Source organism: Myotis myotis, unplaced genomic scaffold (genome assembly GCF_014108235.1).
Source record: "Myotis myotis isolate mMyoMyo1 unplaced genomic scaffold, mMyoMyo1.p scaffold_m19_p_2, whole genome shotgun sequence".
Lineage (NCBI taxonomy): Eukaryota > Metazoa > Chordata > Mammalia > Chiroptera > Vespertilionidae > Myotis > Myotis myotis.
In genome coordinates this window covers 177,371,611-177,515,789 of record NW_023416324.1, presented here as the reverse complement: position 1 = coordinate 177,515,789, position 144,179 = coordinate 177,371,611, and the positions used below count along the sequence as shown (strand labels likewise).

The window sequence follows — 144,179 nt, the reverse complement described above, 5'->3', positions numbered from 1 at the left end:
AATAACCATTTTGAGGTTGGAATGAGAGTATAAACTCACGGCTTTTTATAGAGAGACTAGAGGCCTGGTGCATGAAATTCGTGCATGGATAGGGTCCCTAGGCTTGGCCGGCGATTAGGGCCAATCTGGGCCTTCCGCTGCCTGCTGGGGTGTTCCTTTGTTCTGCACCGCCCCCTGGTGGTCAGCACACATCGTAGTGAGCAATCGAACTCCTGGTCAGTAGAACTCCCGAGGGGACAATTTGCATATTAGCCTTTTATTATATAGGATAGATACAGAAGTGTGTGTGTGTACATATAATTACTAGGTTTACCTGCTAAAAAGGTCCAGAGGCAATGGCATCCCAGCACCAATGGGCATTGTCAACAAGTAAGAAAGGACTCAAAAAATGATGGGAACCTGTCAAAAGAACAAAGGAGTCAACTTGAAGGAATTTCTTACAGCTAAATCTGTGAAAAATTGAGTAACAAAATAGTAACAATAATGGATTAGAAAACTCCCAAATAAAATAATTATCCATGAATCCATGCTAATGTAAGTAACTTAATTAATTAATTAATGGGGAGAAGTAAAATCTATTTCTTACAGTAACATTCCACTTAAATGCTAAAAGAAAATAGAAATAGAAAATTACCATTTGGCAAATACCACAGTAATAATTGTTTTAGGCAAGCGTCATTAATGGATGCTAAAATTCCTGGGCAAAATTAATATAAAAAATAGCTGATTTATGTCATTTCAAACTATCTCCCCACAACAGAGCTATTAATTACAAAGGGGAAATCTTACATTTCCAGCAGGAAAAGCCTGGCAGACATCACCTTGACCAAGATATCAGTGTTAGCAGTCCTAGCCTGTGAGACGAACTGATGTTGGCACCTACTGATATGATGCCGTAAAACGGACCAATGCCACTTTTGTGTTATTCTTGACAAAAATGTATAATCTGAATTTAATAGTAAGGAAATATCAGGCCAAACAAAATTGAAGAACTTTCTACAAAATAATTATTCTATTTTTTTTCCAGGTGTCTAGGACATAAAACACTAAGAATGGTAACTGTTCCAGATTAAAGGAGGTGAAGGACACTGGCAACTGAATGCAGGATGTCATCCTGTATCGGAGGGAGGACCTTAGTGGAACAACTGGTGAAACGTGGTAAGGTTTTGAGATAGTACTCTCAAATGTCTATTACAAAAGATCTAGATTCCCTATACTTAGGGTTCCTTTACTGTAATGCAATCCGGTAAAAATATCAACATTAATGTCCTGATTTTTAAAACTGTGCAGTGGTTATTATTGAGATATAATTCTCCAAGTCTTTTGAACAGAGGCTCTGACTGCCTTTGTTTTGAACTATTTTTCAGAAATCCTATATAATAAAAGCCTAATATGCTAAGTGTCTGGTCATCCGGTCAGCCGTTCAACCAATCAAAGTGTAATATGCTAATGATATGCAAAGGCCGCTCAACCACTCGCTATGACGTGCACTGACCACCAGGGGGGCAGACAGTCAACCAGTCAACCAGTTGCTATGATGTGCACTGACCACCAGGGGGCAGATGCTCTGACTGGTAGGTTAGCTTGCTGCTGGGGTCTGGCTGATCAGGACTGAGTGAGATGGGCCAGACATGCCCTGGAGTCCTCCCACAGTCCCTTCCTGGCCCCAATCGTGCACCAGTGGGGTCCCTCAGCCTGGCCTGTGCCCTCTCACAACCCGGACCCCTCGGGGGATGTCGTATAACCAGTTTTGGCCCAATCCTAGGGACCCCACTGTGCACGAATTCCTGCACCAGGCTCTAGTGTTATATAAAAAACAGTCTTGGAAGATAGAGGTAGTATCTTTCTTCAGAGCAAAGGGCAGGCATACTTGTTGTCTATTACAAAATATCTAGATTCCCATACTTAGGGTTCCTTTACTGTAATGAAATCCACTGTATATGAGAGCATTAATCTATCTAGCCCTCTTCACATGGTCCTATGGGAAGGAGAGTACAGGAAACCTATGTAACATGTTGACACTCTACCTCTTGCTATTACTGTGAGTAGTCATTTCTTAATTTCTGACTCAGGAGACTCATGTCTTTTACCACCACAAAACTATGGCAGACTCAAGGAACTTTTGGTAGTCTCAAGGAAGTGAGACAGTGCTGGCCTCATAACGAGCAAGAAAATGTTGATTTGCTTGCCCAGCGTGGCTCAGTGGTTGAACATCAACGTATGAACCAGGAGGTGATGGTTGGAATTCCAGTCAGGGCACATGCCAGGGTTGTAGGCTCGATCCCCAGTAGGGGGCATGCAGGAGGCAGCTGGTCAATGATTTTCATCATTGATGTTTCTGTCTCTCTCTCCCTCTCTCTTCCTCCCTGCAATCCATAAAAATATTTTTTAAAAGAAAATGGTGACTTCAAGCCATGTAGCCATAAGTAACCGAATTCTGTCAAAAAATTAGCCTGGAAGAGAACCCTGAATTTCAGAAAGGCACGCAGCCCAGCCAACACATTAATTGTAGCCCTAGAGGACTCAGAGCATAGGACCTAGCTAAGCCATGCTCAGACTTCTGAGCCACAGAAACTGAGATAATAAATCTGGCTTTATTATTTGTGGCCATTTGTTGTGCAGCAACAGAAAATGAATGCATGATACACCACAGAAATGAGTTCTACTCTGATATCAATATCCTTCAGAACCTAACAGTGCAGCACATTTTAGAAGAAGGAACACTTTCCTTCTGCACTTTGGCAGTTAAGGAGCCTCAGTTCTCTACAATGTGTTCAAGGCAAAATAAAGTCTTTGAAAATATTCTCTGAATAATGGGGTTATACGCTCTCCATAACAAGTAATTCTCAGTAATTTACACCTTCTCATCCACTACTCCACAGGAAAAGAACAATGGCTTTCTTCTTTTTGTTTATTGGTATCAGCATGTGTTACTTATTCAACATCCTTCTCGGTAGCTAGAATGAAAATTACATTAGAAAAAGAAATAAGGACCAACACTATTTGAGGTGCTGATTTGATAGCCCACTTCTGTCTAAATCAAGCCTCTGATGGCTCCCCCTTTTTATGGGGAGATGGCATTTTTCCTGAGAAGGAAGAAGCTTCTCTGAAAAATAAAGTGGGGAAAGAGAAGCAGCAGAATTAGGAGTTTCTTGGGGACAGAAAAGAAGAGGTACCTGGTGACTAGAAGCTGGGAGGAAATTTCCAGGAGAAGAGATCATTTATGGGGATTTTTCTGGACAAATTCTGAGTTTTTGTGTCTGAGACCTTTTTGCGTACCCACAAATGGTCAGTAAAAAAGCAAACATTTTGCTCAATTGAATTTCTTGTGAATACATCAAGGTTAGGCCCTGGCTTAGACAGTCTACCAGGGGTGGGCAAACTTTTTGACTCGAGGGCCACAGTGGGTTCTTAAACTGGACCGGAGGGCCGGAACAAAAGCATGGATGGAGTGTTTGTGTGAACTAATATAAATTCAAAGTAAACATCATTACATAAAAGGGTACGGTCTTTTTTTTCAATAGTTTTATTCATTTCAAACGGGCCGGATCTCCGGCCCGAGGGCCGTAGTTTGCCCACGGCTGGCTAGACGAACAGGATCCATCAACACCTGGCTTTTGTTTCAAGCAGCGGTTCTCAACCTGTGGGTCGCGACCCCTTTGGGGGTCTAACGACCCTTTCACAGGGTCGCCTAAGACCATCGGAAAACACATACATAATTAATTACATATTGTTTTGTGATTAATCACTATGCTTTAATTATGTTCAATTTGTAACAATGAAATTGGGGGTCACCACAACATGAGGAACTGTATTAAAGGGTCTCGGTATTAGGGAGATTGAGAACCACTGGGAAGGTTTCAGACTAAAAAGATGAGTGCAGCCCTAACTGGTTTGGCTCAGTGGATAGAGCAGCGTCGGCCTGCGGACTGAAAGGTCCCAGGGTCGATTCCGGTCAAGGGCATGTACCTTGGTTGCAGGCACATCCCCATGGGGGGTGTGGAGGAGGCAGCTGATCGATGTTTCTTTCTCATCGATGTTTCTAACTCTCTATCCCTCTCCCTTCCTCTCTGTAAAAAATCAATAAAAATATATTAAAAAAAAAAAAAGATGAGTGCACAGTGGCTGAAGTTACCTTGGGATTATTACCAAGCACAACTCTGAAGATGATGATAATTTTGAAAAACGATAGCCTTTTATCTTTTTTATATCAGCTTTATTTTATGAGAAAAATAATTGCCTTTTCTTAATCTAGGCAATGTGTATAGCTTTGTAATATCTATTTATGATGATTAAAAAATGAAGAATTAGAAGTAGGAGAAATTGGGAAGAGTGGCCCTACAGCAATTAAGACTGCGTTTACATTCAACAAATTTTATTTTAAATTTTAGTTGAGCTTATTTTTATTTTTCTTCCCCCATTCACTTCCTTTTTGGAAAACCAGTCCTTTCCGTATCTGTCTGACACGAAGTCCTGAACATATAATTACTTCCTTCTGTTTTATAGAAATAAGGGTAGTCTCTTTAATTTTCAAGTTTCTCCTTGCTTCACTTATAAAAATAAGTAAATAAGACAAATCCCTGTAATTTGTAACTTTAATTAGTAAACTTATAATTACTATTTAAACAAACTATACTTTTACTATTCTAAAAGAAAATGTTTTCCTATTAAATCTGATTTTGTACAAAACATCATTATGTTGCAAAGTCCACGTGTATTTTCTTTTGAAGTATGTGTGGCATAATTTCTATTCCATCTATCCCTTCCCCCTTTTCTTTTGGTAGAAAGCAACTCTTTTTTTTTCTGGCTGTTTCAATTTGTAAAAAAAAAAAATCCTATAGTGCCTTATATCACCATCCCTCTCAACCTCCCTCCACCCTACCCTTTTCTCTCCAAATACCCACCACTGCCTTCTTGAAGATGCCCAGAGGGTCAGGACATGGCACCAGGCTAATAGCTAAGGGAAAAAATGTGAAGCCTCAATCACGTGGCACCCTAGGAGTAATATAGGTATCACTGCTGCCTCTCCAAGTCCTCATTTCTCTTTTTTTCTTCTTTATTTAATTTTAATACATTTTTAATTGTTAATAGTATTATAGATATATCCCATTCCCCCCCTTTCATCCCCTCCTTCCAATCCCTACCCAACCACCCCCAGGTCTGCACTACCCTATTGCCCGTGTCCATGGGCTATGCATATAAGTATATAAGTTCTTTGGTTTATCTCTTCTTGTCCCCTCAGCCCCACATCAAGGTATGTCAGTCTGTTCCATGCCTCCATTCCTCATTTCTTTTTTAAATTAAGATTTCTATAACAGCTATAATCTATCATAACTGATTATATATAAAAAAGCCATCTGAATCTAAAATGTCATTTTAGATTTAAAAAGTGAGACCCTTTTTTAGGTGTAGGTATAAATATTTCAGTTTATGAGATCTTTGTTTAGATGTATTTGTAAATATTTCCTTTACAGATGAAAAAAAAATAAAAGATATAGAGTAACTGCCCTAGCTGGTTTGCTTCAGTGGATAGAGCATGGGCCTGCAGGCTGAAGGTACTGGGTTCAATTCTGGTCAAGGGCAGGGACTGTGATTGCAGGCTTGATCCCTGGCCCTGGTCAGGTGGGTGTGGGAGGCAACCAATGGATGTGTCTTTCTCACATAGATATTTCTCTGTCTCTCCCCCTCCCTTCCACTTTTTCTAAAAAAAAAAAAAAAAAAAAAAAAACAATGGAAAAATATCCTTGGGTGAGGATTAATAACAACAACAACAAAAATATAGAGTGACTAGTGAACTTTACCAGGATTTATGCTTATAGCTTTGCACTGTTGGTAAATTTTAGAGTTTTAATTTTTTATAAATATTTACTAGTGCCCTTTGGTGACAGCATGGATAAGAAGAGTGTGACACTGGCCTCTCTTAAAATGTTGCTTTTCTTTTGAAAATGGAAATTGAGACTATTTGGATAAGCATGAAACAGCTTTCACTTTTTCTGTCCTGGTCCCACTGATGAGTCAATGGGATTTTTCCCCCCCAATTCTTTCTCTGTCTCTTATTTCTGAATATTGAACAATCAAATCGGAAATGGACATCCCCCTCTACATCTTCTACCTTCAGCTTTTGTTTTCTTTGTTTTTGTTTTTATTCTTTCATCTCCCCATTTCATTCATGAGGAGATGAAAGGACAGAGGTCATGGATGCTGCTCATTTGTATCCCTGCTGCCTTTTACTCTGCAGAACACCCAACTGATCCCAGGCTGCCTTCATTTGAATCAATAGTGTCTCTTTGCAATGCGCCCCTGGTCATGCTCTACTGTCCAATCTAAGTTTTGTCTAAAAACAGCTAAAACAGCAGCTGTCAGAAAGAAAATGCCTCCAATTCACCACAGGAGCAGTGACAATCAATCTGGGGAACCATTATAAAGGATCTTCATCTATTTGTATTCCTCTAATAAGCATTTTTATTTTAAGACCTAAAGACTCCAGTAAATGATTAGAAAGCCAATGAGAGTAAAATAGACAAACAAAGCAAAAACACACTTGTGCCATTGTAATTCCATTGAAAAATAATAATTTTAGCCACTATTCCAAGGGGGGGGGGGGGGGAATCAGACAATAGCCTGGAATCTTGAGCAGAGGAGAAGTTGAAGAACTGTGATGGCCATGCATGAGATAAGCCTCTTCTGAAATGGAATTGGTATCCATGTGTTCTCTCTAGCAGCAACTAGAAGTACTCCACAAATCACGGGCCCATTGGTGCAAGTTACAGACCTCTGTGTGCTCAGTGGGCCTGCTGATCTGCTCCGTCTGATCCTGAACTTACCCCAGGGTTTGATCTTCCTTAGTGTGAGTTAAGATAGAAAGGGATGTGAGAAAATATTGAAAACATTAAAAAGTGCTTTTATTTTTTTCAAGTGTTTTAGTTTTATATTTGTTTAAAACCTGTGTAAATAGTTCTGGTGTTTTGCTCGTTTGCTTTTTTATTAAATTCAGGTTTGTATTTGTTTAAAACCTGCCATTGACTTTCTTATTTTCAGAGGATCAATGTGCAGTTTCTCATTAGGCTTTCATGAAACATTAGTCCCATGAAATGCTCCATAAAATAAAGATTCTGAAGCCATATAAACCTGGGAGACAGTGAAATTTTATTCACAATGAACAGCAGCAACTTCAAGGTTCAGCGTAGTCAAGTAGAAAAGAAAACAGTTTAATTTTGTTAACTAAGTATCACCCAAATTTATTTGACCACTGAACACTGTTTTTCCATATAACACTCTTTTTAGCAGGCTAATGTTCAAAGAGTATAATTTACAATATTGACATAGAGGCTCACAGGCCTGCAGGTTTTGTTTGCTATTTCAGTAAAATACGTTATTTCGCTTTAAATGTGTGTATGTGCTTATCTATATATATATAAAGAGCCAGGGGTTGTCACATTCGAAACAACTGAATGGATGACCGAACAGGCTGAGTGGGGCGACAAGGCTGGCAGGGGGAGGTTAATGAGGGATGACCAAATGACTGAGCAGCAGGTTGCATGGGGCAACCAGGCCAGTGGGGGGTGCAGTTTGGGGTGAACAGGCTGGCAGAGGAGGGCAGTGAAAGGTGACCAGGCTCGCAGGGGGGACAGTTGGGGGCGACCAGGCTGGCAGGAGGGCCGTTGGGGATGACTAGGCTGGCAGGGAGGCCAGTGAGGGGCGACCAGGCCAGCAGGGGGGCAGTTGGGGGCAACCAGGGTGACCATGCTGGTGGGGGGGCAGTTGGGTGTGACCAGGCCTGCAGGGGGGCAGTTAGGGGTGATCAGGTCAGCAGGCAGAGGCAGTTAGGGGTGATCAGGCTGCCAGGGGGGCCAGTTGAGGTGATCAGGCAGGCAGGCAGGTAAGCAGTTAGGAGCCAGTGGTCCTGGATTGTAAGAGGGATGTCTGACTGCCAGTTTAGGCCAGACATCCCCCTAGGAGTCCCGGATTGGAGAGGGTGCAGGCTGTGCTGAGGGGACTCCCCCCACTCCCATGCACAAATTTCATGAACCAGACCTCTAGTTCTATATAATAAAAGCTTAATATGCTAAGTGTCTGGTCATCCAGTCATCTGTTCAACCAATCAAAGTGTAATATGCTAATGATATGCTAAGGCCGCTCAATCGCTCACTATGACATGCACTGACCACCAGGGGACAGATGTTCTGACCGGTAGGTTAGCTTGCTGCTGGGGTCTGGCCAATTAGGACTGAGCAAGATGAGCCAAACATGCCCTGGAGCCCTCCCACGATCCCTCCCTGGCTGGCCAACCTCCTGTGTCTCTCCCCAGCCCTGATCATGCACTGGTGGGGTCTTTCAGCCTGGCCTGTGCCCTCTCGCAGTCTGGGACCCCTTGGAGGATGTTGGAGAGCTAGTTTTGGCCTGATCCCACAGGGGAAGCACGGCTCAGCCAGAAGCCAGGCTCATGGCTGATGAGCACAGTGGCGGTAGCGGGAACCTCTCCCGCCTCCATGGCAGTTGGACAACCCCCGAGGGCTCCTGGACTGCGAGAGGGGGCAGGCCAGGCTGAGGGATGCCCCCCACCGAGTGCATTAATTTTGTGCACCAGGCCTCTAGTAAATTCATAAAGATACATCTAGACCAGTGATGGTGAACCTATGACACGCGTGTCAGAAGTGACACGCGAACTCATTTTTTTGGTTGATTTTTCTTTGTTAAATGACATTTAAATATATAAAATAAATATATATCAAAAATATAAATCTTTATTTTACTATGGTTGCAAATATCAAAAAATTTCTATATGTGACACAGCACCAGAGTTAAGTTAGGGTTTTTCAAAATGCTGACACGCCGAGCTCAAAAGGTTCGCCATCACTGATCTAGACCATTAGTTCTAACTATAGGTGATTTGCCTCTCTGGGGACATTTGGCAATGTTTGACAATATTTTGGTTGCCACAACTTTGGGTTGCTATTAACATTCCTAGAAAAAGCAGGAATAATGCTAAGTATCTCACAATGGACAGGACAACAAAAAATTATCTGGCTCATGTGCCAATAGTGCCAAGATTGTGAAATTCCTATCTAGATTGTGGTTAACTCTGATGAGTGGGATTGGAGATGAGGGTGAGAAGAGAGAGTTCCTCTTTTGATTTTTTACAAGCATACTTCAATTACTTTTGTAATTAAAAAATAATTAAACAGAGTAATGTATATACATTATGGAAAAGTTAAAAAATACACCAAGTATAAACTGTAAATTACCCAGACATAAGCACTGTTAAAATGATAATTGGTGAGATTAGAAGTACTGTAGTATAAATGCCCATTCCATCCTCACATCTCACCCAAATTTCTAGAAATAGAAAAATAATATTAATAAATCCACAACAGCCCAGGATAACAATAGAGGATGGTTATGTTGGTCTAGAAACATGGGAAGCAGAGAAGGCTACTGAAGGAAAAATCACAGCCTAAAAAGAAGATGTGCAGAAGCAGCTTGAGAGGTACTTCAGGACAGAGGTAGCAGACATGACAAACTGGAGAAAGTCTAGAGAAAACTAGGGAATTCTTTGGGAATCCACAGATAAAGCAGCCAGCTAGGTCTAATACTTACTACCCTACCCCTATTTATCTACTGCAGAGCAACAGGCAAAAGCAGTGAGTGTGGAGCACTTAACTCAGAAAGCAGGTTAGGACCCAATGTGGAAGGCATGAAGAGCCCCTATACCCAGAATGCTCCACTGCACCAATTACCCATGCCATCTCTCCCCACAATCATCCAGTAAGGTGAGAGTTAGAAAAACCAATGCACAGGTGAAATGAGAGAAGTTAGGCCCCACAAAACAGAAGCAAAAGTAAATGTGCTCTGTAGAGATATAGCTTCATCCCAGGTAACTGATGGAATCTTCAACCTGATGAAATCAGTAGGTACCACTGACTAAGGCAGCCGCGGGCAAACTACGGCCCGCGGGCTGGATCCGGCCCATTTGAAATGAATAAAACTATTGAAAAAAAAGACTGTACCCTTTTATGTAATGATGTGTACTTTGAATTTATATTAGTTCACACAAACACTCCATCCATGCTTTTGTTCCAGCCCTCCGGTCCAGTTTAAGAACCCATTGTGGCCCTCGAGTCAAAAAGTTTGCCCACCCCTGGACTAAGGTATAGTTTTATACTGAACTAGAGGCTCGGTGCACAAAATTTGTGCACTTGGGGGAGTCCCTCAACCTGGCCTGCGCCCTCTGGCAGTCTGGGAGCCCCCAGATCGATGCCTGCAGAAGGAGGCCCTGCCCACCATGCCAGGGCTCTGTGATTGATGGTAGCCAGCATTGAGGGAGGCCCTACCCACCCTGCCCAGGCTCTGTGATCCATGCTACGCAGAGGAAGGCCCTGCCCACCCTGCTGGGGCTCTGCAATCAATCGCAGAGCAGAGGGAGGCCCTTGCCACCCAGTCTGGCTTCTGCCATTGATTCCCGATTACAAGGGGCCCTTCCCACCCTGCCGGGGCTCTGGGATCAATCACAGAGCAGACGGATTCCCTTCCCACCTGGCCTGGCCTCCACCATTGATTGCCGCCCACAGGGAGGCCCTGCCCACCCTGCGATGGGCCCTCCCAGCTGTGGCGGCTTGCCTCGGCCCTCCCAGCCTTGGCTTTGTCCAGAAAGACGTCTGGTCTATCTGGTCTAATTAGCATATTACCCTTTTATTAGTATAGATGTACTAGATTTATGATAGCTGCTGTGAAGACATTTTAGGAGTACCTTGACAATTTATCTTGCCTACATTTTTTCTATGTACAAGAATAATATATAATAAAATCTATGTTTAAATACACTAGAAAAGGTATTTCATTAAATACTTTTAAATATCTAAGTGAATAGTTTGTTTAATAATTTAATTGGGCAGCATTTTTGTTCTTTCATAGTATATATAAAATAATGGCATCTTAGATTCTATAGCATATGATAAATGTAAAATTCCTAAACTAAATATTAGCAAACTAAAATCTATCATATATTGAAAGGATAATTTATTATGTCTAAGTTAGGTTTATCCAAAAATGCAAGATTGTTTCAATTTAAGAAGCCAATTAATATGCTTCACTATATTAGCAGATTTAAAGAGAAATAGCATATGATCTTCTATCTCAACACAGAAAGACTTCCTATAAAAATTCACCTACAGAAGGCAACCAGTCCAGGTATTTCTCACATGGATGTTTTTCTCTGTTTCTCCCCCACCTTCCATTCTCTCTAAAAATGGAAAAAATATCCTCAGGTGAGGATTAACAAAACAAAAAGAATAGAAGAGATGAACAGTCTTAACTAATGAACAGTCTTTACAAACAAACAAACAAACAACTACTGTAAACATTATGCATAACAAAACCATTAAAAGCTTTCCCTCTGAGTTCAGGAACAAGGCAACTATGCTTTCTATCACCACTTCAATTCAAAATTGTATGGGGATTTATAATCAGAAAACATAAACAACTAAAAATCAGTAGAAAAAAATAGAACATAATTTTTTAATGGGAAAAAGTCTTGATCTTCACAAAATAGAAAATCCGAATGTATGACAAAATATGAAATTCTACATGCTGCTAAATGGGTATGTGACTTGTTTCTAAAACTTTGAAATGTATAGCCCTATGAGTATGAACTGAGATGCCACTTAAATATAGATTAAAATATAATTTTCTCAAAATTTTAAGAAAAATTATATGTGGATAGGCTTGAAGTAAGGAAGCCCTCTAAATTAAATAATACATAAATTGCAGAACCATAAAGGGAAGTATTGGTAAATGATGAAAATATGGTTGCATCAATATGAAAATCTTCTGGAAGACAAAAACAACCTAAAGTATATTAAAAGACAGGTCACAGATATCAACCAAAAAAGGATATGATACTGGAAAACTTAAGAAGTGTGCAAAAACTATATAAGGAAAACTTTAAAATATCATTGAGAAACATGACAGGAAGCACGAACAAATATATTGTCATACCATGTTCTTATTATACGGGAACTAAACTTCTAAAAGATAGTTAATGGTCCCCCAAATAATCTTTAAATAAATTACAATCCCAGTTAAAGACCAGCAGATTTTTTTTTTTTTTTTTTAAGTTAAATAAGCTACATCCAATTCATTGGGAAAATAAAAAAATAAATTTAAAAAAGCAAGAATTGGTGGGATTTTCTTTTTTTAAAGAAGAGCAAGAAGACTGCTCCAACAGGGTATCCTATATAATAAAGAGCTAACATGCTACTGGTCATGACGCCCTCATGACGGAACGACCATTCAGCAGGAGGCTGCGTGTGAGGTGGGCAGAGCCGCCACATTGCTCTGGAGACAGGCCGAAGCGGGGAGGCACCCAGAGGAGGTGGGACCATCCCGCGGTGGGGAGGGCAGGGGTGAGAGCCCATAGCACCCCCCTCACCAGTCTTTCCCGCCCATCGCTCGCATTCAGCACACCCGCCACCCACCTGCCAGGAGAAGGAGCGCAGCACCCATGCCCACAGCAGGCAGGAGGCTTCCATGCTCTCCTCTGGCACCATGATGGGGCAGAGCCACTGCGTTGCTCCGGATATGGGGCAGAAGTGGGGAGGCGCCCAGAGGAGGGGAGACCAGCCCGAGTGACTCCTGGGACTGAGGGCGGGGCTTAAAGCCACCAGAGAAGGCCAGAAGGGTCAGGGGTGGGGCCAGGCGCACTGGAGCTCTTGGTGGAGAGGTTAGGGCAGGGGTGGGCAAACTTTCTGACTCGAGGGCCACAAGGGTTCTTAAACTGGACCGGAGGGCCAGAACAAAAGCATGGATGGAGCGTATGTGTGAACTAATATAAATTCAAAGTAAACATCATTACATAAAAGGGTACGGTCTTTTTTTTCAATAGTTTTATTCATTTCAAACGGGCCGTAGTTTGCCCACGGCTGGGTTAGGGTGTGAAGGCAGGGCAGCAGGAGGGTGGGCTGGGCACGCATGATTTCGCATGGCAGGTCACTAGTTTACTATAAAAATAACACTATTGCTCTTGCTTATTAATAGACAAGCAACTCAACAGAACAGGAAAGGATATCCAGCAATAGACCCAAAAGCATAAATACATTATGTAATTAAAGTGCCATTTTATTATAAACTAGGGGCCCAGTGCATGAATTCATGCACCTTTAAAGGAAATATGGGCTGCGAGGCTGCGGTAGGCACAGGGGCGGGTCTCGGCCCATTCTCCATGCCCCCGCCTGGCCCCTCCCACCAGACCCCGGTCTTCTGTCTACCAGCAGCCCCCGCTCCTGCCACCACCACTCCCATGTGCTGACAGCGCCAGCCCCACTTGCATCCGCTAATGGCATGGAGTGATTGGGGCTGGTGCCAGCAGTGGGTGTGAGCAGGGCCAGTGCCATCAGTGGGTGCACACAGCGGCTGCTGCCCCAATCACCCCTCAGGAGCAGGGGGAGGTGGAGAAGCCCTCAGGGGCTATCGGGGCGGCAGCTACCGCTCGCACTGAGCAGTCAGACCGGTGCCAGGCGCTGGCAGTGGATGGGAGCGGCAGCTCTGGCGCCGGCAGCAGGTGCAAGTGCCAGGTGGGACAGCAGAGCATGGGACCAAAGAATTTTCAGTAACCACCAGAGGTTTCTCTCGATAACGACGACTGGAGCCCCACCTTGGTCTGGCGCCCTGCTCACCTGCTCCCCATTGTGGCTGATGCCCACCATGTTCTGCACGTGCCCCCTGGTAGTCAGCACACGTCATAGTGACTGGTTGTTCAGTTGTTCTGCCGTTTGGTCTATTTGCATGTTAGGGTTTTATATACATAGATGATTTAAAATGAGCTAGTGGATCATATGAGTATATATGGATGGGGGGGAAGGATGTGTAAAGGCAGTTGGGGAGGGAAGTAATATTTAATGTATTCCTTACATCTTACTCCAGAATAGTTTCCAGATGAATCAAAGTTGTAGATGTAAAAAATGAAGCCATAAGGAGCTATAAGAAACCATAGAAATATGTTGCCGTAATTGCAGAGTAAGGAAGGCCTTTTATATTTTACAAAACCTAGAAGTCATCAAAGAAAAGTTAATGAGTTCAGTTATATGAAAATGTAAAACTTTATTCATTGGGGAAAAAGAGCAAAAGTAAAGTTAAACATGAAATGAGAAACTGGAAAAAAATATTTGTAACTCATATCAATGCAAAGGGATAAATTCCAAAATACATATTTAGATTCTATAAACCAGTAGAAAGGGGAACAAAAACACAATAGAAAAATGAGCAAAAGATATCAACAGTTTACAGAAAAATAAGTAAAAATGGCTCTTAAATATATGAAAAGATGCTCATTCTCTCATAAGAGAAATGAAGATTAAAACTATGTTGAGATACAATATTGTACCTATTTGTGTGGCAATGGTTTTTTAAAATGTTTTTATTTATTTTATTTTATTTTATTTTATTTTATTTTATTCTATTTTTTAGAGAGAGAGGAAAGGAGAGGGATAGAGAGATAGGAACATTCATAAGAGAGAAAAACATGGATCCGGCTGCCTCCCGCAGGTCCTTTATTGGGGATCTAGCCAAAACCTGAGCATGTGCCCTGACTAGGAATTGAACCAGTGACCTCTCGGTTCATGGGTCAACACTCAACCACTGAACTACACCAGCTGGGCTGTGTGGCAATGATTTTAAAAATTAACACACTATTGAAGATTCTATGGGGAAAAGTCACTCTCAAACCTGTCTGTGGGAATACAGTCGCTATGGAGGGCAATTTCACATCACTGTCAACATTACTAATGAACATCTTTAATTCTACAAATATATACATACTAGAGGCCTGGTGCACGAAATTTATGCATGGAGGGGGGGTGTCCCTCAGCCTGGCCTGCACCCTCTCACAATCCGGGACCCCTCAGGGGATGTCCAACTGCCAGTTTAGGCCCAATCCCAGAGGGATTCCTGCAGAATCGGGTCTAAACCAGCATCAGACATCCTTCTCACAATACGGGACCGCTGGCTCCTAACTGCTCGCCTGCCTGCCTCCCTGATCACCCCTAATCACTCTGCTTGCCTGCCTGATCACCCCTTGCCACTTGCCTGCCTGCCTGATCGCCTCTAACCACTCACCTGCTTGCCTGATCACCCCTAACCACTTGTCTGCTAGCCTGATCACCCCTAACCACTCTGCCTGCCTGCCTGATTGCCCACAACTGCTCACCTGCCTGCCTGATCGCCCCTAACCGCCTCTGCCTCATGCCCACTGCCACAATTTCATCCGGAAGGACGTCCAGAATGATGTCTGGAGGTCGTTTGGCTATCTGGTCTAATTAGCATATTATGCTTTTATTATTATAGATTTCTAAATGTGTATAATGACATCTATACAAGGTTGTTTATTGCACCACTTTTGTAATAGCAAATTGTGTATGAAGGACAGCCCAAACATTTAGAAATCTGTAGAGAAGGACTGTCCACTGAGTAAAAAGGCAAACTAGGTGAGTGTGCTACAGCAGGAGACAAGAGAAAAAAATTTTCAAAAGGATCAGAGTGATCAACAGTTTCAAAGACTGATGAAAGGTCAAGTAAGATAGAATATAGCATAGACAATAGATGTTGGGAAGAAAATCTTTATTGATATAGGCTAAGAAGAGAATGGGAGATGAGGAAGTGGAGGCAATGATGTAAGTTGTAGCTGGAAAGTTTTGGCATTTAAAAAAATGGGTGGTGGTATCTAATCTAATAAAAGAGAAACATGCAAATTGACCATACTTTCGCTACATCCCAAGCTATGCCCACCAGCCAATCAGAGAGACTATATGCAAATTAACCCAGCCAAGATGGCAGCCACGGAGCTGGAGCAAGCAGGAGGCTTGGTTGCCCCGGTGATGGAGGAAGCCAAGCTTCCCTCCTGCACTGGCCAGCTGTGGCCTCCGCTAAAGGCAACAAAGTTTCAATTATAGAAGATAAATAAATCCCAGATACTTGCTTCCAGCCAGCTTCCACTGGGAGCTTGGGTGGCTGGGGGTCTTGGCCAGCCTGCAAACAGCCATTAGCCCCTCACCCAGGCTGGCCAGGCACCCCAGGTGGGGACCCCCACCCTGAAGGGGCTGTGGCCAGCCTGCAAACAGCCATGAGTCCTTCACCCAGGCTGGCCACACCCTCAAGGGGTGAAGGTCCCTGCTGGGGGGCTTGACCAGCCTTCAAACAGCCCTCAGCCCCTAGCCCAGGCTGGCCAGGCATCCCAGCAGAGACCCCCACTCTGAAGGGGCTGTGGCCAGCCTGCAAACAGCCATCAGCCACTCACCCAGACTGGCCAGGCACCCCAGCAGGACCCTTCTCCCTGAAGGGTGTGTGGCCAACCTGAAAAAGGCCCTCAGCCCCTCACCCAGACTGGCCAGGCACCCCAGAGGGACCCCCACCCTGATCCAGGACACCCTCAGGGCAAACCAGCCAGCTCCTACCCATGTACCAGGCATATAATAAAAGGGTAATATGAAAATTGACCCTAACAGCAGAACGACTGGGAATGACTGGTCACTGTGACACACACTGACCACCAGGGGGCAGACGCTCAATGCAGGAGCTGACCCCTGGTGGTCAGTGAGCTCCCACAGGGGGAGCTCTGCTCAGCCACAAGCCAGGCTGCCAGCTGCCAGCACAGCAGTGATGACGGGAGCCTCTCCCGCATCCTCAGCAGCTCTAAGGATGTCCAACTGCAGCTTAGGCCTGGTCCCCGCTGGCAAGTGGACATCCCCCGAGGGCTCATCGGCTGCCAGAGGGATGTCTGACTGCCAGCTTAGGCTCAATCCCCTGGGGAGCGGACCTAAGCCAGCAGGTAGACATCCCCCGAGGGGTCCCAGACTGCGAGAGGACACAGGCCAGGCTGAGGGACTCCCCTGAGTGCACAAATTTTTGTGCACCAGGCCTCTAGTAAGAATAGAATAATCCTGTAGAGAAATAATAATTTCATAGCTACTTGGAAAGAAAAAAGAAGGAAGGAAGGAAAGGAGGGAGGGAGGGAGAGAAAGGAGTTTGTGATGGTATCCCATTTAAATTATCATTATTAGCCCCTCAAAGAAAGCTGATTCATGTTAAGATCCTTTAACTACTATTGAACTTAGATCAGTTGGACTTTTTTGGTGGTCTCTTAAAATCAAAGATTATGTTAGTAGTGACTATTTTTAGAACTGTGTATATTTCTGATTAGTAAGCATAGAAATTCTTGCTACATAAACTACATTGTCATTTAGCTGATCTGTAGCCATTCTTCAGGTCTCTCATGGGATGCAACTCCTGTTCCTATGATTCCCAAGCCTGTCTCTATGCCAACATGCCTATCTGACTCTGTTATCAGCAGTAAATGTAAATGGTGCTTTTTTTTTAAGGTTTAAATTTGGCCTGACTTTGTAGGTTTCTTTTTTTCTTCATTATTGTTGTTGTTCTACTACTTGCCCCATTTAGAGTGATTATTCAGCTAATCATTTGTCATCTAACTAGTCATATATTAAACTACTCCATGCTGAGACTAAGGATATCACAACTTCAATGCTGGTGGCATGCCTGCACTTCAGAAATTTTGTATGGTTTGTTCAAGTGTGTCATCTAATGATAAGTATGGTTTAACTGATTTGATGACAGTAGCAGAAAATTCAAATCTTATAACTATGCAACAATTTGAACATTACTCTTTTCTGTAAACAGCTCTATTTGCCTGAATGTTAATGCCATTACAATTATATTCCACATTAATTTGTTTTGAGAACAGGAAGAAGCTCTTATAAATTTTAAAAGATAACATTATTTATTCATTCTTATGGACTTATCTATATATATAAAAAGCCAGCGACTGGAACACTGTAACGACCTGAACGACCGGTCACTATGATGCCCACTGCGGCCAGTGAACCGGCCTGATCATGGGTGGGGCCAGTAGCCAACCTCCTGCAGCCCCTCCCCCAGGCCAGCCCCACTCCAGATCGTCCCCCTTCCCCCAATAGGGGGCAGGACCGGCAGGCCAACCTCCTGCAACCGTTCCCCACACCCAGCCCCACCCCAGATTGGCCTGCCACCCCGATTAGGGGCAAGGCCAGCTGGCCAACGCCTGTGGCCTCTCCCTCTGGCTGGCCCCACCCACGATGGGCTCCCACCACCCTGATCGGCCCATGGCCCCTCCCCGCAGCCAGCTCTGCCCCCAATTGCCCCCCCCCCCACTCCAATCAGGGGCAGGGCCAGCTGGCTAACGGCCCGCAGCCCCTCCCCCTGGCTTGCCCCACCCCGATCACCCCCCCACACCAATTGGAGATAGGGCCAGATAGCCAACCACCCATGGCCCCTTCCCACAGCCAGCCCTGCCCCCAATCATCCCCCACCCTAATTGGGGATGGGGCCCTCTGGCCAATCACCCACAGCCCCTCCCTCCTGGCCAGCCCAGCCTTGATTGGGCCTCCATCAGGGTGGGCCGGCCAGCCAACCTCCCACCATCTCCTCCTCCCAACAGGCCCAGCTGGCTGGACCCCACCTGTGCACAAATTTGTGCACTGGGCCTCTAGTTTAGATTATAAAAATCAGTAAGAAAATTATTTATGAAATGTCTACTCAGCTTATACCAATTCCTGCCCTCAGAAGCTTTATAAGCTAATGGAGTTATAAGACAATGAAACAATTAGTATAAAGTGAGATAGACACTCTTTCAGGGAAGTTTTGGATGCAATAAAAACACAGCACACAGTCCTCAGAGGGGGCTTCTGCAGCAGGTCTCTTGTGTACTAATATTGCTGTCTCACATGATGTCATCACCAGTGGAGTTATGGGCAAAGTCTTTTTTTTTTAAACTTCATACTTGTTGACACTATTCCAGCTCTCCCGCCACGCGCCCCCCCCCCCCCCCATAGACAGTCTTCCTGGAAGCCAGGTGCTGAGGAGCTAAACTAGATAAGTTCTCCAGAGTTTATAATTTTATTGCCACTTGGATCTGAATGCATTCAACCTGAAATGTCCCTAAAAAGATGCATATCTAGTTTATTTATTCTTTACATCTAAGTGTAAATATGTTTATCAGATTCTATCCAAAAAATCACTTAGATAAAGAAGGAAAAGAAAGCATCTTCAGCCCCAGGAACCATGGGAGATAATTGCATGTAAGAGAAAATATAACAAAAAGGGGAACACAGAAGATACTTTAGACAAACACTAAACAGGCCCTGAAACAGATTATGGTTGTATTGCTAGATTCATAATACTTGTGCTCCTATGAGCTCTGAAAAAGTCCTTCACTATTCCCTGTTTCCAGCTGAGCCTGGTTTCTTCAATTTTTGGCTGAGATTGCATCCTTTGCTTCATTTTTACTCTAGATGGCAGCAGCAGAACAAAATAGAGGAGAAAAATCTATTTTCAATGAAATTTTGTCTTCTGAGTCTATTAGGTAAAAAAAGGTCTCAGAATGTTATTTGAAACAAAATATGCCCTTTAAAATGTTTCTTCTGGGATATAAATATATCAACAATGTTTCAATGATTAAAAGTCAAGGTACAGGTGTCTTCATAACTGTTCAATTTGTCAGGGTACTGATGATGTGATATCTATAGAGAATTTTCCTTATAAGACAAATACCTCTGTGAAGACTCATTGCTTATATTCACAAGTTTACATTCAGAAGCTGAGATGTCCAAATTGAATATCAAATATACTTTTAAAACTAATGGAATTTCATCCAATAAAGGGACAGATAATCAGATAGACAATAGAGAGAAATTCTCTAGCTGAATATATTAGGGAATTAAAACTTTACTATGTTTTTAATAAATTTATGTTGTTTTATTTTTTTATTTTCTTTATTGATTAAGGTATTACATATGTGTCCTTATCCTCCCATTGCCCCCCCACCCCCCTACCCCCGCTCATGCCCTCACCCCCCTGGTGTCTGTGTCCATTGGTTATGCAAACATACACACATGAAACTGGTTTATATATACGGGGGTGAGCAAAAATAGGTTTACAGTTGTAATATAAGAAAATAATACAAAGAATAAACTCTGTTTTGCTTATAATTGTAAACCTACTTTTGCCCACCTATGTATATTAAAATTAAAAATAGTTTGTAGATATTTAAAAATAAGTAACTTTATTATAAAATGAATTTTTCCACCATCACTCTATAAGCTCAGAAAATTTATGGTCCCAGAACATGGTTTGTAGGTAAGATTGCAAAAACACCGAAAATATCAGAAAATCAAAGAGACCTTAAGAGTAGCCAATAGATTAAAAGCAGGATGAAAGTTGTAATAATTTTCAAAAAAGGGTTTCCAGAAAATATGGTCTCTTTTGATTGACATTATATTCTCACAAAATTCTTGGTAGGATTGAACGGAAGATTCCCAAGAGGTTCGAAAATATAGTTGTCCAGGTTTTGTACCTCAGAGCTCTAAAGGATGCAACTCACATGTCTATATTCATAGGTTTATGTGTTGACTACATTAATTTTCCTGCAGAGGGCATTAAAATATCTTGGAGAAGGGTCGTCTTTTCCTAATCCACACAAAAGTGGCATTTGGACGAAGAGTGACCCAGCTGTCATGAATCAGAGGGTTTCATTAAATTAAAGCCTGAGCAAACCAACATTTTCTTTTTCTGTTAGAATTATTAGCTTGATAAATCAGAATGAATTAATCAGACTCTGTAGATTAGATTGTTCAATTGCTTTTTAACTACGTCAATGGAGAGGCCACATAAAATCACATCAAGAACCCAGGCTTTGGAGTGGAGGTTTTGTAGTTGGATTGGTAGCTCTGCCATTTACTCATAGGGCCTACTGGTGTTTGGGAAGATTGGAAAGTAGCCTGGAGCCATGTAATTAAAAACCTTATATATATATTTTTGAGCTAATCAAAAAAAATCTAACATGAGGGAAAAATTCAGGAAGGGCCAAAAGCTTTATGCACAAAGAAGTTCATAATTATGTGAATTATAATAGTGAACCAACTGGATATTATGTACAACAGAGGAATGGTTAAGTAAATTACAAGATATACTAAAATTCTGTAATCAAATAAATATTTACCAAGGGTTTACTAATATGGAACTTGATTTTCTTTATATATATATATATATATATATATATATATATATATATATATTTTTTTTTTTATTAATTGATTTCAGAGAGGAACGGAGAGGGAGAGAAAGATAGAAACATCAATGATGAAAATCATTGATCGGCTGCCTCCTGTATGCCCCTCACTGGGGATTCAGCCTGCAATCGGGGCATGTGCCCTGACAAAACTGTGATCTCCTGGCTCATAGGTCGACGCCCAACCACTGAGCCACGCTAGCTGGGCAAAACTTGACTTTCTTAGAGTAACAATTTAATGGCAAGTTTTTTAAAAAGCAAGAAGAAAACTCTTATAATACTATAATACTTTACAATAGAACTATACAATGCCTATTAGTCTATCCACTATATAGTATTATATATATGTATATATGGAGAAAAATATTGGAAGAAAATACATCACAATGATAATAATTATCTGCAAGTGATGGTAATACAATGATTATTCAATAATTTTCTGCATTTTCTACAATCAATATGTTATGTTAAGAAAATTTTAATTATGCAAAATGGCATTATACCAAAGTTGAGCTAAAATAAAAAGAGAATCATATATAATAATGTACTCAAAAGCCAGGATCACTTCATGGGGAGGAAAATCCCTAAGCATAAAAAGACAAATTACTTTGTCTATTTTCGTGTTTTGATTTCCATTGCAGTGTTTTTTACAAAGCCTGCTTCCTTCTCAGAGTGGCAGAGTTGTTCTTAGGCAGAAAAGAAATGCAGGCAACACATTCCACCCAGGTGACACAAGGGGGTGCACAGGCCCTGCTTCCAGAGGCTTCCCTTTGTCTTACAGGTGGGGGGGGGGGGGGGGAAACAAAACAAAACACACAAAAACCTGACACTTCATTGGATTTGGTAGCCAGTTAAAATGTTTTAATAGGCTTATATATACAGTCCTCAATGCATTTCTATCCCGAGAGATCTTTGAGGGCATGATTGTCTGTGCAAACCAACTCTACTTCCCCACAGTTATTTCACAAGAAAAAATATTGCTGATGAAAGAGAGACTTGTTAAAGCACAATTAATAGAACTGGAGACAGTCTAAATGACTTAGAAGAAGAGGTTGTTAAGCAAATTATGGTACATCATAAACAAATTAGAAAATAGCCATTAAAATGATATTGACATAAAAGGACATTAAAAAGCAATTTTAAAAGGCAATTTATACAATAATATGTATAATGTGGCCTAATTTTTAATTTAAATATATTGTATGCATAAATAGAAAAATCTTGAAAGATGGACACCAAAATATTAAGTCATCATCCTTAAGAGTCTAGTGACAGGAGATTTTTGGATTGCCTTTTGGCAACATACCTACATGTTATAATTTTTGTCTGCAACAAATAAATATTAATTTTTAAAACAACAAGAATAAATGATTACTTCCAAATAAAGATACATTCCAGTTCTTGCGAACTTTGTTAATTAAATATGGAGGTGAGTCACTACAAGTTACCCAGAGATTTCGTAACATTATTGCCGGATTTGCTAAAGACATTGCCATCTTATGACTCTTTTACTGGGATAATTATTAACAGCATCCCTTTCACTTTAAAAGTTTAAATAAGTCACCATACAGGTATGTTTATAAATGTTTCCCAGGAAGTTGGCGAGACTTGCAGCTTTTCCTCTTATGTCAGCAGAATGCTTCTCATCCAAAGAATCCTAATCCTTCTCTCTACCAATGTGCTAAGATGCTAGGCTGGCCCAGAAACTCTGAAATTCCTTAGGCTGCATTAGGGTCAGGGTAGCGTACATCTCATGACCCATCTGGTCAGTCAAGACAGAAAAATCTTCTTTGATCCAGCTTGATGCCTTGGTGGAAATGCTCTCAAGACTGATTTATGCATCGAGCACCAGGAACCCTCCATGAGACAGTGACATGACACGGTACCATCACAACACCTCTGACATGTCTTTTGGGACAGAACCCTGGCACTACTAGGATAGATAGTATTTTCAAAAGAAGTAACAAACACCATTCAACTAACAAGCAAACCAGAAAATGTCCTAAATTAATCTAAGGGTACTTCGGGTACTTAGAGCATAGAGCCCAGCCAAGCCACTCACAGGACCAGAGCCAAACCTGGAAAGTACAGTTTCTCTCTTTCTCTTTCCTCTTCTTTTTTCTTCTCACCTTCTTCCATTCTGTGGGATTGCAAGTCTCTGTTTCTTTGAGCACAGCGTGGCATTTTCCTCACTCTACAGAAGTGCTTATTTTGCTACCCCATTCACACCGAAGACGGCCACCTTCAATGCCCCTACATGTCCTTTCTGTCCTGGAAGCAATTAATTAGTGTTAGCACCTCTGGGTGCAAATTCCCAATTCCCAGGAGACAGATTCTGATTGATTTGTATAAATTAATAGAGTCAGGTGTCCACTGTGGCTCAATGACTTATGGGTCGTATAACCGTACTAAAATGGCCGGCCCATCTGGATTAGGGAAGAGGAATGTAGTGTGGGTAGACATCCCCAGGAGCATCTGCTAGTTTTCCCTCCGTCAGAGAATTTAGCAAGTTTCTCCTTTGCAGTAACATGCTCTGACTAAACAGGCAGAAAAGAAGGAGCTCTTAGTGACTCAAATCCACACACCACAGGCACTGTGATGGAACTTCCAGTGACACCACCAACCATGGTTTCCTCCCATAGCTGCTTCAAATTTTCTTAACTCTATTGCCAACTTCCCAGAGGAATAGGAACATAGTCCTTTCCCACTTTCTTGCAAACCTTAAATCCTATGATGAGCAGTCAGGAAGAAGTCATGGGTCACCCATTTGAAGAGCAAACTCTTTATTCTTTTGCTTTTTCATCCGTTCACTCATGTAACAAACATTTATTGCATTGCTGCCATATGTCAGGGCCTCTTCTCAGTACTGTGGGAAGAGATAAGACACAGTCCTTATTCACAGGCATTCACAATGTACTGAGAGAGTCAAACAGATAAAAGAATAATTATGTTACAATGTGATATGACCTACAACAGAAGTATATACAAACTGGGCTGAGTGCGGAGAGAAAGGGTTTAAATCACCATTGGGGAAATCAAAAAAGGAGTCAAGCCTGGTCCATATGGCTCAGTGGCTGAGCATTGACCTATGAACCAGGAGGTCACGGTTCCATTTCTGGTCAGGTCATATGCCCGGGTTGTGTGCTCCACCTCCATGTAGGGTATGCAAGAGGCAGCTGATCAATGATTCTCTCTCATATTTGATCTTTCTACCTCTCTTTCCCTTTCCCTTCCTCTCTGAAATCAATAAAAAAAGTTTTAAAAAAAACTCACTCCTAGGTATTTACCTTAAGGAAATAATTGAGAATTTAGGCAAAGTTAAAACTACAAGGATGTTCATCATCATATTGTTCATAGTAACAACCTATAATGTTCAACAATGTTGCTATAAAAATGATGATGTAGATGTATATTTACTGAAAGGAAAGATGTCCATGATAAGTTTTCAAAATCAATATAAAAGCAAAATATACAGAACAGTCTCAATTATTTTATGTATGTATATATACATATATAACATTTACATTAATATCTAAATAAAAATATACATATATTTTAAATGCATACAGGGTGGGGCAAAGTAGGTTTACAGTTGTGAGTATGCAAAACAGTTTTCTCTTGTATTATTATTCATTGTATTATTTTCCAAATTTTCCAAGAATAACTGTAAACCTACTTTTGCACCACACATTAAATCTATGGATGTGAATGTTTTATTTTATTTAGGTATATATTGTATTTTTGTATATATTTACATGAAACACTAGAAAGATATACACTAAAATTTACTAATGATTTCTCTAGCCAAGAATTTAAGGGTTGGATATTATTTCTTTTAGTTTAGCACTCTTTTTGAATTGTTCTATAATAAGCTCATATTATTTGTGTAAGCAAAATAAAAATGAGAGTTTAAAATGCCATTTGTTATGATAATTAATTATTTAAGCACTTGTTTAAATTAACAAACCAAGAACAAGATTTGAAGGTGTGACCTATATTCAACTTAAAATTACTTTGTCTTTATGTTAGCAGTAATATCTCTGAAAGTTGTAAATTTTTACATCTTTGGAGAATATTTTCATAGAGATTATTTACATATCCAAATTATCTCCTATTTCAATGAAGCTGAACAATCTAAAAAAGAGAAGTTCCGCCCTAGCTGGTTTGGCTCAGTGGATAGAGCATCCGCCTGCGGACTCAAGGGTCCCAGGTTCGATTCTGGCCAAGGGCATGTACCTTGGTTGAGGGCACATCCCCAGTGGGGACATGTGCAGGAGGCAGCTGATCGATCTTTCTTTCTCATCGATGTTTCTAACTCTCTATCCCTCTCCCTTCCTCTCTGTAAAAAATCAATAAAATATATTTTTTTTTAAAAAAAAAAGAGAAGTTCCAAGTCTGCCACTTACCAATAATTTGAGCTTTGCTAATTTAATTAACCTCTGAGCCTCAGATTGATTATAAAACAAAAAAATTATAACCTCTCTTACTATTTTAATAAGAACTGAATGAATGTACCTGTGCATACTTTATAAAACTTTATACTAATATTCAACAAATTTAACAAATATCAGACATTAGGTTCTTAAATTCTCCTTTTGGAGAATTTTTAGAACACCCAACATCTTTATAGACCACAAAGTTATATGCAGTATGCTCTTTATTATTCAATCATATGCAACCCATGAAGCATTGCCAACCCAGGAAAACCATGTTGTTCTCATTAATAGGTTTGGCCACTGCTCTTACAGCTTTGGAGACCTACCATAAAGGAGGAATTTACCTTGCTAGTTGAAAACTAAAACTGATACAAGCTTCTTAACATACTTAGTTGCCCCTACACAGCAATATGCTAAGCCTGACAAAATAGCCAATGATAATGCTCATGCTAATTTTTTAAAAGAAGAAAGCATCTTTATAAAAAAAAATATGTTTTTTATTGATTCCTGAGAGAGGAAGGGAGAGGAAGAGAAACATAGAAACATCAAAGATGAGATAAAATCATTGATTGACTGCCTCCTGCACGCCCCTCACTGAGCATCAAGCCTGCAAGCTGGGCATATGCCCTGACCAGAAATTGAACTGTGACCTCCTGGTTCATAGGTCAACGCTCAACCACTGAGCCACACCAGCCAGGCTCCCCTCACTTCTTGGAACATCATTACAATAGCTACTATAAACACTTTGATAATTCCAACATATAAGTCATCTTGGCATCTGTTGATTGCCTTCCCTTTACAAGTTGATATTTTCCTGGTTCTTTGTGTGCTGGGTAATTTTGTATTTTAACTGGAACATTTTGAATATTATATATGAGACTTTGGGTCTTCTTTCAATCCTAGGGAGAATGTTGATATTTTTGTTGCAGTAGGCAATCAACCTATTCGCATTGCAAGTTCCCATCTGCTTTCTATGAATTGTGGTTCCAATGTCAATTCCGTTTTCAAAGCCTTTGCAGGACTGTTCTAACATGTTCCACATGTGCACTACCCAGTGGCCAGTCTGGGACCTGGGTATGGCCTATTCCATAGTTCAGTTCTCAAAGCCTTTGATACTCTGTGTAAGGTCAGAGCAAATCATCATCGCCCATAGGTGAGCCCAGGAGTTCATACACCATTTTACAGTATTATTATTCTCTGGAGCTCACTTCTTTCCATAGAGCCGTGGCACTTTCCACCTCACTGAGGTCCTTCTTTCTTGTCGTCTGTCCATAAAGCTAGGCTTTCGTTTTCTCCATTTTTATGCAGTCCCCATGACTATCCCTGCATCTAGGACCAAGCAGCAGGAGGACAGAGAAGAAAAATATGTGATGGAGATTTACTGTCATGATCTTGGACCACATTTTCCCAAGGACTCCTCTCTTTCAGTGTTTCAGGCACCTGCCTCCCCAGCACTAGTCAATGGAAAAGTAAGTTGGTACTGAGCAAGGGCCTCTTTAAGAATGAATGTGTTTTAATAAAAAGAAATTTGTACCATATTTTCACTTGTATAATAGTCTTATTTATTTTTAGGATTTTTTGCAGTTAGTTTTGTTATGTATAACCAAAATATTCAAATAATTTTTCTATAATAATAATAATTACTTTTATAGTTACAAATAATAAATATTATTCTAAAATGAAATAGCTATTCAGATTGTTAGGCGTTTTCTCCTAAATCTGTGATGCTGGTTTAATGTGATGCTGAAGTCACAGGCACAGACCCCCACTGTTCCCACACAGACACCTGAGCTTCCTAAGCTTGGAGCAGCTCATGGCTGAGCTCCAGTCAAAGCAAGGCAGTCAAAGGAACCTTCTAACTTTGGGAAATTCCATGTTTTCTTTGTTCCTACGCTTCGTGGCTGTTCACAGTGAGAGGTAGAAGGTTAGGACTTTAGCTTTCAAAAAACCAACTTGGACAAATCAAGGTAAGTACAGTCCTGAACTCATCAGCATGACGGAATCCCTAGTCAATTCCTCCAGACAGAAGGTGTCCTTGAGAGGAGCCGGGTATGAGCACAAAAAATATTATCATGAAATTCATGTCTAACTGCTTCCTCTTTCCTATTTATTGTTGAAATTCAATGGGTCAGAGATATATAAACAGCTAACGGTTTCTGAAGGAAACTAAGTAATAATAAAAGTCCGCTTTTTGTTAGGGAGGAAAATAATATCAGAAAATTCTCCTCCCTTTAAGAAAGGAGGTTTCTAGAGGGTATGACGCTAAGTGAAATAAAATACCATATTCTACTTATACATGAAATCCAAAGAATAAAATAAACAAACAAGAATAGAAACAGGCTCATAGTTGTCAGAGGGGAGGGTGATAGGGGGACTGGGTGAAAAAGGTGGCGAGATTAAGAGGTATAAATTGGTAGTTAGAGGACAGTCACAGAAATGTAAATTTGTATGGAATACAGTCAATAATGTTGTGATAACTATGCATGGGGCATGTCGGCACTTGAAGCATCAGGGGAACCACTCTGTAAAGTACATGCTTTTGTAACCACTTTGCTGTACATCTGAAACTAATACAGAATAATATTGAATGCAAACTGTACTTGAAAAAATAAATAAATTTAAAATTTTTTAAAGAGCACCTGTAATCCAATCCCCACGTGGCCACCTCAAAAGTTTATCCTATCATCCAACCCTTGATTTCCTTTCTCCCATCTCCATGTAATCTTTCTCATGTTCCCTCCTTAATCTTAAATGCATAAAGGAAATTGCAAACTGTTATTTTGAGAAACATTTATCTCAGTTTGTTAAGATCTTCCTTCCTGTTGTACCCTGCATTTGGCTCAAATGAATTTTATAAAAATTCTCAACGAAAGGAGATTTAAATTAAAAGGAAACCATAGAACAAAGCACTTGACTTAATAGTAGCTATTTTTTCCTGACACTTTATTATAAGGCTCTGTGTTGATGAGTAACCTAAAAGGTACAGGATATTTATCCTCTAAGGCAATAAATAAAAATATTTAGTTAATGCTGTATCTGCCACAGGAGTAGTATTGTTATCTGAGGTTTTAGGTGATGTCAACTGAGATAATATACATATGTGAAAAGTGACTAAACTACAGGGATACTAAGCAATTTGGCATTCCCAGGGGCTGTGTGCTTGTATGGGGCACAGCAAAATTTTTGGAGTGATGAAACTGTCCTATAATTTAATTGTGGTGCACTTTTGTCAAAACTTGCATGAATATTACTGTACTTAAATTATTCCTTAGTAAACAATATTTTAAATGCCTGGCACAGTCAACAGGAGAAATATAAAAAATAGTTTTTGCTTTAGATAATGTATTATGTTCTAGAAAATGGAAGGAATGTGAGGGTCAGTGCATAAATTTCATACTCAGATCTTGAAAACCAACATGATCAATTTCACACACGTTTGGATGCCTATTTTTCCCCATTGATGAGATATAGGAATAGGGTCTTTAAGGGCAGGCCCTGCCAGGTCTGCTCCTGGTTGGAAGGTATAAAAAGGAATTTTTCAAATAAAATGACTCAGCAGAGCGTATTTAATGAGACTTTTTAAATTGAGGGCTGAGAGCCACAGAGTCATGAAAACACTCTGGCTCAATCACATTGGCCAGTGACACTTGGATAAATGAAGAATGAGATTTTTGCACAGTTCTCTGTACTGAGAAGGACGTGCTCCCACAGATATGTGACTATGGAGAGGGTAATCGAACATGAGGCATGTGGCAGCCAGTGAGGTGAACGGTAATGAAATGGGGCCAAACAATAGAGCATTTTGCAAGCTAAAGCTTTTTGAAATATTATAGGCTTATTCAATGCTAATAATAAAAAATTAACATGTCTTCAACTCTTACATATAATTTTGTGAACTTTGCTAAGCATTTTACATTTACTACTCAGAATAATCTATTACTATATTATGTAGGCTAAGAGGTTGAGTTACTTGCCCAAAGTCACAACATTAATGTGGCAGAACTGGGGTTTGAATCCAGTCTCTCATACTCTAAACTTTCTGCTTCTAATTACTCTCGTCCAATGAGTATTCGCTCAGTGGAAATTCCTTTGTTCAGGTCTTCTGATAGCAATATAATATTTATTGAAGAAAAACATTCCTTTCGTTTATAAATTGCATACTGTAGAAAGACCTTCTGAAGGAGGACAGATAGATGGAAAATTCAATGTATTTTAAATTTTTAAATAAGGGCCCAGGAGCTTATATCTTTAGTCGGAGCTTATATCTTTAAATATGGCTCTTTTTTTTTTTTCTAATAGAAAATAACAAAACGCTGTGGAGATTGGCTGCTTTCCCTTGAGGATCCTATTTCCAACATTAACACAGAGCACTCTGACCTTGCCCTGAAACTCAGGACAAGGCAGGAACCAAGGGTTGGAAAACTGAGCCTTGTAAAAATCTGTTGGAACAAGCAAGAGCCTTGAAGGATGGCCGAGCAAATACTGAGGTCAAAAACCCTATGGGGAGACCTATTCTAAGTTCATTTCAACATCTGGAAATCAGACTCTCTGCCCATTTCTTATGGCTAACGATGATCCTACACTTCTTGATGCCAGTGCATGAGGTAATAAGGTGCCATAAGCATCCAGGACACAGAGCTCAACCTTGATTAAAGTTCTGAAGAATCAGGCCTACTTTCCTTTGTTCAGGAAAAATTAGAGTTCATTTCTGTTCATTTCAGAGACTGTATTTTCTCTATTAAAGGAAACATGTTGAATTTGAACTTACCATGAATCATTCAATAAAATTGTTTTCACTTTCCTAAAAGGTAGTAGAACTAGAGTCTATAGTCATTTTATTCCCTTTCTGATAACACATAGAAATTATTTGTGCCACACACTTTAGCTCTGGAATATGCAGTTTAAATATCTCATTTATACTATTCTTTAATTTCCCATCTTTGTTAGTCTGGCTTTCTTACATCCTTTGTGGGAGGAAGAGTCAAATATTTATTCTGCAATGCAATATATCAATGCTAGAGGCCTGGCACGAAATTCATGTGCAGGTACAGTCCCTAGGCCTGGCCTGAGATCAGGGCCATCTTCCTCCCTGCTGGCAGCCAGCCCAGCCACCCACCCCCAGTTCCCTGTTCGCCATCAGGCAATTGGAGCCTGCTGGCCGGGGAGGGGGAGGGGGGGGGACTGAGAGGTTGGTTAGCAGGCCCCAATCAGGCAATTGGGGCCTGCGGGTTGGAGGCAGCTCCTGCATTGAGCTTCGGCCCCCTGGTGATCAGTATGCGTCATAGTGACCAGTCATTCCGCCGTTAGGTCAACTTGCATATTACCCTTTTATTATATGTACTAGAGGCCCAGTGCATGAAATTTGTGCATGGGGGGGGGGGGTCCCCCCAGCCCAGCCTGCACCCTCTCCAATCTGGGATTCCTAGGAGGATGTCCGACTGCCAGTTTAGGCCCGATCCTGGAGATTGAGCCTAAACCGGCAGTCGGACATCCCTCTCACAATCCTGGACTGCTGGCTCCTAATCGCTCACCTGCATGCCTGCTTGGTCGTCCATAACTGCCCCCCCTGCCTGCCTGGTTGCCCCTAATTGCCCCCCGCTGCAGGCCAGATCACCCCCAACTGCCCCCTCCCTGCCGGCCTGGTCACTCCTAACTGCCCCCGCCACCTGCCTGGTCACCCTTTACTGCCCCCCCTGCCAGCCTGGTCACCCCTAACTGCCCCCTGCCAGCCTGGTCACCCCCAACTGCCACCCCCACCAGCCTAGTTGCCCCTCACTGCCACCCTGCCAGCCTAATCACCCCAACTGCCCCCCTGCTGGCCTGGTTGCCCCCAACTGCACCCCCCTACCAGCCTGGTCACCCCTAACTGTCCCCACTAGCCTAGTCACCTCTTACTGCCCCCCCTGCTGGCCTAGTCACCCCTAACTGCCCCCCTGCCACCCTGGTTGCCCCTAACTTCCCTCCTGATGGCCTGGTCGCCCCCAACTGCCCCCCAATGGGCCTGGTCACCCCTCACAGCCCCCCTGCCAGCCTGGTCTCCCCACGCAGCCTCTGTTCAGTTGTTTGGTCATCCCTCACTAACCCCCCTGCCAGCCTGGTTGTAGGCAGCCATCTTGTGAGGGTGTGAGGGTTAATTTGCATATTACCTCTTTATTATATACGATAGCCCATGGGCATGGGCAATAGAGTAGTGAAGACCTGGGGGTGAGTAGGTAGGGGCTAGGGGAAGAGAAGTAAGAGGGGGAAATGGGAGATATCCGTAATACTATCAACCATAAAAATATATTTTAAAAAAAAGATACTCATCACATTTCTAATTACATGTTTAATGTCTGTTTCCTATTATTCAAGCTTCAAAAAGGTAGAAATGAAATCTTGTTTCTTTATGTGTTCCTAGCACCAAGGACAGTGCCTCACACATAAGAACTATTTGTTGAAAGAGAATGAATGAATAAGGACAACTTTCTTTTTCTGGGTAACTCTTATTCACCTCTCAAGGACCAAGGCCAGATGTTATATCCTCCAGATTGGGTTACAGTCAAATCTGATACATCTTTGGATCCCTAGGGCCTAGTGTGGAACTTGGTACATGATTCATATATCATAGATATTTTTCAAATAATAATAAACTCTTGGCCAGGAGTTGATAATTGTTGAAACTGAGTGATGGGTATATGGTAGGGTTCATTACACTGTTCTTTCTCCTTTCATCTATATTTTTAAATTTTCCATAATAAAAAATGAAAACATTTATGTTCACCTAAAGTCAAGCGAAAGTGTAGTCAAAAATGATCATCAGGTTCCTGGTTGGAGCAAACTAGTAGAAGGTGGTGCGGTTCACTGGGGTGGATGAAGTGGAGCTGCATCCAGACTTGAATGCACATGTGCATGGGCTAGCTTGTAGAGGGTTCTTTTCCACCCCAGTGAAAGTTCTTTGAAAGTCAATAATGGGGATGAAAGAATAAGTTTTTATTTCAACATCTTTAGTTTTAATTACTTGAGGGCATCTCCAGACAACTGTGCAATAGTTAGCAGCTACAATAAATTAAAATCTCTGCCTTAAACAATGAGCTATGAGGGGGTTTCTGGATGGTAACCTTCCTCCTCATGATCCTTGATGGCCTTTGGGGCACTGATCTGACTGACCACTGGGAACTTTCCCACTACCTAGGGAGTCTGCAGTGAATACTGTGCCCCACCAGTGCTTCCGTCACACTTCTCATCCACACTCTCTCCTCTTCTTTACTGCTGTTTTATTTTTACTGGGGAATGATTTATTGACATCGGTGAGGCCTGGGTGGGTGTCACAGCTTTATGTTCAGCAGCAGGTAGGATGTCAAGAAAATTCTGGTTCCCTTTTGACTTCACTACCTTCTGACTGGAAGTCGCTTGACCTTTCTGAATCTCAAATGCTGCCTCTGAAAAATAAGGATAACAATCATGGTGAATTCACAGGGCTGACACGAGGATGAACGCATGCAAAGGGTTCAACACAGAGGCTGGCACAGTGTGAGCAGTTGATAAACAGGAGCTATTATTATCGCCAGTGCCTAGTCCTCCTCAGTTCTCCACCTGGACGTGGTGGGGAGCTGCCGCAGGAGTGGAGCAGGCTGCCTTCTGCCACGGCCGCTGGCTCCCACCTGGTGGGTGCATGGTCCCCCGGGCATGCAGGAACAACTCCAGGCGAGGGTGTAGGGTGGCACTGGAGATGGCAGGGTTGTCAGAGGCGGGGCCACAGGTGGGTTCTCCCACCCGGCTTTGTCAGGAAGGATGTTGGGAAGGTTGTTCAGAGGGTCATCTGGAAGACGTCCGGTCTAATTACTATATTACCCTTTTATTAGTATAGACTAGAGGCCCGGTGCACAAAAATTTGTGCACTCGGGAGGGGGGGGAAGGGTCCCTCAGCCTGGCCTGCGCCCATTCACAGTCCAGGACCCCTTGGAGGATGTCCACCTGTCGACTTAGGCCCACTCCCTGGGGGATCAGGCCTAAGCTTGCAGTCAGACATCCTTCTGGCAGCCAGGGAGCCCTCGGGGGATGTCCAACTAAAGGCTTAGGCCCCCAAGGGATCAGGTCTAAACCGTTAGTTGGACATTCTTAGTGCTGCCACGGAGGTGGGAGAGGCTCCTGCCACCACCACTGCACTGGCCAGCCATGAGCCAGCTTCTGGCTGAGTGGCACTCCCCATATGGAAGTGCACTGACCACCAGGAGGCAGCTCCTGCATTGAGTGTCTGTCCCCTGGTGGCCAGTGCGCATCATAGCAACCGGTCATTCTGCTGTTCAGTCAATGTGCATATTTGCCTTTTATTATTATTATATAGGATGTCCCTATTTCCCCCCCCTTTGCCCCCTCTACCCAGCTTTTGCCCCCCACTTCTCTCTGGCCATCACCATACTGTTGTCTGTGTCCATGGGTTGTGCATATATGTTCTTTGGCTAATCCCTTCTTTAAATTCATTTCTTTAAATTTTTATTTTCAGATAAGTGCTTATAACTGCATTATTATGTATTTTCTATTATATCATTTAGAATTAAAATATTTTTTAATTGAACCCTTGTAAATTTTAACACAATTTAATAAATTATGCTAGAAGCAATTAGGAGATTTTTCATGTAATGCACACACATTTCAATTAATATTTTATTAATTTTTAATTTTTAATAGTTTAATTTGAAATAATCTCATACATGTAAAAAAAACTATAAAATACTACAGGATATTATATATACCCTTCACCCAATTTCTTAGTTGTTAATAATTTAAACATAACCATTATACAACTAACAAAATTTGGAATATATTTTTCTTATAATCTCTTTAATGTTACTTAATCCATTTACTTTGTTTTTGTTAATCTTCACCCAAGGATATTTTTCCATTGAATTTTAGAGAGAGTGAAGGGAAAGGGAGAGACACATTGATTGGTTGCCTCCTGCACATGCTCTGATAGGGACTGGGGATCAAGCCAGCAACTGAGGTACATGCCCTTGACTAGAATCGGACCTGGGACCCTTCAGTCCATGGGCTAATGCTCTATCCACTGAGCAAAACAGGCTGCAGCTTAATTCATTTACTTTTAATCTATATGTGTCTTTATATTTAAAGTGGGTTTTGTTTTTGATTCACCCTCATAATCTGTCTTTTAATTGGTGCATTTATGCCACTGACTTTTAGAGTGCTTACTGATAGAGTTACTACCATATCAGGTGGCTGCTGGGGCTTCTGGGGCCAGCCTGCCTTGCCGCCCTGGGACCCGCCCCGGGCAGCAGGGCAGGGCCAGCTCCTGGGGCTTCTGGGGCAGGGCTGCCTGGGCCTGCCCTGGATGGCAGCGCGCTGATGGCTCATACTCTCCCACCCTGCCTACAGTATGCAAATTAGCCATCAATGGGAGGCACAGCAAAGGTATGGTCAATTACCACGTTTGTCTATTATTGGATAGGATTTACATTATGTGAAATAGATTATAAGTAGTCAGTTTAAGTAAAATTTTACTACAAATTAGTTACCAAAAGAAAAAGCTTTTTTAAAAAAAATTCCTTTTGGATTTAGGAATTACAGATACCAGTTTATGGACCTGTAGTAATATAATACAAAGGAGTTTTATTTATTTACATTGAATAGTAGTTCTATTTTTAAATTAAATAAATTGCAGCCCTAGACTTAAAAATATACATATGCATATACACTTGTACAACTTGCAAACAGGTATTAAAATAATTTTTTTATCTAAAGCCTTAACAAGAGCATATATATACATTCACAACATTGAATCAGAGATTTGTTTTGAGAATAAATGTTGATACTGTTAGCAGGATAATAATCTATTATACCCATATGTTACTCTATATTTTGTCAAACACTATTCTATTTACTATCATGTCAATCTTCACACCAATTCTGTAAAGTAAAAAAGACAGGAATTATTGCTTTAAAAAAAATCACCTTGATTTTTATCTGGCTACCAAAGGGAGACATTCTTGCAAATAACAGAAGAAAGAAAAAGTTAGGTCTTTCCCCTCGTTTTACAGAAGAAACTTGAGAGTCAGAGAGGTTCAATGGCTGATTCTGGGTCTATCAGCTAGGAAGTGGTTGAGCTGGAATTGAAATCTAATCTGACTCTATGGGTTTTATTCTTTCAACAATATCTAGTGAGCGCCAGCTGATTCAGTCTCTCAAGTAACCATATTCACTACACCACAGTGCCTCTCTGCTAAGAAACAAGAGAAAAGACGCAAAATTTCACAGCTTAAAACCTGCAGGAATCTAGATCTAAAAAATTTAATAGGATCATAATGTTGGCAGAATTGTTTATTTTCATTTTAAGGGAAATGTTTAATTTGCTAATTAAAGTAGAACTTTTCTCCCAAAAGCTCTGTTTAAGCTATTTGGCAGGCACAATCATTTTAGTGCTAGTTGGGGACCTGAGAATGGAGCTACCTCCGACCAGCCATTCCCATAAATGATCACACTTATTTTATAAGATGTGCAGCTGTAAGACTCTATTGATGGCTGAGGTGAGAAGAGATGAGTGTAAGCCAGTTTGGTGAATTACTGAGGGTATTTCCAAAGTCTTAGTCTTGTCCCTGATACTGTGGAGAAATAGCTTTGATTAAACTTTTAGTTCCTGACCTTAGATAAACTGACTTTTAGTGAATTGACCTAGAGACATTTGGTCCAGGTGCCAACTTGATGATGAAGGGGCTCAAATTTAGGTTTCAATGTTATTTCTAACTGAGTTACACATACAGTTTGTATTTACTTTCCTGGGGCTGCCATAACAAAGTACCACAAATTGGGTGGCTTATGCAACAGAAATTTAATTTTTCACAGGTTTGGAGGCCAGAAGTCTGGAATCAAAATCTCAATAGAGTTGGTAACTTTAGAGAACTGTAAGGAAGATTCTGTCCCATTCTTTTCTCCTAGCTTTTTTAAGTGCAGGTATTCCTTGGTTTATAGGTGGCATTCACCTTGTATCTTCATACCATCTTCTCTCTGTGCATGTCTGTGTCCAAATTTCACATTTTGGTAAGGACACTAATCATATTGGCTTAGGGCCCATCCTAATGACCTCCTTTTTATTCGATCACCTCTGTAAAAATGCTTTTTGCAAATAAAGTCATATCCCGGGGGTTATGACTTCAACATATCTTTATTGGGGTTGTGATGGTTAATTTTATGTGTCAATTTGTAGGGTATTTTTGAATGAGATTAACATTTAAATTGGTGAACTTTGAGTAAAGCAGACTGCTCTCCAAAACATGAGTGATTCCTATCATATCAGTTGAAGGCCTGAACAGAACAAAACAACTGACCTCTTTGAGCAAGAGGGATTCCCCTGTCCAGTGCCTTTGGACTTCATTTGCATTGTGGCCTCTTCCTTTTGGAATTTATTTCTATTTTAATATTCTGGAAGCCTCCAAAACTGGAACTAGCTTAGGTCTTTCTCACTCTCTGAGAGATTCTACTTAGCTTTCACTTCTCCACTTAGTCCTTCTCCCACTTGCTTCCTATTGCCAGGAAAGTCTTGCTAATTCTCCCCTATTGGTCTTATACTATCCTTCTATTTTCTCTACTCCAGGTCATATTCATCACCTGCTCTAGGAAGTCTTCCGAAATAAATGCCAGGCTTATTTAATCACTCTACAATTAATTGTACGAATAATTCATGCTTATGTAAGAAAATTTCCCTCTTTCTGCTTTCCACACCATATTTCTCAGCCTCTTTTACACATAAGTCTGCCTTTATGAAAAAAGTCCTCTTTAATGGCCTACTGGTCAGTCTAAGGAATTTGAAGTCTAAAGAAAAATGAGAGCCACTAAAATATTAGAAGCAAGAGAATGAAATGATTACATTTTTATTGGAAGAGTTCCTCTGGCTCTTCTGTAGAAAATGGACCAGAAAAGGCAAAAATGGAGTGAGAAGACAAGAAAGTTCAAGTACTAATCCAGATGTGAAGATTTTAGCTTTAATTAGGATGGTTGCAATGGAGACTGAGAAAGAAAAAATCAATACTTGTTAATGGGTTAAAAATGAGGCAGGAAGGGGCTTTCTGTAACAACTTACAGAAATAAAAGTTAACCTCACCCAAAATAGGATAAATGCAAATGAGTTTCTATAGTGAGATAACATTTCTCACTTTCTTGAGGGGAAATTCAAAATTTTGGTAGCATACTCTGTTGGTGAGACTTGGGGAAACAAACACTCTCATTTAATACTGGTGGGAATGCCAAATGGCACCTCCTCTTGGAAGAAAAATTTAGCAAGATAAGCATTTATCCCTTGATTCAGTAATCCCATTTCTAAAAATCTACCCCAGAGATACACTGGCAAATATACAAAATTTACTCATGTACAAAGTTATTCATTCCAGCAACATTTGTCATAACAACCAATGAGTACACTGGAGCTGGCTTATACTGCTTACAAAAATTGATTGTTAAGTTTTCAGAAATTTTGCAAGGTATTTGTTAAACATAGTGGTTGCTTAAAAATAAATTATATAAACTTACAATTAAATAAACTATATTTAAGAATAAAGGTAAAAAGTGCTCAGAATTCATCACTTATTATTTTATCTTACTTTATTATTATCTACTAGTGGCCTGATGCACAGATTCATGAACACTGAAAGGAAATTAATTAGAAGAAAGATTTTAATATCACTATTTGCCCTTTCTCTATAATAGAAGTGTCAGAGATGAAAGAAAATTATTAAAGTAAATATGAAAATAATATATAAATTGATTAATAAATAAGCAATAACAACATGATATAACAACAAAGACATGACATAAAAACAACAAAAATGATTTAAAAACAACAAAAACATGATATAAAAACAACATTGATAAAAACAATAACTGATCAATAGATTAAACTTATTCTAATATCTTCCTGTATACCTCATTAAGAGTAAAAACATTTTCAAAGTACTTGATTAATTTCCCTTGTGATGAAATATTGACAACTTTAACTTCACATGCTCTTAAAACTCGAAAGAAAGCAACATATAATTGACCATGTCCACAAATGGGTTCAGGTAGGAATATGCCTACTCTGTCTAGAGTTTGTCCTTGTGATTTATTAATAGTCATCACAAATGCTGGCATCACGGGAAACTGGCTTCATTAGGCTCCAGAGGTTCATTGTGCCAATAGTTGGTCTTCAGACATATTCTGTTGATGATGCCGCTTTCTTTCAGCTTCAGAATGTCAACAAAAACAACCAAATTCACGATCAACAATAACAGATGGAAACACATATGTGTGATTGGCGCCAGTGAAAGCTTTATATGTATCACACATGCAATAGTCAATATTTATTTTTAAATTGCCAGTGCGTGTCATATGTACCAGCCAGCTGGTAGGATGATCGTATGGTCAGATGGACATACAGTCAGTCACTTAGCCTTTTATATATAGATGTTCTTGAAGATACTTACATGTATTATATCTGAATGGCAGAAAAGCTATATAATGGTGTGCAATTGTACATCACTTCCAAACTTCACATTAGTGTCATGATTTTAGCAGCTTGAAATCAGCCATGGTGGGAGTACTTACACCACACAGAAATTTGCAAATGCTCCAAATCAGAGCTTTTTCCCCCTGGAGAAAGCTGATTGTTAAATATTAACCAACACAGAGCTGGAAAAATAATCAAACATCCATCAAAATGGTTCTGATGAATAAACCATGACACAACCACTCAATAAAGTGCAACACAACTATAAAAGGAAATAGGGCTCTTTTAACTGCTATAAAAGTGATCTTCAGCCCTAACCAGTTGGGCTCAGTGCATAGAGAGTCAGCCAGGGACTGAAGGTCTCTGGTTTGATTCCTGTCAGGGGCACTTGCAGGCTCCTTCCCTAGCCCCAGTCAGGGTGTAACCAATCGATGTGTCTCTCTCACATCGATGTTTCTCTCTGTGTGTCTCTCCCCTTCCCCTTCCACTCTTCCTAAAAATCAGTGGGAAAAAATTCTCAGGTGAAGATTAACAACAACAACAAAAAAAGTGACCTTCAGAGTATATAGGCAAGTGAAAAAAACAAGTTGAAGAAAAGTAAATATAACATGCTCCCTTTTATTAATATGCTACCTTTTATTACTAAAAAGAGGAAGGACACAATGACATATGTTTTGCTAATTTTTTAAAAATAGATGAGTAAAGTGAACAAAATAAACTGATGAACAAAATAGATCCAGACACACAGAAGCATGGAACAGACTGATGGATTTCGGAGGGAAGGTGGGGTTGGGGAGTGATTAATTGGGAACTTATATGCATATATGGACACAGACAATATTGTTCTAAAGGGCTGGGTGGTGCCAGTGCAGAGTGGAGGGGTTCAATGGGAAAAAACAAAGGGGACTTCTGTAATACTTTCAATAATAAAGAAAAAGAAATGGCTGCATTTAGAGAGAGGGAAGAAAAGTTAAGAAAAACAGTGACAGATGATGGACTTCCTTGAATATACTTTGTTTGGTAGATTTTTTTTGGCACCATATAAATGTCTCACATAATTTAAAATTACAATATTATTTAAAAAGAAATTCCTTAAAATCTGAAGCAAAATGAAACAAATCAATCTATGCAATGAGTTGCTGGGATAATCACATACAAAAGAATTATTTCAAATGAATTGAAAACACAATAATTCATTTGGATATAAACTAAGTAAGTAAATAAAGTGTAAATTAAATAAAGTAAATAAAGTGTAAAAAAATATCTTGAACAATTTTCTGTAATCATATTGTTAGTGATAACATTGGTTATGTTACTCTGAAATTATTTTATGCAATCTAGAATAAGGAAAATTAGTAATTATGTTTATATTATTAAGAAACAATATTTTTACAATAAAAATGACATAAATATAAAATCAAAGAAGTAAAAGCATTTATATCTTAAATTTAAGCCTAGCCGATTTGGCTCGGTGGATAGAGCATCCAGGTTTCGGGCTCAATCCCCAGTAGGGGGCATGCAGGAGGCAGCTGATCAATGATTCTCTCTCATCATTGATGTTTCTCTCTCTCTCTCTCTCTCTCTCTTCCTCTCTGAAGTCAATAAAAATATATATTTTTTAAAAATTTTAAATTTAAAATAATGTGAACTTATTTTCTTTTCAAAAATATTTATGTGTTTTCTAACTCTGTACATTGAACAAGCCTGGAAACAATACAGCAGCAGTGAACAAACTTAAAATCCAGATTGTGGTCTCTAGATACTCCTTGAAGAAATGGATGAACTCAGTCCTGGAGCAAGAGATGTCTAAGACAATCTTAGAATATCTTAATATTCCAGAAAACAACTAGGCCATCAAAGACTGTTGAGGTTTGTCAAAAAGAGCACTAGCCGGGTAGCTTAGTTGATGAGAGCATCGTTCCAATACACCAAGGTTGTGGGTTCGATCCTTAGTCAGGGCACATACAGGAGGCAACCAATAAATGTTTTGGAACAACAAACCGATGTTTGTCTCTCTCAAATCAAACCAATAAAAAAGGACCCAGGAGCTAAATTGAAGAAGCTTCTACTAGTCAAAGATGGCATAATTTAAACACCAATAAAATAATTATTGCAATTAATTGAAACACATAAAAACATTTTTAAAAGTTCATTGACCACCCATGGAGAATGATGCAGAATCAGTTCATTAGGCTGACATCAGATATACAAAGGAAAAAATAGAGTGTTTTTTTCTTTCCTATAAGAAATATACTGCAGGGTAACAAAAGTTGTGAAAAAAATTTTCTCTTGGGATGTGGTGGAGTGGATGAGAGTATAAATAAAATAAGATTGGTCATGCTAATTGTGAAAACCAGGTGTTCTCTTTATTTGTGTATATGTTATAAATTTTCCATATTAAAAAGTTAAATTTTGGGGAGAGAACCAAGATGGCGGCATAGGTTAACACCGGAGATTGCTGCCTTGAACAACCAAATCAAAACACACCTAAAAGACGGAAGGGACATCATCCAGAACCACAGGAAGGCTGGCTGAGTGGAAATTCTACAACTAGGAGGAAAGAGAATATCATACCCAGACTCAGAGGAGGCGCAGTGCTGAAGTGAAATACTCAGGTACGGAGTGCGCCCAGAGCGGGCTGGCGGCGGAGGGTGCGGTTGGTGCTTTCAATCAGGAGGGAGTCTCAGATTCTGAGCTCCAGATCCGGGCGAGTCTCTAGGGACCCAGACTCAAACGGGAGAAGCAGGACTGTCTGGCTTCAGTCGGAACTCGAAGGCAGCTTTCTCTCCAAGGTTTGCAGCGGTTGCTGGGACTCTGTGAGGCAGAGCCCCTAGGGACGGAACTGAGAGCCGCCATAACTGCTCTCTCCGGCCCACCCTGTTGATCCCGAGCCCGAGCGACCCACCCGCCCCACCTAAGCCCTGCACAGAGCCATTTGCCAGATAGCCTCAGGCAAAGGCTAGATTAGCACCTCCCTAGAGGACAGAAGTTTTCCCACTGCAGACACAGCTGATTCTCACAGCCAGCTGGCCTGGAGGTCAAATCCCCCTAGTATTAACTACAATAATCAAGGCTTACCTACAGGAGGACTATACACAAAGACCACTAGGGGGTGCACCAAGAAAGCATAAAAAATGCGGAGACAAAGAAACAGGACAAAACTGTCAATGGAGGATATTCAGTTCAGAACCACACTTTTAAGGTCTCTCAAGAACTATCTAGAAGCCGCTGATAAACTTAATGAGATCCTCAACAAATCTAATGAGACCCTCGATGTTATGATAAAGAACCAACTAGAAATTAAACATACACGGACTGAAATAACGAATATTATACAGACTCCCAACAGCAGACCAGAGGACCACAAGAATCAAGGCAAAGATTTGAAATGCGAAGAAGCTAAAAACACCCAACCGGAAAAGCAAAATGAAAAAAGAATCCGAAAATACGAAGATAGTGTAAGGAGCCTCTGGGACAGCTTCAAGCGTACCAACATCCGAATTATAGGGGTGCCAGAAGATGAGAGAGAGCAAGATATTGAAAACCTATTTGAAGAAATAATGACAGAAAACTTCCCCTACCTGGTGAAAGAAATAGACTTAAAAGTCCAGGAAGCACAGAGAACCCCAAGCAAAAGGAATCCAAAGAGGACCACACCAGGACACATCATAATTAAAATGCCAAGAGCAAAAGACAAAGAGAGACTTAAGAGCAGCAAGAGAAAGAAACTCAGTTACCTACAAGGGAGTACCCATACGACTGTCAGCTGATTTCTCAACAGAAACTTTGCAGGCCAGAAGGGAATGGCAAGAAATATTCAAAGTGATGAATACCAAGAACCTACAACCAAGATTACTTTATCCAGCAAAGCTATCATTCAGAACTGAAGGTCAGATAAAGAGCTTCACAGATAAGGAAAAGCTAAAGGAGTTCATCACCACCAAACCAGTATTATATGAAATGCTGAAAGGTATCCTTTAAGAAGAGGAAGAAGAAGAAAAAGGTAAAGATACAAATTATGAACAACAAACATGCATCTATCAACAAGTGAATCTAAGAATCAAGTGAATAAATAATCTGGTGATCATAATAGAATCAGGGACATAGAAAGGGAATGGACTGACTATTCTTGGGGGGGAAAGGGGTGTGGGAGATGCGGGAAGAGACTGGACAAAAATCGTGCACCTATGGATGAGGACAGTGGGTGGGGAGTGAGGGCGGATGGTGGGGCGGGAACTGGGAGGAGGGGAGTTATGGGGGGAAAAAAGAGGAACAAATGTAATAATCTGAACAATAAAGATTTAATTAAGAAAAATAAGGTTAAATTTTAAAAAATATGACTATCCAGTTTTTGTTGGAGCTGGGGAAATAAAGATGCTGTGTGCTGACCTTTCAGGGTGAGGCAAAAGTGGGTTTACAGTTGTGAGTACATAAAACAAAGAGTTTATTTCTGTATTTATTACTTATTAATTAGCATATTATTTTCCATTCAAGAAAGGAATTGGCCAATGGTATTGAACAGTGCTGAGAGGTCAAGGAAAATGCGTGCTGAAATTAATTCTATCACTGGTAGCAGGTTCCGCTCATGAATCACATTACAGTTTGTTTCTGTCAGTATCCTTTTCAATATAATGACTAATGTTGTGACTCTAACTTGATAAATAATAGAGATATTTGTTTCCACTTTTGCACATATAAATAAAAAACTTTACCTATGACATATCTTGCTTTAAAATACATGGAATGTGCAAATCTCGACACTCAAAATATAATTTAGAGAGGATTTTTCTGTGGTTAACAATAGAATTTCTTAAGTGATTCATCTTACGATTCTTTTATATGGGGATTTATCCTAACACATTTAAAATGAAATTCAATTTTCAAAGCTGTCAGACATGACATTTTACAGACACATTTTCTGCATACCTTTACTAGGATTTTTATGTGTCATAGTGTTTGCTAAGATTAGGAAGTATTTAAACTTTCCGAAAGAATAAAGCTTAAAAGCTGGTAAGTACAAATTAGTGGCTTTTTTATTGCTCTAACATTATCTTCTTTACATTTTCAAATCTTATTTTCAGTTTCCATGAATAAAGTGTTAGCATTTATATTTTTGGGTTCTTAGGGAGATTCTTCACCTTCCCAGGAAATTTATTTGTGATGTGGATAATAGTGAAGAACTCCATTCTCATCTGCATATTCACACTTTTTTAATACACACTTCTTAAGGAATTTTCAAGTACTAAGTATGTTGCACATAGTGGAAAATGAGTTAGATATCTTCCTTTCAAATAATCTATTTGCAACCATCAGTGTAATGCTAGCTTAGGTTTCCCTGATGAAAGAAATATATACCACACTAAGTGTTTTTGGCTTAAATGTTTTAAACCTTAGTAACAATACTAGAAAATGGGAAACGCTTACTTTCCCATCTATGTTTGTTTGATTTTAAATTTGACCTAGAGGTCAAGATGCAATTATTAATAGTCTGACTCTAATCTGAAAAAAAGTAAAAGAATAGAGGAAAATGATGTGTTATTGACAGGAACTGCATAATCTAAGGAAGCCTAAGGAAGTGAATGTACTACTGGTACTTCTCTTTCCTAGTATCTTCAGGGAAAGAAAAGGAAAGGGTAGATGTATTGGAGCTGCCAACCATGAGCAGGTTCATCCCCCAGCGCAGTGAGTTACACAGTGGGTGTTCAGTAAGTCAGTGTAGAACAAACAAATGAATAAATAAATGAATAACAAATGAAGCTTGTGTTTGCACCAGCAATGAGAAGCAGGAGGCGGTGTGTTGAATAATAACAGCCAACTTGTACTGCATGGTTTTCATGTGCCCAGCATTGCAAATAATTTTAATAGCCAAGATTCATTACTATTTCCCATGTGTCCTACTACTGCTTGCCAGACTATTACTAATTGAAGCTGCAACAAGTAGCATTATTATCATCACCATCTCTCATTATTTCATCTTACAAATGAGTACAATAAACCACAGAGAGGTTAAGTAGCTTGCCCCAAATCACAAAGCTGGTCAGTGGTAATTCCAGGTTTGAACCGTTTGCATTCAAAGCCTGCTCTTTTAATCTCCAGGTCATGTTGTCTACTTTCTGTATCATTAAAAGCTCTCTATTCACTGCATTTGCTAAAGTCCTTCCAATTCACCAAATTCCTTTGGGTGCGCACTAGGACTAAACTTTCAAGGCTGTCTGAGGGCCCTATTTCTACTACTAGCAGCCTCATCTGCCACTCCTGGAATAGAATTGTTTTCCAGAATCACTGACTTTCGGAGCTGAATAGCAACACAGAGATCAGTATAAGGTAGTAGCCAAGTACATGGGCTTTGGTCTCAGGCAAAATCCAAATCCTTGTACCAAGAATTTCTTAAAGTTCTGATTATAATCCCACCTTGGAAAAATAGGCATGTATAGTGAGAAGAAATATTTGCATACTGGGTACCAGCTACTGACTACATTAGTTCAAGTTCCTAACGTTACTAAATTCTGTCCCAGTCAGCCAGACAGGGCAATCAATTCATAAAGCAGTGGATCCCTGTTCCTAGTGAGTCAGCCTCATTGTCAATGATTCCTTACTTCTGAAGGAACAACTGTGTGGGAAATGGAGCCGTGAGAAGCTAGCCCATTCTCTGACAATAGACAAAGGGGAAAAGTGAAGACCATAATAACACTGAACTTGGTCCAGCAGTTTTCTGAAGGCATCTGTGTATTTCTGGGGTCTCCAAGATCCCTTCAGGAATCTGCACAGCCAAAGCTTGATTTTTAATAAAACTAAGATGTTCTTTTCTTCTTCACTATAATAATATTTACTAGTGACGCAAAAGCAATGGTGAATAAAACTGTTGGTCTCTCAGGAAGAAACAAGGCAGTTATATTGGTAGTTATAATCTTCACCATCACAATAAAAATAAAATGTCTGGTTCACTTTAGAATATCCTTTATAAAGCAATAAAAATGGTTATTGTGACTTCACTGGATCTACACTTCCTGTAAATGTTCTGTATGATGAAATGGGGAGTATGCAAAAAGCACTTCCTCAGCATACTGAGATACCATGGCTGTCCCTAGGAAAAGAATGTTATGCAGTTGAGTTACAAACAGAACCACCTTAAGTTTTCATGGAACATCATTTTTACTTGAAAAAAGGACTGACAAATGGTGAATTATCAGATTGGGTATTTGATCAACACTTCTTTAAATAAATAAGTAAGCCTGTCAATACAAGGAAGACAACAGATGATATTTTTTGCCTCTCATTTGAGCCTTGAAGAGAATTTGGAAAACTTGAATTCACCACAGTGAGCTTTATAATTTCTCAGCACTTAAAAGCTTTCCTGATGAGATTGGTGGTGATAGTAATGAAATTTTTTTTTATATTGTATAATAAAATGAGTCAATATTCAGAAGATCTGAATAAGTCAGTAAACCAATATATTTTCCCAATGATCAATGAATAATGTTACAAAGCATGCATTAGTAAAAGATCCATTTAAAGTTCAAAATAGATCAATAGATTTTAGCACAACTGAGTGCACAAGATTTATTTTATGGTTTCAGATTCCGCACTGCCATTAACCTTTAAGAAACTACCATCTGTAGGTATTTGATATAGTATAAACAATAAGAAAATAGGAACAGACAGAATGAGAAAATTGCCCAATATCAGAAATAAATTGCTGAGGGTTTGAGATTAGAAACTTGATTCCTAAATCCCTATCTCTCATGAAAAAGTTTCTAAAAATATTTTCCCTGCTTTAGTGATAGTTAACATTATTAAGATTCTGAAGAAGGACATGACCCCAACCTTATCCCTGATCACTAGAACTTAAAATTTAGAAATACTCCCCAAATTTTTAATGTTAAAACATTTTCAGGACTTTTACATTTAGTGTTTATATTTTAAGCATCTATTGACGAAATGCTACCTGGTATCATAGTCAGTCTACTGGCAATATGTGGTATACATTTTGATTCAGGAGATCTCTTCAAGGGATCCAAATCCCACAAATTAGAATGCAAAGGTCTCTATCTAAAATTTAGGAAGAGCTAATAACAGAGGTAGCCATCAGATTCAGATCAACACAGAAGGTAATAATTGGTCCCACCAGTAATGGAGAAATCTGAAGAGAGGGAGAGGGAGAGAGAGAGAGAGAGAGAGAGAGAGAGAGAGAGAGAGAGAGAGAGAGAGAGAGAGAGAGAGAAGTCTGCTTTTTTGAAATTCCTAGCAGCTTAGGCTTGGTGGGAGAAATGGGACTCAGCCTAATCTCCTTTGCGAGCCTAGTACTGCTCTGGGTTTTAACCCGTGTTCCACATATATCTTATTTAAACTCAGAGATATAACAGCACCATGTTATTGTATTGCCAAGCCAAACCTAGATTTGAAGCAGACAGGAGCTGCAAAGTAAGAATGGCAATGTGCAGATATAAGGTGTTGTCCATGTCTGATCATATTCTGCCCAACTTAGATGCAGAGAATTTCAGAGGAATCTTACACATCATCTCGCCAATCCTTATTATAGCTCAGAAAAATTAAATAGCTTGCTCGAATTTCTGCAGTGAGTTAATGCCAGAGATGGAACTGAAAACCACAGGCCTTCCGGTACCAGAACTTCATCACCTAATTGCTGTTTTCCTTGATTGTCAGTTCCCTATCTCTAAACTTAGCTTGAGGTTTTCCTAATCACAACATAAAGAATACAGTATGCTAAAGAACTTGTTAAATAGAATCAGGGAACCCTATTTAATTTCCAAAAGAGAGAAAGGCTTGTTAAATGCTAAGAAGCTTTATAATAGTCTAATCATTTGACACAGGTTCTTAGGTTTCAATTACAGGAAAATATTATTGCCAACGTCTGCAAGTACTATCCTAATTTTTCAGATTACTTCCTTGCAAAGTGTGCTTTTGATTTGCTCTTCCAAAAAAGAACAAATGTGCAGACTTCAATGCTTAATAAAGTTGAAAGATTCTCCCTGGGGTAACTGAAATTTTCATCAAAGGGGCGATAGACCTGGTGCAGCTGCAACAAAGAAGTGCCATATAAAGCCAAGTGGAAAGCAGTTATCCATCATTGGTGGTACAGGGCCATTGAACATAGTGATATTAATTGGAATCCATTGCACAGGACATTGCACTGCATGCTGGGCAAATGACCCTGAAAGTTTTGAGTCTCTCTGGTATACAAAAAAAGTTCAGATGTAAAAATAATCATACAGATAGTGAATTCACTATCCTTGAATGAGCATAGCTACCCTGAAATCTAGGTGGCTGAAAAAATTCTTTTTAAAATAATGCCCTTTGAGTGAGTCCCATATATGCATCTTCCTTTAAAACCATTTAAAAATTTTCTAATAATTTCACACAGAGCTGAAGGCAAAGCAACATTCAAAAGAATAAAACCATGAAACATGGCAATTTTTACTTTTGTGCTTTGGGAAAATTCCGATTAAAAGATACAAGGCAGTTCAAGTTGGAATTCCTTTATTGCTTCCAAAATGAATGACTTCTACTAATCTAACAGAAAAATTAGAGAGATTTAAGGCCAAGGTAGGATGAAACATGTTTTAGGTATGTCAGGTTGCAACCCTTATGCACTTATGATTTAATTTCTTAAATCCTTAGATGCTAAGATTGTTCCTGATTTCAGGTTGTGTGTAAAGAGCAATCACTGAATTTGTCTTTTAGGCAACAGCCATTTCTGAACTTCATCACAGCCTCTTTATCTTACTCTTTAAACTAAATGTTAAAAGAAAATCCCACAATCCTAGATACTAAAAGCCTAATATGCTAAGTGTCCGGTCTGCCGGTCGTCTGTTCAACCAATCAAAGCATACTATGCTAACAATATGCTAAGGCTGCTCAACTGTTCGCAGTGACGTGCACTGACCACCAGGAAGCAGACGCTCTGACTGGTAGGTTAGCTTGTGCTGGGGTCTGGCAGATTGGGACTGAGCAAGATGGGCTGGACATGCCCTGGAGCCCTCCCGCGGTCCCGCCTGGGCTGACCAACCTCCCACATCCCTCCTCAGCCCCGATCGTGCACCTGTGGGGTCCCTCAACCTGGCCTATGCCCTCTCGCACAGGGACCCCTCAGGGGATTTCAGAGAGCCAGTTTAGTCCTGATCCCACAGGCCAGGCCATGGGACCCCATTGGTGCATGAATTTGTGCACTGGGCTTCTACTGTGTAATAATATCAATTAATAATAACCTTAAAATGTCAGAAATACCATTAAGATATAGCCAACTGATGAGAATAATACCTTCCTTGGATTCCCAAATTTTGTCCAATTTTATAAATAAATTGTTTGGAATAAAAATCATTGAAAATGTAAACCCTAACTGCACGATGGCTGGAGGATGACTTAAAAGTATTGTACTTCAAGTCAACTTTCATTTACTTGAAACTCAAAGCCTCAAAATCTTATGTACATCAATCTTTTCATCAAGCCATACAGCACAGGCTAAAGAGACGCTGAGTTTACATTATGTTCAAGTTCTATTTTCCCCCAAGATTCAACACATAATGGTGACTGGATTTTTTATTAACATGTTTACCTAAAACAGAGCATTCATAAGAAGTCCAAACATAGAAATCAACACGTTTACAAATACATTTTCTTAAACTAATTAAAGCAAACAGAAGAACTATACTTTTTTTTTCTCTTCCATAACCATAACCACTATCCCCTCTACATTTACCTTTCTACCAACTGGTGAAATTTCAATGATATCAACCTTGCATAAAATGATTACCTTTGCATCTGTTGGAGCCCCCAAAAGGCAGGCATTATTATTGCCAAGGAGAACAGGGAAGATATTCACAGCCAGAGCTCATTCAATGTGGGAAAACTTGGATCGTCTACCTATTTCTTAAGGGTCAAATATCAATGAATATATTATCTAAGTAGAAGCAACATGACTTCTTCAGTCAAACTTCAGTGGGCAGAATGGAATTGATGAAAGACAAATGACAGATGAGAGACTATGACAGTCCACTGTGGGCCTTGCTTTCCAAGTAGTACCTTGCACTGAGCAACAGCCAGACCAAGATTTAATGGAATTTATAAGATAAGCATAGTAAAACTTGCCAAACTCTTTATAATAAACTAGAGGCCTGGTGTACGACATTTGTGCACTGCTGGGGGGGGGGGGTGTCCCTCAGGCTGGCCTGCGCCCTTTCGAAGTCTGGGAGCCCTTGAGGGATGTCTGATTGATGGCTTAGGCCCACTGGAGTGGGCTTAAGTCCCAGTCAGACATCCTTAGCACTGATGCCGAGACAGGCGACTGCACTTGCCAGCTGTCAGCCCAGCTTGTGCTGAGCAGTGATCCCCCGATGGGAGTGTACAGACCACCAGGAGGCAGCTCCTGCATTGAGAGGCTGCCCCCTGGTAATCAGTGTGTATCATAGTGACTGGTCTTTCCACCGTTCGGTCAATTTGGATATTACCCTTTTATTATATAGGATAACCCTGGTCATCACTGGTTTCATCCTATCTAATAAAAGAGAAACATGGTAATTGGCGTACGACTGCTACCCTTCCCATTGGTTAATCAGGACGATATGCAAATTAACTGCCAGCCAAGATGGTGGCCGGCAGCCAGGCAGCTTGAAACTAACATGAGGCTTGCTTGCTTCAGTGACGGAGGACTCCAATGTTCCCCGCCTGCCTTGCTGGCCTCTGAGCCTGCAGTTTAAGAAACATTGTAACAAATATAGAAGCTAAACAAAACCCCAGAAACCTGCTTTCAGCGAGCCCAGGATCTCAGAGCTGGAGTTATACATTGTTTTGATTATAGAACCCAAACAAACCGGATACCTGCTTTCAGCAGCAGAGGCCTCAGAGCTGGAGCCAGAGCTAAAGCTGGCCCAGAATAAAAAGAAAAAAGAAAAAAAGGAGCAGTTGGGAGCTTCAGTCCCAGCCTGAAAACAGCCCTCAGCCCCTCACCCAGACTGGCCAGGCACCCCAGTGGGGACCCCAACCCTGATCCAGGACACCCTTCAGGGCAAACTAGCCAGCCCCCACCCATGCACCAGGCCTCTATTCTATATAGTAAAAGGGTAATATGCCTCCCAGCACCGGGATCAGAGGAGCCGAGAGGCCTCCAGACACTGGGATCAGCGTGACAGGGGGCAGCGCCCAAACCCCCCGATCGCCCTGCGGCAATGTGTGTGACAGGGGGCGGGGCCACAACCCCCCCCATCCCACGGGCCCTGCTCTGTGTGTGACAGGGTAGAGCCATAACCTCCCCATTGGTCCTGCCCTGAGTGTGACAGTGGCGGCGCCCCAACCCCCTGATCGGCCCTGCTCTGTGGGTGATAGAGGGTGGCACCCCAACCCCCTGATCGGCCCTACTCTGTGAGTGACAGGGGGGAGCTCCTCAATCCCCTGATGGGCCCTGCTCTGTGCGTGACAGGGGGGAGCTCCCCAACCCCCTGATGGGCCCTGCTCTGTGAGTGACATGGGGGAGCTCCCCAACCCCCTGATTGGCCCTGCTCTGTGCGTGACAGGGGGTGGTGCCGCAACCTCCCCATTGACCCTGCCTTGAGTGTGACAGGAGGTGGTGCCCCAACCCCCCAATCAGCCCTACCCTGAGCATGACTGAGGGTGGCATCGCAACCTCCCAATCCGCCCTGCTCTGTGCATGACGGTGTTCGGCGCCCCAACTCCCCAATCAGCCCTGCTCTGAGCCCGACCAGGGGCTGCACCTAGGGATTGGGCCTGCCCTCTGCCACCCAGGAGCAGGCCTAAGCCAGCAGGTCGTTATCTCCCGAGGGGTCCCAGACTGCGAGAGGGCACAGGCCAGGCTGAGGGACACCCCCCTCCCCCCCGAGTGCACAAATTTTGTGCACTGGGCCTCTAGTTAATTATAACAGTAATAATCCAATGTGGTTATCACTGAAAAAGGATTAGCACTGCATTAAATGAATCATTTTCATACCAAGTCATTATGTTGTCCATAGCACCTTATTCCACAGCTCTCTACTAAAATTTATTTGGCCATAATATTCTGGGGAGGGTGTGAGCAAGCATCATTCTAGAAGTAGTCTCACTACAAAACACAACATTAGGTCAAAAGCTGTAATAGAAATCTCTTCCTAAGTTATCTACTTTCATAAATGAGTATCACCTCATATTCTCCAAACAGTTTATCTGTATGCACATTGGGTAATCAAAGTAGAGAATTTTCATCCCCAGACAGAGTACAAGGGTTTTAAAACACTCATGCTATTATTGCTTTATTTTTCTTTTCTTTTCTTTTTTCAAATATATTTTATTGATTTTTTACAGAGAGGAAGGGAGAGGGATAGTTAGAAACATCAATCAGCTGCCTCCTGCACACCCCCTACTGAGGATGTGCCTGCAACCAAGGTACATGCCCTTGACCGGAATCGAACCTGGGACCTTTCAGTCCGCAGGCCGACGCTCTAACCACTGAGCCAAACCGGTTAGGGTGCTTTATTTTTCTTAGTGATTGATAAATTGTGACAATTTTACCTGCCTAAAATATTTACCAGAGAGATTTGGGGAACATTTGATGGTTCACCGAACTAAAAAATCAATCACTGACAATATAACATAGTAGGTTTAGAATCAGACAAATCTAATTTGAATTCAGACTACAATACATATCAATTCTGCAACTTAGATCTGGTTATATAAGTCTTCTAATCCTCAGTTTTTTAATTTTTAAAATGAAAATGATAATACTTTTAATATAGGGTTGCTATGATTAAATGTGATGACACATTTAAAACCTTTAACACCGTGTCAGACACATAGTAATTACAGAGATAAATGGTAGCTATCAGGACCTCCTCCAGACTTCATCGTTCTTTTGAATTAGAAAAAGACCTGAAGGTATCAAGTTGGAAAGCAGAGTAGGAACTGAATTGAATGTTAGCCTTTCCTGGCCACCTCAGCCAGGTGCTTCTGTTCAGTGTACAAACTGCACAACTGTACTCAGAGGACTTGGGAGCTACTATCAACTATAGCACCTAAAACTTCTATCGTTTAAATAATTCCTTGTTAATATGCTTTATTCCCTCTCTGTAGGGAATTCCCTCTATTTTGACATTCAATGAAAATAAGAAGGTGATGAGATGGATAGTTCCATACATATTATTTCAGATGTCAATAACAGAAAGATATCTGGAAAATTCTCCAAAATTTAGAAAGTAGGAACACACTTCTTAATAGATCAAAGAAATCAATATGGAAATTAGACAGTCTTTGCAACTGAAATAATATAAATATAATATTCAAAAATTTATGGAATACACCTCAAGCAGTATTTAGAAGGGGAACTTATAGCATTAAACACTTACATTAAGAAAAAAGGAAGGTTTCAAATTAATAACCTTAGGTTTAATCATAAGAAACTAGAAAAACAAGATTGTATGAAGCTCAAAGTAAGCAGGATAAAGGAAATAATAAGAACACAGCAGAATCAATAAAATAGGAAACAGAAAAACTTTAGGGATCAATAAAAAGCAAGGCTTGTTTTGCGAGAAGATCAATAAACTTGACAAACCTATAGTCTGACTGATTGATCAGGGAAAATGAAAGAAGGCACAAATGACCAAGATCAGGAATGAGAGAGGTGAATTAACTTCAGATTCTACAGATATTAAAAGCATAATAAAGACATATTATGAACAACTCTATGCCATTAGGTTCAACAACCTAGGTGAAATATTAAAATTCCTTGAAAGACACATACTACCAAAGCATTTCTTTTGGAAATGTCATTTCTGCTCAGTAGGCAAAAGCAGGTTAGCATATAATGAAATAAAATGGAAGCCACATGAAAAATTACAGGGTATAGTCATAATGATAGTTTCCAATACCTAGAAATTTTTAGTTCCTTTTTAATCAGTTCTTTAGCAAAAACGCATCGGTAGAATCCGAGACTATAATATTAAATAGTTTAAAGATGTATTGGAAAGCATTTGACTTTTTTTTTAAGACCTAAAAAAGTCATTGAGTTTTATATACTTTAATGTAAGATCTTAATTAAAAATAGTTTTGCGCTAACTGGTTTGGCTCAGTGGATAGAGCATCGGCCTACAGACTCAAGGGTCCCAGGTTTGATTCTGGTCAAGGGCATGTACCTTGGTTGCAGGCACATCCCCAGTTAAGGGTGTGCAGGAGGCAGCTGATCGATGTTTCTCTCTCATAGATGTTTCTAACTCTCTATCCCTCTCCCTTACTCTCTAAAAAATCAATAACATATATTTTTTTAAAAAAAATAGTTTTAATGGAGTGATAAGACAAAGAGAAGATCCCTTGTATTCTCCAGAATTATCTTTTTATAAACTTGGATAAAATAACTATAATCTTCATAAATGACATGAGATAAAAAACTAGATTATATAATGAGCTTTCACCAATCAATAAGAAAGATAAAGGAGGCTGTAGAAAATGATCAAAGGATATGTATAGTGTGACAATTCAAAAGAAAAAATTCAAATGTCTATTAATTTAAAAATATTGAAATATTTCCAACTTTACTAGTTATCAGAAACATACAAAGTAAAACAATAAAATCACATTTTCACCTATTACATTGACAAGTAAAAGACCTTATAATAATAATTGCTAATAATAAGAAAATGAGAAGTTCCATAATTTATTTTGTAAACATAAATTGCTATAGCTTGAGAAGAGCAACTTAGCATTATCAAGCAAAACTTAAAATGCACATATCCTGAAGAAAAGATAAAACCCATATGATCATCTCAATGGATGCAGAAAAAGCATCTGACAAAATCAGATATCCTTTTATGACAAAAAATATTCAATAAACTAGAAGCAGAAGAGAACTTCCTCTACCAAATAAAGGATATCTACAAATAAAATCTATAGCTAATATCAACTTAATGGTGAAAGACTGAATTCTTTTTCCTTAAAATCATGAATTAACAATGTGTGTGCTTTCACCACTTCTATTTAACACTAGGGGCCCCTGTGCACGAAGATTCGTGCATGGGTTGGGGGGGGGGGGTCCCTCAGCCCGACCTGCATCTTTTCCAATCTGGGAGCCCTCAGGGGAGCCCTCTCCAATCCGGGAGTTTCCTTCTGTCTTTGCAATCATACGAACGAATTGTCTGGGGCCCCCAACCCAATTTGTTTTGTTGTTCACAGAATAATAGAGGCATTTTTTTTTCTTTGCTTTATTGGTGGAGATTTCCTGGAAGTTTTAGGATATCTTCCCTTTAATTTCTCCTAGATACTCTGATTTTACTGATGTCTCTCATCTTTGCTTTCCCTCCATCCCCCACCGCAACAGTAACTTGCTCCAGGCTCACTTTGCTCTAGTGTCTAGGAGATCTGCCTGCTTCCAGAACTATAATTCCCAGCATTCCTGGTGCTCCCTGTGCTCTGGGCTTCCACTTCTGGTCCTGGGGCTGCCATCGGAACTACTATTCCCAGAATTCCTGGTGCTTCCCATGCTGGGAGCGACCAAGGGAGCCATGGACCCCCAAGCCTCCAGCTCTCCTGCTCTGCTCTCTGCCTGGTAACCGAGAGAGCCACATCCCCCCAAGCTGCTGGCTCTCCCACTTCTGCTCTCTGTCCGGCGCCTGTGTATGCAAATTAACCCACCATTGTTGGCAGGTTGATTTGCATATTTACCCTGATTGGCTGGTGAGCATAGCGAAGGGATGGTCAATTTACATGTTTCTCTTTTATTATATAGGACTAGTGGCCCGGTGCACAAAAATTTGTACACTTGGGGGGTCCCTCAGCCTGGCCTGTGCCCTCTCACAGTCTGGGACCCCTCGGGGGATGTCCACCTACTGGCCAGCACAAATGGGGACATAGCATCAAGTCCCCCTGCGCCAGAAGACCCCGAGTTAAGCCCCCTGGATGCAGCATTCAGCCTCATGGAGGGGCTGACAGGCCCGGACACTGCAGCGGCGGTGGCGACAGCAGAGTGGCGAGGCTGCATCGGCTCGCTGGAGTGGGTGGGTCATGCCTTCCTGCTCACCCCCATGGCTCCTGGCCGGGTCCACAGGCCTGACACTGCTGCGATCGGCCTACCGGACTGGGCAGGTTGTGCCTTGCTGCTTGGCCCTGCAGCCCCCAGCCAGGTCCACAGGCCTGGACACTGCAGCGGCAGTGGCAGAGAGGTGAGGCTGCATCGGCCCACCGGAGTGGGCAGGTTGTGCCTTGCTGCTCGGCCCCGTGGCCCCTGGCCAGGTCCACAGTCCCGGACACCGCCACAATCAGCCCGCCGGAGTAGTGACAGGCCTTGACATTTCAGTGGCAGGGCTGAGGGGACTGGGCACCGCCATCTTGTGGCTATGGGCGCCTGCATCTTTGTGACGGAGTGATGGAGTGATGAAGTGACAGTTAATTTCCATGCTACTCTTTTATTAGATAGGATTGTACTGGATGTTCTAGCCAGGCAATTAGGCAAGAAAAAAAAAAAAGACATCTGGATTAGAAAGAAAGAAGCAAATGATCTACTTGAAAATGATAAAATTTTGAATGAAAAAAAAATCTAAAGAATCTACTAAAAAACCACAAGCACTAATAAATTATTTTAGCAAGTTTGCAAGATACAAGATCAATATGTAAAAATCAATTATATACACTAGCAATGAACAACCTAAAACAAAATTAATAAAACAATTCCATTTATAATAACATAAAAAAAAATACTAAGGAATAAATGACCCAAAATAAGAAGTCCAGGACTTGTACCCTGAAAATTACAAAACATTATTGAAAGAAATTAAAGATCTAAATAAATGAAGACATACCCCATGATCATGGACTGGAAAACTTAATATAACTATGATGGCAATATTTTCCAATTTGATCTACAGATTCAACATATCAAAATCCCAACTGCAGTTTTTGCAGAAATTAACAAGGTGATCTTAAAATTAATGTGGACATTCAAGTGACCCAAATCACCAAAACAATTTTGGAAAAAAAGAACAAAGTTGAAAGACTCACCCTTTTTTATTTTGAAACTTACTATAAAAGCTACAATAATTTTTTTTTTAAGTGTAGTACTTGAACAAGAATAGACATGTAGATTCATGGAGTATAATTGACAGTGCAGAAATAAACCCTTACATATACAGTTGGTAGCTTTTTGTCTAGTATGCTCCCCTACCGGAGATCAAACCAAAACCCAGGTATGTGCCCTGACTGTGAATCAAACCCGTAACCTTTTGGCATACAGGACCACACTCCAATCAACTGAGTCATGAGACAGGGATGAAGCTGAGTCATTCTTAAAAATGGCTTTATGGTTCTTTAGAGACTATCCTTCCAACTGAAACTCCCATGACATAAGTTATTATTTCTGTATTTATAGCTACTGATCCACCCTCAGCTGCTACTGGAAACAGCAGCCCACCTCTCAGAATCTCTATTAGAGAGCCACCACCTTCCCAGGCAATCTTCCGGGAAACATCCTGCTATGTGAAATTATACATTTTCCTTTTTGTTGAAGTCGATCGAGTCAGTTTTAGGTTATCTACAACCAAAGCACTTTTACTGATAATGGTGACTTAAAGGTTATTCTTCTCTTCATTGTATCCTGCTTATTTTGTGGGAAGGAGTTTCTGATTGTTTGCGTGCATGTTGATTTCTCTTTAAGAAGTTTCAGTGGTCCTGGTTCAGATGCTCTAAGCTTAGTGCCTTCAGAGACAAAATCAATGAATTATAATTATGAATAAAAATTATAATAAAAAAGTGTTTTTAAAATTCTTGAGAGCCTATCCCAAAATAAAAGGCAACATCCTTCGACTTTTCTCCTTAAGCATCCTCAAGTGAGTTCTTTTTAACTGACATTTTACTTTTACTGTATTTTGAAAATTAGAATGCCCATATATTTAAAGCAATAACTATAATATACAGGTGTCCCCAAAAATGTAGACTCACTTTAACCGTTGATAGTTCAATTTTAATGTATTTTAATAAACACTGCTTTATAATTATTCAAAGTGCGTGTATACATTTTTGGGGACACTCTATATTTGCTTTAAAAACTGACAAGAAAACAAAAGAAGTAAAACAAAAAGCACTAATTTTGTACCTGGCTGCATGTTAAACAGACAATGAACCAATTTGAACCCAAATATAACTGCTATTTTCAGATGTCTGTTTAATTCTATAAATAACACATAAATATATTTTATTATAAAAGATTCAAACAGTCTCAAAGTAACTTTCCTTTTTATAAGTATTCGAATACATACATACATATAAATTTAAGTAATTCACATGAATGGAGTCATTGTGAATATACTATTGTTCTGTGGCTTGCATATTTATTTAATAACTAGAGGCCCAGTACACAAAATTCGGCACGGGTATGGTCCCTAGGCCTGGCCAGTGATCGAGGCACGAGTGTCTGGCATGGGAGGGCAGGTCCCAGCTGACGTCTGGGCCCTGGGCAGCACCTAGGTCCCCAGGCTCCCACATACCCCTCTCTGCCTGAGTCATCGGGCCGCCACTGGTTGCCTTCTGCAGGACAATCAGCGGGGGCTATTGGGCTCCCTCCCGGCTCCCTCAGCACCTGGGAGTGAGGCGGTGGCCCTGCACCCCGCTGCCACCACTGGTCAACATCTGCAGGGTGATTGGTGGGGTGATGGGTGAGGCAATCGGGCCCTGCTCGCATGCACCTTGGCCTGGTGCTGACTGTTCACCTGTTCCACCACCCCGCCACAGTCCCGCTCTCATCAGGGCCCATTGGGGCCAGCAGTGCCTCTAATGCCACCTGCTGCCAGCACTGCGTCGCCCGCCATGTTCTGTGCCTCCCCCTGGTGGTTAGCGCATGTCATAGCAAGTGGTTGAACTGCCTGTCAAGGGGACAATTTGCATATTAGGCTTTTATTATATAGGAGGATTTGTTTTAAAATGTTTTCTAAGTCAGTACGCAGAGCTCATTTTAACAACTGCATAATATTCAATAGTGGAGTGCATATAATTTATTTAATCATATCTATTAATGGATGTTTAGGTTAATTCTAACTTTTGCTTATTAAAACAATGCTGCAACTATAAACATTAATTTATTCATATTTTTCTATAGTATTTAAAAACTCAATTGAGACATATGTACCTAAAACAATAAAATATTCTCTGAATTATTCCCATATGCTGCTCAAGTTACATATAGACAATTGTGTAACAGGTTATAATAATGTATCATTTGAACAAACAGATCACTGCCTACGTGGTCATTACCTAAAATAGTATGCTTAATAAATGTCTCATGTCTCAAAATGGAACTGTAACACACAAGTTCATGAGCTGACTAATCTAATTGGGAATGCCAGCTGACTTTAAGCATTGTTTGTTAGACCAAATTTTCTTCCTCCTTCCCCATATTCTCCCTTCCTTCTCACATTTGTAGATATCAGTTATTGATTAAATATTTTATATTATACCTTTTAAGTCTTGGTACTTCCATTACCCACTGAAGTATATCTGTGTAATAATGATTTTATATGGGTAACTATTAAGAGGTGTTTCTAATTTTCACAACCTGTTAGAAGACTGAAAGATTGATTTTGAAAAGTAATCCTCTTTTAAGCAGTTACAGAATTATGCTAGTCAAACTGTTTGTTTTTCATGATAAGGGAAGACTTGCATTACATTTTTATTGCCTGAAAGAAAACCCTGCCATGCTTTTCATGTGGTCTATATATAGATTTTTCTAATTCAGCAGAAAGGAACCAGATATTCTTTTTCACATAAGGTATCAAATACTCTTGTGGTTCATGGATCAGCAGACCAAACAATGACACCCAATCTTCCTCACATATTACCACCTGCATTAGCAGTAATTCTTAGTTTAGCAACCTAAGAAGAATATTGTAACAGAATCAAGGTCTGGCGGTATCATAGGGTATTTTTAGATTATTGTGGGGTCATGATCTGCTCTTTTTAGGTGTGTATTTCATGTGGTAAAATTCAATAACTAGTTTTCCCAACTTCATAAAGTCCTTAAGGCAAAATGCATAATGAAAACTTTTATGGGGTCTCAAATAGTAACAAAGGATACATTTTAATTTTAATTCCAATGTAGTTTTCAGTAGTTATTCCACTTGTTTACTGTTGTGCTCTAGGTCTTCCTAGGCAGCCAGTTGTAAAAGGCTTCTGTGATTTGGCAGCATAAGAGCCCATAAAGTAATGAACACTAAGTCATTCCAATTATCACACATGCCAGGTCAGATATCAGTCAAGTGCAGCAATAGATAACATTCCTTTAATGTGTAAGGAATTTTGTTAAACAAAACATCCTGCCAGGTTGAATTTAACTGTACTAAATAAAGAAAACTTTCAGAGACTTAGTAAATAGAAGATGGCAATAAATTTTACTTAAGTATCTCAGTTGAGCCTTTTTAAAAAAATCTTAATTACATATACTCTCTCAGCATTTTCATACTAACATCCAAAGCATTCTCTTCTTACTTTGACCAAAGATTGTTTTAAAATGTAATGATTTATGCCCGACCAGCATGACTCAGTGTTTGAGCATCAACCTATGAACCAGGAGGTCACAGTTTGATACCTACTTGGGGCACATGCCCAGGTTGTGGGCTCAATCACCAGTGTGGGGCGTGCAAGAGGCAGCCGATCAATGATTTTCATCATTGAAGTTTCTATCTCTCTCTCCTTCTCCCTTCCTCTCTGAAGTCAATGAAAATATATTTAAAAATAAAATAAAAAATAAAAGGCATCCAAATTGGGAAAGAGGAAATAAAACTCTCATTATTCACAGATGATATGATATTTTACATAGAAAACCCAAAAGACTCCATCAAAAACTAGTAGATTTAATAAATGAATTTGGCAATGTAGCACAATACAAAGTTAACACACAGAAATCAATGGCATTTTTATACACCAATAATGAATTCTCAGAAAGAGAAACTAAACAAACAATCCCATTTACCATTGCAACAAAAAAAATTAAGATACTTAGGAATAAACTTTAACCTAGGAGTTAAAAGACTTGTACTCAGAAAACTACAGGATGATGAAAAAAGAGATGGAAGAAGATATAAACAAATGGAAGAATATACTGTGTTCATGGATTGGTAGAATTAACATCATTAAAATGTTCACACTACCGAAAGCAATGCAACTCATATTAAAATACCGACAGCATGTTTCACAGAGCTAGAACAAATACTCCAAAAATTTATATGGAACCAAAAAATGATCCCAAATAGCTGTAGCAATCTTGAGGAAAAAAAGAACAAAGTTGGAGGGATCACAATACCAGATATGAAGTTATACTACAAAGCTACAGTAATCAAAACAGACTTGTACTGGCACCAGAACGGGCATATACTAGTAGATCAATAGAACAGAACAGAGACCCCAGAAACCAACTCAAGCCACTACGCTCAATTAATATTTGACAATGGAGCCAAGAGCATACAATGGAGTCAAGGCAGTCTCTTCAGTAAAAGTGTTGGGAAAATTGGACAGATACATGCAAAAAAATGAAACTAGACCATCAACTTACACCATACACAAGAATAAACTCAAAATGGATAAAAGACTTAAATGTAAATCATGAAACCATAAAAATCCTAGAAGAAATCATAGGCAGCAAAATCTCAGACATCTCTCATAGCAATATGGCTACAGATACATATCCTAGGGCAAAGGAAACCAAGGAGAAAATAAACAAATGGGACTACATCAAAATAAAAAGCTTCTGCACACCAAAAGAAACTATCAACAAAACTAAAAGGGAGCCCACAGTATAGAAGAACATATTTGGAAATGATACATCTGATAAAGGATTAATATCCAAAATAATATTAAGGAACTCATACAACTTAACAAAAGAAAGACAATTCCATTAAAAAATGGGCAAAGGACTTAAATATATATTTCTCCAAAGGGGACATAAAGATGGCCAAGAGACATAAAAAAATGCTCAAAGTCACTGATCATCAGAGAGATGACAATGAAAATGACAATGATACCTGTCAGAATGGTGATCATCAACAAATGAACAAATGACAAGTGCTGGTGAGGATGTGAAGAAAAGGGAATCCTAGTACACTGCTGGTGGGAAAGCAAACTGGTGCAGCCATTATGGAAAACAGCATGGAGTTGTCTCAAAAAATTAAATACAGAACTACCATTTGACCCAGGGATCCCATTTCTAGGAATATCCTATATAATAAAAGGGTGATATGCAAATTGACCCTAACAGCAGAACGACTGGGAATGACTGGTCACTATGACACACAGGAGCTGTGTGTCAATGCAGGAGCTGCCCCCTGATGGTCAGTGTGCTCCCACAGGGGGAGCTCTGCTCAGACACAAACCAGGCTGATGGCTGCCAGCACAGCAGTGGTGGCGGTAGCCTCTCCCACCTCCTCAGCAGCACTAAGGATGTCAGACTGCAGCTTTGGCCTGCTCCCCACTGGCAAGTGGACATCCCGGCTGCCAGAGGGATGTCTGACTGCCAGCTTAGGCCTGATCCCCTGGGAGTGGGCCTCAGCCAGCAGGTGGACATCCCCCGAGGGGTCCTAGACTGTGAGAGGGCTCAGGCCGGGCTGAGGGACCCCCTATCCCCCCCGAGTGCACAAATTTTTGTGCACCGGGCCTCTAATATATATATATATATCCTAAGAAGCCTGAAACACCAATCAGAAAGAACATATGCATGCCTATGTTCATAGCAGCATTATTTACAATAGCTAAGATCTGGAAACAGCCCAAATGCCCATCAGTAGATGAGTGGATAAAAAAGCAGCGGTACATTTACACCACCATGGAATACCATACAGCAGTTAAAAAAAGGATCTCTTACCCTTTGAGACAGCATGGAGGGACCTGGAGAGTATTGTGCTAAGCAAAATAAGCCAGTCAAAGAAAGACAAGTATCACATGATCTCACTCATTTGTGAAATCTAATGAACAAAATAAACTAATGAACAAAATTCTATGTCCAGAGACATAGAATCTCAGAAGGAAGGCGGGGGAGAGTGGGTGGGAAGGAAAAGATCCAAAGAATTTGTTTGCATATATGCATAACCCATGGACACAGACAATAGGGTGGTGAAGGCCTAGGGTGGGGGTTGGGGGCAGGCTAGAAGGGGTCAATGGGAGAAAAAAGGGGACATATGTACTACTTTCAACAATAAAGTTTTTTAAAAAAATAAATAAATAAAATGTAATGAGTTAGAATCAAGTTTGCATTAGTATTTCCAGAAGCACTTACAAATTAAGGAAAACAATTTTAAATACATTAGTATAGCATAGGAGGTTTTCATTCTAATTCTTATTCACTCTAAATAATCTTAGCTTTCATACCATTTATTTCATAAATGCTTTCACAAATTTTAATTGTATGATAATATAGTGTTTCATTATTTTTCAAAGTTTTGAAGTGTGAATTTTAAATGATTGTATTAATTACATATAAAAATAAATGACTATTCTAGTCTTTTAATTTTGCAGCATATGCAATTTCTTTGATTCCTGCTTGGTGGTAGCATGGGACTAGATCATAAAAGGGAGAAATTCTATTCATTATTCATTTCAATGACCAAGGTTTGCCAAATATTCATCATTAACCCCTTAGCTGCTTCCATTTTATAGTCAAGACTTGTAGTATGAGGCATGGAGATGTTGAATAAGTTTCCGAAGCTCACATTATATATATATATATATATATCCAATATGCAAATTGTCCCCTCAGGAGTTTGACCAGGAGACCAGAAATTCAATTGCTTACTATGAGGTGCACTGACCACCAGGGGGCGGCACGAAATGAAGGAAGGCCCTGGCCAGCAGCTGGAAGGAAGGCACCAGTCGGCAGCCGGAAGGCCCCATCGGTCCTGATCGCAGGCCAGGCCTAGGGACCCTACCTATGCATGAATTTCATGCACTGGGTCTCTAGTATTTTAGTACAAAATCAGAATTAGATTTCTGGAAATTTCAGGATGGACAATTTGCCAAAATATCTTAAAATATCAATGCAATGACTGAAGACAGTAATGAATTATAGCTGATGACATACAGCAGTAGTGCAGAAGCTCATTATATTTCACATGTGTCCTACGAGGGGAAAAATATATAAACAGAATAAGAAAATAAGTAGCCTATTAACATACAAAGTATGTATTCTCACTAAGAACTAAAAAAAAAAAAGAGAGAGAGAGAGATATACATAGAAATATGTGTACAAGGACACACACTCCCAACAGTAGTTACTTTGGGGAATCAGGATTGTGGGAGGAAAGGAAATTTACATTTACATTTTACTTTCAAATGTAAATATTTTTGTTTTGCTTTATTTTTGTTACAACCAAAAACTATGATAGTCAACAAATATTTACTAAACTTCTATAGTGTATGGGCATTGTGTTTGGAATGTATCAGTGAACAAAACAAAATTTCCTCTTGCTATGGAGCTTACATTCAACTTCTGTTACATTGAATTTAAAAACAGCTGAAGAGCCTTAAACTTAATTCAAAAACCACAGAAGAAAAATTTAACAGAGAGAATTGTTGTCTCAAGCAACATAGGTTACATTGAGGTGTGTTTATTTGTTTGTTTGTTTGTTGTTTGTTTATTTTTAATGGCCAAGAGAGAAAAAGACCTATATGGAAAAAAGGGACAAAATAAAAACAATTTAGTAATAGGTAATATTGCAATATCTACACTATCTTTATCTTTAATACTAGTCATGTTTTATGTTTTTATAAAATATATTTTTATTGATTTCAGAGAGGAAGGGAAAGGAGAGAGAGAAAGAGAGGGAGAGAGAGAGAATATCATCAATGATGCGTGAGAATCATTGATTGGCTGCCTCCTGCATGCCCCCTACTGGGGATCAAGTCTGCAACTTGGGCATGTGCCCTTGACTGGAATCAAATCCAGACTCTTCAGTCCGCAGGCTGACGCTCTATCCACTGAGCCAAATCAGCTAGGGCTGTTTTATGTTTTTAAAAAGTTATCAAAAGCATGAATCAGAAGACTTAAAGTAAACCAAGAATAGGAGTTAGAGTTTATATTTGTAATAGAATTTGATTTCTGTATCTCACATTTGAGAGACCTTTTAGCTTTTCATAACTTGGATGTCAGATGACAGGAGGAAGAAATCTGTGAAGGAAATGAGAGTACATCAAAATACAATCTGAATTGGGGCTTTGAGTCTTAGCCCACTGGTTCAGCTAATTTGCTGAACAAGGTATTGTTAATATTCCAGAGCAGGGGCATTTACTGATTTGGAGCAGAATAAACCAATGGACAAAGTGACTGCTTCAAATCTCCCTTTAATTAAAAATTGATCCCCTTCTTACAAGGGTGACTCATATTTTCTCTTATGAAAAGTGGCTTATGTTGTTCCACACATAGAAGGCACTGATTTTTATTTATGAGCACATACATATTTTTCAAATGTCTTTCAGATATGTACATGAAACACTGTATCATTCATGGTATCATTTCAATCAGCTTTAATTTTTAAATGTTCTTAAATTTATACTTGAAGATTTTTTTCTGCTACAGGATACATTTCACCTGCATTTGATTTTGGGTGGTACAACAAAGTTTGCAGAATGCTGTATATACCTTGTAGTTTGTCAATTATACTGAAGAAAACACTAATTTCCCCAAGTACTCACCCATAACAACCATAGCTATATTCCTATTGAATACAATAAATTATGCTATAGAGAACTATTGCACATATGAAGGTAAATTCTCACATACATTCATTCAACTTTCATCCTGCTAATCTTGGATTCTGCAATATATTTATATATAATATATGATAAAAATATATTTTATATATACCTATATATCACAAATTTTTTTGTACATTGCATGTATGTGTTTTTTCTTAATTTGTTTAACTACAAAAAAGAAAAAGTCAAAATAACACTGGTGAAGAATGACTTCTTAATTATTAGAATAAAGCAATCAATATTCTTGGTATTTAATATTGTTATTTTTTAAATGTTAATACTTGCCAGGTAAGCATTCCACATTTAAAATCACATTTTCCTGGAAGTAAGGAAATATTTTAAAGTGAGTCAAAATGTTCTTGATGCTTTTATACATGATTCTTCTAAAAGTTTCTTGGTAAAATGAAATAGTCATCTAAGAATAGTTGACATATTTTTTGGAATTCTCTATATTTTTAATAAGTTGACTTTTGTTTTTATCTTCTCAAACCAGAAATTCTATTTTATGAATTATGAACTAAATTGGTATTGAAAATCTTGAATTCACGCCTAAAACTCTGAATTTATGCAACACAGGCACATTAGGGCAGGCTAGAATGATTAATTTTGCTGTGGTGTTAGGAATCAGACAGAGTAGGTTTTTACGGTGGCCAAGACATGGAGGCAACCAAAGTGGCCTTCCATAGAGGACTGGATAAAGATGTGCTACATATGTACAATGAAATACAACTCAGCCCACAAGAAAAGATGAAATACTGCCATTTGCAACAACATGATGGACCTTGAGAATATTATGCTAAGTGAAATAAGTCAGGAGGAAAAAGCTAAGAAACATATGATTTCATTCATATGTGGGACATAAAACTGAAATTCATGGACATAAACAGCCATGTCGGGGTTGCCAGAGGGAAAAGGGAGGGAGGCTGAGGGGGAGGGGGAGAGGGAGCTAATATATGGTGACAGACGATGATTTGACTTTTGGTGGTGGGCACACAGTGCAATATACAGATCTTGCAACATATAAATCTGCACCTGAAACCTATGTGACCTTATTAACCACTGTCACCCCAATACATTTAATTTTAAAAAAGAAAAAGAGTCTGTTTTGATTCTCATTTAATTCTAAATTAATCCAATGACAATGAAAATACACACAAAATAGTTACATGTTGTTTTAATAATAGAAAGGAAAAAAGAAATAGGTAAAATTAATGAGGACCTAAATTTGCCAGGAATTTATACGGTGTTTTTTTTTATTTTAATCCTTATAACAGTATTATGATGTAGGAAATGTTATTTTCAACAACTTAGAGGTGGAGAAAAGTAATCTTTTTAGTGCCACACAATTAGTAAGTGGTTGTGTGGTTCAATCCAGGATTTGTGACTTCAGAAGCTCAGTCTTGAACAACTATAACCTGCTGCCTGTTTGGTCTTAATTTCCTTTGTCTCCTGTTTTACTATTAATTTCCTATTTTCATCCTTCTTTCTTTTCTCCTCCCCCTCCCTTCTTTTTTTTCCTTTTCCAATACAAATGGAGAAATACAAGAAAACAGCAAATATTACTTCCTTGTATTGAGAAAACTACACTATGGTTGTCCTAGATATTTTACCTTATTTATTTAAAAAAAATTTAGGGTCAAAAACAGCAGAGTTCTAAAGGGCTCTGTCACTTAGGAACTGGCAGAAAATAGGTGGCATACTCAAATTGGATAATTTGAGGAGAGTTTTATTTTTTAAATATATTTTTATTGATTTCAGAGAGGGAGGGAGAGGGAGAGAGAGCTAGAAATATCAATGATGAAAGAATCATTGACCAGCTGCCTCCTAGGAGCACGCCCACACTGGGGATTGAGTCCACAACCTGGGCATGTGCCCTGACCATGGAATCGAACTGTGACCTCCTGGTTCCTAGGTCGATGCTCAACCACTGAGCCATGCCAACTGGGTGAGAAGAGTTTTAATAAGAAGAGGGTCCTCTGGCAGGTAACTTCTATCTTCAGTCAACAGATGCGAACAGGTGTCAGACAGTGGAACCAGCTCCTATGGCTCTCTGCCCTCCTCCCATCTCCTGCTGGGGCTCTCTGTTGGCGGCATCCATCCAAAGCTGGGAGGCAAAAAAGCTTGCTGAGGCCGTCTGTGCAGTCAGTCCCCCAGGGCATGGAGGAAGCTGGAGAAGAGTGGAGAAAGGACATAGCGAACCAGCACAGGTGAAACTTGTGGTGAAAAGAGGTAGTTCAGCTACTCTAGCTAGACATATTTCCTTGTCTTCCAAAAGCTTTCATTTTTGCCAATAAAAAAAAAAGCTTTCCTTGATTAAACCCATTAGAATTCATGTAATTTCTTCATACAGATTTCAATGACATTAAACATTTTCTCTGTGCCTGATTATCATATCTTTCATACATATCATTGTTCCTACATTTTTGCAACATGTGCATGTTATGTATGTTACTACTGAGTCATAGAAACAGCAGGCCTAGGGCCCCCTAGGTCAGATGGGTAGGCCCTAATACTAGGGTACCCAAAGCTGAGAGTTGCTATGGTCCCCAGACCATACTAGCCTCAGGCAGCTGGTATTATACAGCTGGTATTGCTAAAGAATTGAAGCTCTGAAGCCAGACTCTGCTGATAGCTAGGTGTATCATGTTGGGTAAATTATTTCTGCCTATTTGCAAAATAGGAAGAAATTATACCATATATCTCAAAAGGTCATTTGTTCCAAGGTTTAGATGAATGAGTACTAGTATGTGCAGTGATTACAGCAATGCCTGACACAAATGTTAGCTTTTATTATCTCAAAAATTAATATTTTTGGTCTGACACAAATTGGCGGATTATAAGAAGACCATGTGTACAAATTAAGATAAATCAGTATAAATTACAATTAGTAAAGCAACTCAGCATTATATGCCATATGTGCCTAGGAAAATAGTAAAAGTCTAATAAATCCTTGTAGAATGAAGGAAAAGTCAAAGCTAGTGCTTTTTCTCCATTTTACTAAAGTTTATTTTTATTATTGAGTATTATTACTTAAAAAATGAATTTTATCCTCATTTGGCATGTAAGCAGCCCAGCCATTATCTCTCTCTCTCTCAACTGGCCCACTCCTCGTTTGGAATGTATCTTCAATAAACCCCATTTTGCTTTATTTAAAAAAAAAAACAACTCATTAATATGAACATTTTGCATAGAAAATGCAATAATTATAAAACAATATCATTAAAATGCCTTCACAATATATTTGCCTAGAAAACCAGTGTCTTTGAATGAAGATCATCAATAAGATAAGCTTCAGAATTATCATACATGCTGAGTTGTTGTGAGTTAGTTACATATTATTCTCTAAAGATGTCATCTTGCCAAAGACAGCCTCTTCCCTAAGAAGATAATTCCTTACTTAAAGAAGCAAAAAATATGCCTATTTTCTAGCCTTGGTAGAAAAAGAATTTACAAAGCAGGATCAGAAAAGGAGTAAAACAAATCTATAAGAAAATTTATAATAAAATATCAAGACTGCTTGGGTGCATTAATAATTTTTTTTTTTAATTCTCGAGTTTCCTAAGTGAAGTCACATATAATTTGGTCTTTCTCATAATGAATGCCAAGCCAATCTTCATTTAAACACACTATTTGTGAATAAGTTTTATGGTTACTATCTTGATACTAAAGCTTATGCACAATTTAGTTAGTAAATTGGGGAATTCAAAGGAAATTGAGGATCCAAGCATTATCTCCCCTTTCTCCTCTTTGCTCCCACACTTCACTTCCTGGGAGAAGATGGGAAATTCATATAATTTTTAAATTTTTACTCAACATATACCCATCTGCCGGGGTCCAACCCCAGCAGGTCCAGGGGTTCCCAAAGGTGTAGACGGAGTCGGCGAAGAAGGAAGGACACGGAGACAGCGTTCAGTTGATCAGCAGCCTAGCCAGGATCTCTAGCCAGGATCTCCAGCCAAGTTCTGGTCTGGATCTCCAGCGAAGTTCTGTTCAGGATCTCCAGCCAGGTTCTGTGTCCATGTTCTCTTGCTAGGTTCTCCAGCCAGGTTCTGTCCAGGTTCTCCAGCCAGGTTCAGTCACCAGGTTCTAGTCAGGTTCTCTTGCCAATTTCTGTAGTCAGGTTCAGTCCAGGATCTTTTGCCATGTTCTCTCCAGCGAAGTTCTTCTGTCTCTAAGTTCTGTGTAGGTTCTGTCTTCTAAGTTCTGTCTTCTAAGTTCTGTGTGTAGGTTCTGTCTTCTTAGTTCTGTCTTGTTACATCTGTATTTATACCAGTTGACTCCAATCCTATCAATCTCTATTCCAAAGGTTAGGGCGTTTCTTATCTCCATTCCAGGGAGTAAAGATTATGTAGCTTAAGCATGATTGTTCATAGTTAAAGTGATTAATTACCCACCTGGCACTTAGTTAAGAGGTTTTATTCCCTCCCTAACTTCAGGGGAAAATCCCTACCTGGGGAAACAACCTTTCTCAGAGACCTTGGTTAAAACACATAGTGCCAAGAAGGTGAGCAAACATATTAAGAACAGTATGCCATATATGCCAGGTCCCTTGAAACAGCAAGGATGGACCGGCTCCCGGCACCCATCTACAGAATATGAGGGTTAAAAATACTGACCATGACTTTTTTTTGTGCTCTTTATGTACTGAGCATTTAGGAAATACTTAACATGCTGTGTATATTCCAGAAATGTTAAATTGATGAATGAGTGAAAAAACATTTTTATAAGTATCAGTTATATTTGAAATCACACTAAATTTTCAAAAATCTTACTCTCCTTACAAATAATGCTCTCATATTCTGTAGATGGGTATATGTTGAGTAAAAATTTAAAAACTATGTGAATTCCCCATCTTCTCCCAGGAAGTGAAGTGTGGGAGCAAAGAGGAGAAAGGGGAGATTGCTGGGAGCCGGTCCATCCTTGCTGTTTCAAGGGACCTGGCATATATGGCATACTGTTCTTAATATGTTTGCTCACCTTCTTGGCACTATGTGTTTTAACCAAGGTCTCTGAGAAAGGTTGTTTCCCCAGGTAGGGATTTTCCCCTGAAGTTAGGGAGGGAATAAAACCTCTCAACTAAGTGCCAGGCGGGTAATTAATCACTTTAACTACAAACAATCATGCTTAAGCTACATAATCTTTACTCCCTGGAATGGAGATAAGAAACGCCCTAACCTTTGGAATAGAGATTGATAGGATTGGAGTCAACTGGTATAAATACAGATGTAACAAGACAGAACTAAGAAGACAGAACCTACACACAGAACTTAGAAGACAGAACCTACACAGAACCTACAGACAGAAGAACTTCGCTGGAGAGAACATGGCAAAAGATCCTGGACTGAACCTGACTACAGAAATTGGCAAAAGAACATGACTAGAACCTGGTGACTGAACCTGGCTGGAGAACCTGGACAGAACCTGGCTGGAGAACCTAGCGAGGGAACATGGCTACAGAACCTGGCTGGAGAACCTGGAGAACCTAGCAAGAGAACATGGACACAGAACCTGGCTGGAGATCCTAAGCAGAACCTCTCTGGAGATCCAGACCAGAACTTGGCTGGAGATCCTGGCTGGAGATCCTGGCTAGGCTGCTGATCAACTGAACACTGTCTCTGTGTCCTTCCTTCTTCGCCGACTCCATCTACGCCTTTGGGAACCCCTGGACCTGCTGGGGCAGGACCCCGGCAGGAGATAATGCTTGGATCCTCAATTTCCTTTGAATTCCCCAATTTACTAATTAAATTGTGCATAAGCTTTAGTATCAAGATAGTAACCATAAAACTTATTCACAAATAGTGTGTTTAAATGAAGATAGGTTTGGCATTCATTATGAGAAAGACCAAATTATATGTGACTTCACTTAGGAAAACTTGAGAATTGCAACCAATTGGTTACATTGTAACCAATATATCTAATAATATCTAGCAGAGGAAAATAAACCTTATTTATGGATAAGAACCTAGCTTTTTTCAATGGATTGAATCCAATGCACCCTCCTTGTCATCTCCTGCTCTTATGGTTTCTCTTTTCTTTTAATTTTTTAAAACTACATTTTTATTAATTTTTTAGGGAGAGAAGAAGAAAGAGAGAGAGAGAGAGAGAGAAACATTGATGTGTGAAAGAAACATTAATCAGTTGCCAACTGGGGACCACACCCACAATCTGTGACCTGACTGGGAATCAAATTGGTGACCTTTGGCGGATGGGATAACACTCAACCAACTGAGCCACACTGGCCAGGGAACTGATGGTTTCTTTGTAGCAGTATTATTACTGAAACTCCTTTTAAAAAAATCATTAACAACAACAACAAAAAATCATTAGCTTTTTCATAAGGAACAAAATGAAAAACAAAAGAAAAGCAAACAAATGTAAGAACAAAGAGTTCTATCTACCCTCAATTAGAGTAGATGTCTTCCCATATTTGCCCAATTGCATCTACCTGATTTAATGCTCTTTACACAGAACTATCTTCCTTTCAGTATCACCAAGTATAGATTCAAAGCAAAACAATTTTAATCAAATTCACATGCAGATTATAGTCTCCTCGCCACTTCCTCTTATCACAATTGGCCAGAACTGTGGTACTGCCGTGCTTTATAGAGTTGTAGAATAATTTTCTTTGATGCACATTTCATATCATTTTGAAATGATATGGCCTGTTTAAAAATATGTTTTATAAAATCAATTCTTTCTCCTGTCTTAATAATTTGAGAATATTGGACAGTACAATTTTTGAAAGTTATTTATTTCCATCTTTTTGCCTTTGAAATGTCCTTTATATTGAAATTTGGAGAAAACACTATTAATATTCATCTGTGTTTCAAAGTAATTTTACTTATCCCAAATATATTTTAAAAATACTACAAAGTATATATCATCTGCAGTTATCTTTCAAAATGTATCCTAGAAATAGTCAAAATTAGCAAAAGCAGTTAATCTAAAAATACAAAGAATTTTACAGTAAAATTGAAATGTTGATTTTTTTTAAAGTTTTCAAATAATCTTTAAAAAATTTAAGGTATATCATGTACTCAGAAAAGTATATAAAAATCAGGCAGTCTAGACAATAATAATAATAGAATGAATACCCATTAGCTTAATATATAAAATATTATCAGTGTCTTAGAAACTATTTTAATATCCCTGCTTGCTGGAAAATCTTTGTTTCTCCCATCCCAGGAGGTAACTGCTAACTATTTCCTTGCTTTTCTTTATAATTTGTATTATCTATCCCTTATCAGTTTCACGCTTATTGTTTCGTTTTGAAAACCTAGTAAATGATAAATCCCAACCTTGGTATGTGGTAGGCAGTTAGGCAGACATGAGCAGAGCAAGGATGATGGGCCAGGTACGGAAGGTCACCAGGATGGAAAGCCCCAAGTACCTAGCAGAGGACAGTTGTAGGATGGACCTCCCCCCAAGGATGACCTTGTTCATGAGGTTTGGACACCCTGACCTTTCCTCCCTAGAGATAACATCTAGGCTTCAGTTGTATTTCAGCTCCTGGCCCAGAAAAACAGCAAAATCAGACAAGAGACCCATGGCTGACCTCAGGACCAGCTGCATTGACTAATGACCCCCAGCCCTGGTGCTGACCAACCAATCAATCAGGGGAGACCTAGATTTTGAAAGGATACACATGGAAAGCTGCTGAATGTTCTGATAAGATTTTCCCCTGGGCCCTAGTCAGTTGGCTCAGTGGACAGAGCATCAGCCTGAGGACTGAAGGGTCCCGGGTTAGATTCCTGTCAAAGGCATAGGCCTAGGTTGTGGGCTCAATCCCCAATAGGGGGCGTGCAGGAGGCAGCTGATCAATGATTCTCTCTCATCATTGATGCTTCTCTCTCTCTCCCTTCCTCTCTGACATCAATAAAAATAAAAAAATAATAAAAATAAAGCTTCCCCTGAGACCTCCCCTAAAATCTCCATTCTTAAAACCAGCCGTGGGCAAACTACGGCCCGCGGGCCGGATCCGGCCCGTTTGAAATGAATAAAACTAAAAAAAAAAAAAAGACGTACCCTTTTATGTAATGATGTTTACTTTGAATTTATATTAGTTCACACAAACACTCCATCCATGCTTTTGTTCCGGCCCTCGGGTCCAGTTTAAGAACCCACTGTGGCCCTCGAGTCAAAAAGTTTGCCCACCCCTGCTTAAAACCCTTAGGACAGAGAACCCAGGGCGCTCTCCCTCCTGGGAGCAGGTCTGTGCCTGTGCCTTTCCCTGTCCTTTTAAGATTCCCTTTCCCGCCTACACCACCACATGCGCCACCCCCCCACCCCCTCCCCGCCGCCTTTACCATTACATTCCTCACTCCCAAGCTCCAAGGGCCCTTTATTTCTATAACTGGTTTCCTAAGCCCATTTCTTCTAGGAATTAATTCTTCTAGTTCTGTGATTTACCAAATAAATGCTCTCTTATAGTTTGGGTCTTGACTCTGAATTCTTTCCTAGCCAGAACCCAAGTACCGAGGTTGCTGAGCCCAGATCCAGACCAACCCCACCCGTCTAACACCTAGTGCCGTTCCAGCCGCCTACAACTGATAATGTATGGAAAGGGCTATGTTGCCAATGTTACTAGGTGTACCGCTTAACAATGCGCGTTTTGTAATCAAAGAGAACACGATAATTTCAAGGGAAACATCAAAAGTGCTTTATTCAAAGTAATGTCCATCGCTAGCTACACATTTCCCCATCTTTCAGGTAATTTGTGGACACTGTCCCAATAGAACTTTTCTGGTTTTGAGGCAAACCATTCAGAGACCCAATTTTCCACTTCATACGTTTTGAAGTGCTGCTCAGAAAGTGCATGTGCCATCGATCGGAACAAGTGGTAATCTGAAGGAGCAAGGTCTGGTGAATACGGCGGGTGGGTTAATACTTCCCAGGCAAGATCTTTTAACGTGTCTTTAACTGGTTTTGAAGTGTGTGATGGTGCATTATCATGAAGCAAAATTACTTTGCCGTGTCCTCTGGCCCATTCTGGCCCATTTTATGATCAAAGTATGGTTCAAATTGACCTGGATGTTCTTTGTCTTTCACATCTAAATCATCACTTTTAAAGCATTTAAACCAGCGTTCACAAGTATCTTGAGATGGAGCATGTTCACCATAAGCTTCCCGAAGTATATGATAACTTTCAGCAGCACTTTTCTTCAAAATAAAGTCATGAATTAAAACTTCCCGCAAATGCTCTTTTTTTTGGCATGAAATTTGACATTTTTAAGCATAAAAATATGTATGATGTTAACACCTTCAGAAAATTTGACATATGAAGTTTTGAAGCTTGTTGTCAATACAACAAAATAACATACATATCAAATTGCATATATATATCAACACACGTATAACTCCATCTATTGAAAAAAATCCGCATTATTAACCGGTACACCTAGTACATATACCTTACAAGGAGAACAGAAACTGAACAGAATTTGTATGCTACCAATTGCTTCAGTTTCCCTGAGAGTTTTATTATTAATCCTTACCCAAGGATGTGCTCTTGCTCCAATTTAGTCTTATTGGAATTTATAGTATGGTATGTGAATTATATCTCAATAAGGCTGTTGGGGAAAAAAGCAAACTAGAACATTATACTTCTGAAGGATCATAATAGGATGGTATTTAATTTGATTGCTTTCTTCACCATGATCAACATTTTTAAAAACATTCTGTACCTAGCAATACAATAGTGAGCACTTTTGCAGCCACCATTTTCTTCCAGAACTTTTGGAGATTAGAAGTGCTGACCAAATATCAGGTACATGTTTCTTTAGGAACACCCCTCTTATCTCCCCAAAAAGACTGGGCTAGTGGGCATCTCCTTGAGAGTACAGAGCAGTGATGGAGAACCTATGACACGCGTGTCAGGGGTGACACACGAACTCATTTTTTTGGTTGATTTTTCTTTGTTAAATGGCATTTAAATATATAAAATAAATATAAAAAATATAAGTCTCTGTTTTACTACAGTTGCAAATATCAAAAAATTTCTATATGTGACATGGCACCAGAGTTAAGTTAGGGTTTTTCAAAATGCTGACACGCCGAGCTCAAAAGGTTCACCATCACTGCTATAGAAGGTCAGGAAAGCATCCCCCCCCCCCTTTTTTTTTTAAAAAAGAAATTTTCTGTCAAAATGACAATACAATATACACATAAAAGAGTCCTGGTATTATTTCTAAAGATCTCGTTTTGGGAAAGAGTTTTTAAACTTAAAACATTCCAAGTATCTGCATCCTGATGCTTACAGGACTGGTGTAGGTTCTGGTGGACAAGCCTCCCAGTGGGTTCTGCCTGGTCCTGTGTGTGGACGCCCCCAAAGCCTGGCCGCGGGGGCACACGTGGTCCCGCCCTGCACGGTGTTCCGGCCGCTTCCAACAATGCTCTTCCCCCAAGCGCCGCTGCAGGTGGTGCTCGCGGAAGGGGGGCGGAGAGGGAGTGTGACCCAGCAACGTGCCCACACGGGGGGCGAGGGCTGGGCCCGACTGCGCCAGGTGCGGAGCGGTGGACTCTGACTTTATTCCCGCCGACTTTATTTCATTTTTATTTTTTTTTAAGAGATAGGCGAAAGAATGTGGAGCACATGGGACGGACACTCTTAGGCTCTCTTCTCCCCTGGAAAGTTTGTGTCAGTGGGCAAGTGGCGCCCCCCATGTCGACTCCAGGCTCCCAGCACCTGCAGAAGTTGGGGGGCCAGGTGACCGACAGCGGCGGGATCCGGATGCGAGGGGCGTCCGGGGAGCTGCCTCCCCGCGGCCGCAGGGCGGGACCGGCGGGGTGGGCGACCCGCCGGAGCGGGGGGCGGGGACACAGGGGCGGGTCAACAAAGGTCGGCGATTGTTCCGGGAGGGAAGCCGGCGTGGGCGGCGCGCAGAGCCGCGGGCGGGGGATGTGAGGCGCGGAGGGCGCTCCCGCGGAGAGTCGGGGCAGCGCGGCGAGACCCCAGGGGTGTGGGGCGGGGTGTTCCGGTCCCCGCCCTGTTTCCCCGCCCCTCCCCCCGCCTCCTGCACGCCCCTCCCCCGCCTCCCCGCTGGTTGGAAAGTTTCTAGAACCTCTTCCCAGCGGCCTTTGCGGTTCCAACATGGCGGAGCTGACGGTGGAGGTTCGCGGCTCCAACGGGGCTTTCTACAAGGTACCGTTCTGCCGCCGGGTCGGGTCTCCCGGCGGCCGGGGCAGGTGTGGGGGAGGCTCGGTGGTCCCGGGGAGTGAGGTTTGGAGTCGACCCGGGTGGCCGGACACACGCCCGGGGCCGCTGGGTTCCTGGCGTCTCCCCCCTGCGCCCGCGGTTTAACGGTCTCGGGGTCCGGGCTCCGTTATGTTTTGAAACAAACGTCGGGCCCGTCCGGCGTTTCCCTCCTCGCGGGCCTTTTTCTGGGGTGCGAGTGCGGGCCTCGGCCGGCCGTGAGGGGGAGCCGAGCCGCTGCCGGGCGGCCGGGCGGCCGGGCGGGCGGGCGGGCGGCGGGAGCCCCGGGGAGGGAGCAGGCCCGAGCGCCGCGCGGCGGGGGCGCCGAGGAGGAGGAGGAGGAGGAGGAGGAGGTGGGATTGTGCGGTCACAGCCGCCCTCCCGCCCCGCGGACCGGCCGAGCCGGAGCGCCGCGCCGACCCCTCCCCACCCCTCGGGGGGCGCGTCGCGGAATCTGAGGAATTCACCTTTGTCCGGGGCGCGGGGCTAATAAACTTGAGCGTCCGGAGGAGGAGCGGGGGCTCGGTTGGAGGGTTAGGATCCAGGAGGGGGAACTAGAATGCCTTGAAATGTGGCGGGTTCGAGTCTTTTTTTCCTTTTTCTTTCTTTCTTTCTTTTTTTTTTTTCTTTGCGGCCTGGGGAATGGGGCGGCGCCTGCGCCCCTCTAGTCAGGAAGAAAAGGCGAGAGACTTCCCGGCTGTGGGGTGTGATTTACAGTGTGAGCCAGACGAGGGAAGCGGGCAGGGAAGTGACCCTGTTCTGGACGGCAGTCCCCAGTGGGTTGGCCTGGAAGGTGTTGAGTTTGTGGGGGTTCCCCCCTCCTCCCCCCCACGAGGGTTTTTTTGTTTGTGTGTTTCCATTGGGAGGAAGGAGACTGGTTACGGTGGGATTAGATTAGGGCTGGAAAAGGGAAGAGGAATGGGAGGGGAACCGAGCAGGGGCCGCGGAGCTGAGGAGCAAGCCCGCACGGAGCGGTTCTGCCATTGTAACGGTCTCCGCCGTCCCGCACCCCCCTGCCCCCCCAGGAGCGCCGAGATGGTCCGAGATCAATAGAGTCTCCCCAGCTGTCGCCTGTCAGTCAGCCTCCCGGAGCCGGCAGCTCAAATGTTCGAGAGCCCTGGCTATTTTTATGGAGGGGCCTGCCTGCTCCTGGTGCAGGAGTATTGTGCGCGCGCAGGGCTGCTGCTTGCCACCTTTCGTTTCAGCGAACCTTGTATCCCGCGGGGTTTTACTTTCTTTGGGGGTCAAAATTTCCTATTTTCAGCGATTCCCCTCCCCCCCACCCCCGCCCCCTTGCCTTTCCTGGTTTACGGATTAGCTCTGTAGATTTGGTGTTCACTGTCACCTGCAAACAGCATAGTGGGAAATCACAGTAAGACTGTTGGCGTCTAAAGGCTCTCCTCCCTGTGCTCTTGACAACTTTAAATCTCCTTAGGTGATCAGCGAAGTAGGAACGGCGTGACGGGAAGAAATTTCAACGCGAGACTCGTTCTAGCAGCAGGCTAGGTGTCAGCCTTGGTGCCAGGCAGGCCCTGGCCGGGCCGCTCCGTGGGGTGGAGGGCCCTCCCAGCATGCCAAGGTTGCCGGCTCCATCCTGGGTCAGGGCCTGTGCGGGAACACGAGAGTCAACCTAGGAATGCGTGAATAAGTGGAATGACGAGGGGATGTTTTCCTCTCTTCCTTAAACCAGTCAGTAAAGAAACAAACTTTAGTGCCAGACAAAGGGACCTGAGTAAAATTTGAGTAGCTACTTCATTGACTGCTGTTTTTAAGGAAACCTAGAGGTTGCCTCTGAATGAGTGCAGGCACAAGGCACAAAGGGGCTTACCATACTTTTTCTGTCAAGGGTAAATAAGGTTCATACGCTTTGCAGCAATACTTCCTCACCCATGGAAAAGTTTAATTGCTCACTGTTTGATTACACAGTTCTTGTGTAATGGAGGCATGCTGCTTTTTTTTTTTTCTTGGTCATATTGAAAAGGACTATTTTGTCTTAAATTTTTGTGCAGCATGTAGATGGTAGAACGCCATTGCTTTTTGGCTAAGTATACTTTATGTTGATTGCTACACAAGATAGCCTTCATTTCTTTTTTATACAACTCATTTATGATCATCATTGAAAGTTTTAGTAGACTATTTACAGTCTTACTTTGGCTTCTCAGTATCAAGTCAAATCTCCCTATTTTGGAACTCTAAAGGTACCTGTTGTTGATCCCTACCCACCTATGTGCTAGATTCTACTTAGACTTTGACTCAGTTACTCGGTGTTACCTAACAAAGAAGTGGTTCTTTGGTAAAGTTTGGGAAGGACCCCCAAGCCGCGTTTTTATGTACTAAAATAATTGCATTTGAACATTTGAATTTTACTCTCGCCATAATCCACTGGTACATACATTTTGTGGAAATAGTGGTCTAAAAAACTCTTAGAAGAGTGAGACTGGTGAAGTGGAAGGAAGTCCTGGATTTGAAGTTAAATAAATGGGAGTTCTTATTTTTGTACTTTAGCTTACCATTATCTGGCAATGGACCCTGAACAGACCTCTCTGGGTCTGTTTTCTTTTGTGTAAAATGAGGGGTTTGAAAGAGCTCAGGGCCCCAATATTTTTTTTTTTTTCCTATTTGGAAAAAATTGGGTTAACACACAAGCACTTTTTTATTTTTAACTATGTAAATTTAGATTAATTTGAATATACTAAAATTCATCTTTTTAGAAACACAATTATATGAGCTTTGATAAATGCTCATAATTGTGTAACCATCACCATGATGAAGAGATAGAATAGTTTCACCATCCCATAAATTTCCTTCATCCCCTTTGTAGTCAACTTCTCTCCTAGGTTGTTTTCTGTTCCCATAGTTTTGCATTTTTCAGAATGTCCTATTTGTAGAATCATACACCTTAATAGCATTTTGAGTGTGGCTTCTTTCATTTAGTGTAGCAGCAATTTAAAGTAATTTTTTTCTAATTTAAATAATGCATGGTTAGTTAGAATTTAGGAAATCGATCAGAAATTGCCTTGAGAATAACAGCTAACATTTTGGTGTGTTTTTTCTTCCAGTTGTGTTTTTCAATGTATAGGTGATTGATTTTCCTTTTTCTCCCCTTCTGTCTATACCAGCGGTTCTCAACCTGTGGGTCGCGACGCAACCATTGGAAAACATATAGCATATTAGATATTTACATTACGATTCATAACAGTAGCAAAATTACAGTTATGAAGTAGCAACGAAAATAATTTTATGGTTGGGGGTCACCACAACATGAGGAACTGTATTAAAGGGTCGCGGCATTAGGAAGGTTGAGAACCACTGGATACCCACAGACACACACTTTGATCTAAATGTGAATTGCCAGTGGCCCTGGTTGGTTAGAGCATGGGCCTGAGGTCCAAAGGATCAAGGTTTTGTTTGATTCCTGGTCCAGGGCATGTACCTCGGTTGTGGGTTTGATCCCCTGACTTGTCTGGGCTCTTGTGAGAGGCAACCAATTGATGTCTCTTGCTCTATCCCTCCCCTCCCAAACTCCCCCCCACTCCCTTCCACTCTGGCTGAAAATCAATGAAAAAAATATCTTTGGTTGAAGATTAGATGTGAATTGCCAGTGAAGAATTTCAGTCATGGGATTAGTAGCAATATCATCCTGCCTTGAAGCACTGCTCTGTAAACATTGATTAAAGGTTTTCTCCAGGAACTGAAACTGCATTTCACATATTAATTGGAACCAGTGAATAGCTGAAGATTTGACCAAAAATTAGGATATCCCCCCCCCCCAAAAAAATAAATACACAAATAATAGCATGTTCTGTATCTTTTTTATTTTTTGAGGGAGTGAGAGAAACATCGATGTGTTATTCCACTCATTTATTCATTCATTGGTTGCTGCCTGTATGTGCCCTGAGCAGAGATGGAACCCGAAATCTTGAGGTATCTGGAGGATGCACTAAGCCCTATGCAACTGAGCTATCCTGTCAGAGCTGTGTCTTGCTATTATAAATTAACAGTAGATCTATAGTTAGAGATAAAGACCTGATACTTTGTTTGCAGCCTTATAATATATGGGGATTGGAACAGATGGGAGATATGTTAATTAAGTGCTTGATAGGAGATGTCATTTTTATGGAAATTTGCTTTTATAACCTTTTCTACCTGGAGCATGGCATTTTAGGGTTTATATTACTAGCCATTTAAGATGCCACCCCCCCTTTTTTTTTTAAAGCTGTGAGTTAGAATTTACAATCTATGATTGTTAGAGTATTTACAGTGTTGTGTAACCATTACCACAATCTTATTTTAGAACATTTCCTTTACCCATGCCCCCCCAAAACCTTGTGCCTATTTGGGGTCATTAAAATGCTTTTTAACTGATGTACCTGATAATAAGCTTTGTAATAACATTGATAGCTATGGGCAGGATATAATTTTAAATATAAGTTGAAAGTCACTCAATTTCTGGCTCATATAGAGGAAAGTTTCCATGGTGTTCCAAGGAAATGTATAATTTCTAAGATGGTTGAATGACATATTAGGCCTTCTCTATAGAAAATAGAACTAAATACTTTTAGAGCTTTGTGAGTTCTTTGACTATGTAGTTGACTACAAAACAAATTTTAAAGTATAATATTTTCAAAATCTTATTAACTTAGCTTATTTTAATATTAAAATGAAATTTGATAACAAAATATACAGGTTTAGCATCACTAATGATGATGACCTATGGGGTAATAGTGAAGGAGTTGTATTCTGAGAGTGTAATGACTGCAAAGTTAGTGTAGTTTAGTGTTGACTCCTTTGTGGAGATTAGTTGTTGATGAAAAAGTGGTGGCTGTCAGTAATACTAGGGACACTTAAATTAAAAACATACAATTCCAGATATTTTAAAGATAATTTTTAGTTTTACATATTTAAAATGTGATTATTATAAAAATGTAAAAGAACTAAGACAACTAAATGAAAAGGCCAATTAACAATTTTTAAAAATTATATTTAAATACTTTTCCTGTAGTTTTGTTTTTATAAGAACAGCACGATTATGAAAACTCTGAAAAAATTAATAAAACTAGCTAAGGATGTATTGCCAAGGCCTTGGCTTTATTTACTTACAGAAAGCATGCTTTTTCCCATATTTTTCATTTTTTGCAGCAGCATATTTCCAACAGCATATTTGTGTGCCTTCTGTGAGTGAGGTAATAGTTTTCTATGAGTGCCTAGATATTCTGTGTCACTTGTACATGTATTTCCTGATTTTCTTTCAAGGATTGCATGAGGTATGTGGTATCCCCATTTTACATTTTAGGAAATTGACATGATTAACTTGTTCAAGGTAACACCTTGCTGAAGTGAGATTTAACTCTAGGGCTTCTCACTTCCAATTGCCTTGTTGAGCATAATACAGTGGGGCCTGGACTTACTAGTTTAATTCGTTCAGAGACCGAACTCGTGAAGGAGCTCGTTAACTCAAATTACTCCGTCAGCTCAATGCAAAAAATTGGCCGGAGACAGTTGGTATCTCAAAAAACTCGTTAGTGGGGACACTCGTAAGTCAAGGCCCCACTGTATTAGTTCTTCAAAGGAAATTTTAGAGTAGTGAGCTTACATTTCAGTTACGAATACAGGGCAGACGGGACTGGATAACAACTTGAGAAGTGAGTTCTCTACTACAATGTTAAAGATGTAGCAAACTAGTTTTTGTTGTGTTTTTTGTTTTTGTTTGTTTAGTGGGAAGAGCAATATGCCTTCTATCTTCCATGTCTGACCCTTAATTCTTGTACTGGCTGGTTGTGAGACCTTGATTTTTTTCATTTGCAGTATGAGACTGTAGGAGTGGTGGAATCTGCTAGGTTCTGTTCACATCTAGCTCTAACAACAATAACACCTATTATTTATTGAGCATGCACACTACCAGGTGGTGCAGGTACTTGGCATGAATTTATCTCAGTCCTTTTATTCACCATGAAGGGGAGATCATGTTATCAATTAAGGAAACTGAGGCTATAAATGAATGTAGGTCCATAAAATTAATAGGAGGCTGATTCAAGATTCAGACTGATCTTTCAGACTCTAGAGAGCCTGATGTCTGTCATCACTACAGTATGTTTATTTTGGGGGTACAAATATTATATGGTTTGTCAAATTATTTTTCATTATAAATTACTACTAATTAATACAGTGAAAGTCAGGAGGACTGAATTGTGAGGATTCCTAAAAAAATGATTTGAGCTATGTCTTCACTTTACAAAAATTTTACTTTTTAGCCACATCACTGTGGCTCAGTATTTGAGCATTGACATATGTACCAGGAGGTCACAGTTCAATTCCTGGTCAGAGCACATGCCTAGGTTTTGGGCTCAATCCCCAGCAGAGAGCATGCAGGAAGCAGCTGATTGATGATTCTCATTATTGATGTTTCTATCTCTCCCTATTCCTTCCTCTCTGGAATCAATAAAAACATTTTCTTTTTGTAAATCTCTTTACAACAAGCATGTCAGACTCAAAGGCTAACACAGGCCAAATAAGGTTTAAGTTGATGTGGGCTGCAAAAAAACAAAAGCTTCAATTTTCATACAAACGTAGATTTATTTTGATAGAGACATGCTGAATACAAAGGGCTGAAATAAATGAGTAATCCCGAACAACTGGTCGTTACGATGTGCGCTGACCACCAGGGCACGTGCGGATCATGGCAGGCGTTGGCCACGGCAGGATGGTGGAGCAGTTGAGCGGGGGTGCCAGACCAAGCAGGGCGCCAGTCACTGTCATCCAGGCAAGCCTCTGGTGGTTACTGAAAATTCTTTGCTCCCGGTACTCGCACCTGCTGCTAGTGCCACCCTGCTTGCACCTGCTACCAGCACTGGAGCTGCTGCTCGCACCCACTGATCAAGCTGGCTCCTGGAGGCGATATAATCTATGTACTATGGGACGGACGGGGTGCAGGGCGTGGGAAACATATAAGAGCTTTATTGAGATACTAGAAGTCCAATGCATGAATTTGTGCACCAGTGGGATCCCTCGGCCTAGCCTGCAGGATCTGGCCGAAACCAGCTCTCTGACATTCCCCTAAGGGGTCCCTGATTGTGAGAGGGTGCAGACCAGGCCAAGGGACCCCCACCGGTGCACAATAGGGGCCGGGGAAGGATGTTCGAGGGCTCCAGGGAGTATCTGGCCTGTCTCACTCAGTTCCTATTGGCCAGACCTCAGCAGCAAGCTAACGTACTGATCTGAGCATCTGCCCCCTGGTGGTCAGTGCACGTCATAGCGAGCAGTTGAACAGCCTGAGCATGTCATTAGCATATTGGGCTTTGATTGGTTGAATGGACAACCAGACACTTAGCATATTAGGCTTTTATTATATAGGATAATTCACATACTGTAACATTCATCCATGTAAACTATACAATTCATTTATTTTTAGTATATCCACAGAGTGCCGGCAGACAGGAGACTGGGGTTGGGGGACGGCGGAAGGGGCCGGGCGGGGATGCAGAGGATGGGCCGAGACCTGCCCCTGTGCCCACCACAGCCTCGTGGCCCACAGTTCCTTTCAAGGGCACAAATTCGTGCACTGGGCCCCTAGTCATTAACAAAATAATAGAGCATTTTAATAAAAATTATTTTTTCTGAACATTAACTTACCAGACACTGAATAACTGCACAAATTAATAAGCGTAACGCTAATAAACCTCTTTTTCTTGTTCTCGAAAGGAAAATATTTTCTGTTGGCGCACACCAAACAAGTCAGTACAAGACTAATAATGTAGCAGTTGGCTGCTAAAATGTCCACTGCTAGTATTAGTGGAGAGAAATGGTGCGCCTGCGCATAAGGGAAAATGAATGCAACACAATTATAGTAATCAGTCATTAGCGAACATTGTAGTTCTGAGTTGAGGTATTCTTTAGCTGTAAAATCCATACTAGATTCCAGAGACTTAGTATGAAAAAAAGCATACATATCATAATTTTAAAGTAGTGATTACATGTTGAAATATTTTGGATATGTTGAATTAAATTATAAAATTTTTACCAGTTTGTATATTAATGTGGTTACTAGCAATTTTAAAACTGGATTATGCGGCTTAAATTATAATTTGTACTGGATATAACTTGATGTGTTTATATCATCCTCAGTTGTTAGCTTTATATTGTGTAAGGTATTTTGGAAAATACTTGAAATATCCTATATAATAAAAGCCTAATATGCAAATTGTCCCCTCGGGTGGTCATTCGACCTGGAGACCGGGAGTTCTACTGCTTGCTATGACGGGTACTGACCACCAGTGGGTGGTGTGGAACATGGCAGGCGTTGGTGATGTGCTGCAACCTCTCACTGGGGGTTGGGGGGATGGGGACGGAGGTGCGATGAGAATGCAGGGTGTCTGCCAAGCTCGCTCTCATTCTCCCTCCTACCCTCCCCTGGGATGCCCCTGCACTCAGGTGCCCACAAGGAGCCCGCCTCGCACCTGTGTGGCCTCTTCTGGGTGAGCCAGGCCACAGCTGCGGGGACTGCAGGAGCCAGTCGGGCTCCCCATGGGTTTACAAGGATGGGTCTGAGAGGCCGGCTGGGGGAGAGTGTGTTGCCCTCTCTGTGCAGCGCCACTGGGCGGCCCAGAGGCCCATACTGTGTCGGGCTGCACTCACCACATCTCCACGTGGGGACTTGGGCTCCGTGACTCAGGCAGAAGGGGGTGTGTGGGGGACTGGGAGCCCAGGTGCTGCCCAGGGCCCAGAGATCAGCTGGGACCTGCCTTTCCACTCCAGACGCTCACGCTTCAATCGCCAGCCAGGCCTAGGGACTGCACCCGTGCACGAATTTCATGCACCGGGCCTCTAGTTTTATATATGCATGTGTAGTATGAAACTTTTTAAAATAATGTGACATTTCTTGGTGGTAATCATGCCACATAGCATATTTCTTTTAGGGTACCAGAGCTTTTTAAACAAAAGTTTTATTTCCAATTACAGTAGATGTACCATATTATATTAGTTTCAGGTGTGCTATATTATTTAGACGTTTATATACCTTCTGAAGTGATAACCCTGATAAATCTAATGCTCATCTGACACCATACATAGATATTGCAATATTATTAACTATGTTTAGAAGATTCTTTGGCAGATCTTTAGCAAATAGTAAAACTGTTGTGGTGGTTATTAAATTTTCTAGGACCAAATCTTCAAAAAAAACCACAAAAACAGCTCAAGCAAAACAAAAGCAATACTAGGCATTACTTTGTTACTCTGAGCATGTATATTTAGATGTATAACAATACTTTTATTATTTTAAAGAGGCCAAAAGAATGGCAAAAATTGAACCAACATTAAATCTGAGTTAAATACCAACCGTTTTGTCTCTCATACTATAGCTTCAACACCCTTTGTTTAGTTTTTTTGGAGGATGAGTCTCTCCCAATAATAACTAATGGAGTTTATAGATATTGTTGGCAAAGGAACATGCATTCCCCTGGCAAGATTTCTTCAGGATAATTAGTCATATTAAAACTTTCCTTCCTTTCCCATGTTATAACTGTTTAGTTTTATAGTTTTTCAGGTTATTTTCAAGTCTCAGGTTTTTCAGTAACTTGATGTGTGTACTTAGTAGTAAGTCTTCAATACATATTGAAAGAACAAATGAATCAGTTATTCTTGGCTTTTGGACTCTGATATATTGTTAGACTTAAACATTATAACATTGCATGTATACAAAACTTCATTTTAAATTTTGATTCAAACAACCTAAATTGGCTTTTTTTTAGGGGTTATATATTAATTCTTGTTAAGTTCAGCTATTGTAACAGAACTTTATGCGTATGGAAAGAACTATTGGGAACTTCAACTCTTTGCAATAGAAAAGTCATAATAGTTTTGGGTGGCCATTTGGAACCACTAAGTCATTCCATTTTAAGGTGAACTGTTGGATTTTACAAACTTGTGAAATTAACAAGCAAAGAACATTACTGGTATGCAAGCATTAGTAGGTACTTAAGCATTCTTATGAAATTTTCATACCTTCATTGTCATTTTATTTAGAACACTTAAATGTTCAATACTAAAGAATGCTGAAGGCTTACCTTGAGTAACTTTTTTCCTTAACACATTTTGTACCGCTCAGGAGTTTTCTCGTGTTTCGCGCGCCATCTGTTAAGGACCGCTTACGAGTGTTCTCGTTTTTCACGCCCATGGAAAAAGGAGCGAATCTAGATACTTATGTATATTTTGTTTGGTCCCTCTTCATAGAGGAAAATGTTTTACGCAGTACCATACGTTAAAAAAGTACTAGGAACTTTAATTGTTTAATTGTTTCTGTAAATAAAAATGTTATAATTATTGAAAAACAACACCTAAAGTGCATTATGATGATTTAAATAACATGCAGTTTGCCCAGAAACGTGTGGTCCCTGGCGTGTCTTAGAGATTTCTATGCAGTACAAAATGTGTTAATATAACTTATTCCGTAATGATGTAATAATTTATGTAATGTATAATGTGATTAGTAAATTTGCAGATTTTTTTATTTGTGGGATGTGTACATTGATTTAAAATATCTGTTTGTAGATTAGTTTGTCTTTAGTGTATTGTTTGAAGCTACTTTTTTTTTTAAAAGAGATTTGCAAAGTTTATTTGAAAATCCATAATTGTAACAGGACATTTTAACATGTTTTCCCAGGGAATGAAAAACAATATTTGGTAGACTGTAAAAGCTGAGAGAACAGTTAATAAAATATTTTTATGAAACACCTACAGAAACACCCCAAAATACATGTACTTTTAATCATATCCAGTCAAACAATTGAAAGTATATTGAGGGAACACCCACAGTCTTCCTGACAGGTGGAAGGTGCTTATTCTCATATGTATGAACTAGGTCAAGGCAGCCAGTGCACATGGCACCTGAGAAACAAACGCCAGTGTCCTTTTTGACTGCATCATTGTAGATGTCATGGCGAATCAGGAAAGCATACTCAATGGCACGGTTAACTGCAGAAGGTGTTTTCTATACAAATTAGACCATATCTACATATATAAAAGCTTAAGCGACCAAAGGACTGGTCAACCAGTCGCTGTGGCACACACCACCAGGAGGTGGACGCTGGATGCAGGAGCTGCCCCCTGGTGGTCAGTGCACTCCTACAGTGGGAGTGCCGCTGACTGCCCGGCCCAGCAGTCCACCAGCCCGGTGGCAGCCACTCACTCCCTCGGTAGTCCTGCAGATCCATTCTCCAGGGAACGGGCCAGGCACTGATGGACTGGCACCGCCTGCACGATCCCTACAGCTCTGCCAGCCTCCTGGAAGTCGGCCTCGGGCGCCATGGCCACTTCCCCTCCCTAGATACTCTGCAAGGAAGAAACCATTTAAAATCGGCCGCGAGGTGGCTCCCGACAAGGCGTGGACAGCTGGCGTGAAGTCAGTGGGATGGATCTGGATCCCGGGCCGCGAGGGCGTCCCACCGCCTGCCCAGAGGGCCGATTGTGTCACAGCTGGCCAGTGCTGCTCTGGTGATGCCGGCCTCTTCCGATTAGGACTGACAGGGCGTGAGCCTGCGGTGGGCACAGTGGGGCTGGGATGAGCTGGAGCGGCAGGCAGGCAGGAGTGGCAGGCGGCGTTGGACTGCCGGTTTCGGCCTAATCCCCGCAGGCCACGCTGAGGGACCCCACCCATGCGAATTCATGCAACGGGCCTCTAGTACAGATATAATCTAGAGAAGAGAGAAATTAGACATAAACATGGGAGTTTGAATCAGTTACCTGGTGAAGTTAAGACTTTTTTTTTAATTGCAGCAGCAGTCTTGAATGTTCATGCTTGTTATTGGAATCAAATTACAGCTTAGATCTTTTAAGTGTAAACATAAAAGTTTGTTAGTTTGAAAGTAGATTTGAGGTCCTAGAGATGGAAATATTTAAAAAGGTGTGGGGAGTAGTAATGTATATATATGCTGTAAGGAAAAAATGCTGGCTTAAGATATATTTATACATACATGTACATATGTATAATTTTACACATGCTTAAGTATATTGCTTTATTGTAATTTTAAAAAATATGTGTGCTTTTTTTAAAAAAAATTTCAGAGAGAGGAAGGGAGAGGGAGACAGGGATAGAAACAACAGTGATGAGAAAGAATCATTGATCAGCTGCCTCCTGCCCACACCTACTGGGGATAGAGCCCAAAACCCGGGCATGTGCCCTGACCAGGAGGAATCAAACCTTGACCTCCTGGTTCATGGATTGACACAACCACTGAGCCACACCAGCTGGGTGCTTTATTGTAATTTTTTCCCTCCTCTTGGCTTCCTTTCACCATTGATATCCTTTCTTCCCCATTTTATTTTAGGTAATCCATTTATAGCCAAGTATACATCATACCTGATTTGCCTACATACTCAGTAGAATGGTGTATAGATACACATTCAGATACTCATGTATGTTTTTTCCATAGTCTATAAAAAAAAGATAATCTACATCTTGGCTCTTTTTACTTGGAATGTAATTATGTTTTAATGGTTATGTAATTCTTCACAGGAAGAATTACCATGAAATTCAGTCATTCTCCAGGTAGTAGATACTTGGTTCTCATTTTTTTGCTACTCCACATACCTGTTTCCATTGGGTAGATTTCAAAATGGGATAGCTTGTAGAAGGGAACTTGTTTTTGTTTTTAACTCTAATGTTAACAGATTAAATTTCCAAAAAGGCTTAACACTTCCTTTTTCTTCCATCAATGACTGTCAGTGCTTTTCTTTACATCTTACCAGGAATGGGTTTTATAATCTTTAATTTTTGCCTGTGTTGGATGTAAAGGATTATCTCATTGGAACTTTGACTTGCAGAATTTTAATATTTGTTGGCCACTTGGATTTACTTTTCCATAAGTTGCCTGTCATTTGCCCATTTGCCTATTGGGATGTCATTTGTCCCTTTTTGGGATTGCTTAAGAGTTATTTATTGTAAGAGTTCTCCTCCACATCTATTATCTGTTGACATTCTGGTATCCCTGGCCATAGAGAACTTTTAATTTTTTTTTATATACTGAACTATTTTTTCCCTGTTAAGGCTTTAGGGTTTCCAGTCCTGGTTAAGACATCCTATGTTCAGATTATACATAACATTCCTTAGGTTTTCTTATAGTGTTTCATTCATCCATTTTATATTTACTACATCAAGACTTACTTTTGAATATTTATAGGCAGTTGTATTAGCACCATGTATTAATGGGGAATGGGGAGATGTGGGGGAATTGGTATTTGCTCTCTTTAGCCAAGTCTTCCTCAATTCTAGGATTGGGATGGTAGGAGGATGTCCAACTCCAAGAAAGCTGGGTCTCATTCAGGGTTTATAGAATCTGCTGAGAATTGCCCCAAAAAGTCTCTTAGGTGCTCTGGGAAGACCATAGCGTCCCTGAAGTGGGACATTGTGACTTGCTTTTGGGCAAATAAGCGAGTTAGGAGTCTTATTTTTCCTTATCTTACTGTCCTGGGCCCTCTTTTGTTTTACCTACCATATAAATAGTGGATTTGAGCCCCGTCTTAATAGTGAAACCCCACTATACTATTGTGTCTTTAATAAGAGATTTTTTCCCCTTTCCCTGTTGATGAGTTTTTTATATATATATATGTTAACTGTATACATAGTTCAGAAACACATTGCTTTATTATAAATTATTTAAATTGTGTGACATAAAAGCTCCAGGAAGATTTACCATGGTATTTATTGAGGGTTCGGGAGAGGAGGGATAACTTTAAATACTTCTAGCATACCTTTGAGTGCCTGGGAATACCTTAGTTTAAGATACTTCAACTGTTTGCAAATTGAGACTCATATAAAACTAGGATTTGTGCACTGGTCTAGCCTGCGCCCTCTCGCAATCCGGGGGATGTTGGAGAGCCGGTTTTGGCCTGATCCCCGCAGGCCAGGCCCGGGGACCCCACCGCATGCACTGGGTTTATGGTATGCATATAAGATCTTTGGTTAATCTCTTCCTGTCCTCCCCCCTCTTCCCTTCCCTCCGAGATTCATCAGTCTGTTCCATGTTTCCATGCCTGCCTGTGATTTCTGCTCCTGTGTTGAGCATCTGCCCCCTGATGGTCAGTGTGCGTCATAGCTACCGGCTGGTCAGCTCATCCCTTAAGCTTTTATATATGTAGATTGCTTAGGTTATGATGACCACTTATATCTGAGAAGCCCCCAAGTTAGTTTTCTCAACCTAATAGAGTTTCTCATCTGAATTAAAAAACACACTCTTCTCAGTTTTTCAAAGATGGTGTATAGCTAGTGCCATTCTATATGCATGGGAGAGAAGTTAATTTATTTTGGACAATGAATGCTTTAACGATCGGGCTCTTAGAGACTTGTGTTGTATTCAGTTTTCTCTTTTTAATCCTGTAAATTGGATCATATGTGTATAGAGTGCAAAGTAGGACAACAGATGATTCTGACTGTTGGCATGTTGATTGGAGGTGTAGAAGTAAGCCAAAGGTAGAGATGCCTCTAGTTGGAAGTTGGGTTTAGATTCCAAGTACTAGGTTATTTTTCCATTTGGGAAGTTAGTGGAAGATCCATACAATTTCACTGTATTGAAAATGGTATCAGGTGTAAGAGGCATTAAGTGGAAATATTGTCAACTAACCTGAGAGGTAGTTTTCTTTATCTTTTAGAATTTTTTTATATACTTATGGAAAGGTCATCTTCAAACATCTTGCATACATAAAATGAAAACATAAGCATTACATTTAAATTAAATTCAATTTGGTTAAAACACCTTCACAGGTGATTGCATTTCTTCTTACAATATCTTCTTCAGTGCCATGGAGAGCATTGATGTTGCAAGCAAACTTTAAAAGAGCTTTCCTCAATTAATCTCCAGGATTTTCTCCCAAGAGTTTTCACCCACTCTGCAACATTTAGTGCTGGTGCTTTCTTGATTTTATCAGAAGGTGTCAGCAGAACAGCCTTCTTCTGGTAAGAAACGGCAGTCTTTCCTAGAATGGTCCTTCATTGGTTTGCTGAATGAAATGTCAAGGTGTTGTCAAGTGTCAAAGAAAATTGCAAGCAAACCAAGTTTGAGCATACTAGTACTTTTTAAAAAATTGATTTTAGAGAAAGAGGAAGGGGGAGAGAGAGAAACATTGATTTGTTTTTCTACTTATTTATCTATTCATTAGTTGATTCTTGTATGTGCCCTGACCAGGAAACAAACCTGAAATCTTGGTATATTATCAGTACAATGCTCTAACCAATTGAACTCCTGGCCAGGGCTTTGAGCATACTTAAACAGTAACACTTATATTTATATTCTGACTGCCATATGGTTATCAGCTATTCTAAGATGCCATCTATCATTGTAAGAAGCATTCCGATTTCAGAGATATTAAATCATTAGTATTGATGGCCGAGAAGGCAGACTGTGGTCAGAGGATGAATCATTAAGTAAACTGATAATTGATCAAAGGGTAACAAGTAATAAATCCATTGTGGCCATTCTTGGAAAACAAAAACCTGAGGCAAATTTTGCATAAATTACGCTATTAAACTTTTCATTTTTCATGAGTCACGCTTTATAATCACATTTATCCACAACAGTAAACTTTACCTAATGTAGTTGGGAAAAATGGAGACTTAACCCAGTCAGATAGGCCCTATATAGGACCTGATATATATAGAGAATTTATTCTAATTAATTTGTTTATAGATTACAATATTTAATCACCTTTGCTTCCGTAATTAAGCCATCAACTAATATTTGGAGAAGGCATAAAAAATGTGGTTACTTCACTGTTGTGTCAAATAAATGGAAAAATAAAGTCTCTAAATTTCACAACAGTAATCCTGAGAAAGAGTTTAAGAGTTATGGATCTGGGCTTCCGCTCAACCATTAAGAATTCATGCTCTCTAGTTTCTGTTAGTAGTTTCCTGAGTAGTAATGTTTTAAAGTTTCTGTTTCCTTATAAGGAATGTAAGTTTAGGGTTGAAGTGAATTACAATATTAAGAAGTCAGTGGATTTTTAAAAAATCTAAAGTAATGGGCGGATTTTAAATGATAATTACTTTCCAGTCAAAGGAATTTTTCTAGACTAGGATGATATGTTCTTAATGAAGTTAGTAGGGATGTTCCAGAGGGATTCATGCTTTTCTGTAGGTTTCTAAGCCTCAACAAGCAATCTCTGATAAATTGATTCATACTTTAAACATTAAAATTTTATTTTAACTTACATTTATGTTTTGGACAACAGAGCTGCCTCTTTAGTTGTGAACTAGATTTTGTTCTGGAACTTTGGCTTAAATAGGCTTTTAGGAAAAGGTGCCTTATTTCTTCACATTAGTATTGCTACCAGACTTAACCTTTTGGAGTTTAAAAATACGAATTAGCAAAAGCATTTTATCATCTGATTGCTCCAGACCGAAAAATAGGGTGTTTTGTTTTGTTTTGTTTTAAGTATTTTTGATTGATTTCAGAGAGGAAGGGAGGAGAGAGAGAGATAGAAACATCAATGATGAGAGAGAATCATTGATCTGCTGCCTCCTGCACGCCCCACACTGAGGACTGAGATGGCAACCCGGGCATGTGCCCGACTGGGAATCGAACTGTGACCTCCTGGTTTATAGGTAGATGCTCAACCACTGAGCTATACTGGCTTGGCAGAAGAGGTTTTAAATTTAGTAATTATAATAGAAACTTTGGGCTATGTATATGTGTATGGTTTCAACTTCTTTTCTCTAATGTGAGGGAACTGAAAGGTGTATAAGAGAAATTTTGTCCATCTTCAGAGTCATTGCCAGGGTCCATAATTCACCCCTTCTTATTTTTGACTGTGTATCTCAATTTTTGAATTCCTATAAGAATTCCATCTTGCTTTCTGTTTAACCAATAAGATTTTCTTCCACATGAGTACCTACCAAGTTGAAAAACCTGTTTTTCAGTTGTGGTGTTCTGTAACTTCAAAAATGTATTCTTATGTTAAGCCGATACAGCTGTGTTCCTTGTACCACAGGCCATTTAAGCTCCCACCCCAAAATTGCCATAAACCCTATGCAAATGTTTAAAATATGAAGTCGATTTTTATGTTCTAATGAGAAAGGATCTACAAGATATAAAGTGGGAAGAGAAAAGCAAAGTTCAAAACAAATTGTAAATTTGTAATACTTTAAAGAGGATTTTATACATGTCTAAAATTACAACTTTTTTGTGACTTGCCCTGCCCATTTACATAATTAATACCCATTCTTCTCTTATCAGCTTATTTCAGCTTGTTCTTACTAAATCAGCAAATAATACTATAAATTGGGATTTTAATTGTTGTTTCACTCTCCTTTTCTTTCTTTGTGATACTGTTTGCTTAATCATATTTTAGCCTTTAGTAATATAAGTTTATCAAACTTTTTGTTTGTGGCTCTGTTTGTTGTTGTTGTTTTTGGGTACTTGTCTTGGACTTTCTCCTAAAATCTTTATTGATTTTTAAAAAGTTTGAAACATTCATCCATTGATTTTTGGTGAAGAAATCCATTTTCTTCTGTTTTTAGCTTTCTAGTTGAGTTAAACCTATTTTTTGGAATCTGTGTCTTTTTTGTCTCGATTATTGTAGCTTTAAAATGAACTTTAATGTTTGGATAGAGGTAGTGTATTCTAGTTAACTCCTACTCCCATTTAAAAGTTTCCTTTTTGAATACTTTCTTGTTTTGGTGTAATTTTATTAGGAATGACCCATTCTCCAACAGAATCATATACTCCCTTAGTATTTTAATGGGATTCCATTTAGGGATATATTGAAATTTTTGTAATATCAAGACCCTCTATAACTGGTTCTCAACCTGTGGGTCACGAACAATGAAAATACAATCCTGCATATCAGATATTTACATTACGATTCATAACAGTAGCAAAATTACAGTTATGAAGTAGCAACGAAAATAATTTTATGGTTGGGGTCACTGCAACATGAGGAACTGTATTAAAAGGTCGCGGCATTAGGAAGGTTGAGAACCACTGCTCTATAAGAATGATGTGGTTTACATTTTCCTAAACATTTATTAGTCAAGTTTCAAAGATTTCTGCACATTATGCACTTTTTTGTTTTTGAGGGCATTTCTACAGTTTTGTTTTTAATGCTGTTAGAATATTTTTTGTCCTTTATTTTCCAGCTGCTTGTTATTTTTATCTAGAAAGCTGATTATTGGTTAACTTGCCACCTTACTGAATATTTAAAAATAAATTTATTTCAGGCTAGATTGCATTTGAAAAATAATTTCTTAAAATAGTGCTTAACTACTTACGGATTTCTGTTCCCTTTGAAACCAAAAATGCGAGTATTTTGAGTCCCAGTTCTTGTCTCACCACCCCCCCCCCCAAAAAAAAAAAAATGAAATCAAGGACAAAAACGATTAATGGAACCAAAGTTTATTGGGAGAAGCCAGTCCTGGAAAAGGTGCAGCTAGGGTTCTAGGAGCAGGCCAGTGTCCAGAACTTCCTTCCATGTTACAGTGGGAGTAGTTTAGTATCCAAGCTAATTAAAGTCTCTAATAGTCCATGTGTGGAAGGCCACATGGCCACAAGCCATGTGGGCTCAGGGGACGTGCTCCCCTGCAACAAGAATGTTAGGTATCCATTGTGCACCGCACCAGGGGAGAAGGGAAGGGAGTGCTCACTCTTTTGTATATATGCTTGCCCCACAGCCTTGTGATTGGTTATCTGCATGCAGTCTTTGCGATAGCCATACATTTTAAAGGTAATGCCTCTGGTGCGCTTGCTTGCACTCATCCTTCCTTCCCACCCCAATTGGGGTGTTCTAATATCTTTGCCTAGCTGGGTTCCTGGTTTCACTTCCTCCTGCTATAGTCCCACCCCTACCTAGCTAACTCTTTTTGGTCTCACCATCTCTCCTCCCTTACCCCCAATTTACACATGATTTATGACATTCTTGGGTTTTTACTACATGATGCTCTTTCTTCTGGGAGAACATTCTAAGATACTTTGATGACACGTTTGAATGAACAGATTAAGGGACTATTTTATAAAGATGCCTTGGAATCTTTCATATTTGCGTATGTATGCAAAGATGAAAAAGACATGTGAAAAGTTCTGTTCTGAGAAATATGGTTCCTGAACCAGATGATTGTGAGTAGGAAGAGAGATAAAAATCCCTAATGTTGGAGTACCAGGAGGAAGACAAAGTTACGGAGAATTAAAGTCATAAAGGCGCCCCCCCCCCCCCAACCGCAAATACGCAATGTGCCGACAAATGTAGCTATTGTTATTTGGTGACCCTTGATTCAAAGACTTTGGCACAGATGCCACTCTGCTGTTTGGGGTCTCCTTAGTATAAAGGGACCTACCATTATTCTGCTGACTTGGAGAGTACAAAAATGTCTTGAAAAGTATTGACTTTGACCTGCACCAAATGGACACAATTTAATTGAGATCTAGCCACCAAAGTATCTTATCCTTAGCATCTAGGTTTTGGGCGATGGGACATATTTCCTAACTGTTCACTACAGTCCAAATGCACTTTAAGGACTGGCTGTCAGGTCCTTAATCCATTTAATCTTATGCCTGAAGGATTTAAACAATAAGAGTAGGTGTCCAGAGCTTTATTTTTTTCTTAAAGATTGTGAAAGTGTGCATCCAAACAAAGCTGATACTGATGTGCTGGAAGTAAAGTGGGGGTGGGGACAGGTATAAGCACTGATTTTTAATGGAAAAAGATTTTATTATAATGAAGAGTAGAATTTCCCAGTGACTTAGAGCTCTGATTTGAACTAGTCCACATTATACAGAATGATAAGGATTGATATAATGGAACATTCCAAATTCTGAAAGTTGTTTGTGAAGGACTAGAAAATAGAAAACATTAGTGAAAGCTGAAAAGTATGACTGACCTCTGATGGTAAGATATGTTTTACTCTAATATTCATGAAATTGAAAATTCTAAGTTTCTGAAACATAGAAATTGCAAGAGTGTAACAGAAATAGATGTGCTGGTAACATAACTATGAAAGTGCTCGCCAAAAAATGATTGCTGAAAGTAGATGTGTGAATGAAGTACTAGGAATAGAGAAACAGACAAGGATATCATTAATATAGTATGGTCAGGTAATCAGAGCTTGTACTAGAATGGCAATTCTTAATTTTTAGCTTTGGGAGGAGAGGAATAAAAAAAAAAAATGAGTCCAGAATTGCAAACAGGAACCATTATAGCACTCGTGAAAGGAAAATACACTACGTTCTCACTTAACATCATCCATAGGTTCTTGGAAACTGGAACTTGAAGCAAAACTACCTATAAGAAAACCAATTTTACCATAGGCTAATCCTATATAATAAAAGGGTAATATGTAAATTGTCCTCTCCACCGGGAGTTCGACCAGGTGGTGGGGCCAGCCCACCCGGGTTCCCTCCCCCCTGCCAGTCCAGCCCGATGGACCCCGATCAGGGCAGCCAGCTGGACCCCACCAGTGCAGGAGCCTCTAATTGATATATAAACAAGAGTTAAATTCCTAAAGCATATTTCTGATCACAAAAATGTCACCAGATTTCTAAATAAAGATTCAAAACACATTTAATATTAAACATTGAAATTTGAGTTATATAGACATTTAAGAAAGATGAATAAAAACGATGATTTTTCAACCTGCTTTTTCTAGTTCAGGGTTGGGGATGGGGAGGGGATTGGAGTCTATCCTGGCAACTTGGGGCACCAGGCATGAACCAGCCCTTGACAGGAATCCCTTCCATCTCAGGGCACACTACTCCCACACTCACTCAGACTGGGACATTCACCTCATGTGCATATCTTCAGGATGTGGGAGAAAACTGGAGTACCTGCCTAGAGAACACCAACACAGATACGGGGTGAATGAGCCAACTCTACACAGGACGGGAATAGATTTTTTTTACTCTCAACATGAAAATGAAACAGTACAATTTGAGAACCTGCTGTATCCTGAGTTTTAGGCCTCAAAAAATGTTTGTATTGAAATAACCCATAACACAAATAAATCAGGTTATAGGCTTTTAAAGCTGGAGAGAGATCAGGGTCAAATTACAGATCATATAATTGAGTAGCAGATGTGGGAGGAGGGTACTGAGAGATGAATTATAGTTATCTACATTCTGTGAATGGTGATTTTTTTGTTTTTAATCCTCACCCAAGGATATTTTTTTCCCATTGATTTCTAGAGAGAGTGGAAGGGAAGGGGGAAACAGGAGGAAAAAAAAATCCACATGAGAGAGAAACATCTATTGGTTGCCTACCTGCATGCCCCTTACAACCCCTACTGGAGCTGGGGAATCTGCAACCCAGGTACTCACTCTTGACAGGGAATCCCGTGACCGGGTCTGAGGGCAGAAGGCCATGGCTAATGCTCTAAACAAACCAGCCAGGGTGGCGATTTCTATATTATTAAAGAAAATGAATTTTTTTTTTCTTTTTCAGCCCCCATCTGTTACCCTCTTCTAAGTTCCAAAGATTTTTCTGGAGTGGTATTGTTGATCTTGCTTTTTGCCTTTTCCACTGCCAGTTTGTTTCATAGTCTTTGGTTTTCTGATTTACTTAGAAGAATGTCTAAGGTATAGTATTTAAATATTGGGAGTTGTTGCTTTTTTAGAAATTGATTAGGCTTCTACATCTATTTTGTGAGTTTACTAAATTTTGTTGCATTTTTGTGTGTGTTTCTTTTGTATGTGTGTGCGTGTGGGGGGTTATCCCTAAAAATCTTTTTGGTATTGTTTAATGGGCTTCTGATAAGGAGATGAGGTAAACAGATGTGCTCATTTCTGCTCTCTTTTAACAAGGAACTGAAAATGTATGTTTATTTAGATAGTTTTAGTGCATCGTATGAAGTCTAGTCTGATCTTTGTTTTGCAAAAATATTTACTAAATACCTGGTGTTTCAAAGTGTATGTATGCATTTGGTTAAGGTTGAGAACTTTGCATTTCTGATTGACAGAAATATAAAGTGTCATTTAATGTCAGTTGTAATCATAATCAGGTGCCAAGGACTGCTTGCCCAAGGTTATATAGCGATAGAGCCAAAGATTTGAATAACGGTTGTTCTGTACTTGAGTCCTTTGTTCTTTCTTGAGTATGTTAGGTCTAATGATTTCTTTCAGCTATATTCATCAAATGAAGGTAGAGTAATTTTAAGACTTAAAAATGACTACTGATTTTTATTGAGAATCCTATATAATAATCCTATATAACAAAAGACTAATATGCAAATCAACCTAATGGCAGAACAACCGGTTGCTGTGATGCACACTGACCACTAGGGGGCAGACGCTTAATGCAGGAGCTGCCCCTGGTGGCCAGTGTGCTCCCACAGAGGGAGCGCTGCTCAGCCAGAAGTCGGGCTCATGGCTGGCAAGCGCAGTAGTGGTGGCGGGAGCATCTCCTGTCTCTGTGGTAGTGCAAGCCTCTTCTGTGGACACACCGCCTGTGTGCTCCTTCCCCATCCGGACCAGGATTGGGACCAGTATCGAGACTGACTGGATGCAAGCCTGCGGCTGCTTCTCACTCATGAGCACACCGGTATCGCCCTAGGATGGGTGCACAGAGACCATAGTAGAGTGGCAACAAGCCTACCGAGTGGTGGTGGTGGCAGGCGCAGCAGGGCCATGATGAGCAGGAGCGGCGTGGCACCGGGCCTGGGCTTGGGCTCCTCCCTGGCCGCCTGCTGCTTCCTGCACTACTACATCCCTCGGGGGATGTTGAGCTGCCAGTTTTGGCCTGATCCCCGCAGGCCATGCTGAGGGACCCCCCCAGTGGTGCACGAATTCATGCACCAGGCCTCTAGTCTATTTATATTCATTACAAAATGGTTTTGAGGCAGTGTACTCACCCTTTTTTTTAAGCAAAGAAGGAAGAGAAGTTGTAGGAAAAATAAGATTAGGTTAATGGTAAGGTTAGTATTACTACTGTGGTCTTTTCGGCCCCGGTGAGGCCGGGATGGCCCCGGTGAGGTTGAAACGGCCCTGGTGAGGCTGAGACGGCCCTGGTGAGGCTGAGACGGCCCCAGTGAGGTTGGGACGGCCCCAGTGAGGACGAAACGGCTCCAGTGAGGTGGTGACGGCTCCAGTGAGGTTGGGACAGATAATGGGGACCAGTATAGACTGATGAACAGGGGTAGATGCAGAGGCAGAGCAGCATTGAACAGACTGTCAAACTACAATGGGAAGCCTGGGGAGGGTTGGGGGGGCGTTAAGAGATCAACCGAAGGACTTATGCATGCATATAAGAATAACCAATGGACACAAGAGACTAGGGGGTAGGGGCCGGGGGAATGTCAAGGGGGGGAAAAAGGAGACATATGTAATACTCTTTGTAATACTTCAAGAAATAAAAATTATAAAAAAAAGAATGTGGTCTTTTCAGTTATTAAAGGTGGGCTATAATTTAATATTTATAACTAATATTTATAATAAATTTGAGTTTTTTCCTCCATGCCAAGTACTGTGGTAAACATTAGTTATTTTACTTGATTCTCAGTTACATGAGGTATGATATCTTATTTAAGAATGTATAAGTGATAGAGAGCCTGGCATGTGACTCCTGAAAGCCTGACCCTATTATTAGTCACAGTACTAAATACTGACTCACTTAGTTTGAGTATTGACTAATACCTATGATGTTTCCGGCTTTTTACTAATTTCAAGTTGGTATGTGAAACTGAGGTTATAGTACTGTGTGAAAACAGGTTCAGAGAGTTTAAATAAATTCCAAGTCTTACATTTCACAAATGATGAGATGGAAATCAAACCCAGATTTGCCTAATTCTAAGCTCTGTTCTTTTTTAGTACTCCATATTTTCTTTATATCTCTAGTATTATTGCCTTTTAGAGTTAACATAATGTTTAACTGAATATTGATATACTTTTAATAATGTTTTTGGCTTTTGCAGGGATTTATCAAAGATGTTCATGAAGACTCCCTCACAGTTGTTTTCGAGAACAAGTAAGTTGTTTATTTATTGATAGAGATCTTAATTTTATTTTTTAAAAATATATTTTATTAATTTTTTACTGAGAGGAAGGGAGAGGAATAGAGGGTTAGAAACATCCATGAGAGAGAAACATGCATCAGCTGCCTCCTGCACACTCCCCACTGGGGATGTGCCCGAAACCAAGGTACATGCCCTTGACCGGAATCGAACCTGGGACTCTTAAGTCCACAGGCCGACACTCGAGCCACTGAGCCAAACTGGTCAGGGCGAGATCTTAATTTTAAAGATGGGTAGTGCCAAACGGTTTGCTTTTGATTCTTCCTGTTGCCAGTGAAAAATGACCGCTTTTGGAAAGGCTTTTATTGGCTCGGTCATCTTATGAATTTAAACAATTCTAGTTTTGATAACTCTTCGCCTGTTTTTCTGCCCACCATTTACTCATTACTTTTTTTCATGACCCTTTTCTTTGCCAAAACACATGTGAAAATGAATCAGTAAGTAGTTTTTGCAAAAATAGATGGCACAAATGGGATTTTAATTCTTAAAAAAGCACAGATATTAAAATAATGTTGTAGGAAGCCTTCTGAGTGGCTACTGGTAGTCATTTTCAAATTGTTTAAATATTAAGGAATTTCAGTTTATAGCTATTGTAACAGCTAGGTAATGTTTTAAAATATGGAAGACAGTAGGCTGGCTTTGTTTAGGAAGGGTTATAAAGGAGCACTATGTAACTGAAGGTCAGAAAAGAACTGTTCAACTTTCACTTTTAAGCTGCTCTGGAACTGCCTGAAAAGATATCTGCCCAATAGCTGTTTCATGTAGAAACAAGTGTTGTGATGATTTCTGTCTTTGAGCAGCTGCCATTTAGATAGTAATGGTGAAAAGAAAGCACTCAAAAATCTTTTACTTGCCTTCTATTGTGTGTGTGTGTATCCCATGCATCCCATGAAGATAGATACTAAAAGAACATTTTATGTGCTGGTATACCTTTCAGGCATATGAATGACCTATTAGAACTTAAAGTTATTCATCAACTCAGCTTATAAAATACAACATAAAAAATGTCAGTTAAACAATAGCTAAATTAGTAACTTTGATATATATTTGCTACAAACATTTAAACTAAGCTTTCACTGGTTTTAATTATGTATGTGTTCATTGTTGAAAAGATAATTTTTATGTGAGGAAAATGAACCTCAATGTAATTCAGCTATTCAAAATAATTGAGTAATTTTCTGTGTTTCGTGAACATGTACTAAAACAGAATTATGCTGTTTATATTGTTTTATAATCTCTTGAATTATGTCTCATCCATTTATAAATGTGTTTGAAGTTGATTCCACTGCTGTTATTTGGCAGTGGTGTTGATGTGATACTATTTTGAATCTAAGTTACTATTATGAATGTAGCCCATATCATTTGCAGAATAATGTATGTACTGTTCCCTTAGAATGAGTAATTTGGCAGGTAATATGTAATTATTTCAATGATGTTAATTATTTATAAACTTCATCAAGAATCATGTAAAATTTGTTCCACCTCAACAAACTAATTACTTCGAAAATATATAGTATGAAAGTTGTTTTTCTTAGGGAAAGCTAAATGATTAATTTGAAAAAAATATAGCACTAAGCATAGATTATATAGCTTCCATATTAGGGGGTATTGGGATACTATATTTTGATATTGTTTATTTCTCTTCTAATCCTTCAGTTGGCAACCAGAACGTCAGGTTCCATTTAACGAAGTTAGATTACCACCACCACCTGATATAAAAAAAGAAATTAGTGAAGGAGATGAAGTAGAGGTATGTATTTGTAAGTTTATTTTCTTGTATGCCTATTATTTTGTTTTAAATAAATATTCTTGTAGGAAAATCTGTTTAGCTGATGGAGAATAAATCTAATTCCATTTCTCTTTCTGTTGGCAATGGCTGTGTAAGTAACATACTTTAGTTTGGAGTCAGAACTGGGATTCATGTCTCAGCTCTACAATTATTAGCTTTGTGGCTTGGTCAAATTTCTTTATCACTAAAATGAAATGTGAGAGTTAAGGATGATAGTGCATTTGAATTGCTTTGCATGGAATCTGGCACAGTGAACTAATAATCATGTTAGTTCTTGGTTTCCTTCTTTTTCCTAATTATTTTAAAATTTGTCTTGTGCTTTCTTCCTCAGTATCTTTGTAAAATACTAATTATCACTCTTTATTATAGTGATCATTGATATAGTTTATATGTAATGTGAAATATTGTAATTAGTATACTGCCTTGTTGAATATTCTAGAAATATCTGGAGCTTTTCTAAAGTATAGGGAAAATTCATTTTCATTTAAAAATTCTGCCCAGATTTTAGCTCTAAGTTTCCTGTGTACTCTTGCTTTTGCTAAATCAAAAAGCATGCTATAACTTAATTGTGTTGGGGCACCACACCATGAGCCCACTCCCTAATAATGTTACAGCCTTTCACTTTACTCACCTTTTTCTTTTTTAGTTGACCAAAAGTGGGTACTTTTTTTGTATGGAAACCTGTAAATGTAGTCTCAGAGTGGTGTGTATTTGTGTCTGAGTACCAGTAGGTGGGTCCTATGAATTGTAGCAGTAATGCTGCTGATTACTACTGTACTATGTTCACTTGGACATTAGACTCCAGTAAAAAAGTTGTGTGTTTTTTTCTTTTTTCTAAGCAGAAGCAAACTTTTATTTAGAAAGTTCCCAGAGGTAGCAGAAGTGAGCCAGCTGGGCTGCATGGACTCAGGAAATAAATTGCAGAGGCAAAAGAAAAGCCTTTGGAGCTTAGGAAACAGAAAGGCAAAGAACATTCATCCAGGGGAAGGTGAGGAGAGAAAGGCAGGGGCCTGCTTCAGAGAGCAAGAGAGCCCTGGAGAAAAGGGTGTGGAAAAGCAGGGTGTGCTCAAGAGAGAGAAAGAGCAAAGAGTGAACTTGTATTCTTTTCTAATCAATACCTTTCTGTGAGGATTGATAAAAGAGTTTGATTTGCTTTCATTTTAAAAAATTCGTTTTAGAAGTCCCGTCACCCCCCCCCCCCCCCCCCGAATTCTTAGTTTTGTTCTAGAATTAGAAATATGTGGTGGCCAATTCTGAGAATAGTGCAGAAGTATTGTTTAGACACTTATTGGTAGTTTAAAGGCTCAGATGAAAGGAAAAGCTTAGAGCGCTAAGGATGTTAACAGTGTGCTTTCCCCAATCTCAGACAAGGGAGGCTTTATCTATTTCTTGGACCACCTTTGTTGTTCATTTGGAAATTGATGATTGCTGAGTGTTTAATTTCAGTTTATTTTCTGTTTTAGTCTTAGTGAAATTTGCTCCTTATAGTGTGAGAGTCTGTACCTGAAATTAAGATGTTGCTGTCATTTTTTCACTTGAAAGTTTTGAAAATTTACATAAGGAAGAAGCTTAAAGTTAATCTTGCCACCTTTATTTTTTTCCCCCCCTTTGGTCACCAGTACTTAGGAATCTGTCCATATGACCTGGAATGTTTAGGAATTATGGTTGTTAGGTTTTATATTTTGAACCAAATAATTTTTTGAAAGCCCCCCCCATTCCCTTTAAATTTAAAATAATAAAAGATTAGTCTAATAAAATGGTAGAGAATTAAATAAAGTGGGAATTTTCCCTCTTAGTGTAGTTGTGTAGGTGTGCTTATTGCCCACCCCAGTTTTAATCTCATTTACCAGAGTTGAGCACCTCTTCAGATTTTTTTAAACATATATATATATATATATTTTCTTTTTATTGGTTAAGGTATTACAAATGTGTCCTCATCTCCCCACTAACCCCCAACCCCCAACGCCCCCCCCCCCCCCCCCCCCACACACACACACACACACACTCATGTTCTCATCCTCCTGTTGTCCATGTCCATTGGTTTGGCTTATATGCGCTGTTTCCCACGAGGGCAAGGTTTCAGGCAGGAACGAGCCCTCAGAGCACGGATGCACTGCGTCCTGGATAGCCTTGCCAAGGGCTGTGCCCTCCCTGAGCTGTTTCCCCTGAGGCCTGAGGGAAGAACCCACCCTTGGAGTGCCAGGAGTGCCCAGTAGCAGTCAGTCCTGGGTTGCTGAGGTGGAGGCCATGGCGTGGTAGAACTCTGGGTCTGGCCCAACAGGGGTCATGGCCGGCCTTCAAACCAGACCCTGACAGCAGGGAGGAGGGAGCCCCATTCCTCACAGAATCCGCTGTTGGATAGCTTGCTGTCAGTGGCTTGCCAGCCAGGAAACTCATTCACCTGCACCCTGGACTCTGACAGGAAGGAGGAGGGAGCCCATTCCTCATGGAATCGACAGGTGGCCAGCTTGCTGTCAGGGGCCTGCCAGCTAGGAATCCTATTCATCTGCATATCTGTATAAAGTTTTAATACATTATATTAGAGGTTGTGGCGGTTCTATTTTACCCACAGCATCTACAGGAATTGCTGCAAATTTACTTCTCGGTGGTAGGACCTTTCATTCCCAATATAAATTACCAATCCCATTAAATGAAACTTCAATTTCTAGACTCGATATAAACAGTGAAGTTGCTAAAACTATTAAAAAGGCCCAACTTCTCATTGATGAATGCACCATGGCATCCAGTCATGCTATAAAACGCCATAAACAGATTACTAAGAGAAATTATGAATTTGAATGTTGTATTTGGTGGGAAAGTAGTTCTTGGAGGGGATTTTCAACAATGTCTCAGTATTGTACCGCATGCTATGCGATCGGCCATAGTTTAAAGTACTGCAATGTTTGGGGATGTTTCAGAAAGTTGTCTCTTACAACAAATGTGAGATCAGAGGATTCTGCTTATAGCGGATGGTTAGTAAAACTTGGCGATGGCAAACTTGATAGCAGTTTTCATTTAGGAATGGATATTATTGAAATCCCCTGTGAAATGATTTGTAATGGATTTATTATTGAAGCTACCTTTGGAAATACTATATCTATACATAATATTAAAAATATATCTAACCATGCAATTCTTTGTCCAAAAGCTGAGCACGTTCAAAAATTAAATGAAATTTTGTATATACTCGATGGAGATTTTCACACATATTTGAGTGATGATTCCATTGATTCAACAGATGATGCTGAAAAGGAAAATTTTGCCATCGAATTTCTTAATTTCCTTCGGGAATGCCGTGTCATAAAATTGAAAGTGGGTGCAATCATCATGCTTTTGAGAAATCTTAATAGTAAATGGGTTCTTTGTAATAGTACCAGATTTATTATCAAAAGTTTACGACCTAACATTATCGAAGCTGAAGTATTAACTGGATCTGCAGAGGGAGAGGTTGTTCTGATTCCAAGAATTGATTTGTCCCCATGTGACACTAGCCTCCCATTTAAAATAATTCGACGAGTTTCCTGTGATGCCAGCATTTGCGATGACTATTAATAAATCACAAGGAAAAACTGTAGACAGAGTAGGCATATTCTTACCTGAACCCATTTTCACACATGGTCAGTTATATGTTGCTTTCTCTCGAGTTCGAAGAACATGTGATGTTAAATTTCTAAATACTTCATCACAAGGGAAGTTAAGTCAAGCACTCTGAAAGTGTTTTCACTCTTAATGTGGTGTATAGGGAGATATTAGAATAAGTTTAATCACTTTATCAATCATTGTTTGCATCACTGTTGCTTTTATATCATGCCTCTGTTGTTATATCCTTTTGTTACTGTTTATTAATAAATGTATATGTTTTCATATACATTTACTAGTTTCCTTTCATCTCTCACACTTACATTATAGAGAAAGGGCAAATAGCAATATTAAAATATTTCCTCTAATTCCCTTTTAATGTGCACGAAATTCGTGCACCGGGCCACTAGTACATTATAAATTTGTGACTTTTGTTTTCAGTTAATTAGGATACCATAAACATTTTCATGTCTGAACATACAGATTACATCACTTTTTCTAAGCATTCCATAATATTTCTTAGTTCTTAGTTCTAGAAGACATTGAAGTTAACAATTTTTTTGCTGTTACAGAAAAGCTAGAATTAATTAATGGTCTTTTATATAAACATGTTCTGGTAATACAGTTCTAAGTGGTATAGTTGCTGAATCACAAGGCATGTTACTTAAAATTTTGATATCAAAATGTATTATTTAAATACAAAATGTATCATTTGGTCTTCTAAAAATGCTTTTTTGAATTAACACTTCATAACACCTGAAGGTGTTTGTTTCCTCATTGATTGACTGGCTGGGTTATTATTAATCTGTAAAGTTTTAAAAAAAACCAATAGAACAGCGGTTCTCAACCTGTGGGTCGCGACCCCTTAGGCGGTCGAACTACCCTTTCACAGGGGTCGCCTAAGACCATCCTGCATATCAGATATTTACATTACGATTCATAACAGTAACAACGTTACAGTTATGAAGTAGCAACGAAAATAATTTTATGGTTGGGTCACAACATGAGGAACTGTATTTAAAGGGCCAGAAGGTTGAGAACCACTGCAATAGAAGAAAGCTGGTGTCTTCTCATTCTTCCTTTCCTTGATTATGGAGTGTTTTTTAAATTAGATTATTGGCTGTTGACCTATGGTTCTGTGATTTTATTTTTTTTGTCCTTGTAGTTTTTGATGTAGGCATTCTTAGCATTTTATGGATAAGTTTTTATCTGTTATATGTTGTGTTGTCTTTCAGACAATTTAAATAATACTCTGTGGCTTTCACCATTAAGAAGTTATACTTTTACTTATTCAGATCTGCCAGTTTTTTTTGTGTGTGGCCTCCAATACTCATTCTAGTATTTCTATAGGTTTGTGCTCCACAAGAGTATTTAGGTTTTTAAACCAATTTGCTACTTTACTCTAGGTAATTTATTGCTTAGTATATTAATGTTTTCATTTACGTCATTGGCCACTGTTTTCTTTTTGCTAGTTACCTGAAGTTCAGGCGGGCAGGCAGAGTGGTTAGGGGCGATCAGGCAGTCAGGTGAGCAGCAGTTAGGGGCGATCAGGCTCCAGGCAGAGGGGTTAGGGATGATCAGGCAGGCAGCAGGCGAGCAGTTAGGGGCATCAGGCAGGCAGGCAGAGTGGTTAGGGGCGATCAGGCAGGCAGGCAAGCGAGCTGTTTGGAGCCAGCAGTACCTAACTGTAGGGATAGGGCCTAAACTGGCCATCGGACATCCCCCTGCCCCATGCCCTCGTGCACGAATTTCTAGTATGATCTATAATAGAAAATTGGTTTTGAAAGGTCTAAAATGCAAAGATTTATTTTATAACCTAATTAGTGGCTTTTATTTAACTTTAAAAAGTTGTGGCATACCCTGGCCGGCATGGCTCAGTGCTTGAGCATCGACCTATGAACCAGGAAGTCACAGTTCAATTCCCAGTCAGGGCACTTGCCTGGGTTTCAGGCTCAATCCCCAGTAGGGGGTGTGCAGGAGGCAGCCAATCAATGAATCTCTATTATCATTGATGTTTCTATCTCTCTCTCCCTCTCCCTTCCTCTCTGAAATCAGTAAAAATATATTTTTTAAAAAGCGTGGTGGGATATATTTTCAAATATAATTAACATTTTTGATAAGTATTTGCTTAATGGTTTATGTTACTAATTAAAGATTGCTAAGAAAATGCTCAGCTTTACAAAGTTGGATGTAAAGGGAAAATGAAGAGTATCTTAGATTCTCTTAAGTTGGTTATCCTATATAATAAAGATATAATATGCAAATAGTCGTTACGCCGTGAAGTGTAACGACTGACCGCATCACACCCGGATCAGCAGGAGTGTGGGGCAGCAAGCTACAAGTGGGCAGCAGAGAGCTACAGGAGGGGGCAGGGCAGCAAGCTATGAGGGGGAGCAGGGGAGCTACAGGAGGGGGCAGGGCAGCAAGCTACTGGCACACGGATTCACGTGTAGGGCTACTAGCATAACCCTATCTAATAAAGCGAGAATATGCTAATTGACCCTCATGCTGTTGCAAAGATGGCGGTGCCCACAGCCAATAAGGAGGGAATATGCTAATTGACTGCCCCGCCCTCAAAGATGGTGGCGCCCACAGTCACAAGATGTCGGTGCCCAGTCCCCTCAGCCTCATGGGGGCGGCAGGCGCATGGCAAGCCGGGAACGCCCTGCACGCCTGCCTCTGGACTCCCCCAGTCCCCTCCACCCCCCAGCCATCCAGGGCTGGCCCGAGGCGCAGGCAAGCCTTGGATGGTGGCTGCCCAGCTACCCAGGGCCGCCCGAGACTCAGGTAACCAGGGGCAGCCGAGGCATGCATTGCCGGCGTGGCAGCAGCAGAGGTGTGATGGGGGGTGTCGCCTCCCCCTGATCACCAGGTTGCCTCCAGCCCCTGAGGGCTCCTGGACTGTGAGAGGGGGCAGGCTGGGCTGAGGGACCCCTTCCTCCAAGGCATGAATTTTCATGTACCGGGCCTCTAGTACAGCAGTTCTCAACCTGTGGTCGTGACCCCTTTGGCAGTCGAACGGCCCTTTCACAGGGGTCACCTAAGACAATCCTGTATATCAGATACTTACATTACGATTCATAACAGTAGCTACATTACAGTTATGAAGTAGCAACGAAAATAATTTTACGTTTGGGTCACAACATGAGGAACTATTTAAAGGGCCAGAAGATTGAGAACCACTGCAATGTTCTGGGATATTGATTTCACATGAAGTGAAATCAATAGATACTTACATTGTTTAGCAAATTAATATACACACTACATAGAAAGCCTTACACCTCAAGCTAATGTATAATTTTACATGGTTTTCAAAGTTTTCTTATTGGATTTAACAATTTGATCATAAAAGTTTTTTGTGTTTTTTTTTTTTAATATATTTTTTATTGAATAAGATATTACATATGTGTCCTTGTCCCCACGTTACCCTCTTACCACCACCCCCCCCCGTTGTCCGTGTCCATTGGTTAGGCCTATATGCCTGCATGTAAGTCCTTTGGTTGATCTTTCCCCCTTACCCCCACCCTCCCCTACCCTCCCTCCAAAGCCCGACAGTCCAAGCAATGCCTCTCCTTCTCTGGATCAGTCCTTGTTCATCAGTTTATGTTGTTACTTATATTCCACAAATGAGTGAGATCATGTGGTATTTATCCGCTCTCCAGTTCCATCCATGCTGTGGCAAATGGTAAGAGTTCCTTTTTCTTCTTCCACTTCTTAAAGAATACCTTTCAGCATTTCATATAATGCTGGTTTGGTGGTGATGAACTCCTTTAGCTTTTTCTTATCCGTGAAGCTCTTTATCTGACCTTCTATTCTGAATGATAGCTTTGCTGGATAAAGTAATCTTGGTTGCAGGTTCATGCTATTCATCACTTTGAATATTTCTTGCCACTCTCTTCTGGCCTGCCTGGTTTCTGTTGAGAAATCAGCTGACAGTCGTATGGGTACTCCCTTGTAGGTAACTGACTGTCTTTCTCTTGCTGCTTTTAAGATTCTCTCTTTGTCTTTTGCTCTTGGCATTTTAATTATGATGTGTCTTGGTGTGGTCCTCTTTGAATTCCTTTTGTTTGGGGTTCTCTGCGCTTCCTGGACTTGTAAGTCTATTTCTTTCACCAGGTAGGGGAAGTTTTCTGTCATTATTTCTTCAAAAAGGTTTTCAATATCTTGCCCTCTCTCTTCTTCTGGTACCCCTATAATTCTGATGTTGGTATGCTTGAAGTTGTCCCAGAGGCTCCTTACACTATCTTCATATTTTTGGAATCTCTTTTCTTTTTTCTTTTTCGGTTGGGTATTTTTTGTTTCTTTGTATTTCAAATCTTTGACTTGATTCTTGGGATCCTCTTGTCTGCTGTTGGATCTCTGTAAATTATTCTTTATTTCAGTCAGTGTATGCTTAATTTCTAGTTGGTCCTTTTTCATGTCCTCCAGGGTCTCACTATATTTATTGAGGGACTCATTAAATTTATTGGCGGTTTCCATAAAATTCTTGAAAAACCTTATAAACGTGGCTTTGAACTCTATATCCAGTCGTTTGCTTTCCTCCATTTCTGCCATTTGTGACCTGTTTCTTTGGCTCCGCGTTTTGGCTGCTTCCCTCTGTTGATAGGGTGGCTTTGTGTGCTAGGTGTCCTGTAGGGCCCAGTGGCTCAGCCTCCCCAGTTACCTGAGGTAGCTATGCCTTGGTTGTTGTAGGATCACTGGGAGGAATTGACCTCCAGGCCAATTGGCAGTGAGAATCAGCTGTGTCTGCAGTGGGAGAACTTCTGTGCTGGAGACACCCTTCTGGGGCAAGACTTGCTTCAGTGGGGCTTTGGTGCTCACTGAGTCTGCCCCCTGAGTGTGTCCCTTATGGATCTGAGGAGTTGTGATCTGGATGGTCCCCCTCTGACCACTGGGTACAGTGGCTCTTGGATCTAAGGAGGTGCTAATTTAGCCTCTGCCTGAGGTTACACAGCAGGAGCTACGAAGAGAACTGCAGATTCCCCTTCCTTTTTTGGAGTTTGGAGGTGCCCTGATGAGGCTCAGCTGTGAAGCAATGCAAGCCGCTGTGGGGCCTTGGGCCTTCTCTTGGAAGTTCTGGGTCTGTCTGGCCAGGCTGCAGTTAGGTAATTACAGGTTACAAAGGGCCGGGGCATTCATATGCAAAAGCCTCTGCCACAGCCTGGGTGGGGCGGGGGCTCAAGGAATCAAAGGGTGGAGCAAGCAGCTATGGCAGAGCCTCAGCCCTGCCCTAAGGAGTCGCGAGTCTCAGTGTCCTGGTAACGGCTGCAAGCACCTCTGAGGGAAAGCCGCCCTCAAGTTCACCCGCTGCCAAACAGTCCAGTTTCTCCCCGTATGAGTCCTGGGTCCCCAGAGACTTCCCGGAACCGGAGTTCAGAGCCGTCGGGAGCTTGTGACTCCCTCCGGATTCAAAAAGACAGCCGCGTCCTCAGGTGCCAGCCCTTTTCCGCGCGCGCGAGCCCCGTACCTCTGCACTTTACTTCCGCAGCTCCTCTGGCTCTCAGTGTGCTTTTCTTTCCTTCTAGTTGTAGAATTTACACTCAGCCATCCTTCCTGTAGTTCTGGATGATGTCCGTTTTGTGTTTTTGACGTATTTTTCAATTGTTGTGGGAGGCAGCAATTTCCCGGTGTTTATCTATGCCGCCATCTTAGTTCTCCCATAAAAGTTTATTTTTGAAGTTTTCTGGTTGAAATAAGAATTGGCAAGTTTTGTTTCTTACCTAACAATTTTTTAATCCAACATTTGACTTATACAAAAGTTAAATGTATGTGTATTGTTAACATACTACCTTTAAAAATGTTTCTTGTTACCAATCTGAAAATTTTAGCTGTCTGTAGTTAGTCTTTCTGATAATACCAAGTCTGTTGTTAGTGTTAGTGCTTGGGAAATGCTGAAACATTAAAAAAAGATGTAAACATATTTTTATTACATCTTTGTCTTGGAAAATGGTGTTTTTTAAGATGTATGAAACCCACTGGTTAGGTTATCAGTCTGAAATAATGAATGAGATGATATTGTACAGGTAAATTAGTGTGTTCTAGTTTAGCTTGCTTTTCTAATGTACATTTTTTTTTCTTCATAGATTGTAATGAGACGAAATGGTGAATACAGGGGAACGATAAATGTTTCTCATATAGTTGTAAAATGGTTCATTATGATTAAACTAGGGGCCTAGTGCACGAATTCATGAACCTTGAAAGTAACTGTGGGCCGCGAGGCTGCGGTAAGCACAGGGGTGGGTCTCGGCCCATCTTATGCAACCCCGCCCGGCTTTTCCTGCCAAGGCCCTGGTCTCCAATATGCAGGCAGCCCCTCTCCTGCCACTGCTGCTCCCATGCGCTGATAGCGCCGGCCCTGCTCTCACCTGCTGACAGCACGGAGTTATTGGGGCTGGCACCAGTAGTGGATGCGAGCAGGCTGGCACTGTCAGCGGGTACAAGCAGAGCCGGTGCCATCAGCGGGTGCGAGCGGCGGCTGCTGCTGCCCTGATTGCCCCTTAGGAGCAGGGGGAGGTGGAGAAGCCCTCAGGGGCGATCAGGGCTGGCAGCCTCCGCTTGCACCCGCTGATGGTGCCGAGTGATTGGGATCATCGCCAGGCACCAGCAGCCTGTGTGATCAGCAGCTCTGCCTCCTGCTGCGGGACCAGCACTAGCAGTGGGTGCAGATGCCCAGCTGGACCACGGCGTGTGGGAACAAAGAAATTTCAGTAACCACCAGTGGCTCTTCCCGATGACAGCGACTGGCACCCTGTCTTGGCCTGGTGCACGCGCTCACTTCACTATCCCACCGCGGCTAATGCCCACCATGTTCTCCACATGCCCCCTGGTGGTTAGTGCACATCATAGGGACCGATTGTTTGGTTGGTTGTTCCATCATTCATTCTATTTGCATATTAGCCTTTTATTATATAGGATAATCAGTTTAGTGCTTAACATTATTTAGGAAGTTTCTTTATAGTTCTGTGAAAACTGGTAAAATTTTCCTACCTCTGGTGTTTATTATCTCTGTTTGGTTGTGACTTTGAAAGGCATAGTTGAACATTATTAACATAAATGAAAAGTTAGCAACATCACCCTAGAATTTCTTTTTAAATCACAATTTGGTGTGTTAGTTACAGTTTGGAAACCATTTTGTAATAAGGTTTGAATTGGAGTCATTTGTTAGAAAGAATCCTTAAGTGGGCTTTTGGAATTTGATTCTTCATTTTCCATCTTTCACTCAAACCTTTAATCTGATTACTATTATGTTTTTAGGTCTCCCATGGGCACTCCTTAATCTCCTGCTTTTTTGAGCTATTTTTTTTTTTTTTTTTTTTTGGATTTGAAGAAATTTAGTGTTGAAAGCAAAGAGGGCCGTAGCTTTAGAGTGTGAATTGCTCCCTCGAAACAGTTTGGAGATTTAAGTGAAATCTGAAGAAGGAGATTTCTATGAGTGCTCTTATTCCAATAGCATAGTTGTAAATGAATTTAGTAATCAACATTTGGAACATAGTACACTAGGGTACAGTTTTAATTCTGGGTTATTAAAGTGATTAAAAAAAATTGCACGAGATACAAGACCTCTTATCAAGGATGTGATTTGACTCACAGCACTCAGGTGGAGACAGACTCATTGTTGGCTTCATGACAGTGGCCTTGTCTTTCAGGGATGAAGTTATTAATGAGATTTACAGAGATGGATGTAAGTGTAAAATGGGATACAACATTTCATTGTTCAATGAGAAGTAAAGCCTCAAAGCAGTCCAAAATGGTTTATTCTCTGTTTTAGTAGGTAAGCTTACATAGCAAGCCAGATTCCTAGAAGGTTATAATTGCTTTGGTAAAAATAGAAATAAAATAAAGGTAGTTTTAAGACCCGTTTTTTACAGCACTTAAACTTGAGGCACCCATTCACTATAGGTCACTAAAAGATACTTCAGCTAGCTGAACTGCCTTCCTGAGCTAGTGCTTGGAATTGGTAAGAATTTTCTGTTTTTAGGATTTCCTTTTTGTTTTTAATCCTTAGTATGCTAGGGAAAATAGTCATCACTTATCATTTGGGGCCAGTAATCCATCTTTACTGGTTTTAAAAATATTTTTAATTCACTTTACATATAATTTTTTCAGAAGTAAAAATGAAAGGATGGCAATAGTCAACATTATGAGATACCTTGATAAGCATTTAAACATAGCAAATCCAACTTTTTTTTAAATAAATATATTTTTATTTATTTCAGAGAGGAAGAGAGAGATAGAAATATCAATTTTGAGAGTGAATCATTGAGTGGCTGCCTCCTGCACGTTGGACCGAGCCCGCAATCCAGGCATGTGCCCTGAGCGGGAATTGAACCCAGGACCCTTTGGTCCGCAGGCTGACACTCTGCCCACTGAGCCAAACTGGCTAGGGCATCCAACTTTATATTACACATTTCCTTGGTTTTGATAATAAATATACCTAAAATGAGTATAGTTCCCTAAATATTTCTGTTCATCAGCTATTATACTTAAACCCAAAACATCATATAAATATTGATATCAAATTTAAATGCATTTCTAATTTTAGTTTATTCTGGTTCATTTGGCATATGAATTATCAGGATGTAGTACTTTAAGAATATTTGGAACTGTTGGTGGCTTCTAATTTTATTGAACAAAGCATTGTCCTCTTTGTGCTATAATTACACCATTTTAAAAAATTGCACTATTTTCATATTTAACCAATTGGGTTGACTAATCCACTGAATTTTTTGCATTTTTTCATCTGTTTCTTTCTAGTCATCTTTGTATACACATCTACCTGTGGCATTTGGCCACTTATTAACTGAATCGAGTATATTTTGGTGTGCAGACATAAAAGATGAAACAATACTGTTATGTGTCCTTATAGAAAAACAAGAATGGTCTAGCTGCTTATTGCAGGATTTTGTATAATGGAGTCCCAGTTGAATGATTAACTGGGTGAGAATACTAAATTTCCTTTTTCTCCTTAGAAATGTATTGATTGGGAATATTGATTTAGGATATTGTCATTTGAAGACTTCATAGTCTGAGATTCTGCTTATGAGATAAATTCATATTGATCATTAGAATCTGGAGTGCTGTTGGCTCTTGGCACCAGTCTGATATCTATACTAATAAAAGGGTAATATGCTAATTAGACCGGGAGACCTTCCGGACAAAGCCATAGTGGCGGAGCTGAGGCAGAGGTGGTTAGGGACAATCAGGCCAGGAGGGGAGGGCAGTTGGGGGGCAAGCAGGCTGGCAGAGGGAGCCATTTGGGGCGAGCAGGCTGGGGGGGGGGCAGTTGCGGGTGAGCAGGCTGCCAAGGGGGGAAGTTGGGGGAGAGAAGGCTGGGGGTCGGGCAGTTGGGGGTGAGCAGGCTGGCAAGGAGGGGAAGTTGGGGGAGAGAATGCCATGCGGGGGCAGTGAGGGGCGAACAGGCCGGCAGGCAGAGTGGTTAGGGGCGATCAAGCAGGTAGGCAGGTGAGCAGTTAGGAGCCAGCAGTCCTGGATTGCCAGAGGGATGTCCGACTGCCGGTTTAGGTACACAGTCGGACATCCCTCGAGGGGTTCCTGATTGGAGAGGATGCAGGCCGGGCTGAGGGACACCACTCCTCCTGCCCCCCCCCCCCCCCAACGAATTTCATACACTGGGCTTCTAGTCTCTAATAATTGTGAAAGTCTTGCCTCTGTAAAGTTTTTTCTCTTTGTAATTATAGGTTGAAAATAATAATTATGAATTCTTAACTGTTCAGCAATATCCAAAAGCAGACTAAAAATGGTGTTTCTAGTCTTTATTTTCCTGAAAGACTATGCAATAAACTAGAGGGTGATAGAGTAGTAATGATATATTTCATTGTTATATCCTTCCAAGTAATACCATCATTTTTCTGTTTCCTTTATATTTTTAAAAAATCATAGTTGGGAATAATTGAATGATGATGAAATAGCAAATTGTTTCAAGATAGAAGAAAAATATCACTAGATTCCACCTTAGATATATAAAAGGAGTCACAGGATTCATATACTAATTTCAAGATAGAGTAATTTTCTATTTTTAAAATGTTCTTATTTTTTTGGAAGACCAATGAGAAAGGATAAAAGTCATAAAGTAGTTAGATTTGCTCATTAAAGAAATGCAAAAGCTAAAATTGAGTCCCTTGGAGCCTAATTGGTACAAAGGCTTTTTCTTTCTTTTTTTTTTTTAAAGCTTTTTTTCTGATGGTGTACATTAACGTTGATCATAAGGTTTTGGCTTACTCATTTACAGATTTGATTTTACATTGCTTCCAAAATCAATTAGATTATCTTGAGAGAAGCTTCAAGCTTTTCAAAACTATTTATGTATCAATAGTTTGCATTTATCTTACAGATTGCTGTTAACACGTACTGATAGATTTCTCTGGCCACCTCTGTAAGAGTAACCTTAGTTTAGTCTTCTCTTCTCAGCCCCCCCATTTTCCATATATTGAAAATACATTTAAAAAGCTGCTGTATTGTCCTAGCTGGTTTGGCTCAGTAGAAAGAGCGTCAGCCCACGGACTGAAGGGTCCCGGCTTCGATTCAGATCAAGGGCATGTACCTTGGTTGCAGGCTTTTTCCGCGAGCCCTAGGTGCGTGTGGGAGACAACCAGTGGATGTATCTCACATCGATGTGCTGTTTCTCTCCCTTCCACTCTCTTGCAAAATCAATGGGAAAATATCCTTGGGTGAGAATTAGCAAGATAAAAATAAAAAGCTTCTGTATCATCTCCATATATAAAAGCCTAAGCGACTGAATGACCGGTGGACCAGTCACTATGATGCGCACTGACCTCCAGGGGACAGACACTCAATGCAAGAGCGGCTGCCCTCTGGTGGTCAGTGCTCTCGCACAGCCAACCTCCTGTGGCCCCACCTGGCCATGCCAAGGGACCCTACCTGTGCATGAATTCGTGCACCGGGCCTCTAGTAAGACATAACTATAATCTCTAATGGAAACTTTTTAAATGTATAATGTTAATATCTCATAATTACAGATACAGAACATACACACTTTTTTTAGATAGGTGTTGTAAGATACTTATGTACTCTGCTAGATGTATTAATATGTGTAATTTTTTGTTCAGCTAACCATTTAGTACATGTGATCTAGGTTCCTCGGCAAGGGATCTAAATGTCATATCCTTGAAGGAATTTTAAAGTAGGGTTTATAACCTTTTTTTTCCTTTTAATGTTTTTACTGATTTTTTTTTTTTTTTTAAGAGAGGAAGGGAGATGGATAGAGAAATAGAAACATCAATGCCCGCAACCCAGGCATGTGCGCTGACTGGGAATCGAATTGATGACCTCTTGATTTCTGGGTTGATGCTCAACCGCTGAGCCGCACAGGCCAGGCTATGGTGTTTCACTTCTGAAAAGAATTCTTAATTTGAGCATCTTATAAATACTGTCATCAGATTTACAATACACCTCTAATAAGTTCTAGCTTATCCTTCTGCTACTTGAACCATCAAAATGCAGTGTTTGAAGATGAAGAATGGTAACAGAAATTGTTGTTTTACACTGTGTAAAACTACCTTGTAAGAAGCATTTAATATTTGTTTAGTAAACCCTCATGAATTTGAATTTGATTTTCAAGGACCTAAATTACCCAAAAAAAGTTGTTTTGTTTTTCAGCAGTAAAATGTAGGTTTACATAAGTCTTATTAAACTGTTTAGTACACCAGTTTCAATACTATAGTATTTTTGATTCTTAAGTTTAAAGGGACTTGGCATTTATATTAAGTTCTTATTTAAAATATCGGAAACCTTTTAGGATCAATGGTTGAGGGCATTTTTTTTTTCCTTTTCAGGTATATTCAAGAGCAAATGACCAAGAACCTTGTGGATGGTGGTTGGCTAAAGTTCGAATGATGAAAGGAGAAGTAAGTAATGTTAACTCTTGGTTCCTATAAATGTTACTCCAACTCTGTTTTGTTTTTAAAAGCCTACTTTAGAAATAATTGGTCACACATTTCATATATTCATCAACATTAATTTCTATTTGTGTTCTGAATTTGCAAACACCAAGGCTGCTCTCCAGAGATACACCCTAAGCATGTGAGGACTACCAAAGTTCTTGCTTGTGAAAACCTATAATCTACTTTAGGGAAATCAATTTGATGTAACTAAGCTGTTCTTAGCATTTGTGCCACAAGGGGGAGGGTCTACTATTTAAACTGAGCAAGGTAATTAGAACTTCATTTAAAGCTTATTAATTTTGTTCAGATGGGATTTTTAAAGTATTTTGATGTCTTTTAGTTTTATGTCATTGAATATGCTGCTTGTGATGCCACTTACAATGAAATAGTCACATTTGAACGACTTCGGCCTGTCAATCAAAATAAAACTGTCAAAAAAAATACCTTCTTTAAGTGCACAGTGGATGTACCCGAAGATTTGAGAGAGGCGTGAGTAATTTTATTTGCTATTATTTTGTGAATTAGGAATTTTTAAGTGCTACAAAATTCTTTTTTTCCCCAAATACCCAATAAAAAACTTCTGATAGAACATCTTATTAATGAACAAAAGTTTTAATGGGTGGTGTTAAAATGAGATACTGGGTTTTGTATTATACTTGCCTCTAAATTTAATCTGTTATTTAGATCTTACACATGAATTAATTTCTCCATAGGTGTGCTAATGAAAATGCACATAAAGATTTTAAGAAAGCAGTAGGAGCATGCAGGATTTTTTACCATCCAGAAACCACTCAGCTAATGATACTGGTAAGATAACTCCATAGTTTAGGTAGTTATTAGATATTGCAGAAATTTTGTAATTAAATGTTCAAAAAAAAAATAAAAGCTAACTTGGTGTATAGTGAATTTGTTAATACAGTGCGGGAGAAAAAATTTTTGTAGTTATAAAATGTTAAATTTTTATCTTTTCTGAAGGAGGAGAAGTTTTCATGTGATATTCTTAACATACAATTAATTCTTAATGTGTGGTGTATTGGAACCTCTCACCCCCCATCACAATATGAATAGCAGAATTAAATAACATGGGAATTCAGGAAGGAAAGTAAGGTTACTTCTGGGAAGAGGGGTGTATGTTAGGTGAGGAGAGAAGTGTAGTTGATGAGAATCATGGAAGGCTTTATTATGACGGTCCTGTTTGTATTATCTTGAAAAATGGTTGTTTTGAGTGATTAACTTGTTTGTTTATAGTCTGCCAGTGAAGCAACTGTGAAGAGAGTAAATATTTTAAGTGACATGCATTTGCGAAGTATTCGTACGAAGTTGATGCTTATGTCCAGAAATGAAGAGGCCACTAAGCATTTAGAAGTAAGTGAGTTTACTCATAAAAGGTATTTTGTGTGTCCCAGTTTTATTAGTATATACAAGCTCCCTGATTCAAAATTACTTACTTTACTGTTAGGTAAGGTAACTTGGGACCTATTTTGTGGCTCCTGCCACTGCCGCTATGCTCGCCAGCCATGAGCCTGGTGTAGGAACCTGGTTTTTGGCTAAGCGGCACTCCCCCTGTGGGAGTGCACTGACCACTAGGGGGCAGCTCCCGTGTTGAGCGTCTGCCCTCTGTTGGTCAGTGCGCGTCATAGCAACCTGTTGTTCTACTGTTTGGTCGATTTGCATATTAGCCTTTTATTATATAGGATAGGATTCTTGTATAAGAGAAGAGTAGGACACATAGCAAATAATTTTTAAAAGAACCTATTGTTGCTTTTCTATCCTGTCCTAAAATACTACTGCTCATCACTAGGAGACTTGCAAATACACACTGTCTAGAGAAATTGAGACAACTTTGTTTATCTTTAAGACAACTTTTAATACCCTTACAAATTTAAAAGTTACAAGTAGAATATGGGGATGAGTTTTGAAACATAAATCATCTGAATTGGAGAGCTGCTTGTATCAGTTATTCTGGGAAATTGTTTTAGAATTACTCTTTCTGTGGCCATGACTAATAGACTTATCAAACCATTTTTTCCCCTTCCATTATGTGACCCATATGAGTTTCCTTTATTCCTTTTTCCTTTATTTTATTCAAATTGTAACGTTGACATAACATAAAATTTACCATCTTAACTATTTTTAGTGCAGCTCAGTAGTGTTAGGTATATTCAGATTGTTGATCGATCCCCATGTCTTTTTCATCTTGCATAACTGAAACTATATACCCATTAAACAGCTTCCCTTTCCCCCTTCCCTTTCAGCCCCTTGCAATCTCCATTCTGCTTTCTGTTTCTATACGTTTGACTACTCTAGATACCACATGTAAATGGAATCATACAGCATTAGTCTTTTTGTGACTTGTTTACTTCACTAAGCACAATGCCTTTGATGTTTATCCACATTGTAGCATGCCAGCATTCTCTTTTTAAGACTGAATAATTTGCATTGTATGAATAAATCACATTTTGTTCATTCATTCATCAGTCTGCATATTTAGTTTGCTTCCAGTTCCTGACTCTTGTGAATAATGCTGTGAACATGGCTTTATAGAAAACCATTTGTATTTTTTATCTTTTGTAATAAATTCTAATTTACCTCTTTTACTAGTGTACAAAACAACTTGCAGCAGCTTTTCATGAGGAATTTGTTGTGAGAGAAGATTTGATGGGCCTGGCAATAGGAACACATGGTAGTAACATACAGCAAGCTAGGAAGGTTCCTGGAGTTACAGCTATTGAACTAGATGAAGATACTGGAACATTTAGAATCTATGGAGAGGTAAGCTGTTTTCTGTCCCTTACCTAGGATAACTTTGCTAAAGCATTGATCACATTTATTTGGAATTTCAGCTTCCCAGTGAAAACACTTTAAAATCATTCAGACTAATAATCATACATATGTGTGTGAATTGAAGATGATATTGTATTATATAGAGCAATGAAAGATTTTTGAGTAATGTGTACTATTTTCAGAAGTTTCTTAACCATAAGCTGCTTCTGGGTTTAACTCAGTTTTCTGTGCATTACAAATAATTTATTCAAATGTTTTTTGCATTCTTATTATGTGTTGGGCAATGGCAGTTGTAAATAATATAATAAAACAGCTTTGGTAGAACTTGAATTTAGATAATATTTTGTAACTAAAAATTAAATTTGTGTGGATAGGAAAATCTGAGAAATACATAATTCAAGTTTTTAATTGAGACCATCTTTCACATTAAAATGTATGGATAAGGTGTTTTTTGGGGTGATAATTTCAAGTCTTAGCTTTTCATAAATCTGACCAGAGACCTGATTTTTATTCCTGAAGACTTTAGACATGGGCATTATAACAGAGTAATTAAGATGAAAGGCTTTGGAGTCATAGTGGCTGAATTAGAATTCTATGTTTACCCGTGAGTGGGTTTGGAGAATGTTACTTAATCTCCTTGTATAATTTTCTTCATTGTAAATGAGAAGTATAATAGTGCGTATTTTATAACCTATGCGGATTAAATACATTTTTTAAATTGTTATTGTATGTGGTGTATTACATGAGTACACAATACAATTGATCTAAGGTTATTAAAGAACAAGCAGTAAAAGTGGAAGTTAATGTTACTGAGAACTGAATTCCTCTTCCCCCTCTTCCATCCTTCAGTCTTTTAAAATTGTACCCAGGAGAAATTAGGAATTTAATGATGTTACTGATAGGTACTTTTTTCTAATGCATCTCTGCAAAACCAACTTAGTAAATCATTGTGAGAATTGGGAGAGAAAAAAATGTAGACAGTATAGACAATGTGAACAATTTATTTTTAATATTCCCCTGGAGATATTTAGCATGGGAAAATGGACCAAATAAATATATTTTCATGGGTTTAAATTTGGTAAACATAAGTAAGTTAATTTCTTGCTAATTTTTTCAGAAGCTTACTAGTAAAAGGGACCTTAGAGATGACTAACCTGTTTTTGTTCTAATGGTAATTTTTTCCTAGCCTTTTAATTACTGCTTTTAAAAAAAGGTACTTAATGAATTACTTGACCTGAAAGGTCACTCTAGTAGGCTGAGCTTGTTACTAGAATGTCATAATTCAGATTTTCCTCATTTCTCATATTTTTGTTTTGGACTGTGGGGTTTATTCAGGGTTTATTTCATGTTTGTTTCTCTCTCCCTCTCTACTGTCCCAGAGTGCTGATGCTGTAAAAAAGGCTAGAGGTTTCTTGGAATTTGTGGAGGATTTTATTCAGGTTCCTAGGAATCTTGTTGGTAGGTATTTCTTCTATATGTTAAAGAAAAATGTTATTTAATTATAGTGACTTAATTGAAAATTAGTTTTGTCTGATATTTTACTTACAGTTAAGTATTTTGATAACCATACTTATTTTCATTATTTCAGTAATAACATTGTATGTGACTTGTGTTCGTTGTGATAAAAAGTAAGGATATCTTCTGTACAGGGTAACCCACTAGTAAGACCCATGGCTTTTATAACAGTTTGCCATTACAATTTTTCTTAAGCCAGTTTAGACCTTGGGCTCTTTCTTACTATTTTCATTCACTTAATGTCTTTTTATTATTCATGTTTATCAAAATTGTAAGTACTTTTTGAAAATGTATGATAAATTTTTTTGTTTATTTAGTACCAAAGAGAAAGTAAGAGTGAATTTACAATATGGTAATAAATAGTAAAATTTTACACAATAGACCCTGAATAAATAATGATTGGTTTTTGCAAAGGTATATGGGCAGGAGAGGAGGATGGTGATGATGATATGATAGGAGGTTTCGCTGTTACGTGTTGGATGACATTAATGAAGACTATTGTGCCCATGGGTTATAAGTTGTGACACATTTTGAATCTGGAGTTAAGTGAGCATTATAGCTTGGAGTGAGTTGTTGAATAGCTTTGTTATTAATATCCTGTAGATCTGTGCTGTCTGTCCTTTTAAATGCTAATTGAGACAAATGGGAAAGCTTTTGTCACATGTTAAATACTCATGGATTATCCTAGAAGTTTAATATAAAAATAAAAATACCATAAGGTAGTGAAATTTACTAATTTACTAGGAGAGATGAATTTTCGTCACCTATCGAATTTTTTACCTTGTTGAAATAGAGCCGTTTGGGCTCCATTTTATAATTAGGCCTATTCAGCCTTTAAGAAATGATTTTTTTTCCCCCTTTTTTTGCTATCAGTGTTTTATTTGGCAAATTCTATAAAACAAACACTGGGGGAAAAATTTAAAAAAAACCAAAAACTCCCACTAGATAAAGATGTTTTTCTAAGGCCTATGACAGCTAGAATACTCTGGTACAAGACTATATATACAACACAAGTTGGATTTTGTTGCTACTCAGCTACTATATAAAAAGCTTTTCAATTTTGCCTGAACATTTGGATAGTTATGACATACTGCCAATTAAGCAAACTATTTTATCTGTTCTTGGAAATCACTGTCCTCTGTAGAATACTTTTAGTATTATGATATGAAGTATTTATTGTCAAATGAAATCACTGTAGACAAGAAAGCTGCTTTTGAAAATGATCCCCATTTTGTTTAAATTCTACTCAGTTATTGACATCTATCAGTACTAACATTGGTTTGCTGCTTTACAGAGTGTAATTTAACTTAGGTTTCTTTACCTATAAAAATGATTTGAGGTATGTACTAGAGAATCAGGGTTCTTTTCCAACTCAAGAATTCTGTAGAAGATAGCCTTGATCTTAGAGAGTTTGTGGTAGTGTTAATTTTGAGTAAAAAGTCCAGATATTTCAGAAGTGAGGAAATTGGATATATTTGTAGTTTTCTGATTCTTTATTTATTTTGTGCAACAATGTCTGTGCCTGTCATGTCTCTTTTTTCCTCTACCTGTCTTGGTTGGCTTTGATTTGGGTTATTTGTGTACTCTTTAGGAAATATACATTAGCAGCAACTATTATACGTTGGTGAAATTTTCAGAAGAAGTATAAAGATTTCAATTGGTTATTGTGTATAATAATACTGCATTTTCCTCCAAAATGTTTTATGGGTGAAGCAGACTTTTGAAAAGTAATACATTCTTAGTCCAAGTGAAAGAGGAAAAGAGGACTGAGGAGTAAAAGGGAATGAGGACTACTTGGTGGGTAAGTTCCAGAGAGGATTCCTTTACACATTCAGGTTCCCAAGAATTCTAGAACTTGACCATTCCCACCCCTTCCAAATAAAAAGAAAAAGTACTATGTGAACATTGACTTGAAAATGAATCGAAATCTTTATCCTCCTAAAAGCCTTCCCTTAATCACTTCTCTACTCTGTCCCTTCAGCATTTTTGCTCAATACTCAATTTATACTACAGGTCTGCTTCAGTTTATCAGTATGCTTTGGAATTTAAACTATGGAAATGATCAGTTAAAATTTTGACGGTCTCTGATGGTACTAAAATAAAACTTGCAGGTAGGTCCTTGCCACGGACCCCAGAAGGGTGATGGATGTTCACTCACCACTAATATAGTTCACAAGAAGAAAGGGGCACTAAGATTGGGGTGGGAGGGTTATGACATATCATCCTGACTTTCGTTATTTCGAAAAGATATTTGCTTATTTTTAGCAGGGTCAAGGATGGAGTTGCTGCTTGAGCTTCACTGTGTTAAAAATGAAGGTTGCTTTTATATGCTGCTGCTAGAGCTAAGAGAAGACATGTGAATTCCCTGACCTACTCTTATTTTTTTTGCCTATTCAATCACTGTTGCTTTTAAAGTTAGGGTTATTAGTGGGGAAGGAGGCTTGAGAATAGGGACAGAAAATCTATAATAGTGTCTTTGCTGTATTGGCTGGCTTACTGTTACCATTGTTCCCTTACTCATTCTTTAATGAAAACTTGTTCTCTCAAGCATGCAGTAGGAAAATTTTAATTTTCACCCCTTTCAACCAAAATTAATTTATTGTGGAAATAGATTGCTGACTTTAACAATAAAAAAATTATTAGGGATTTGGACTTAAATAACATGGACTTGTTTAATAACATATATGGTGTTGCTGTTAATTTTATAAGAGATACATCGTTTCATGTAGGGAAGGTTACCTGAAAATACTGTTCCCAGGTAACAGTCCGCAGTATTGGTTTGTTATTTTATGTGAATGTATGTTGTAACTAATAAGTTCCTAAGGGGAAGAGAAATCTTCATGCTTCTTTTTTAGGTTGTCCTTTAATTATTGGATACTTTAATTATTGGGTACTGCTGTTTGACACTTAGAGGTTAAGTATAGAGAAGGTAAATAATTTGGATTTAATGTCATTTTATAGTATTTCATATCTAGGAAGACAGCATACCAGACACATGTTGTATGTATCTGTATAGCTGTGAAGTACTTTTTAAAAACTTACTGGTGTAAAATGTTATACTTGTTAAATGTTAACATTTAATTTCTACAAAGGGAATATTTTAAAAGTTACGTCTTCAAGTCACAGTTATCTTTTGAATAAATAGAAACTTGAAAATAAATTCAAGATTTAATTTGTTAATTGTTTGAATAATTATGATATATAATGAATATAAACAAATTGATCTGATTAATGCTAAGATAGGGGTTTTTTTTTTTGCCTCTGTACAAGAAATGGGTTGGACTTGATATTTTAAAAATATAAAAATGATGTAGTACATTTTAAAAGTTTATTTAGACTTTGAGAATGTTTTCCATGTGAGCAGCATTGTCAACCCAGTTAAAGATAGCCTGCTGGAGAGAGGAAGTTTGAGACCTACAATAAAACTTCTCAGTAGTCTTTAGGGGTGAGTTAATGAGAATACAAAGATAGAGCATAGCTTGGTTTTTTTAATTTGATAGCAAGTTATAAATTATTTGAAAGGGTTAGCAGTATTGATTTTTAACTTACCATTACATTTGTTTTCTCTTATTAAAGGAAAAGTAATTGGGAAAAATGGCAAAGTTATTCAAGAAATAGTGGACAAGTCTGGTGTGGTTCGGGTGAGAATTGAAGGAGACAATGAAAATAAACTACCTAGAGAAGATGTGAGTATTTAAAATGTAATTTAATTGGCCTGGGGTTTTTTTGTGGTGTGTGTGTGTGTTTCCTTTCATATTCTTTTCTTAGCTGACTTCATGTTATTTTGTATTTTGGAAATTGTTTTATGAAATTATATCTAGTGAGCTACTTACACTCTAGTGCAATGGACTTTTAAAAAGTTTTGTTCCTTCTAATATTTCTTTTATCAAGTCTGCTTTTCATCATGGGCCCTGGGTTCTTAGTTGGTTTCTCAGTACTTGGGTAAAATGCCAATTTTTTAATAAAAGCCTTCAATTTGATCATATTAACAGTCCCTTTTACACTTAGAATGTAAAGCTGTTCAATTTGATACTAAACAATACAGTCTTTTATGAAGGAATTCCTGACAACTCTCCCTAGCATTTTTATAGAATCTGAAAGCACTATTTCTTAATTGAAATCTGTAAGGTTTTCTGTTGCTATTTTGATATGAAATTTCTGAAATTTCTTTTCAGTCCTACTTCTCATATGTAGATATCTTGTCTACAGTGCTGTTCTTTGCTTTCATAGATCACTTCCAGGATTTCTTTATTTTGTGGCTTCAGTAATCAACTCTGTATAGTTGACTTAAACTTTGTATGTTTGAATATAAGGCAAGAATTTTCCTACAAATTATCTTCCAGCAATATACTCATACATAACTTCTTCAGTTTTGCACAATAGATAACTGTTTGGAGAGTTTGTTAGCCTATTGGATAGAATCAGTCTCATAAAACAAAACAAAAAGCTGTAGACATTTAGCGTAAGTAAATAGCTTCACATTAAGGATGTTGTAATGATGCCTATCAAAGATAGTCACTTCCTTTATTCATTTTAATTAGTTAGAATGTGGAGGAAAATGAATGAGGAAAAACAAATGAATAGTGTTATACATATGAGTACTTGTGGCTCAGATTGATTTCATTTTGCACTGTTTTGAAAATTACTACAAATCTCAAGTAATTTTTACTTATTCTTAAGCAAACCCTCCTTCCTTTCTCACCATTTTTGCATGACTTTAAGATGCCTTTGAGATAAGGAATAAAATTGATGTTTCATACTATTATGGTCACTTTCCCTCTTTATGCTTAATATATAAGATAATAGAGATCTATTGGCATACTACCACTATTTAAAATTAGTCTGAAGATCATGATGTTTACTGGCAAAGGCTAATAAACAACTCAAGTATAAATTTCTTGGCTTGATACTACTATGTCATCTTCCCTTACCTTTATTTATCCCAATTGATTTTTAATATTTACCATCTTGTTGCAAGTGAATTCTAGGTTCTCCTTCAAATATAAAAATTTATACTTTTCAGTTTGTAGAATTGGTCAATTGTTCCATTTCTGTGCTAGGTTAAATTTAAATGCTTACAGAAACCAAGAAAATCATGTTAAATGATTAAGCAGGTTGAGATTTACAAGATAGGGGTGGGAGGGCACCAAGTATCTTTCTGTAAAAGAAACATGCTGCTTAGTTTGAAGTTGGTTGATGTGTGGGAATGCTGCATTGTGTTGCTAGATCATCTGATATTTTTTACGAGAAGCTGAAAATCTATAATACTATAAAGAATTTTTTCAATTTCCTAAACATTTTATGTTAAAATGAATCTGAAGTTTGGTAATGGTTTATTTCGGGTCACCATTCCACAGTTTAAGCCACCTAAATCCCCTGGGGAGTGTTTTATAACTTGCTTTCTCCAAAATCTTTGGTGACTCATCTCTGGTCTGAGATGACCTTTGTATTCGTAGTAATTACTGTTGGTATACTAGGGTATGTAATGATTTTCTTTTACATTTTCTGGTTTATCTTACATCTCCAAGCCAGGTAATAAACTCAAGAAATCAAATCTGAATTTTCTCTCTCTCTCTCTCTCTCTCTCTCTCTCTCTCCCTCTCTCCCTCTCCCCCTCTCATTTTTCCCCTATCACAATGAATTTTATAGAGTAGGCACTTGATAAATGTTCAATTAATTAAGTTTGTTTGTTTGTTTGTTTTTTAATTTAAGATTAAGAATTCCCACCTAACCAGTTTTGCTCAGTGGATAGGGTGTCGGCCCACACAGACTGAATGGTCCCGGGTTTGATTCCAGTCAGGGGCATGTACCTTGGTTTCGGGCTTGATCCCCAGTGGGGGTTGTGCAGGAGGCCAGCTGATCAATGTTTCTCTCTCATCGATGTTTCCTAACTTTCGATCCCTCTCCCTTCCTCTTTGTAAAAATCAATAAAATATATTGAAAAAAAAAAAAAAGATTAAGAGTTCCCCAGTCTCGGTAGGGGCTTGTGCAGGAGGCAACCAATCCATGTGTCTTTCTGAAACGGATGTTTCTCTCTCTCCCTCCTCCCTCCCTTTCACCTCTCTCTCCCTCCTCCATCCTTTCCATTCTTTCTAGAAGTCAATGGGAAAAATATCCTTGGGTGAGGATTAAAAATACATAAATAAATAATTCACCACTTAAATTTTTAAAAAGTCAGTTTGAAAATAAGCCATAGAGTAGTTTCTTATATAGAATCAAAAGTTCTTAAGCTACACTTAGTTCCATAAGGAACTATTCTATAAAGTCAAGAAAATGGGAAGAGACACTGAAACACATTGGATCACTTTATTTAGGCTATACTCATTCTCCTTAGCCAATAGTATGCTGGAAGTGTATTTCTTTTTTTATCTTCTTTTTAATATATTTTTATTGATTTCAGAGAGGAAAGGAGAGGGAGAGATAGAAATATCAATGATGAATCATTGATCGGCTGCTCCTGCATGCCCCCTACTGGGGATTGAGCCTGCAACCCAGGCATGTGCCCTTGACTGGAATTGAACCTGGGACCCTTCGGTCTGCAGGCCGATGCCTTATCCACTGAGCCAAACCAGTGGCTAGAAGTGAGCCAAACCATGGCTAGAAGTGTATTTCTTTGAAGAAGAAATCATCAATTAGTATCTTAATTCTCTTCTACTTTTTAAAAACCTTCCTCCTCTAAAATTCATCAAGGTAAACCAGGTCTATGTTAATCTTTTAACTTGCTTTTAAACCTGTGACAAACTGTATGCCCTTACCAATAATTCCTTATTTTACTTTGTGTAAATATTTATACTTTGCTACACTTTGTTACACTTATGTTAACAGTTGGGAAGCATTCCCTCCAACACAGACTTCGAAGGTTTCGTTATCTGAAGATGCTCAGTGTCACTAATTCTCAGAGTAATGCAAAATTAAAATCACAATGTGATAGCATCTCACACCTGCAGAATGGCTGATATTAATAAATAAATGCCGAAACCGGTTTGGCTCAGTGGATAGAACATCAGCCTGCGGACTGAAAGGTCCCGGGTTCGATTCCGGTCAAGGGCATGTACCTGGGTTGCAGGCACATCCCCAGTAGGAGATGTGCAGGAGGCAGCTGATTGATGTTTCTCTCTCATCGATGTTTCTAACTCTCTATCTTTCTCCCTTCCTCTCTGTAAAAAATCAATAAAATATATTTATAAATAAATAAATAAATAAATAAATAAATAAATAAATAGGGGATGGACCAGAAAATCTGATATTTAAAATGTAATTTTTTAAATGCTAAGTTGTAGTGCAAATATGACAAATTTTTGGAAATCTCAATATTTCAAATTACATTGATATATTTAGAAGTATATTTTTAAATCTTGAACTTTAATAGATATAAATTGCTATGTGTTTTAGAAAAGTTTTCCAAATTATATATTGGTATGTCAAATTTAGGCTAGAGTTTTGTTAAAATATTAAATGCTTGAGGATGTTGTTGTCTTACAGGGAATGGTTCCATTTGTATTTGTTGGCACTAAAGAAAGCATCGGAAATGTGCAAGTTCTTTTAGAGTATCATATTGCTTATCTAAAGGTATGTATACTATTTACATTTATCTCATTGTTGCTCCCCACTTTAAGCTTTATTAATTTGGTAATGTTTGTAGTAAATTTTAGATACTTATTTATTTTTAATTTACGTTCAGTTATGCCCTGTTTTCATGAGAATTTATAAATAAAACATCTTTTGCCATAATAAAATCATTTGCCTCATGCACATTGTTTCTCTTTCCCTCTGAACTTTTGCATTTCTTTCCTTACTGTTATCACTTAATGTACCTACACATTCTGTACTGGAACTATTTTGTTTTTACTTGATGCTTTACATGCAAACAAGACACAGAATCAGCAGTGAAGATAGGCTTTCTTTGTAACTGGTATTATCTGAATCAGATACCATTTGGTAATTCCTTAACCATTGTTTATAATGTAGTCTGTTTGAGTTCATAAATAGAGCAAGGGCTTTAGAAAAGAAAGCCACATTAAATTATTAAAAGTTGTATTTGTTATTTTCTACTATTCCTCTTTTATTCCTGCTATGGTTCTCTTGTTTAGAGTATAGTAATATCCTCAACTGCTCTGTCTAGTTAGTATGTTTTCCTTTTAGTCATATCATTGCTGCTGTTTTAATATTTTGAAAGCACCCCTGATACTCTCATTCCATTCTTTTAAAAGCTTATCTTTATGTAAGTCTCAATTCAATCTGGCATTCTAAGCCCAAGTTTTACCTTTCAGTACTCTACTAACTTTTATAAAGCCAAGAGCTTTGTTTAGATACCCTCCCTTCACATCCTGTAATGACCTCAATTTCTGAATTATCAAGCCTACTAGTTCATCTAGGTCACAACTCAGGTGTCATTATTTTGATAGGAAAGTAGGTTAATGGTACCTCTCATTCATGCTACCTGAACCTCATTTAGCAGAGTTTTAACTCCTTCAGAGCTAAATCTGGTAACATTGTATAATAATTAGCTTTTTAATAAATGGGTCATTTTAATGCTTATCAAACATCTCCTTGAAGGAGGAGAGTCCTTTTCTTTTTTCACATTGCATGCCTGCAGCACTTAGCATGACTGGCACACATGTTGGGCATCAGTAAATGTTTGGTGAATTGAAACAGCAAATGACTTTGCAGGTTGTGTTTACTAGGAACACAATTATACTTGACCAAATGCCCACGATGCTTCTTTCATTAGTAGGGAGTATAGCGCTAGCTTTATTTAGACTTTAAGAAGACAAAAAGTTACAAATAAGATTTACCCTTTATTGTTTTGATTATAGGAAGTAGAACAACTAAGAATGGAACGCCTACAGATTGATGAACAGCTACGACAGATTGGTATGGGTTTCAGACCTTCTTCCACCAGAGGGCCTGAAAAAGAGAAAGGATATGCCACTGATGAAAGTACCGTCTCTTCTGTACAAGGTTCTAGGTCTTATAGTGGAAGAGGCAGAGGTCGTCGGGGCCCTAATTACACCTCCGGTTATGGTAAAAACTTTTTTTTCTTTTTTTTTTACTAGTTCTAGTTTAGGTGCTCCGATACATTTTGCTTAATATTATTTAGTTAGTTTTTTACCTTATTTTCCCTTTGAGGGCAGTAGATAGTTCTGAGGTATACGTCTTAGTAATAGTGATGGCACACTTTATGTTAATGACAATAAAAGCTGTGCAATTACAGCTGTGTAATGAAATAAAACATGTTTTTGTTACGTTGATGGTTCATTATCATTTTTATTATTAAATTGATATGAAACTTTTTTTCCAAATATTTCCCCTGTACAGTTGTGTACATTTTCCAATAAAAGTCTAATAGTGCTGGCTATACTACTAGGAATCATTTTTGCTTACCCTCTGGGGAAAGTAAAAAGGAGAAATATTCTAACCACTGTGCCAAAATTGCATATAGCAAATATATACTAGCTTTTAAAATATACTTTATTGGCTCATTCAGCAGTTCTGAGTATTAATATCTCTGGAATTATTTTATGAAATACAGCATTTCACTAAAGTGAGGGCTTTAAAAATTAGAACCTAATTAACATTTTTGTAAAATGTATTTATTTTACTCTGAGGATTGGGCCTAACCCATATAGCAAGAGGCCAATGGATTGTGCTGGTCGGTAATTCTCTAATCCTAAATTCTCACTTATTCTTCTTCAGCTTTGTGGAGTTTTCCAATTTTCTACATTTGGACTTGGATCTTAGCAGTGACCTGGTTATTTTTTTCCTTTATTCTTTCCTTTCTCTTTACTTCTCTACTTCCCTATGCTCATTCTAACTGCCTTCAAAATACTATCTTATAATCCCTAAAATAAAAGGCATTTAGGGAAAATATGAATATATGAAAGCTTACAGTGTGCAGGTTACATATCCAAATTTCATGTCATGTTTGACTGAAGAATCATTTAATGTTGCCAGTTATGTTAAATTTGTACTATTTTTTATTTGTTGTAGAGTTGAAAGATTAATTTTCCCTTCCCTTTCATATCTTCATTTTTTAACTTTTAAAGTTAACCCTATATTGAAACATGAAAAACAAATTCCAATAAAGTAAAACTGTTTAGCATGTGAAGGGCTGAGAATTATGGACTTATTATATTCCTGAAAATACATTTAATACAAAAGAAAAGCAGTAATAGAAATTAAGTATATACTGAATGATTTCAGAGGTGTACAAATTAATAGTATAAATAATCACATTTGACTTTTTGGATGATGAGGATTATAAGCCTCTGTGGGAAGTCAAGTCAAATTATAGATGAGCGATCACTTTTTGGCAAAATTCTTTTGTTGAGAGTAGATAATAAATTTACCTGAGAGAGGTAGAGGAATATCATTGGTACTGAAGAAAGCTCTGCCAATTGTTCAGTAGATGGCACTCTTACCTCTGAATCTTTACAGACGGTGTCACATTCTATTTTTTTTAAATAACCATGGAACTTGGGCTTGAGAGAAATAAAGTCATTTGAATTTGGCTATAGATCTTGTCCACTTAATATCAGAAGGATTTTTAAAGGAGATAATACATATAAACTGTATAAGAAACATTTTCTCTAGAACATCCCTGAAGTTGGTATTTGTCTTATAATGGATGATGTCTTATAACTTTCATTGGCAGTATTTGTTTAATGGCACACAAAAGTATGTCTTAGGATGAATGGGTGGCATGTGGATTTGATAAAATGTACTCTAACAATTAAGTTTAGCATACACAATAATTGAAAAGGATGTGAATCATCTTCAGGGGTGATTTTAGAAAGGGGAAAATCTGATTAAAATTCTGTTAAAAACCAGTCTTTTAATTTGTTGGAGTCATTAAAAATTGAATCAGTTTTATGAGTTAATTTTAAAGCTTTTTTAAAAGTTTGTAAGTTCAGAAGTTCGTATGCATTCCAAAGGTTTTCTTCACTATTCATGAAATGATAAATAAGTGTTTGGGAGCTTCAAGGAGAAACGAAGTTGGTAGGCTCCTTCACTTGTTAAACTTCATATTTTATTTCCTATACTTAGTCCTTTTAACTTTTGTATCTGAAGAGCTCTTGTGTTTCGCTTTTATCATTAAATGACAGTGGCATTCAAATGTAGGGAACTTAGAGTTTAGTATGGAATCACTCTTATTTGGGAGTTTTAGCAAAGGAACTTCAAAATCATGCAGCAAGTTTACTCAACAGAAAATGGTTATGTTCATTGCTAGGCGTCTGGGAGCAGTTAAAGGTATGAGACAGAGCTGCACCCTTTACATTTATCATAGACCAAGTGAGAAGTAGATCCAAAAGGGATAAAAATAGAAAACAACTTTCGGCAGCAGTGCATGACAGGTATAAATTGCTTCTAAGAAAATAAGAGAAGAAGAGAGGTCTGTTTTCATTTACATTGGTCTGAACCTAGAAATTGAACTGGGCTTTGAAAAAAATGTTTGGTTATATGATAAAAGGAAAAGGTGGAAGAGACACCCCAGAACTACCTAAGAATAGAAGTGGAAATGAGTGTGATAGTGATTGGGTTACATAAATCTAATGTAATGATGATATTGTAAGGCATAGATTATTTGCGGAATTTAAATTTTTAAAGGGTCATTATTAAAATAGGTCAGTGATGGCGAACCTTTTGAGCTCGGCGTGTCAGCATTTTGAAAAACTTAACTCTGGTACCATGTCACATACAGAAATTTTTTGATATTTGCAACCGTAGTAAAACAAAGACTTATATTTTTGATATTTATTTTATATATTTAAATGCCATTTAACAAAGAAAAATCAACCAAAAAAATGAGTTCGCGTGTCACCTCTTACATGTGTGTCATAGGTTCGCCATCACTGAAATAGGTCATTTGAAAGTCAGAGATGGTCTAAACTTTTAAAGTCAGGCTGAATTTTTGTCTCATGGATCTGTTGTTGATTTGAAGTTGTCTTTCCTTAGAATAACCCTCTTAAAATTTGTTCAGTAATTTCAAATACTGTATTCTAATTTAAGAAACTTGCTCATAAAACAGCTGTTTTATGTACAGCCACTGAAAATACACTTCCAGTTTATAAAAGACCATTAGTTATCAGAAACATCCTGATTTCAGAGATATTAAAATGTGAAAAAATGGTAAAATACGCTACATAACTATTTTTCTAAATATAATTGAAGTTGCTTTTAAATATTGGGTAGCAGTTATATTTACTATACTAATTTGATATTAAACCTAAAAATGGGCAATATTTTAAAAATATTTTCCCATTTAGTGCATTTTTATATTTGTATATGTAATGTTTTATATGTTTTCTGTAATCTGTTGGCTGTAAAACAATTCAGGTTTTAACTATCTGAAGAGTAGATAGTATATTATTAGTATAATATTAACATTTCTTTATTAAGAAATTTTGAAATCAGTGTTTTGATTTAGTGTTTTTGAAGCAGCCAAATAGCAGTTATTTAAACAATGATTTGCAGGAAACTTTTAATTTTTTTTCATTCCTATAAAAAATTGGCTTATGTTCTCTTCTTTCCCAAGGTACAAACTCTGAGCTGTCTAACCCCTCTGAAACAGAATCTGAGCGTAAAGACGAGCTGAGTGATTGGTCATTGGCAGGAGAAGACGATCGAGAGAGCCGACATCAACGTGACAGTAGGAGACGCCCAGGAGGAAGAGGCCGAAGTGTCTCAGGGGGTCGAGGTCGTGGTGGACCACGTGGTGGCAAATCCTCCATCAGTTCTGGTAGTCTTTTATATACTATGTCAGCATTCTTTTTTTGTAAACATTGTGACTTTATACAAATTAGTTTATTTTCTGGGGCCACTGATTTTTGGAAGTTTTTCTTGGAATTCACTGAAGAAAATAATACAACATAACAGTGTAAGGAAAAGCCCTGTAGAGTGTTTTATCAGTGAAAGTTAACTAGAATATTTGGGTCAGAAAAATAGGTGTTTGTTTATCCCTTCAATTTTGAAGGGCTTATGTAATTAGAGTGTTTTTTCTCTCTAGAATTATTGAGTTTACGTATTTGTTGGCCAGACAGACCCAGATAATTCATATGGTCAGAAAGATCTAAATTCCTTTGTGTACTTAATATTGAAAAGTAACTGAAAACCATTTTTTGCTACACTGTGTACTATGGGAACAGGAAAAAATTGTGTATTCAACTTAAAATATATTTTTTATTATTTTACTGTTTGAGGAATTGAGTTGTAAAGAGAAGTGTTTAGAAGACTGAGATTTGAGGTGTGCAAGCAACTTTTTACTCATGTGTTTTTGAAGATTTTAAATGCTATAACTTCAGTGGAGTTGTAGAGTTGCCAGAATGTTTTTGCTTAGCATAATAGGGCTGGGGGGAGAATTGTCAGGGATACTTGGACTAGATTATATCAGGGAAATAACCATAACGTATTGTAAACCACTTTAAGAAAACCACTCTTAATGTTATACAGTGCCCTATGAAAGTTTATATAGTATTTTAAATGTTATAAAACATATATAATTAAATATATACCAGATGGGCAGGAGGTATATATAAAACAGGAGGTATTATATATATATACCAGATGTGCTTACAAGTTAGAAAAAACTGGAACAAGTCACAAAATTTAGGAACTTTTTAAAAGGTACTCTCTAGTTCCAGTGAAACTCTTTAATCCCTAAAATTTAGTTTATAGGTTTTCAGATAAATAGTTTTTATATTTTAGCACATTGTTCACTATTACCAAGGTTTATAATATAATATGCTGAATTATAAATAAATGTACTTAGTGTTTATGATTAATGGATAAACTTAGTGTCTTTTGCAAAGATGCTAGCTTGCTAGCTGTTACCAATGGAAGCTTAGAAATGAAAAGTCGTGATTAGGTGAATTTCTTCTATAATTTGATTGGTGGAGGCAATAAATGCACATAGGTAAGATGGGTATTTTTTTCTTAAAACTTTTCTTTTCCCACCTTCACCCCACCTTATCCCACCTTCACTTTTTGTTTCTAGAGATGGGAGCACTAGTCAACACTCATTTCCACATTGTGCTATAACCAGTTAGAATTTCAACTTTTGTAGTTGTTTCTTTCCTTTGTGTGTGTGTGTAGACTTGTTTTGATTGCTTCAGTTTATAGTAACGGATTTCTGATAAGTCGTGGAGTGCAGGTGTTGAGTATTATTTGGAAATAGTCCATTAATATTAGCAAAAAGAAGCAACAGTCACCTTTAGCTCAATAAAGGTGACAAAAGCTCTTTGTTCAAATTAATTCATATTAGCTGGATATTTATTTCTCCTTAATTTTATTTTTCTAACCTCTGGTCAGGTTTAAGTAGGAATGTGAATGTCAGAAGTAGCATGTATAATATGCTATATATATCCTAACATTTTCAAAACAAGTCAAAGTGAAACAGTAGGAAGCTGAGATGTCTGCTCATCTTTTGCTTTAATTTTTCATTGCCATTTCAAGTTTTTTCATCTTTACTACTTTCCAGGTAAAATAGTGATAAAGAAAACATTTGAAGACAGAATATATTTTTATTGGGGCAAAATTGAAGTTTCTTAATTATTAATTAATACAGCTTAATATAGATGAAAACATTCCTATTTATTGCAGCTCTCTTAAACAAATATTTCTTGCCTCTGACATGCATATAGTGCTCAAAGATCCAGACAGCAATCCATACAGCTTACTTGATAATACAGAATCAGATCAGACTGCAGACACTGATGCCAGCGAATCTCATCACAGTACTAACCGTCGTAGGCGGTCTCGTAGACGAAGGACTGATGAAGATGCTGTTCTGATGGATGGAATGACTGAATCTGATACAGCTTCAGTTAATGAAAATGGGCTAGGTATGTAAGCACTTAGGGAAAAGATATATATTGTATAATACTGTTAATGTATTATGCTTTTTTCACATAAACAAAAACCCAAAAATATGCAATTTGAAAATTGGATTTTTTAGTGCTTGCTTCAAACAAAGATAGCTTTGTATCTGTCTTAAATATCCAGTTTTCAGATTTGTATAGTCAAATTATTTGAAACTGAGAGGGTTTATTAAAATGCCCTTTGATGCCATTGCATAACACAAATATACAAACTGCAAGGCACTTAATACTCTTTTTGTACCTAAACCAAAATTGGGCTTTCAGCTTACCTCTTTAAAAATTATTATAAATAACACTAATGAAAATTATTATAAATAGCACTAATGAAAATGGCATTAATTTGCAAAGGGCTAAACTGTCATTAACTTTGGTTAATAAATAAACTGTATTGGAGAGGAAAACTTTATCTCCCTGAATGATGGCATTTTAAAAATTAAGTCATAAAGTTTGTTTAAGAGTTAAAACCCTCTTAATTTCCAGATGATAATTCCATTTTGTAAATCTATTTGGAATGCTTAAAACTACGAAAGTTATTTTCCTGTCAGTAATTTATGTGTTTTTTCTTCCCTATTTAACTGAAAGTTTCTCTTTCCCTTTCCTTGAATCTTTGAAGGAACAAAGTTTTTGTCTTGTTTTGTTTTTATCAGAATAGTTCATGGTAAATTTTGCAATTACAGATGATAGTGAAAAAAAACCCCAGCGACGCAATCGTAGCCGCAGGCGTCGTTTCAGGGGTCAGGCAGAAGATAGACAGCCAGGTAACTTGAGTGGACCTGTTGACAACACCAGGTCATAAGCATGGAAAAAAAATGTCATGTGTCTGCTTTCTAAATAAATTATACTTACATATACACATGTGTGCATATACATTCAAGATGTGCATTGCATAAATTGTTTACTCAACTAATAAGACTACTACTCTTAAGAAATGCATTCTTCCTTGACACCATAAATGTTTAGTAATCTGTCTAATTGAACTAATATTACTCAAATTGTTTTCATGGAAATACTGTTGAGAAGGCCATTATTTTGTCCACTTGGCAGATTCTTTACACTTGAATTGGGGTCTGCCATCCCCGGGGACTATGTTGTTAGATTGTGATTGAGGTTGATTGGCAAAACTGGAGAGCTTTTGCATGGTGCCTGCTTACTCTATCTGCATTTAGCACCTCATTTTTGTGGGAATTTTATAATACCCACATTTTTTTAAAAAAAGTATAAATGAGAAAAATACTTGAAAATGTTTTTTTCCTAATAAGAGGAATGCATGCTATGTTTTTGTTTATTGTAGTGTGATGTTTATCCCTACACCTACTAACTATTCAAATTAATAGTACTTACCTATTAGCTTTAGAATGTTAATTTTTAAGTAGTCATGTTTTTAGTAACTTCAAAGAAAACTTGTTGGTTGTGTCTATTATTTTGAACATAATTCCATTTCCTGTGTAAGAGAATCACATGTATATTCACAAAAAAAACCCCTTTAAGCTAATCAATTTTGCATTCTTTCCAGAGCAAATTCTTTCATGTGTTTTCCCCAACTAAGGAATGTAAATTCCATTATCTTTAAAATTTTAAGTTAGGTGGTTATAGAGATATTTGGGAAAACCCATTAAAGGCTATTAGTTCCCATTCTTGAAGAAAAAAAAACTCATGCTTTAAAGATATTTGTAAAACTAAAAGGAATTAAATATTGTCAAATATAGCAAATTTCCAGAACATATTTGTTTTCCCCTCTCTTCTTTACCTACTGTCTTTAGTGTTAGAGATATATTTTAGATCAAGAGATCGTATTTCATTTTCTTAAGCTGGCACAGCAGTGAATATAGTATCTGGCCATACTTTATAAATAAGAAAGTTCAAGCTGGGCGCTTATTATAGGATAAATTACAATGTAATTTATTAACTAAATGGATGGTGATTTATTACTAAGTCAATGGACATAAAAGGAATAATGTAGTGGTTTTGTCAACGAAGAGGCAGAGATTTCTGCATGGTATTAATTGAAATTTGAGTAATTTGGAATTTTTAATAACTTTTGTTCCATATCGCAATTTATTCCTATTTTACTCTGTTCTTTTGGAAATTGCTTTTCATCTTTAGAATTCTTTGCCTTCCCTAGCCTATTCCTGCCCTACTCCCTCCTCAATCCCCCCTAAAAAAACAAACCCAAAACTCAAAATAAGATAGAACAAGCACACATTTTCTCATTGCCTCTGCAGCAGTTCTAGGAAGGCAGCCTCTATCTAAAGAATATCAACATTCTTTTAAATACAGTTATTTAATTTGTTCTATTTGCTTAAAATTTCCTGCTCTTAATGTAAATTAAATAATGAATATTCTTTACTAAGAATGTGACAATACAGTGGTGTCCAGTTGATTAACTTGGACCTCTAACCTAAGAGGAAATTCTAGGGTCCAAATTATGTTGCACAAATTGCTTGTTTTTTCCCCTAGATATTTTAAATATGTAGTCATCTGTATTGAACTTTTAAGTGGCTGGTATTTTAAAGACTGGCTATAGATAGGGGTTTTGTTTTTTTAATCAACTGAATTTGTTTTGGTTTTACCTCCCTTTATGGGAAAGGAGGGGCACTGGTAAGTTTTTACCTTTCCAAATAAGTGCCTTTTAATTTAATTGGTAAACTATATTAAAGTATATTATTCTATGTCTGTACATAATTGTCAGGGTTTCCAGGTAGATGAGTTCTTCAGGTATCACTGAGGACTGAATTATAGAAATATAATGGATTTAATTATTAAGGTGCTTCCCAAATTAGAATAATTCCTAGAATGGTTTTATCACCAGGTACGTAGACATAACAATGAAGTGGATTTGATAGTATCCCCCTCCCCAATTTTGGAAACCATTGTTAAATGTATTTATAATTCATTAACAGTGAATTTAAATGATTTTTAAGCTCCAAAATGAGTACACTCAGTTTCTTCTAATTTGGAAGAAAAGAAGCAGTTTTAGACAAGAAACATCTTTAGTGATATTTCTAATAAATGATATGTATTATTTCTGAATTACATTGTTTTTTGAGCTTTTAAAAAATTCATCTAATACTTTTAGACGGTTCTTGGATCTTATAAAAGTATTAGTATGTCAGTTTATGATTAAGAAAAAATGAATTGTAAATAAATGCAGTTTTATATTACATCAAAATGATGTATTTTTATAAAATTTGAACCCGATGAACCAATTCTCCTCCTAACTAGTGACTAATTAGACATTTACTTGATTTTTCATTCTTTACATAATTAATTTGCTCCCATAATTTAAAATATACTATATTTCACATAATCAGGGATTTTTCTTCAGCAGTTTCTGATACACAATAATTCCTCCAAAGAAAGAGAATGATTCTTTTGTTATTTCTTCAAATAAGTGAATTCTAAGTTGCAAGCCTTCAGAGAGAGGATTGAGGCATAAAGTTGGACTAGCCCAGAGTACCTGTAGACAAGAGGTCATTTGTGGCACTGGGTTGGCAGTAAGTAAGACGTTAGGTTGGATTAATCTTTTCCCTAGATCACTACTGCCATCCTCCTACTTGCAAACACACGTGCACACCTCAATCAGTCCCTCAAAAGATTGAAAGATTGGCTAAGTGAGGAGGGAGTGGTTAGTTAAATTCACGGTGGCCTTTCTCTTACCATGATCAATGTTTACAATTTTTAGGGTGGCTTTCTGTCATCTTTAGTTTGCTTGTAATTTTTTATTGTCGATCACTCAGAATGGTTTCTAGTGTGGAATGTTTAAAAGGAACCATAAAATACCACACTTGGATTTCTTGTGTTTCTTAAAAAATAACAGAGCTAATATTTGAGTAACTTTTTACATCTTTGCTGAAATTTTCAAACTGTGAAGTACACCACTCCATGATTTATACCAAACTTGCCCCATTTTTCCCCCCCAAATACTGTCTGGGCTTAGAATGCTGCCTTTCCTATTCTTGGTTGTGGATTTCTGTATCAGACTTACGCCACAGCCGTAGACTCAACCAGAAGCAAATGGCTGGATTCCTGTGAAAGAGGACGTTAATCTAGGCTTCCTCGATCTCCAGCTTAAAACTTTTTATTGTTATTGCTAAGTTGCAGGCACATTTTTCAAGCTGTTTTTGGTTGGAGGTGTTACCCAGCTTAAGAAAAATTTAAAATTGGGTAACCCACCATTAGTTTATTTTAAAAGTAAAATTACTCTTTATCCATAAATAAACTTTAGACATATTTTTCAACACCTGTAATTTTTTTCTCATCTTCAACAGTCACAGTTGCAGATTATATTTCTAGAGCTGAGTCTCAGAGCAGACAAAGAAACCTCCCAAGGGAAACTTTGGCTAAAAACAAGAAAGAAATGGTAAGGAGAATTTAAAATGTAGGTTTTGTTGCCTTTTTTTTTTTTTGTATGGTTTAGCTTTATTTTTACTTAACTTTCTGTATGATCGCTTGTTTCCCCCCAACTAAACAAATACTATTTTAGTTAAAGACTACTATTGAGTTTGTTGTTGGCCCCAGGTAACTGAAGATAGAAATGCATGCTTGAGCCTGAAATACTTTTCCGTTAGAACTCTAAATAGCATTTGTAAAGCTCAGTCTGCCCAAAGATATTGGGCATAAAGATTATTGCTTAATTTGGGGAGCTATAGGCTACATACTTCTTCTCAGTGATAGATCTAGACCTTTAAGTTTCAATTCTTTTAATGCTTTAAAGGATTTATATGTAACTGGAGTTTTTAAAAAGGTGAGTAAAGTAGGCGATTATTTGATTTACTTAGGGTATTAACTATATCTTTTACATGGTGAGCTTTCAACTGGTTAAAATAAAATTAGGTTCAAATTTTCAGTAATCAAGTACATACTATTCAGTAATCAGGTACCTCTAGGTACTCGAAACAAAGAATTGAAATACCCAGAGAGGTAGAGTATATTGGTATTTATTTTGAACTTTAAGAATATTTGAATTATTTGATCCATTGTATCAAACTAAAATTACTTAGTAGCTAATTATTGTTTATGTAGTTATTTTCCTCCTCAGCTATAGATTTTATTTATAAAGAAGTTGAAAAAGTTGTCTCCCTTTGGCAGGCAAAAGATGTGATTGAAGAGCATGGTCCTTCAGAAAAGGCAATAAATGGCCCAACTAGTGCTTCTGGCGATGAAATTTCTAAGCTACAGCGTACTCCAGGAGAAGAAAAGATTAATACCTTAAAAGAAGAAAACACTCAAGAAGCAGCAGTCCTGAATGGTGTTTCATAAACTGAAGAAGTTCCTAGTTTACAGTTCTTTTACATTACATTTTACAATAGTGCTTGTACAGCTTGCCAAAGATAGAATATGGATCGCCAGTCTTTACATCGCACTTTCAGTTCCTCCATTTGGAATTCAGAAAGGGGAGGGATCCTGAAGAAATCATATGTTAAACATACTTTGACACCTACTGTGTTATAAAATATATCATCAGATGTGCCTTGAGAATAGTATATGTAACATTAAAAAAAGTTGCTGGCTATAGGAAATGTTATTTTGTTTTCAAAATATGGCAGAGATGGGGGGAGGTTGGTGGGGTGGGATCCCTGACATAATACTCTTTATGAAAGCATTAGCTGCTTTTGTTACATTTTTAATAATATGCAACCACTTCTTCACCTGAGGAAAACTAGAGTTGAAATGCAGTCTAAAATATTTTGCACTGAATTGTAATTTCTTCATTAGTTTAGTCTGGAAACTGGTCTGTTTTGATGTGTTTTTAAAATGCTGTATGTAGAGGAAAATCTGCAGACCACTGGAATACATTTGTTAAACTCTCAACTGCAGGGACACTGGGTGATATTGGCAGTGACTGTTCTATATTGAGGCTTTGTTTGGTTTATTTATTAAAGTGTACAGTATTTAAAAATCAAACATAGCTTTAGTTAAAACACTAAGCTGAATTAGTCATGTCCATTCAGACATAACCTGAACTACTGAAAAGATCACTTTCCAGAAGGTTTATTCTGTATAAACTACATGTTAGTCCAGTAGAGTATCTTTTCCTTTCCTTTTTTTCTCCCCCCCCCTTTTTCTTTTCTTTTTTTTTTTTTTAATTTTGGTTGTTTGATGTGCAATATGTTTTTGTATGCAGGTAGTAAATAAACTTTGATCTTCCATTTGCTGATTTTTAACTTTCTACTTTTTATACCCACTGTTGCAAAGTAGTTGGAGCTACTTAGAGGCCTAGAATAGTATCCTGATTGCTTTTTAAAAAGCATTTATACTTGCTCATAAATAATATCAAACTATTAATTGGTCAGTTAATCATTTTGTGATGAATCCTGAAATCTTAGCAATTAAAATTTAATCTGTGAGAATAGAATGGTTTAGGGAATTGATCATACATTTGATTTAGGAAAATCTTTGGAACATAAAATTGTAATCAAAGACAAATTTGGAGGGCAGTGGAGTAAAATCTAGAATTTTTTGCCTTTGATTATTTAAAATTATTTTTATAAAGAAGTATGAACAATTTTAAAATATGGAATAAGCCACTGGTTTGCTTTTTGATTCTCATGGAAATAGTTTTGAAGATTCTCATACGAATGATTGTATTTTTTTTATATATATATATTTTAGATAATTTAGGAAGATGAAGACTTTCACACTAAGTGTGTTGCAAAAAGCAACAATTTACAAAGCTAATTGTGAGGTCATATACAACAATTGTGGATTTATGGGAAAGTTTAGCTCCACAATATTAGGTAGATCACTGAGCAAGAAAGCCCTTTTTGTCATTTGGTGTCTTGTTTTTATGTGCATAACTTGTGTTAATTTTTTATGTGCATAAAAATG

At 38.9% G+C, this 144,179-nt stretch overlaps 1 protein-coding gene across 8 annotated transcripts; it reads left to right on the top strand.

Annotated features, from left to right (window-relative positions):
* The first annotated feature begins 76,731 nt into the window (after positions 1-76,731).
* On the top strand, positions 76,732-142,865 carry FXR1 (FMR1 autosomal homolog 1). 8 transcript variants are annotated; one of them, XM_036351985.1, is made up of 18 exons: positions 76,734-76,862; positions 100,789-100,841; positions 102,544-102,637; positions 118,069-118,140; positions 118,517-118,665; positions 118,890-118,983; positions 119,425-119,541; positions 120,778-120,948; positions 122,340-122,418; positions 126,052-126,161; positions 129,958-130,044; positions 131,292-131,349; positions 131,437-131,499; positions 135,011-135,214; positions 137,115-137,315; positions 138,029-138,109; positions 141,620-141,711; positions 142,440-142,865. In XM_036351985.1, exons 1-18 carry the CDS (start codon positions 76,812-76,814, stop codon positions 142,608-142,610), a joined length of 1,947 nt encoding a protein of 648 aa, XP_036207878.1. In that variant the 5' UTR covers positions 76,734-76,811; the 3' UTR covers positions 142,611-142,865. The 8 variants fall into 8 exon arrangements, with proteins under 8 accessions (XP_036207881.1, XP_036207879.1, XP_036207878.1 ...); XM_036351988.1 differs by lacking the exon at positions 129,958-130,044 and having other exon boundaries at positions 76,732-76,862; XM_036351981.1 differs by having other exon boundaries at positions 131,292-131,499.
* The last annotated feature ends 1,314 nt before the right edge of the window (positions 142,866-144,179 follow it).

What these genes read in the sequence shown, in the direction of transcription:
- FXR1 (XM_036351981.1), top strand. Translation starts at nt 76,812, where the DNA reads ATGGCGGAGCTGACGGTGGAGGTTCGCGGCTCCAACGGGGCTTTCTAC. An exon ending in CCACTCAGCTAATGATACTG is followed by an intron (nt 118,984 to 119,424) that starts GTAAGATAACTC and finishes GTTTGTTTATAG; the next exon opens with TCTGCCAGTGAAGCAACTGT. An exon ending in CAAATCCTCCATCAGTTCTG is followed by an intron (nt 135,215 to 137,114) that starts GTAGTCTTTTAT and finishes ACATGCATATAG; the next exon opens with TGCTCAAAGATCCAGACAGC.